Below are 144,179 nucleotides of genomic sequence, written 5' to 3'. Positions count from 1 at the left end.
TTTTTTTAGAGGTTTTACATTTAAATTCACACTCTTTTGTTGAACTTGCCCTTCCCCACACAATCCAATCTCAATGACACTGTTTTGTTTGTGTAATTTTTAAAATCCGGAACAGGGATGATGCATTCTCAGAAACCATTCAAAGGACAGACAGCGAGAGCAGCAGCGGCTACCATGAAGACCGGTCCTCATCCAGACATGAGCATCAGTCTTTGACTGAACACCCTCTAGATCGTCGCTATGCGATGCCTGTAGGAAGGTGGGTCAATACTAGAACTGGATGATGTAGGCCACAACATCAAATTCCAAATGCTGCCTTCTCGTTGTATACAATGTTCGCTACAGTGTTATCAATGAAAATAAAGACAATTCTATATTTAGGGCGAGGGTGCGGTCGGACGGAGCCCCGCACCCGCGTCACAGAAACGGCGACAGCCCCACCAGGCCCCACGACGGGTCCCCGAGGGTAGCACCCCGTCCTTGCAGCCCTCACAAAATAGCTGTGAGCAGGGGCCCTGCTGAGAGTCCCGAGCGTCGGCGCCTAGCTACCTTCGGGGCCAGCGGGCAACCCCAGCGTTCGTCTACCGGCGCCACTCGACTTCCGAGCGTGGGCGACCACAAAGTCCTGGAGGCGGAAGCGCTCGATGAGGTGAACTGTTTGAACTCGTTTACCACCACTGATGGATATCGATGTCAAATATTACAGTGGCCCCTATACAAATGGGATACTCAAGTTGTGAGAAATTTGACATACGAGAAGTCGTTTGTGGAAACATCGAAAAAACAAAAATTTTCAGGCACTACCCCTAGAGTGCCGAGTGTTTGAAATAGACTGTCATACACTTAGCGAAACACAATGGGGAAGCAGCGAGTACAGACACCAAAGCTGGGGAAGAGTTTGAGCCCCACTCAGGTACACCTGGCCCAAACCGGGTACGATGCCACTGGCGATCGGCATTTTGCTGTTGGCGTCATGTGTGCTTGGCCACTTTTGATGCCGAGTATCAAACATGTATGATTATTTTGGCGCTCAGTCGCCAGATTCCTTCAGTGTGCGGTGGACAAAGGAAAACAGCAAGTTTCCCTTTTCCTCAATGCATGTGCTCAATGTATAAAACGCGGTGATGTCTGAAAACATTTATGGTGCCCCTCTAGAGGAGACATTAGCCCATTCTTTTGCCATTATTATTCATATGATACATAACAGGAGCAAAATGGGTGGTTTGACAGTACTATATTCAATATAGTATGTACTCACAATGTAAAAAGAATTTCAGCCCTCAAGTCATACGTTCGAATTGAACATTAGTGGAAGTTAACTATCAAAAACGCTACAGTTTTCTTTCCTTATCATCGGAGGGATTGTCAAGTTACTGGAATTTCCTTTAATCCCCAAGGGACAATGGGAAGCAAATGCAATTTTGTCTGTTACAGCGGGAGGTTTAACAACACAAACACAAAAAATGACTTGTGTTCCAATCTCGCACTAATCTCCAAATATATTTGCTTTGGGGCTGTCATTTGGAAATCCAGGGCTCACATTTTACGCGACCCAGTCCTCATTTGCGTTTTCTTTTAGCGCAGTTGCAAATCTGTGCTTCTCTTCGTAATCTTCGCAATAGTCGCCATCTAGAATGGTGACATGATCCGAAATCATGTGATGTAAACAACTTTTAGTAGAGCTGAAAACGAGGCAGCTGAAAACAGCTAAATGGGCACTGCAGCCAAAGGCATGGACGACAGGTTCCCCGCATGGTTGGCGCCAGGTGTGCGCTGGCTTTATGTTACGTTTCGTTTCACTAATTTCCTACAAAGGTTGTCACCCGCAACAAGTGTTTATCAGCAATGAGACAGGCTTTTTTGGGGACCACGACGGACATTCATCATTGCTAACGAGAAAAAGCTGCCAAGCCACAAGCACATAAAAGATCATCTAACCTTAGCCTTGCATGCTAATGCCAGTGGATGTTGCTGGTGTATTATGCGGAGAACACATACGCATTCAAGACTCCTGAAGTTAGCAATTGAGCATTTTAAGTGGTCATTAAAAACTTTCTCTTTATTTCAATGATGACACCTTGTTAACCTTTTAATATATTCGGACGTTTAATTAGTATTTGAATGTGTTTTCAGTATTCAGGAAGATGTGTTTTGTAGCTGGTTAGGATTAAGAATCCGGAAACGGATCAATTATTTTTCAGGTATTTCTTATGGGGAAAATGTGTTCAAAATCTGAACATTTCTAGATACGATCTCAATCTGAGAATTATTATTAATTTAATTTCGTATCTATGGGTCCACTGTATTTGGAAATGGGATTTTGCTTCACTGCTTCACATAAAAGATCAATTTCATCAAGGTTCCGTTTGTAAGACTTGCATTTTTTCTCAGGACATTGAGAAAACAATGAACACAGCCCTCCACGAGCTGTGCGAACTGGAGCGCCAAAATGTTGCCAAGCACGCCCCCGACGTGGTCCTGGACACGCTAGAACCGCTCAAACACCCCTCCGGAGGTCAGGACGTGCCCGGGAGCCCCCTCCACACCATGGCCATCAGAGACCCTGAGGCACTCCAGCGACGGAGCAGCAGCAGCTCCACCTCCGAAACTATGACCACTTTCAAACCCGCCCTGGCAGTGCGCAGGCCAAACGCACCCGTCAGGCCACCACCCGTAAGACCGGTCCGGCCGGCTCCCGTAGGGCCGCACCGTTCCAGCAGCTCCAGTTCTTCAGGTCTGGGCAGTCCAGGCATGACTCCCACCGACAGGGTTTTTCCTAAAGCTCCTTCCCCGTCGCCGTCCACTTCTTCCTCCTCCTCAGACAAACAGGGTAACCTTTAGTGACGACGGACGGATACACAAGCGGCACTGAACCTGAAAGTTGGGCACTCTCACTGCTGGTTCTTATCAAATCTCACACTCAATAGCACACGTATCGAGCATGGATGCCGAATTGTAAATGGATGCACTGGAAATCCTTTCTTCTCAATAACACGGGCCACACAGGGTCACACTTGATTTATTTTGAATCAATGACTAAATTTTCCCATGTTATTTCAAGTAAACAATCATATTTTTTAGGTTTGCTTTACACCAGTGTTTTTCAACCGGTGTGCTGCGGCACACTATTGTGCCATCGGAAATCTGCAAAAAAAAAGGACAACATTGTTCAGTATCTTTGTTTTTTCTAGTGATCAGCCGAATAACCGTAACTTTTATTCATATATGTTGGTGGCAGCCGATAGTATACAGGACTGTCTCAGAAAATTAGAATATTGTGATAAAGTTCTTTATTTTCTGTAATGCAATTAAAAAAACAAAAATGTCATACATTCTGGATTCATTACACATCAACTGAACTATTTCAAGCCTTTTATTATTTTAATATTGCTGAATTTGGCTTACAGCTTAAGAAAACTCAAAAATCCTATCTCAAAATATTAGAATATCATGAAAAAGTATACAAGTAGGCTATTCAACTAATCACCTGAATCATCTAATTAACTCGAAACACCTTGCGAGGGTTTCCCGAGCCTTAAAAACACTCAGCTTGGTTCAGTAAACTAAATCACAAGTATGGGGAAGACTGCTGATCTTACTGCTGTACAGAGGACCATCATTGATACCCTCCATCAGGAGGGTAAGACACAAAAAGAAATTTCTCAAAGAGCAGGCTGTTCACAGAGTGCAGTTTCAAAGCATATCCACAAAAAGTCTGTTGGAAGGGAAAAATGTGGCCGGAAACGCTGCACAACCAAGAGAGATGACCGCAGCCTTAACAAAATTGTGAAGAAGAGCCGCTTCCAGAATTTGGGGGAGCTTCAAAGACAGTGGGCTGAAGCTGGAGTCCAGGTATCAAAAGCCACAGTTCACAGACGTGTCCGGGAAATGGGCTACAATAGCCGTATTCCCATGGTCAAGCCACTTCTGAACTCAAGACAACGGAAGAAGCGTCTGACTTGGGCTATGGAGAAGAAGCACTGGACAGTTGCAGAGTGGTCCAAAGTCCTCTTTTCAGACGAAAGCAAGTTTTGCATTTCATTTGGAAGTCAAGGCGCCAGAGTCTGGAGAAAGGCTGGAGAGGAGCAAAATCCAAGTTGCTTGAAATCCAGTGTGAAGTTCCCACAGTTAGCAATGGTTTGGGGAGCCATGTCAGCTGCTGGTGTTGGTCCACTGTGTTTCATCAAGTCCAGAGTAAATGCAACTGTGTACCAAGAGATTTTAGAGCACTACATGCTTCCATCTGCTGAAAAGCTCTATGGAGATGAGGATTTCATTTTCCAGCATGATCTGGCACCTGCCCACAGTGCCAAAACCACCAGTAACTGGTGCACTGACCATGGCATCACTGTCCTTGATTGGCCTGCTAATTCCCCTGACCTGAACCCCATCGAGAATTTGGGGGTATAGTTAAGAAGAAGATGAAAGACACCAGACCTACAAATGCAAATGAGCTGAAGGCCGCTATCGAAGCATCCTGGGCATCAATAACACCTCAGCAATGCCAAAGGCTGATTGCCTCCATGCCACGCCGGATTGATGCAGTAATCCGTGCAAAAGGATTCCCAACCAAGTACTGAGTGCATCAATGGACATTTTCAAATGTTTGATTTAGTTTTGCTGTTATAAAATTATTTTTTTACTTGGTCTGAGGAAGTATTCTAATATTTTGAGATAGGATTTTTGAGTTTTTTTCAGCTGTAAGCCAAAATCAGCAATATTCAAATAATAAAAGGCTTGAAATAGTTCAGTTGATGTGTAATGAATCCAGAATGTATGACATTTTTGTTTTTTTAATTGCATTACAGAAAATAAAGAACTTTATCACAATATTCTAATTTTCTGAGACAGTCCTGTATATAAGATATATAGAGATAGATATATATTTGGATACGAACTGTCTGCCATACTTGCCTACACTGCCACTTTACGCGTTAGACAAATTATATTCTCCCCTCAAAAATGCCTACTGGTTTTTAAAAGGATCTACCGTTTTTTCAAATTTAAACAACAACAAAAATCTTGACTCAAGACTAGTATTTTAGTCTACGGCTCCTTTATTTTGAAGCCAGACTAGGTCTTTTTTTATTCATTTCTATTTTGTTAAAGGTTTGTAAACTTTGGGTTTTAAACAACCAAAAGTGAACGTTGTTGGGGTTTTTTTTCATGTTCTGGGGACAGATTTTATTTTGCGCGTAGAAATAGAGTGCACATTTTTATGTCCAAATGTTGAACTGCAAGAATAATAAAATAAATCAAGTTAAGTAAAAATTTAGCACAAATCTTTGCTGATTTGTATTCTTATTTTACCCAAACATGTTAATTTTATGTATTGTGTTTTCTTTTTATTTTATTAGAAAAGCAATATACAAATACAGTAAAACATGAAAAATGGGTTAAAAGAATTGTAAAATCCCAAACGATCAGGTCAAGTCATGTTTATTTGTATAGCCCTTTATCACAAGGAGTCGCAAAGGGCTGCACAGACCACAGATTATTGCAAACTACAGACCATTATTACACCATCCCCTGATCTAAAACCTACATGAGAGCAAGGAAAAACTCAAAACCTCAACATGAGGAATATGAAGAAACCTTGAGAAAGTCGTTAGCTGATGTCTATTAGCATGTACTCGTTAGCATCCACTTGTAGAATTTTTTTTGTTCATTTTTGAACTTCTTAAGGACAACAAAATTAATACCTTCCTTAGCCACAGTGACTACAAAATATAAGAACAACTTCATACTGTCAATTTAGGTAACATGATAATTTATTTAACCTTTAAAAATCTAAATACATAAATGAAAATGAAATGATCTGCATTTATATCGCGCTTTTAAAGTCAAGACTTCCCAAAGCGCTTTACAGTGTGCTTCACATTTCCCAATAGCGGCCGTGCAGCCATGTAAGGCGCCAACCTGCTTATTGGAGATAATGGGGGTTCAGTGTCTTACCCAAGGACACTTCGACATGTAACACGGAGGAGCCAGGATTCGAACTGTGATCTCTTGATCCCAAGACGAGCGCTCTACCTCCTGAGCCACTGCCGCACATAAAACTGGTGCCAGAAGAAATTTGAACTATTTTCGTCCAATGCTACGCCTCGATATTTTTAAATGAAAAAAAATAAGGTGCCTTGGCTCAAAAAGGTTGAAAAACACTGGTTTTGTACTGCAAGACCAAGTTGGTTGGGTTATTTTTTAGCAAAATTCAAGACCTATTATTTTTAGGAGTTCTCTTTGAAAGAATCCCTCCATTTCTATCTCAAACTATTAAAAACATAGGTATGGTTGTTTGGCACAACAGTCAATTCAAACAATGAAAATCATAAATGTGTGTTTTTCTAAACTGTGCAAAACAACCAGCAAGTTAAATTAAAAGAACCAGGTCCACTCATGGCCGAACATTTTGTGTTTGCAGTGTTTCAGTAGCTTTTACCTGGTACAATTTTTTTGTGAGCAGAGTTTTCTTTGGAGTAAAAGAAAAGCACATAGTATGACAGTTCAACTCCTCACAATGTAGTCTTGGCTTAAAATTCAACACAGCTTTGTAAAGTAACTGGACTGGACTGGATTTTACACAAACACATTTTCATAAACTAAATGTGCTACATTTAATTGAACACAGATACCATCTAATATAAAAATGGGGATTTCAGGCTTTATTAAAAAAAAGAATCTGGCATATTAGCTCAGTTTGTAACTTGACTTCCTAGCACGTCATTAGCATGACACGCATATAAGAATCAATCCCACAGGCCACAATTTCTGAAGATCATTTTCAGTGTGAATGTGTTTAAAAACCACAAATATTCCCAATTTGAACATCTGAAGCACAAAAGTGACTTGTTGGTTCACATCAGTTTTAGCATCTCTGCTAACAGTGAGTTAGCATCTGTGGCCTGCTACTGTTTATCTTAGGGTGGACTGACAAAGCACAATCAAGTTTATGTGTGTTGTAGTGAGGAAACATCTCGAAGACATTTATGAGAGGCTGTTTGAGAAGTACATCATATTATCTCTCACATTTAACATCCTACTCTCACACATGCATAACTATACTCTCATACACAGTCATACCCATGCACAAACACTGCTATACACTCTAATACAGGACATACTACTTTACTCTTTTACAGATATGACTTTACGCTCATACACACACTATGCTGTCTCACACATACTACTATACTCCTCCACACGCACTATTATACTCTTACACTCACTACGATTCTCCTACACATACTACTACTACTACACACCCACTCTTATTGACTCACACACATTATACTCTCACACACACTACTATTTTTTTCTCACGCACCATTAAAATTTCTGTTTTTTTTTCACAACTGGTGTAATGATCACCTCACTTCTCAGTGTTGTTTTATTTAGGGTTCTTTCGGTAACCATGGCAATGCACACTGATCTCTGGGTAAGCCAATTACTAAATGGATATTCAAAGTGTCTTCCAATCAGACCAAACAAATATCCTTTTAAACGCTGCACATTATAATTGTCCGTGTATGAGATTATACTTGCAGTGTGAAAGTATAGTAGTGTGTCTATGAGAGTATAGTAATATTTGAGAGAGTATAGTAGTACATGTGAGAGTATTTTAAGTGTGTGACAGCATAAAGGTGTGTGTACGAGAGTATAGCAATATTTGTGAGAATATAGTAGTTTGTGTATAATAGTATAGTAGTATGTGTGAGAGAGTATAGTAGTGTGAATTGCAGTATAGTAGTATTCATGAAAGAATATAGTATTGTTTGTGCGTGGGTAAGACTGTGTCTGTATGAGTGTAATTGTGCATGTGTGAGAGTAGAGTAAGTTATATGTGTGAACAAGTATAATTTACTTCTCTAACAGCCTCTCATAGACATTGGCACTTTGTAAAGTAATTCCTGTAACTTGCATAGAAAACGAAGAAACTCATATATTTAGATGAAAAGAAAAGTAAAGAGAAACCTAGTAGACTTCCTGCAATGAACTAATGCACTTCAAATCACTCAAAGGAATTGTGCTGCCTCTGTGTTGTTGATTTTTGTACTAGAAACTTGATCCAAGCACATTAATGAAGCTTCGGGAAGATTTTAGGTAATCTCGTTTACGCTCGCCGCTCTCCATTTTCAGTCTCACTGGGTAGATCTATAAAAGTTTACGTCACAGGTACGTTGAATGAAACGCAATGTAAAATGACCACTGTATAAATAACAATGTATGATAGGAAGTGGGTATACTATCATCGGTAGTCTGTAGATTTTGTAACTCTTACCCTTCCACAAGCATTGATTAAAGAATATGTCAAGGAAAATTTGAGTCATTGTTTTGCAAATCTTGAAACTGAAATCTTTTTCCATTCTTCCTTAGAAAACAGCTCAGGTTCCTCAAGGTTTGATGGTGATTGTTTGTTCACAGCATTTTAAAGCTCTTACCACTCTATAGGATTGAGGTCTGGACTTACGATTGGCCATCCTAGCTTCTTTATATTTTCAATTTTAAACCATTCCATAATAGATTTGGCTTTAGATTTAGGGTCGTTTTTCTGTTGGAAGGTGAAACCTGCGCTCCATTCTCAGGTCTTTTGCAGACTTGAAGGGATTTTCTTCCAGAATCGCCATGTATGTGGCTCCACCCCCTTTCCCATCAACTCTAACCATTTTCCCAGTCCCTGCTGAGCAAAAGCAACAGAGCAAGATGCTGCCACCACCATGTTTAACAGTGGGGATGTTGTTTTCAGGGTCATGTGTGAAGTTACTCTTACGCCAAACGCTTTGCATTCAGCCCAAAAGGTGAAATTCTGGCCTGAGTAAAGCGCCTTTTTCAACATGTCATTTGTGTCTCCCATGTGGCTTCTTGCAAACGCCAAACGGGCCTTTCGATCGTGAATTTTTAGAAAGGCTTTTCTTCTTATCACTCTTCCTTAAAGGGCAGATTGTTGCAGGCTACGAAAAATAGTCTTATGCACGGATTGTCCCACTTCAGTTTTGTATGCCTGCAGGTCATCCAATCTGATAACGAATTTCTTGGTTGCTTCTTTGGTTAGTTTTCTCCTTGTTTGGGCAAAACATTTAAAGATATTGCCAGGTCTTTGTAGGTTTGCAGTGGTTTTATTCTCCCTCCATTTTGATGTTATTGCTCGCACAGTGCTCCAGGAGATGTGTAAATATTACGGAATCTTCTTGTATCCCATTCCTGCTTTGAACTTTTTCCACAACTTTATCCGGACTTGGCCGGTAAGTTTGGTATGTTCTCCATTTCACAGACCTCCGAGCCCATCACAGAGCAGGTGCATTTAAACTGAGACTCAATGACACACAGGAGCACACTGTTAGTCACTGTTAGTCATATAAGTCGACATTGGGTCATTCAGAAATCATCAGGGGACTTCTCGAGTCAATTGGCCGAGCTAAGGGAACTGCGGCCCAATAATTTTGCACCACCTACTTTTCTGTTTTTTTGACGTAAGTAAAATATTAAATGACAAAAAACTTGGTTCCTTTTTGGGCCGAACGCAATTACTTCCTACAATGCCTTTCTCTTCATTGATTTCAGAACGACCAAATTACTTCCCACAACAAGTAAATCTTGTTGATTCTGTGAAAATATTTTTAATTTCTTAGTCTTAAATTTAAAGGCCAAAATGTGGCAATATGACAAAAAGCTGGTCTATACATCTTGTCGTTGGCCAGGTGGGTTGATGAACCAAACAAGTAGTAAAGGCGTACAGCTGTAGCTTTGCATTTTAGTTTTCAGTATTTAATAAAAGGAAGTGTCACGGTTGCCATGGCGCCCAATTGGTCCCGCCCGTGTGGCACCAGCTGCGGCTCGTTGACGGATTGGCTTCCCTTCTGTTTAAGCTCAGTGCTCTCACTCGCCCTTTGTCATCCGTCAACGAACCTCTGCACCAACAAGACGTGGGTTTTTGACTCTGTCCGGTTTCCTGCTGGTTTCCTGTCCGGTATTGTTCCTGACTGTTTTGTCCTGTTCAATATCGATCTTCAGTTTCATTCTTGTCTAGTTTGTTCTGTTTAATTTCGATATCCAGTTTTGATATTAATCCTGTCTTTCCCGTCCTGTCCGGTATCGACCCCACTGTCCGATTTCTGCTCGTGCAATTAGTATAGATCTCGCCGGCTGCTGGCTTCCAGTCATTCCACGCCAGACTGCTGCCTTACGTCTTCCGCCCGACGATCGCCGAATCACTGGTGTTTGGGTTAACGTGCATGACTGCCTCAATTCCTGTAAAATATAAGCTTGTGTGAGAAACGTCACGCATTTGGGTTCTCCTGTTCCGGTTCATGACAGGAAGTATATGAAATGTATGCAATTCTTTTCATTTTGTTTTTTTTATCTAACAATAATGGCAAAAGTTAAATAAGCATTATTTTACCAATAGAATATTCAAAAAGCAAACTTTGGAAAAAGGCTTGTACAATACTTGAATTAAGCAAGATAATTTTAGAAAAAGAGAATTATTTAGAAAATGTAAAAGTCTTGGTGTTTTGAAACGAAATAAATACAAATTAAATATGTCTCTTTAATTGATAGGTTCTTTATAATGACTCAAACTCAGTTGTTTGTTAGTAAAGTAAATCGAAACTAAAATATTAAAAATACAACTGAATTAATGTATTTAGTACTGCTGTCCTTCAGATTTTTGGAGGAAAAGGTATTAAAATATTTTTGTTTTTACTGAGTCACAAACTCATTATTTGAAATATTTCTAATGACATTACTGTAGTAAACTAAAGTTTTCCACATTGAAATAGAACACAAAAATGTCATGACTACCTGGCTCGCTCATCTGATTGGCTCCCTGTCCATTTTTAAACCCAGTCCTGTCACTCTCGGGTTGTCAGACTGTCTGCGAACCTCTGTTGATACAAGGCAAGCCTTTTTGACCCTGACTCCCGCCTGTCCCATTATTCCTCCCGTTTTTCCACCTGTCCGTTCCTGATCTACCCGTTTGTCTCCGGCTACGACACGTTTTTTTCACCCGACCACGTCTGCTCTCCCGTCTCGGCTTACGACCTGTTTTTGATCCCGACCACGTTTTTGCTCTACTGTCCCGGCTATCGACCTGTTTTTCCATCCCTGACACCGTCATCTCCCGCTACGGAAGATCCACTTCCGTATTCGGATCACGATCCGATTGCGAGAGCGACTTGCTTCCCGCGTCTAGCGAGCACCAGATTCCTCTTTCTATCTCAATAAACTTGTGAGAAACGTTACGCAATTGGGCCCTGATTCCCTTCTGGTCGTGACAAAAAATAATACATAAATGAATATGAAAGCAAATCCATTTGAGACACTGATACAGTTCTGAAACTGTTTCGTGGGTGAAAAGTCTTTTATTTATTATCCATACAGTCACAGAAACATTATTGTATTGAAATATTCTAAAATGAGTACCGTATATTCCAGACTATAAGGCGCACCTCAAAAAAAATATGCAGGTTGGCCTTACAGGCAGTAAAATATGGTAAATGAATGTGGAAAGCATATTTAAAATGAAATGCTACTTAATACAGTAACCTTACATGAATGAATACGTCTTAGTTTTGAAAAAACAATTCATAATGACAGTTTATTATTATTTTCTGATGCTTTTTATTGCAACTTTATCGAGTAGTAGTAGTTTTACTGTCAAGTGCCTTATAGTCCAGTTGGCCTTCTATATTGAAAATATTTCACTAAGGACTATTTTTGGAAGTCTGCTTTATAGTCCAAAAATATGGTACCATATATTTTTTAGGTAAAAATAGAACTTTTAGGTATTAAAATTGAGTAATATTTAAAGAACAAACTAAATCTTTGGTAGAATAAAATCCATTCCGTATTATTTTATGTTTTGAATAATAATGAAAGGATGAAAGAGTATATTCTGTATGTCCATCCATCCATTATCTGCACTGCTTATCCTCACTAGGGTTGCAGGGGTGCTGGAGCCCATCCTAGTTATCTTCGGACATTTTTGAAATTTCAAGCGCAAGATACTGTATACTCAGACATTGGTATAAATTAATTTACAGATCCCATTCTGCTCAGCAGAGGGCGACATTGTAGGCCTTACAACATGGAAATCCCAATGTAAATATATTTTAAATTCTACTAGCATTAATTTGTATTATTTTCATTCCATCCTCCTTTTTCTTTCAAACACAATAAACCATTCAAAACATTTCCCACAAGGATAATTATTCCAATGAGCTTTTTCACATTCAAGACTGAGGCTCATTGTGCTCGAATTTATTTAAATCTGAGTGAGAATTTAATCTGATTATATCCTGGTCAAGTGCTTCTATTTTTGAGATTAGGATACGGACCACCCTAGAACTAAAACTGCAGATTTTTACCTATAGGCAAAGCTCAAAAGGCCAAGTCATTACCGCTGTGATATGATTAGGACCAGTTGCTTAAGCTTAGTCGCCCCCCATGAAGAAATCATTCACAGCCCTCGCTTTAGTTATCATGTGAATATGTCTTAACCTAGCATGAATATCATAAGTGCCTAGCGAAAGGATTGGTCCCCCTATACATTTTTATCATATTGCTACATTTCAGGCTTCAAGCTTAAAGCTAAAAAAACAGAAAATATTTAGTATTAACAACATGTGAGACACAATCGCGAATTGGTCCCAAATTTTTTTAATATCTGATATCATATCCCCCCCAATAAAAAAAAAGACTGAAAAGAACTTACCAGCCAGGTTTGGGATAACGTTGTGGAAAAGTTCAATGCAGGAATCGGATACAAGAAAATTCTTCAGCATTTACACATATCCCGAAGCACTGTGCGAGAAATTATATCAAAATATAGAGAGCGTAAAATCACTGAAAACTTACCAAGAACTGCCCGTCCCTCTAAATTTTTCGCCCCAAACAAGGACAAAACTAACCAGTGAAGGATTCAAGAGGAAAAAGATCACATTGGATGAGCTGCAGGCACACACAACGAATGGTGGGACAATTTGTCCAAAGGACTATTATTCATAGTCCGCATCAATTTGCCCTTTATGGAAGTGTGGCAAGGAGAAAGATCTTTCTGAAAAAATACATTCAAAAGGCCCGTTTGGCGTTTACAAGAATCCACATGGGAGACACAAATAACATGTGGAACAAGGCGCTTTGGTCAGATGAGACCAAAATTGCACTTTTTGGGGCTGACTGCAAAGCATTTGGTGTAAGAGTAACTTTGCACATCACCCTAAAAACACCATCTCCACTGTCAAACATGGTGTTGGCAGCATCATCATGCTCCCAACACGTCTCATCTCATCTCATTAGCTACACCGCTTATCCTCAGTAGGGTCGCGGGGGTGCTGGAGCCCATCCCAGCAATCATTGGGCAATGGGCAGGGGACACCCTGAACTGGTTGCCAGCCAATCGCAGGGCACACAGGGACAGACAACTCACTCGCTCATTCACACCTAGGGGCAATTTGGACCGGCCAATTCACCTGAAATGCGTGTTTTTGGAAGGTGGGAGGAAACCGGAGTGCCCGGAGGAAACCCACGCAAGCACGGGGAGAACATACAAACTCCGCACAGGAAGTCTGGAGCTGGATTTGAACCCACGCAGGAGGTTCCCATGACATGAACTGTGCGGCACATGCGCTAACCACTGCGCCGCCGTGCTGCCCGCTCCCAACACGTCTTTCTGCTAATTCAGTTCAGAATGACCGAATTACTTTCAACAATGCCTTTTTCTTTATTCAGTTCAGAAAGACCTAACTACTTCCTACAATGCATTTCTCTTAATTTAGTTCAGAACAAAACAAATTACTTCCTACAATGCATTTCTCTTCATTCAGTTCAGAACGACCAAATTACTTCCCACAACGCCTGTCTCCTCATTCAGTTCAGGAAGACAAAATTACTTCCCAACAATCAGTTTAGAATGACCAAATTACTTTCCACAATGCCCTGCTCTTCATTCAGTTCAGAATATCATGTGCTTCGTAAAGACTTCGGTTTAGTGTCTCTCTATATTGTAGTGGCCAAGACCAACGATAACATCAACATTTTGATATCGTGACTAAAAATAGTGTTTTCATAATTCGTCTGTATTTCTAGTGGTCTAATGGATATGATCCGGTGCGCTCCGTACCGCGATCCGAGTTCGATTCCCATTGCATCCAAATTTATCAATCCACAAAAACTGGTACTATTTCTCTGTTTTGCAACCCTAGATCTTATTATAGTTTCAATTCCATGTGCCTTATAGTCCGGTGCGCCTTATATATGAAAAAAACAAAAAAGACCATTTTTGGGAGACGCACCTTATTACCTGATGCGCCTCATAGTGCAGAAAATACGGTAGTTAGCCTGCTAAAATTAGGTTGCAAGACATCCTGAATAAATCTCATCCCGGGGATTTTTATTTGGGACTCTTGAGTGTAAAACAACAATTTGTTGAGAGCACCCCTTTTTGTGAACACATGGAATTGGAGGAACATCTGTGTACACAACCAAATCCTGTTGGTTGTTATTGTGTGCTAGCGTTAGCCGATGGGCTCTTCCAATTACATGCAGATTTGCCGCCTGCAAGAGAGCTCTTGCATTTTTCTTCAAAACACTGTCTCCCCGGCCTATGACATTGTTTTATATTAGGTCAACTAGATCATTTCCCAGAACTCCAAAAATTGGTTTGTACCGGTAATAATTGCAACAAACGGAAGTCATAAAAAGTTTTGTGTTACTGTCAAGTGTCGGCGTGATTTGAGGTGTCCATAAAAAGTTTCAAATTAAATATTTTCTCAATTAAATATGTGTTAACAATACCCTGCTGAGTTCAACGAGCCTTTATATAGGTTTTTTATCACCGCGCCTTTCGTACTTTTATCATCGGTGTTCCGCAAGGGGAGAGGGGAGGAGACTGTTTTCATGCATGATCAAGGTTTACTTTTATTCCAGGATGAAATGGTGAAAGTAAGAAAATGACTTCAAATACGGTACAAATGCAACAAAAATAGGAAAATAGAAGAGTTCATTCAAGCACGTCTAAGAGAGACACATTCGAGCACATGCCTTACGAGCAGCTTCACAGAGGCTGACATGAGTATTTCTGCCAGAAGATGGCCTCAGCAAGTGAAACATTTTGAAGTTATGGACACCACTTTTAATCCCATGTTAATTAATCTTTATTATCAAAATAACTGTTGTGTTGGGATTGTTTTGATTTGATTCACCATGTGAATGTTAATCTGATATGCCTACTTACCAGCTCAGTAGCCTAGATGGTAAGGCGCCCGCTTTGAGACTGGGAGGTTCGGGTTCGCGCCCCGGCCGAGTCATTCCTAAGACTTAAAAAGTGGTCGGCGGCGCCCTCTGTTGGCTGCGGCTGCATCGGCTCGCTACAACGGGTCAGGTGCAATCGACATTTCGTTCTGTGTACATTGTTACACAGAATGACAATACAAGGAAATTATTATTATTATTATTATTAAGGGACACTGTGTTATATTTGTACTCTAGATGCCGCTGTAGTGTGTAGTGCAACCGAAAACTAATGCTAAAAAGCACAAAGAAGAGTCCAAAACTCAATTACTCAAAGTGGCTAAAATCCACAGTTTTTCCTTTCATTTTTTCTTTGGTGAGTTTTTCTTTTCTTTTAAAAATGTGGGGTTCCTGTAGCAGTAATTGGTGGAATATTATATTGAGGCTCACGTTTTGTTATATTAATGCAAATTTTTCATCCTACAGGTATTGTTTTTGAAATATTAAAATATTCCTCTGCTTAAACCAGCATATGTCATGGCCCATTTCAAGTTTTCATATGATAATTTGGATGTTACAGAGGAGTCATGGGAGAATGGTTTGTGGTCAAATGAGTACAAAAATAGAACTTTTTGGTCATAATTCGACTAAGCGCGTTTGGAGGAAGAATTAAGAGTACAATCCGAAGAACACAATTCCTACTCTGAAGCATGGGGGTGGAAGCATCATGCTTTGGGGGTGGTTTTCTGCACATGGGGCAGGGCGAGTGCACAGCATTAAAGAGAGGATGACTGGGGCCATGTATTGTGAAATTTTGGAGAACAATCTCCTTCCTTCAGTCAGAGCATTGAAGATGGGTCGTGGCCAGGTCTTCGAACACGACATCGGCTCGAAGCACACAGCCAGGAAAACCAAAGATTGGCTCAGTCAGAACCATATCAAGGTTCTAGCATGGCCCAGGAAGTCTCCAGACCTGAACCCAATCGAAAATCTTTGGAGGGAGCTCAAACTCCGTGTTTCTCAGCAACAGCCCAGAAAACTGACTGATCTAGAGAAGAACTTTGTGGAGGAGTGGGCCAAGATCTCTCCTGGAGTGTGTGCAAATCTGGTGAAAGACGAGAGGAAAGGTTTGACCTTTGTAATAGCAAACAAAGGCAATTGTACCAAATATTAACATTCATTTTCTCAGGTTTTCAAAAACCTCTTTGCAGCTATATCACACGAATAATTTAAAAGTTAATTTAAAAAAAATCATGCTTTGTGATTTCTGGATTCTCTTTTTAGTTTATCTCTCTCACAGTAGACATGCACCTACGATGAAAATTTCAGACCCATCCGTGATTTCTAAGTGGGAGAAATAGCAAAATAGCACGGTCTTCAAATACTTATATTCTTCAGTGTACATTCTTTATTCTATGTAGGTAGAATAAAAACAATTTGTTTGAAAGAATTTTTTTATTTTCAATAGAAATACCTTTATATCCCAAGACAATATTTGAAGAATACGCACTTGCAGTGTAAACAGCCGTAAGCGCCGCACACGTTTTGAGATCGGATACGGTTGAAATTTCGCAAATCTCTCGAGTGTGGACTCCTCCACATGAGACGCAGATGTCGAGTCTTCTTCCCACATTACTCTTGTAATGTGTTACTTTGGGAATGGTGGATGGACGGGGTCTTGGGCTGTTTGTTTGCTCGCTTCCAGTTCTTCCTGTGGACGCTCTCCTCTCAGCGTGGAAAGCTTCGGGTAATTACATGTAAACAAAAGGCCCTCCTTGCTTTCCTATCAGTAAACTATTTTGATCACTTAAATGCGGAATCCGTGACCAATCGGAGAAAGCAAACATGAAATACTCCCACCGCATGAGTAATCGAGGAAAGTGTTTATGGTCAGAACAGCGTTGCAAAACGAGTCCGAAAATCCCGTTTTTAAGAAGTCACGCCGGAAAAGCTTCCAAGAAACAGTCCCAAATCATGGTGAGACTCCCGCCATGTGCTTTTCAAGGGATTACAAGGAAGGGAGAATTGAATCACAAGCACCCTATTCTAATCCTACGGGCAACAAGTGAGTTCACCAAAAATGCCGATAATTGAAGTCGGATTGGAAGCGGCTTTATCCATCACTTCCTGTGTCCAGTGGCACACAAAACAGAAATTAATTCAACAGATTTATCATACAAAAAATGCAATGACGACACAATATAATTAAGTTTTTGTTGTTATCTCTTATTTCTCAGATTTGGTTTCCCCCTTATGTTCCTGCACAGAGGCTCAGCTCGGAAAATGCCTGTCTACGTGTGACTCCAAGAGCCAAGAAGAAGTTTGCAGGCTCGTGAGCATTCTCCATCCGGGCTCCGGTGCTGTGGAATGCTCTGCCTCCGGAGATAAGATTTGCAACCTTAGAGAAAATTTTTAAATCTAGACTTAAGACCCACTTCTATTCAATAGCTCATGATTTATGCCAGCCTCAGACTTCAGGTTGACTTGACTTAATCACGAGGAGTCTCAAAGGACAGCACAGACCACAGTCTATTCCAAACTACAGACTATTATTACACCAGCCCCCGATCTAAAGCCTACATGAAGGCAAGGAAAAACTCAAAAATGTCATTTAGTTCAAAATGATTACATCTTTATGTTCAATAATCTGAATTTGGGTCTCAGGGGAGCTTTTGCCTTCAACAATTGAAGCACATGAGATAAAATTAGTTTGAAATTGAATAATTCCCCTCTACAGATTGTCATTCCACAAGCACCGAAGTTAATTTGATTTACGAGTGAATACATCTGCTTTGCATCCGACTTTACGATTTCGTAAGGTAAGGAGGCTCAAAGTGTGTAAAAGTAGAATGAGTGTGGACGGAAAAAAGGTCACAAAAGTTGTCCGTTCGCTCATTGCGGGTATGCAAAAATATTCCGACGGAAGATTTAAGATAACAATAATAGTCGAGTGGAGTGAGAAAAGTCGTTTTTACATAATGATGTCATCTTATTTTCATCTTAAATGAAAATAAGCCGTTCGGTTCTTGCACCTCAGTGTTATGCAATCATTCACAAGGGAGTAAAGTGAAAGCTCCTCAGGTAAAGGAGAGCTGGGAGAACAAAGAAAGACAGGAAGTCAAACAAACGGACAAACACGTCAGCAAAGCCTGAAAAGAAGTCAAAACAGGAAAAAACAGAAGATTGTTGAGTTCCTCTAAGGAGGCAAGCGGGGCAAAACTTCCCAAAATTGATTCTCAACATGTCACTTGACATGTCCACATCAATGTCAAATGCCTCACCTCCACTTTAGTCCTTTTCCTTTGTGTCTGGTCCTCAAAGCTACCGCCTTTTCCTCCTCTGCTCAAAAGACCGTTACTAGAGGGTTTCATCTCTCTCACAGGAGTAAATGCAGCATTGCTATGGAGCAGGGATGTTCAGCCACAGGAGGCAGGTGAGGCTGTGCCTCACCTGATACTGTGGAAACTTAATCAAACTTAATCAAAATAAATTTCATTGTTATAGTTATTCAGTGTTAAGGTTATTTCTCATTTAACTTGACGATTCTAGGATTGTCTTTACCAATATGTACAAATTATATAATTAGTAACGAGCATAGCAGATGAAGAGTGAGGCAGGCAATTCTCTTGCCTCACACCAGAGGGCCAAAGTGAGACACGGTATTCTGATTTGGTGCACACCTCAGCCCCAAACAATGGAATTAGCCAAGTCAAGTTGTATAGCCCTTAATCACAAAAAGTCTCAAAGGGCTACACAGACCACAGATTATTGCAAACCACAGACTTTTATTACACCATCCCCTGATCTAAAACCTACATGAGGGCAAGGAAAAACTCAAAAACCTCAACATGAGGAAAATGAAGAAACCTTGAGAAGGGACCCCAGCCATTCAAGCCATCCATCAAGTGTTTTTTTCTCATTGCATGGACATTTTTAATGTAGGAGAATTTCCAATCCTTTGTTGCTTGTATTCAAAATAAGCAGTGCATCGACTTATTTTTTAAGTTAATGTAAAACAGTAAGTTTTTTTTCTATGCTAAGGTTCGAAATTGCTTTCTAGATCTGCCAATAAAATGGTGAAAACGTTGTACGTTTATTTGTAAATCTGAACCTCACCACATGTATCTGAGTATATGTTTCAGAAAATGTGCATAGCGAAAACAAGATATTGGCAGTCTTGTTTAGTATTAGTCTACTTGTTCTAAGATATTTTTCTTCAATATTATTTATCTTGCATACATTGCAACCGCTAATATTTTAGAGGGAAAAATAAGCATCTTTAGTTTGACCTGTACTACTTTTTGTTACGGTTGCCATGGCGCCCAATTGGCCCCGCCTGTGTGGTGCCAGCTGCGGCTCGTTGACAGATTGGCTTTTCCGTCTATTTTTTTTCCATTGTCAGTCCGTCAACGAACCTCTGCCCTGCAAGACTTGGGTTTTGACTTGGTCCTGTTTCCTGTTGGTATTTCCTGTCCGGTATTGTTCCTGTTTATTTTATCCTGTTTAATATCGGTTTCCAGCTTTGTTCCTGTCTAGTTTATCCTGTTTAATTTTGATATCCTGCTTTGATTTCATTCCTGTCGGTCCCGTTGTTTAATATCGGTTTCCAGTTTCGTTCCCGTCTAATTTGTCCTGTTTATTTTCGATATTCTGTTTAGATATCAATCCTGTCCGTCCCGTCCTGCCCAGTATCGACCCCATCTGTCCGGTATCTGCTCGGGCAATTGGTATCGATCTCGTCGGCCTCTGGCTTCCTATCATTCCACGCCAGATTGATGCCTAAAGTACATGACTCCCCATTTCCCGTAAAATAAAAGGCTTGTGTGAGAAACGTCATACATTTGGGTCCTGATCCTGTTCTGGTTCTTGACAACTTTGTCACTCGAGGTTTACAGGTATGCTCTTACATTATCTAAAAATGATCGTCAACTAATTAAAATGGCTTATACTCCTTTTTTCCCTTTAAAATATCTAATATACTAAACAGGAAATATAATACTTCAAATAATCAAACCAAAAAGCCCCCTAGATATTGTAAATCCAACTGCGCTTCACCAAACACCGACCTCATCACTATAGGAAATTTGCAGGCGACTTCCGATATAATTTAAAAAAAAAATTGGGGTTTGATTGATAATATTTTATTGTCCAAATATGAATGTCTCCCTTGAGTTCACGAGAGCATCCATAAAACACAACTTTATTAACAGCCTCTCTATTACAACTATTTCCTTCTGTGGTGGCAAAGAAACTAAACGACTGCCAAACTCAGTAAGAAGGGAAACGACAAAGGGACCTCAATTGGTGTTGAGTTAGATCTGACAACTGTGTTTTCAGTTCATTTTTGTTGGGGATTACAAAACGAATCCCCTTTCAGATTTCAGATCAAAAATGTTTTAAGAATTTTATTTTGCATGCATTTGTTATTTCGCAGGAAGAAAATAAAGGTTTTGAAATTTTCAAAAACCACATCACATCAGTGCACATGATGATCTTTTGAAATGTCTTTCATTGGTGTCAAGCTAGCCTCTTAGCAGGATTCTTGGCTGATTATTTCAAATGATTTTACTTGCAATTCCTGTTCAAATTAATTTTGTATTCAAATTTCAAATCAAATGTATTTCTTCCTTCAATTGTTTTATTTATTTTTTATTAGGCTAGTGGCAATAAATAGTTACAGTTTTATCATCTACAGACGATGCCCTACTTACAAACAGACGATCGTTCGTAAGTTGAGTTTGTTCGTAAGTTGCTTCATTTGCTATATTTTGTATGTTTAAGGTTTACATAGAGAATGTTCTAGGCTTGTATAAGTAACCTGTATTGTTTTTGTACTAAAAAATAAAAAATTCATGAAACAATATACTCGATAAAGATAAATAAAGTTGAGTTTAACTTACTTTTGGAAGATGCACTTAAAGAGGTCCTCCTCTATGGTAAAAAGTGACGGAAAAAAAAGCAATCCAAACATTTTCTCAACCGCATCAAGCGTTCTTATTCCATTTTCGTTTCAAAAGAAACTGCTTGCCTCTTCTTTACACTTTACACCAACCATATTGAATGGATGCACGAGGTATTAAACACTAAAAATGTCAAAGTTCTTAGCACGCTGGGGATAGTATTTTAGACATAGACACTATAGAATGTTTAGAACTAGGAAGAGGAAGCGGATTTCTTCTTCGGAGTGGATGCTGGGTGTCCTCCCACAGCGCCACCATACGCTTTTAGCGGCGGAAAGAAGCACTACAGTAATGTCCTGTACTCAGAAAAAGGTGCACATAATACAAAATCTAACTTAGAGCAATGTCCGGATATTTTTCGACGTCCCTAAAAAATAAGGTTCGTATCTACCGTTTTACTTAAGTCGAATGGTCGTAAGTAGGGGAGCGTCTGTATACGTGTATGTGCCAAATTGAGAGGTTCAGTTAAAGCTAGGATTCCATCTGTTCTAGAGCAGGATAAATCTCAAGTACATATTTTTATAAAAGGTACAAAGAGTTCCGATTTTTTTTATAAATCTGAATCTCAAAGGAGAAATCCAAGATTATTACAAAACTCCTTCTGATCTATGTGTAAATGAATCTTCGCCTGCAGTAAGAGTTTTCTTCCAAGCCCGTGCGACGATGATACAGACGAATGATTTATGGATGCTCGATGAGTACAGTACATCCATTTAAAGTCATAGTGCCGAGGTAAAACAAACGTGGCTTGAAATAGTTGAAGTTTTAGAAAGGGAAGATGGGAACTATGTCTCATCTCATCTCATTAGCTGCACCGCTCATCCTCAGTAGGGTCGCGGGGGTGCTGGAGCCCATCCCAGCAATCATCGGGCAGTGGGCAGGGGACACCCTGAACTGGTTGCCAGCCAATCGCAGGGCACACAGTGACAGACAACTCACTCGCTCATTCACACCTAGGGACAATTTGGACCGGCCAATCCACCTGAAATGCATGTCTTTGGAATGTGGGAGGAAACCGGAGTGCCCGGAGGAAACCCACGGAAGCACGGGGAGAACATACAAACTCCGCACAGGAAGTCCGGTAGCTGGATTTGAACCCACACAGGAGGTTCCCAAGACCTTAGAACTGTGCCGCACACGCGCTAACCACTGCGCCGCCGTGCTGCCCTGGGAACTATGTATGCGCTGTTATCGTTAAGAAGTTACGCTGCGCACATAGGAAACGTTTGGGACACGAGTTGAAGGTGAACGGGCTACGAAAACAGACGCGCTCTTAATACGGATGCTTACTTTGGTGGTATAATTGCTTATCGGGTCAAGATAACCAGTGCTGTCATCACATTATAACAACACTGGCGCATATTACTGGTATGGTCTGCTTTTTCTCAACGCCAATTGACGTGACAGGGATAACAGACATGATTTTAGTAGATTCAGTCAGCTCACCAAGGAAATGCATCTAATATGCAACATAATTCAGACGAATGTTGAACATGGCAGGGCACACACAACTTTTATAAATAACAATTTCCCACAATAATTACCGGTAAGGGGTTATTATTTAGCAGCTAATGACTAAAGGGTCTGCTTATTTGTCTGGCCTTTTATCCTGGGCAGGCACTGCTATTGTTTACCGACGGAAGTCTTAATATAGGCTCTCACTTTTGATCATGGGTTTGAATTCATTTTTTCAAAATAGGAGGAAGGACTTTAGTGGCTCCCATCAATGGTTTATAACACGGGGGGTTGAACTCGCCTTCACCGAGGGCCATACCAGCATGATGGCTGATGTAAATTAATAATGTAACTGACTGTAATTGGTGTGTAAACTAAATGTAACATCTCCTTCATGTAAAGTAACTCTGAATTTATTAGATATTCAAGTCACAAACATTACTTTTTTCATTAAAACAATGTCATTGCACATATATAATATAGTATAAATGAAGTACAGGTATACCTCTATGTAAGAGATACAATAAATACAAGATATGAGTTGTCTTTCTCTCGACCCAGACATAAAATGAATGAATGTTCTGCATTAATATAGCGCTTTTCAAGTCACTGAAGACCTCCCAAAGCGCTTTACAATGTGCTTCACACTTTTCCCTTTTACACACTAACTAACCGATGGCAGCGTCAGCCATGCAAGGCAACTACCTGCTATCGAGAGCATTAGGGATTCAGTGTCTCGCCCAAGGACACTTCAACGTATAACACGAAAGAACCGGGAATCGAACCCCTGACCTCTTGATCCCAAAACGAGCGCTCTCCCACTTGAGCCCATGCCGCCAATGCCATGCATGAGAAAATCCAAGTTCCAAGAATTTTCAGACGCTTTAAATAGGAGTGATTAATTCATGTTATCATCTTATTCATCTTCTAACTGTATCTTTATGTTCCGTTACTATTTGAATGTCTTTTTAGTGATTTGATGGGTTTTACAGCTATTTAGGGTTAACTTGGATGTTTTTAGGGGGCCGGGAAAGATTTAATTTGTTTTCATTTATTTTTTATCAGTAGATGAAAGCACTTCTATATACTGGAACAATTCCATGATATATGTAGAGATATCATTGTATAAAGAAAATAAGAAAAAACTTCTTGGATCATCCCTGTTAGCTTAAGATGTGATGTTATGGTTCTGTTGGTAGTAAAATTATGCATGGACTTGCTCCCTCTTATCTTTCAGATTTAATCTCCTCTATGTTCCTGTCCGGAGCCTTTGCTCTGAAAATGCTGGTCTAGAGCCAAGAAGAGATCCGCAGGTTTGAGAGCGTTCTCCTATCAGGCCCCGGTGCTGTGGAATGCTCTTCCCCCCGAGATTCGATCTGCAACCTCAGTGGAAATGTTTAAATCTAAGCTTAAAACACACATCTACTCTATAGCATATGAATAACCTATATTTTATGTTGTGTTATTTATTATTGCAACATCTGTTGCAGCCTGGTCATCCTGGAAGGGGGATTGCTTTTTGTGTGGTCCCTTCTCAAGCTTTCTTCATTTTCCTCATGTTGAGGTTTTTGAGTTTTCCCTTGCCCTCATGTAGGTTTTAGATCAGGGGATGGTGTAATAATAGTCTGTAATTTGCAGTAATCTGTGGTCTGTGCAGCAGACAAAGTATCTGGAAAATGAAATAAGAGTTTTGAGTAAGACAGATTTCCTTGCCGTTCTTGAGCTTTGCCGTTGTAATGTAGAGTGCTTTTGCAACTCCAATGTTATAGTTATACTGTATATCTAAAATTATTCAGAAAACAGGACTCAGTAATTTGTGATCCGGTAGGGGAACAACGCAGTAACGATGACAGAATTACAACATTTTATTCGTAACTCGTTACAGAGAAAAGTAATAAGAAAAGTGATAAAAATACTTTACAACAGGTTATCCCAATCACTGACTCCATGACACAGCTTTTGCTCTTAATCCCCTTTGTAATAATATTTACAAACACAACATTTACAGTTCTGAGGTCATAGGTTCATATCCAGCTACCAACCTTCCTGTGAGGAGTTTGCATGTTCTCCCCATGCTTGCGTGGGTTTCCTCCGGGCACTGCGGTTTCCTCCCACATTCCAAAAACATGAATGTCAGGTTAATTGGCCGGTCAAAATTGTCCCTAGGTGTGAATGAGCGAGTGAGTTGTCTGTCTCTGTGTGCCCTGCGACTGGCTGGCAACCAGTTCAGCGTGACCCCTGCCCACTGCCCCAAGATGGCTGGGATGGGCTCCAGCACCCCCCGCGACCCTACTGAGGATAAGCGGTGCAGATAATGGATGGAATGGATGTTTTAGCTGTAAACATACAAAATGGACCACTTCTAAATTTCGGAACCAAAGAGTCTTCCCCCAGTGATTTAGGATACAGTATCTGTATTGTCAAACACCTGCCACTGCCCGTCAATGCCAAAATCCGGCTCCTTTCTCAAGAGCAGGATGAAAAAAGCGACCAGGTGATGAAGGTGCTGTAACTGAGTCAGATCAGGAGGTTTCTCCTGTTACTCGAAAACATGGACAACCAATACTGTCTGTTTCATGTGGGGTACCGCCAGACTGTCCTTGCCTCTAGGACCCAGGTGGTTAAGGGATTGGTGAACCGTGATACCTGGACTTACAGTATTACAACAGGTATAAAAGCATCCGAGAGTGACTATTAGCAAGTGTGTTTTGTTTAGCTCGGTAGCAAGCTCCTAGTGTCAGTGGGTTTTGTGATCCTCCCTGCAGGTTAGACGGCGGTGCAGCTACTTTGTTACCTTCACAAGTGCGCAGCTGTAGAAACAGAGGAGGTCATTTGCCGTGCCCTCCTACGGCTCCTTGTCATCCCGCAGCAGGACGGCGACAGATGGAGTCAGAGGTGAAGCTCTATTCGGGACGCAGCAGGCTGGCAACGCTCGAAGGAGAAGCTCGATTCGCTAGACTGTCATAACAAGAAGCTCTGCTCATGTGTTGCGCGTGTCAGAAGAAGAGGTAAGTTGGAGGTATTGCCGGTCTTGGCTTCAGCCATTAGTAACTGATACGAATGATGATTGACACATTGGTTAGCCAATTAAATTTCTAACATAAATGCATGCAATTCTTTGATATGTATTCAAATCAGAGCCAAAATTGAACGTGTGCAAAGCAATTAATTCACAATCATTGTTTTGACTTCTGGAAAAATAACTCTTCACTATGTCTAAAAAATTGGCCGAAGTAAAATACTAATCTGCAAAGGTTTTAGTGCTGTAAACTGGTTATATCCAATTGGCCACTTTTGGATACGCCTTTAGAAAAATGTGTCAAAGACAAAGTTTTGTTTTTCAGATTGTGTTCAAATTTGACACGGTACCAGGTAAGGCTTCAAACTATTGTCTCACCTGTTTTAGCGCTATGATCAAATACAAATAAAAACCTTCCGTTTCTGTGTATTCCAACCCATATTACTCGATGTTAATCGCACTTGCAGTAATTATTTTAGTTTAAGTCAGAACTTGAGAACGTTAACTTTCAAAAGAGACCATAACCCCCAATATTCTCCAAATGGTTTAAGAACAGCGTTCAATTTACAGGAACCTTAAGGGGTTAAGATTATTGTGACGGTCATTGTTGTAAAGCTGCTTGAGCAATGAATAAAAACAACATTATAGTAGCTAGAAGTTTTTAAATCACTTTTATGTGCTGAAATACATAACACAATGATGATTGTTCCTTTATTTTGTTGAATTTGGTGTTATGTTGTGCTTTGTTGTTCTGTTTCACCTTGTGTTGTTTTGTCTTGTGTCACTTTATTTTATTTTGTGATGTTTTGTTTTGTTTGGTTTAACTTGTTTAGTTTAGTTTTGTTAATTTAGTGTAGTTTAGTTTAGTTTAGTTTACTTTAGTTCAGTTTATTTGTCATGATTTTTGATTTGGATTACCTGTGCTCACTCATTTGGCGCCAGCCGCTGTGGGCTACCTGATTGGTTCCCTGTCCTTTTTAAGCTCAGTCCTTTCACTCTCCTGTTGTCAGTCCGTCAGCGAACCTCTGTTTCTTCAAGGAAAGCACTTTGACTCTGACTCCCGTCGGTTCCCCTTTTTGCACCCGTTCCTGATCCCCCCCCGTTCGACCTGTTTTTTGACCCCGACCACCTTTGCTCCAACGTCCCAACCATGTTTTTGCTCTACTGTCCCGGCTATTGTCCTGTTTTTTCTGTCCTTGACACCGCCATCTCCCGCTCCGGAAGATCCACTTCTGCATTCGGATCACGATTCGATTGTGTGAGCGGCTTGCTTCCCGCGTCCAGCGAGCACCGGATCGCGGGCGGTGCCCTTCCTCTTTCTATCAACAAACTTGTGGTTAACGCTATGCATTTGGGTCCTGATTCCGTTCTGGTCGTGACATTAGTTTAGTTTTGGTGTTGTGTTTTTTGGTTTTGTGTTGTTGCTTTTGCGTTGTGTTTAGTTTTGCGTTGGTTAGTGTTATGTTGTTCATTTTGTGTTGTGTTAATTAGTTTTGTGTTGTTTTGTATTTTGCTTTGTGTTGTTTAGTTTTATGTTGTTTTTTTTATTTCTTTTGTTTCATTTTGTTTTTGTTTTGTTTTGTCTTGTGTTGGCTTAATTTGTGTTTTGTTTTGTTATGTTTTGTTTCGTTTTTTATGTTTTATCTTGTCGTGGCTTGTCATGTTTCCTGTTTTGTTTTGTTTCGTCTTGTTTCGTTTCGTTTCATCTCATCTCGCTAACGATAAATGGATGGATGGATGGAGGTAGGTATGGACAGATGGACGGATAGTTGTATCTAGAGTTAATATAGAGTCTGTACCATTCTGTTACAACAATGCAACTTGCCAAACATGTTCAACAAATAAAACAAATTAAAACCTTCAGGAACACTCAGTGATGCTTCTTGTTCTTTCTTCAGGACTTTCTTTGTTTGATATGAGATATTTCAGCTTGGCATAGCCCAAATTCCAAACCATCATTTTCCCACAAAGAGTGGGAGGAGACTCTTGTGCCCATAAAGCCCCTCAGCCCAGCAGGCGTTTACGCAGTACGCGTGGACGTGGAACATTTTTCTACACTCCTGAAAAGAAATTTACTTCCCCATCCTGTTCTTAAACAATAACACCAATCGTCGGGTGCTGCAGTGGGAACCCCTTTTCACGATGTGAGCACCTTTTCTTGCTGCGCCTTTTGCGCACGATGGAGGAGTTTTTGGGGGGCCAGGGTGCACGAGCTCACAACGATTCTTGGCACGCGTGGGAAAACACGAACCAGACAGCAAACTCCAGCACCGTCAACCCTCTAAAACGCAACGACGACGTAGCGAAAGCTGAAGTGGCCGTGCTGGTTGTGGTTTTTCTCCTGGCGCTCAGCGGCAACCTGTGCGTCCTGCGCGCGGTTTACGCAAGCAAGCCGCGCCAGTCTAGAATGCTCTACTTTGTGCGCCACCTGAGCATCGCCGACCTGGTGGTGGCAATTTTCCAGGTTCTGCCGCAACTCATTTGGGACATCACGTTTCGATTTTACGGGCCGGACGCGCTTTGCAGGCTGGTCAAATACGCGCAAGTGGTGGGCATGTTCGCGTCCACATACATGTTGGTGCTCCTGTCCGTGGACAGGTGCCTGGCCATATGCCAGCCGCTTCGGCCTGTGCGCAAAGGACGCGATCGTGCGTGCGTGGGTACATCCTGGCTGCTCAGTTTGATTTTCAGCACACCTCAAGTTTACATCTTTTCCCTGCGCGAGGTCGGAGACGGCGTATACGACTGCTGGGGGGACTTTGGCCATCCGTGGGGGGCCAAAGCCTACATCACTTGGATGAGTCTCAGCATCTACATCGTCCCCGTGGGGATCCTTAGTGTGTGCTACGGCGTAATTTGCGTCAAAATATGGCAGAATTTTAACCTGAAGACACGGAAGGAGCACGTCTTGGCGCTAACGGCACCCAAAGGTGCACGACACCTCAGCCGGGTGAGCAGCGTCAGGCTCATCTCCAAAGCAAAGATCAGAACTGTTAAAATGACCTTCGTGGTGGTACTGGCCTACATCGTTTGCTGGACTCCTTTCTTCTTTGTCCAGATGTGGTCTGCGTGGGATGATGCTGCTCCACGGGAACGTAAGACGCATACATTGTATCGTTTACAAATAAAGGATAAATAAATGAAAGCACAAATTAACAAAGAAATGAGTGAAGTAAAATAATGACGAAATGAATGAATGAATGAATGAATGAATGAATGGCTTTAAAGGCTGGGTGCGTATTCTGCTGTGTCCCTAAACATTTGGAAGTGAAATAATTTATATTACGTATGTGTCAACAATGCCCAACTCACTTCAAAGAGCAATTATGCTTCATTTTCAACTCCGTCTTACTGCTCTTATCTACTTTTAGTAAAGCTGTTCGGGGAGGAACATACAAGGAATGGGGAAGTGGGGGGCTTAGTGTTTGTGACTTATGCTTATTCCCACATCCCAAAGTAATATAAAAAAAATATGTTTATTTGAGAACGTCTGAGAAATGCACGTCCTTGCACACGTATCATAAACAAGCTGACTAAAGCTGGAATGATGACCTAAGGCAGGAAATGGCAGAAGCAAGTAGGAAAGTTACGAATTCCGTACAACCCTTTGAACAAGGAAAGGGCCTGATCTCGAAAAAAGAACCATTAAAAATTAAATTGTAAGCATTATTTTCATTGAAAATACTTAAAATGATTAAAATAGTATTTACTATTTAGGGTGTGCCGTATTAATGTATTGCTTTAGTACATATTGTGGATGTATTGCGTATGAAAAATGATGAATATGTAATATAAATGTATTAGCACATTTTTTACAAGTAAATGACAATAAAAAAATGAGTATATAATAATAATAATAATAATACTGTACAATAATACTAAAAGTACAATTATACTACTACTTTTTGGATTCGTGAAATTTAGGTTATAAATAGACATCTGATTGAATGAATTGATGGATGAATGAATGAATGTCCTTAAACGTAGGGGTGCATCGTTTGAGGTGTCCCTAAAAAGTTGAAAATTAAATATTTTTTATTAAGTAAGTGTTGAGCTCAAAGAGCCATTAAGCTTTATTTTCAACTCCTCCTTACTGCTTTTATCCACTTTTAGCAAAGCTGTTCGGGGCGTAACTAGCAAGGAACGGGGAGGGTGGGGTAGTACAGGAGACTGATATAATGCCCTTCCCCACGTCCCCAAGAAAGATGAAAAAATAAGTTTATTCGAGAGCGTCCAAGAAATGCATGTACATGCACGTGCATCACGAACATGCTGCTTAATGCTGCAACAAGGACCAAAGCCAGGAAATGGCAAAAGTAAGTAAGAAAGTTACGAATTCAGCACAACTCTTTTAACAAGGACATGTTAATAGTTACATTGTAAGCATTATTATCATTAAAAATACTTAAAATTACTAAAATATTATTTAATATTCAGGGTGTGCCATTTCAAAGTATTGTTTTAGTCCATATTGTGGATGTATTGCGTATAAAAAATGATGAACATTTGATATAAATGTATTAACATATTTCTGAAGATAAATGACAACAAAGCACATAAAACATAATTATACGTCTTCGATTATTGAAATTTAGGTTATAAATAAGCATATGAGGGAAGGAAGGACGGAAGGAAGGAAGGAAGGAGACACATTTTTTACAAGGAAGGAAGGAAGGAAGGAAGGAAGGAAGGAAGGAAGGAAGGAAGGAAGGAAGGAAGGAAGGAAGGAAGGAAGGAAGGAAGGAAGGAAGGAAGGAAGGAAGGACGGACGGACGGACGGACGGACGGACGGACGGACGGACGGAAGGAAGGAATAAAACAGTGCAACAAAAATGATTGCTGATTTTTTTACATACAGTATGTAACATTTGTAAAATATTTCCTGTTTCTACACATTTGTGACATTATCCCAATAAATTCTAAATTAAAACAATACTATCACAATTATATATTTTTTTCAAGTATTTTTGAATGGATATCTAACTCCAATTTTCTCATACAAAATACCTGAATTCAAATTATTTACTTAGTTAGCAAAGCATCTAATTCTATCATTATTTAACAAGAAATATAGTGAGAAAGATAAAGTATGTAGTAATCCATTTATTTGAAAAATGAAAAACAAGTTATATACTAATTGTGCTATTTTGTCATTTGAATAATAAGCAAAAATATATGAACCATCATATCATTTTGCATCGTTTTTAAACACCTCCAGTCAAGAAATTTTGAGTTATTTTACATAACATTAAATTCAAGGGTGTCAAAAGTGCGGCCCACGGGCCGAAGAGGCCTGCAAAGGGGATTGAGACAATGCTAAGAAAAGCACAAAAGAAAAACAAGCTTTAGGTTATCTCCTTTCCCTCTTTCTTTCTTCCTTTTTTTCCGTTTCCTTTTTTCCTTCTTTCTCTCTTTCTTTCTTTTGTTCTTTCTTTCTTTCATTCTTTCTTCGTCAGAACCAGAACAAATGGTAGACCCAAAGGCTTAACATTTCACACAAAAGTTTATTGCGATATCGAGGAAACAAGCGCTAGCGATCCGGTGCTCGCTGGACAGGGGGAGCAAGCTGCTCACAGAATCGGAGCATAATCGGAATGCGGAAGTGGATTTGCCAGGGCGTGAGATCGAAGCGTGGTCAAATGGGCAAAACGGGTCGTTAGCCGTTGCGGGAGATCAGAACGTGGTCGGTGGTCAAAACGGGTCAATAGATAGATAGATAGATAGATAGATAGATAGATAGATAGATAGATAGATAGATAGATAGATAGATAGATAGATAGATAGATAGATAGATAGATAGATAGATAGATAGATACTTTATTCATCCCCGAAGGGAAATAGCCGGAGACAAACGGGAAATCAGGAACATAGGAGTTGGATACGAATGAAGACGGGACCGACGGAAGCCAGAGTCAAAGTGCTTGCCTTGCGTATGCAGAGGTTCGCTGACAGACTGACTGGTATAAATAGGAAGGGAATCAGGCACCTAGCAGAAGCTGGCGCCAAACAAGCGGGCACAGGTGAGGGCAATGAGTAATCATGACATTTTTTGTTTTTTTTCTTTCTTTCTTTCTTTCTTTCTTTCTTTCTTTCTTTCTTTCTTTCTTTCTTTCTTTCTTTCTTTCTTTCTTTCTTTCTATTTTTCTTTCTTTCTTTCTTTCTTTCTTGGTTGCATTCTCTCTCCCTCTCTATCTTTCTTTCTCTCTTTTATTCTTATCTTTATTCCTCTCTCCCCCCTTTTTCCTCTCACTTTCTTTCTCTCTTTCTCCCATCTTCTCCCTCTCTTTTATTCTCTAATTCTCTATTTCGATCTCTCTCTCTTTCTCTTATTTTTTTCTCTTTTTTTCTGTCTCTCTCTAATCTACCATTATGGCCCTTGTGATAATGTTTTTATTTCCGTTTGGCCCCCAAGCTAAAATGAGTTTGACACCCCTGACCTTGATGGAGTTCAAACGATTTTCCGCCATCTTGCTGCTGCAAGTACCTCCCAAAAACCCTATAACCGGTGCTATATTGGAGTCTCTGTGGTATGTATTCGTACTTGTTATTGGTTATCATTTCACTACACAATACAGTGAAATTGAGTGGTCCAATATTACATCGTGCCCCTTCAAGCTCCAAGGCAAAAAGCATTTGTTTGTGCAGATGTTTCAAATATTTTTAAGCAGACATTTTGCGCAACACAATGATGAAGGTCTTTCTTCTCGTCCTCCTTCGCCTCATATAAGATCTTCGTTTGACTTTTCCAAAGCAATTGGTCTGAATGCAGTAGCAGACCTGCTCCCAGTGGGACCACTAGTCAGTGAACCAGAGTGTCACTGACACTGTTTATCAGTGGAAGGAAAAAGTCCAAAATCCAGGATCGGGAAACGGACCACTCAAGAGAATGTGAGCAGGAGCCGGGAACGATTAAAACGTCGTTAGGGCTTAGTTATTCTTGGTATCATGAAGGAATCCTTAATGATGTGTTGCTTTTCTTCCACAAAGCAACAAGTTATTTTAAGGTTTATGATATAAACGGGCAATTAACGATAATCCAATTGTAAGCGTTACGAAAGAAATACACAGCAAATGGTCGAAATATTTTTGGGAAAAACTCAAGCAAATAGCAAACGTGAGTAATGAAATATGCTATTTGACACATTTCAGTCGCTAGAGTCTGAACTAAGTGACAGATTTCAAATTATTTGGAGAAATGTATAGAATTTGTTGAAAGTCGAAACGTAAAATGGTTAACTCTAGTCAGAGTGATTTTACAATTATGTAACTTATACTGTCACTAGAGGTAAGATCGGGTTTAAAAAATTTAACCCGACCCGACCCGAGTCGCGGGTATATACACCGAATCCGCCCAAACCCAAAGGATTAACTTGATTTGATGAACAAGCCCGAAGTAAACCCGAAGCGTTTGCAGCAAACGGAAGTAAAAGTGAACAGAATGTCAGCAAAAAGAAAATCAAATTGTAAATAGTTAAAGGTTTGGATAAAAAGCAGAGAGAAAGTTTGTAAAGCTTGTAAGCTTTTGGCAAGAAGTGGACATGACGTTTGACGTGAGGGAGCTAGAAGGAGGAAGCCGCGTGTCTCTTAACCCAACGCAGAGGAGGAAAACGTTTTGGGATTTAGTGATTTTGAGTTTAACTGATTTTCTTTAACTAAATGATTAAATTCGGGTCTTGTTTGGGCCTGGGCCCAAGATCTCACCTCTACCTGACACCACTGTTGAATTGGTGTGAATATACCGTAGACTTGAATGTATTTCATGTGGGATGATCAATTCTAGAAAAGAGGTTATATGTAACCACATATGTGTGTCTAAATATCGTTTAATTCCTCGGGACCAATACTGATACTTAATACTGTAATCACTCATTTATCGCAGTTAGTGGGGACCAGAAATCCCACAATATGCTAATTTTTGCAAAGTATGGGGATTATAAATCATTGCCAACACAGTGCATTTAATTTTAGGGGGGATAGAATGGCATACATCCCGACAAACGTGAATTCTGTCTATGTAGGATTGGGGATAATGGATCACGGCCGCATGAGACAAAAATACAGCAATGGCAAAAAAAGAGCAACCAGGCTTTACAAATAAGCGCTCTGCTGGTCACTGCTCATGTGAATGGGGATAATGGATTGTGGCTGCTTGTGGTAAAAATATAGTGCTCTCTGCAGCAATATGCGATCAGGGATAATGGTTAGCGGCCACATGAGTGCAGTTCACTTTGGTGGACGGAACGGTAAAATGGAGTCACCGGGCTAGGAAAAAAAATGCACTCTGCTGACCCTGCTCCTGCAATATGCAATCAGAGATAATGGGTAGCGGAATATTTTTTAATTCACAATGCACTGAATCCACTAAGTCAGGGGTGTCCACATTTTCCAGAAAGTGGACCAGATTTGATAAACTGAATATGTGTGAGGGCCGACTATGCAGCATGGAATTCTTTGAGCAGTCTTTAATAAATTCAAGGTTTGCAGTGCTTGGAGATCAGCGTCGTGACCCCGTAGCTCGCCTTTGTAGCATTTCCATTTGTCTTGTGAAAAAGCATTGTTCTGCTGTTTAAACAGCTTCCAGTATCTTTACCTTTTCACAGCACTGGTTTCCAGTTAGCTTTTTTTTTAGTCAGCATGTTTGGTCTCACAGTGCGTCTTGATATTATATTCTTTTAAAACAGCCACAGTCTCTCTACAAGTTACACAGATGCAGTTGTTTGTGATTTCAGTACAAAAAATACTCCAATTTCCACTTGTCTGACAGTGGCCGTCCTCCTAGTCAACTTTCTATTTTATTTTTTTTTATTTTTTTTACAGTCGCCCTGTGGGAAATGGGTTCGGCTTAAATTCTCACACAAAGCCAAAGGCAAGGTGGCCAAAGGGTAACTGCCATCATCTGATGGAATGGTGAATTTTGGGTAAAAATGTATGTTATACTTTGTTCAACATTACGGGTGGGCAACATATTATATATATATATATATTTCATATATTTCATGACAGAGGTCTCGAGCCAGTAAAACTTTGATCACGGGCTGTTACTGGCCCCTGGGCTACGTACAATGCACAAAATAGCACGGGGTTTCAGGACTTTTTTTACACCTAACATTATAGATACTCAGTCTTGTGAGATCGAAAACAACAAATAAGTTATACAGACGCTGCCCTATGTACGAACGATTATTTGTAAGTTGAAGTTGCTTCCGTGCTATATTTTGTATGTTTGAGGTTTATATAAGTATGTTTACACTTGTAACCTATATTGTTTTTTACTAAAAAAAGAAACATTTCATAAAATAATATGCATTATAAAGAAAAATAAAGTTAAGTTTAACTTACTTTTGTGAGATTAGCTTCAAGAGTTAGGCAACCTCTTCCTCCGTGGGAGAAAGGGGCCGACAAAAAGCGTTCTGACCATTTTCTCAACCGCATTAAGCTTTCTTATTCCACTTTTATTTCAAAAGAAGTGGCTCGCCTCGTCTTTAAACTTTACACCAACCATATTGAATGGAGGCACGAGATATTAAACAAAAAAATATGTCAAAGTTCTCAGCGCGCTGGTGATACAGTATAGAATGTTTACACACAAATGAGGAAGTGTAAGCGGATTTCTTCTTCGGGTGGATGCTGGCTGACCTCTCACAGAGCCACACGCCTGTAGCAGCGGAAAGAAGCACTACAGTACTGTCCTCTACTTGCAAAAAGGTACCCACAACACAAAATCTTACTTACAGATATTTCTCGACATCCCGAAAAAAATGTTCATATCTACCGTTTTTTGTAAGTCTAATGGTCGTATGTAGGGGTGTTTATATTTACAAGTAGTAAATTGGAGTACATGATATGTTGATGCCAATCCCCTAAATTTTTTATCTTTATTCACCCTAAGAGACACACAGTAATACGTTTTTTTGTTTGACATGTTCCCTCATTCGAGAGTGGGTGTCTTCGTCCTCTGCTCCAGTTCTATTATCAAATTCCCGGACACTTAGAAACCATGTAGGGAAGTTGACTCTTTAATGAGCTCAACAGGGCTTGAACTCAAAAATGGATTTTGTTCACTCATGCAATGTTTGCTCAAGTTCTTCTCTTTGATATAGTGCACGCGCCTAATCGACTAAATGATGGCGATGTCATTGTAATCCCCCGCGGACTTTATCATGACCTCGTCTCTGTTTCGAGTAAACGGGCGTGAAATGAAGATGAGGGCTTCGTCTCCAGCTCAAACGAGGTTAAACATGTGCCAGGGTTTAAAGGAAAGACATTTCCCTAAGGATTATATATATATATACATATACAGTATGTATATATATATATATATATATATATATATATATATATATATATATATATATATATATATATATACATATATAAAATCACTCACTTGCTCATTCACACGTCGGGACAATTTGGACCGGCAAATTAACCTTACATGCATGTTTTTGGAATGTGGGAGGAAACCAGAGTGCCAAAAGGAAACCCAGGCAGGCACGGGAAGAACATGCAAACTCCACACAGGGAGGTTACGGTAGCTGGACTTGAACCCTTAACCTCTGCATACTGACGCCTCCCGACTTACGTACATTTTACTTACGGATACCGGCAGATACCATCATTTGTTTCGGGATGTAGAAAAATATCCGGACATTGCTGTAAATTAGATTTAGTATTGCGTCCACCTTTCTCCGAATACAGGACATAACTGTTGTGCTTCTTTCCACCACTACCGGCGTGTGGCGCTGTGAAAGCTCACCCAGCATCCACCCTGAAGAAGAAATCTGGCTTCTACTGCCTCGTTCGTGTGTAAACATACTACGCGTACTGTATCTTCACCGCGCTAAGAACTTCGACCTTTTTATTGTAAAATATCTCGTGCATGCGGTTGAGAAAATGGTCGGAACGCCTTTTTTCGGCCACTTTTTACCACAGAGGAAGACCTCTTCAAGCTCATCTTCCCAAAGTAATTTAAACTTAACTTTATAGAGCATATTACTTCATGAAATGTTCATTTTTCAGTACAAAACAATACAAGCCTTAAACATACTTATATAAACCTTAAACAATATACAAAATATAGTACTGAGCAACTTGCAAACAAAATCAACTTACGAACGATCGTCCGTAGGGTGGGCAGCGACTGCACTGATTTATCATGTGATTTATGCGTCACTCAGCAACAGAGTGCATTAAATTACAGTGGGACATTGTAGTGTAGTTCTGCTGTTGGGGAAAAGGCTTGTCGTAATAGTAACTACCTGTCAATGAATGACAAATTACAGGACAAAATACACAACAAAATACATAAAAAATACACAACAAATAAATTTACAAAATAAATACTGGAATAAACATTCTCTTAAGGTTGAGCATATTTATGTTATCTACAAAGTACACGGAATACAATTATGAGGGTTCCGTCTTAAGCACAAAGTATAAGGTTGCTAAATTTCTCCTCATGGAGATATTCTCTCCACCGTATATACTTGCATCTAAGCCGAATTACAACTATAAAATGAAAATACTGAAACCAGGGGATCAGCGAAAATATTAACAAAGTATTGCTTAGAGACTGGCTTAAGTTATAGTGGTAGTACAAAATAACATCAAAATAAATATTGAAATAATTAATGACAAAATGCATAAATATATGAATAAATTGCATTTATGTCATACAAATATATAGGTACTACGTGATTTATTCATATGGCAAAGGTATTATACGTATTTATTTTTTTGTACATTTATTTCTGCATACCCCAGGATTTAAAAAAACCTAAACAGCCAACAGGCCTTAGTTTGCTCAGTAAGGTTTTCCTCTTTCAAATACAGTGGAACCTCGGTTCTCGACCATAATCCGTTCCAGAACCCTGTTCGAAAACCGATTTGTTCGATCACCGAAATCATTTTTCCCATTAAAAATAATGTAAATCGTTTTAATCCGTTCCAACACCCTGAATGTTTACCTTGAATGTTTAACGTAAACATAAAGCTAACCCAGGCTAATCGTACGTTCGCGTTATCGTAATCTTCCGTACGAAATATTCCCCTAACGTGTAAAAATAAAAAAATCATTTAGCACCTGGGTCTCCACAACAAGTGGTGAGCGGTTCATTAGAAAGGGGGCTCCGTTCTAACACCCTCAATGTTGGGCTCCGTTCCAACACCCTAAATGTTTAACGTAAACTTAAAGCTAACCCAGGCTAATCGTACATTCGCGTTATCGTAATCTTATGAATAGGATTGCTTACCTTTGTGGTGGTCAGCAGAAGGCGCTCGCACACCTCCTTCATATTTGGCTATTATGTCTTTCTTAAATGCTATAGTTGTACGCACTACTTTTTTTTTTCACCTGTAGCAACTTTGCTGCTTGCACTGACTTTCTTCGGAGGCATAATAAGGGGCTAAAACACCCGTACACCGCTCAGCATCGCACCGTAGCGTACGCACTCACGCATTACCGGTGTCGGAACTCCGATTTTTTTGACCGAACAGCGAAGCAAGAATTTCTCGAAATTTTTGGTCGCACACGATTTGTTCGAACTGAGAGGCATTCGAAAACCGAGGTTCCACTGTACAGGTATTTTGCTGCAGACATTAGACGGGCAGGTGTTTTGCTCACAGTCCTTTATTTCTAATCAGTTTAACTCAGTGCTTTCAATTATTTTCTGGCATAGCCACCCCAGGAAGAATAAAACATCTCGTGGCCCTCCCCAAGAAAATGCCACTACCTCCTTGTGTACTGGAGGTGCAATTTCACTTTATTCTAAGACAGTTATAAAAAATACCAAAAAATACCCACGGTCAAACGCACACCCCTTGAGAACCGCTGGTTTTACTCAAATCCGCAGTCTGTTTCTGAAGCTAATCGAAGACCAACGCTTCGTCTCCGTCTCGGTACAAAAGAAAACAACGAGTGGAACGGGTATACAGTAAACGCGTGCCGCGGTTTGAAGGCATTTCCCCGCAGAAGTATTCCATCTGTCACCGCCGCTTATCCCCGCTCACTCCTCTAACAAGACTGCCGGGCTGCACGCAAGAGGTCAGCACCTTTGCGGGGGAAACATTTGACATCCATTGAAATCCTTTGCACATCATTAGCATTAAAGAGAAAAAAAACATGGAAGGAACCTCTTCTCTTATAACCGCAACCCCCCCGGATCCCCCTCCTAGCCTGTGCCTCCCTACACTGGAATTACAATCATTTCCATGAGTAATAAATGTCTTCTTTCCATGCACGACAATCACACTGGACGGAACGCATTCATCACGCTTGTTCCGATGGAAAAGCAGCAAAGCGAAATACGCTTGAGTTTTGTGAGGCATTTATGGAGGTTGCTCGCTATGCCAGATGTTTGCTTGGGACCTTCTCGCTTAACAATAATTTGTAATATCACCACAGCTGGATTGAGCTGTGGCAGATCTACCGACGAGACATGAAGGAGAGTGTTTCCTTTCCGCTTGCAAAAATGTCTCTATTTCAAAGAAGAAAACCTTACATTAAAGAAGGGGTGGGAGAACTACCACCACTGCTTAGAACCCAGCACGTCTTTTTAATCCAGCTCGCCAAACGAAAATATGAGAAATGTATTGATAATATACGGTAAATTCCGGACGCCGTTTTCAGCATTGTCGTTTTTCAGTTCTCCTCTGAGTTGTTTACGTCGCGTGTTTTCAGATCCTTTGACCATTCAATATAGCGGTTACAAAGACCTTATCTACTACTGCGCCTATATAAAACGTGAATTAGGGCTGCGTAAAATGTAAGCCCTATATTTCTAGAAGACAGAATAACCATAATAAGAAAAGTGCCAGATTGCAACACAGACATGTCTTTTTGAGTCGTCAATGGGGATAGCTGTTGTGATGAACAAAATTGCATTGGCTTGTTATCGTTCTTCAAGCATTGAGAACTGGAGAGGTGTAGGAGTTTTTGATAGATAACTTCCACTACTGTTCAATTGAATTAAGGACTTGATTTGTGGGTGAAAACCAGAAATATCGTTAGTATGTTGTAAGTATTAGTCATGATTTGCCCATTGCCCTCACCTGTCCCCGTTCGTTTGGCTCTAGCTGCTACTCGTTTCCTGATTGGTTCCCCTCCTATTTAAACTCAGTACTCTCATTCACTCCTCGTCAGCAAACCTCCGCACATGTAAGGCAAGCATTTTTTGACTCTGGCTCCTGTCTGTCCCGTCCTATCCTGTATCCTACTCATCTGCCCCTAGCTTCCCGATCGTCTCCGGCTAGCTGACTTAATTTCTTCCTCCGACGACGCTACGATCTCCCGTCCCAGCTGCCTGACTTGTTTCGCCTCTGACTACACTACGATCTCCAATCTCAGCTGCCCGACTTGTTTCCGCCCTCTGACCATGCTCGGATCACCTGTCGCGGCTGCCCGACTTGTTTCCGTCCACTGACCACATTCCGATCTCCCGTCCCGGCTGCCCGACTTGTTTCCGTCCTCCGTCTGATCTCGAGGGTTTCCTCCTTTTCCTGCTCAGCGAACACCGGATCGCTGGCGTTTGTTTTCCCGCGCCTGACTTCTCCACTTCCTCAATAAAGCTTGGTGTGATACATTACGCATCTGGGTCAACCGTCTGTTCTGGTTCTGACAGTATTCAGTAAAGAACCCTTATACCTCCAGTTTTACTTCTGTTATGTATTATTATATGCAATATTTTGGTGAAAAAGATGGACTAATCATAAATGTTTCCAGACGTCACACCAATATTTCGTATTTGTAGCGAAGGCATTGTGGAAAAGAGCAATTTGCCGGTTTCATAGGTGCCACCACAGTGAAAAATTATCATTATAAACCACACCATATTTAAAAACGCGGCTTTTAGTCCATAGTGTATACTATGTAAGACTGGGGGGAAAAGGGTTAAAAGGTGCTACTGATAAAAATTCCTTGACGTGGGGCCCGTTTTGTCCCTGGTATCCCTTCCTGTGTCTTTCCGCCCTCATAAAAAATACTTTTCATACTAAATTAATGAGTACTGTGTTCAAGACTAACATATTTATATTACTGGCAACATTCTTCTGTTTGTGCAAAAAATAATAATAATTGCACATTTATTTTATGTAGTATTTTTCTGTTGAATTACATATATAAGTTACAGGCCAATTTAAGAAAGGATTTTGGAAGAATTGATCATGTATACTAAGGCACCGATTATGTCGATGATTCCTCATGCCAGATAGAAATCAAATTTCCTTGAAAATTGTAATGACACATCACTTGTGAGCTATTGTCAGAACCGGTCCGTGAGATATTCAGGTGGATTACCTGGGGCCCTCGAACATCATTAAGGTTACCCTTGTTTTAAATGGTGGTTTTTCCCAAGTATGGTAAGGAACCAACTTGAATTGAATTCAAATTGAAGTGAATTTTTTTTTTATTGTCATTGATAACAAAATAGTGCAACGAGATTAGACATGGCACTCCAGGGCTAACGTTAAATAAAGACCTCAAAAGCAAGATGAAATACTTTCAGGATAAATAGGTAAAAATATTTACAACGTATTTGGGATAAAGAGATCGCAGGTTCGATTCCCGCTACTCCGTGTTATATGTCGAAGTGTCCCTGGGCAAGACACTGAATCCCTAATGCCCCCAATAAGCAGGTCGGCGCTTTGCAAGGCTGCATGGCCGCTATTGGTGTGTGAGTGTGTGTGTGAATGGGTAAGTGTAAAGTACATTGTAAAGCGCTTCGGGAGGTTTTCATTGACTTGAAAAGCGATATATGAATGCAGACCATTTACCGTTTGCTTAGAGACTGGCTTGAGTTTTATTGGTAGTGCAATGATGAGTAGTGAAATGACATTAGCAGCAACAAAAACTCTCAAATAAATTGCAAGATGTATATTATTCCCAGTTCTGCGTGCTTGTTTAGTGTGGTGATGGCCCTGGTGACGAAAACTGTCTCTAAGCCATTTTGTCCTTGATTTAAGGGACCTGAGGATAACAGATCAAAGAGGTAGGGTCCGGTGTATCGCAATGTCCTACAAGACTTGCAGAGAGCACCCGATGATCTTCCGGGCTATGTTGATTACTCTATGTAGGTCTTTTCTGTCCGCTGTTCCCATCATACCACACGGTTATTGTATGCATTTGGGGACTCCGAAAAATTCGAAAATATCTGTGTCTTTTTGGACAGACACGGCCTTCATCCTCACCATGTTGCTGGCCAGCCTGAACAGCTGCTGCAACCCTTGGATCTACATGCTGTTCGCCGGTCCCGTTTTCCCAAACTTCTTCTGCTGTCGACGTTTCAAGTCTCCGTCCTTGCAGGGGGGCCGTCGCCAAAACTCCTCGCCATACGCCGTCGACACGGACGGCAGCCACAGGAGCCTCTCGCACACATCCAGCACCGGGGGCCCGACCCCGTGACTTCACTGTTTCGTTCACCAGACGCTCGGGGTAAAATGAGAAGGAGCGGGTGCAGGAAGTTTGATTTAGGGTTTAGGGATAGACTGAGAGTTAGAGTTGAACTGTCCATTTTTATATTTTTCCATGGGTAAGCAGAACGAGGTTTGACCAGCAATTGGGCGAAAGCAATTGCATTCCAGGATTGCAATTACTTTTCTCCATAACAAGTACTGTGATGCATTTTTAATAGAATTTTGTAACTCTACTGTCGTTCCTGCATAATGCGTCCTCCACTACTTATTACATGCAGATCATGAATTACTGTGTCCTTATCTGAATATCCCGGCAAAACTCACATATACCAGCAATATTCTTTGAAGGTTGGGCATGTTTATATTCAACTACAAAGTACACGGAATACAATTATGAGGGTACCGTCTCAAGCATTAAGTATAAGGATGCTGAATTTCTCCTCATGGAGATATTCTCTCTACAGCGTATACTTGCATCCAAGCCGAATTTCAACTTGAAAAAATAAAATACTTGTCAGGTTCAAAACGATGTCCAAATGAAATAAGAGACTTTTGAGTTACAATTAAACTCGTTTATTAAAGGAAAGAAAGCACATTGAAACAAGGCAAAATTGCGTTCCTGGATTGCGACGAAATAATCCCACGGACTGAAGCGTGAGCCTCTTCTTATACCGTTTCATAGATTTCTGATTGGAGGATAGGATCAGACACAAGCACGTAAGCGCATTCTGTTTTAGACAGAAATCACAAATGATGCATCGCAGCATTTCATTGTTTGTAAATAGATAGGAGTCATGAGAAAATTACCAGCGGCCTCCAAATTGCAGAGACCAAGTTCCTTTGGCTTGGGAAACTTATGCTCTTGTCCTTGGGTTGTATGGGTTAGGGAAAGGAGTTCTGTGCACCTTTTCTATAACTGATAGGGAGCCCACCAGTGGCCTCCGGGCTGTAGAGACAAAGTTCCTTTGGCTTGGGAAACTTACTCCCCTGACCCTGAAGGCGTTTAGGAAATCGTGGATCAGCTTCGATGCACCTATGATGTTGTGGGTTCGAATGGTCGGCAGCTCTTGGGGAAGGTTTTGTACACAAACAATGAACCAATTGGAAAAAATAGGGGTAACATGAGCAAAGAATTCACCATAAAAGGGTTCTGAATTTTGGTCTTTTTATTTATAAGATTTTTGCAATACACCATGCCTGGAATTGGAGAGGGACATCTTCGAGTGGTTTGAAGCAGAAAGACAAAATGGATATGGAGTGATCGGGGTCAATATTTGTTTGCAAGCTCTCAAGATTGCACAAACCAAGAAATATGAAGGGTTTACTGCTTCCACTGGTTGGTGTACACGTTTTCTTCTAGTTCTTTTGTTAAGTGGCTATCTTAAAGCAGTTTTGAGGTGTCGGCTTCAATGCAGGTATATACAGGTGTACAGGGATTTGTAACTAGATCGTTACTTTATGAGTAAAGAACTATCTTTTGGTGTCAGTAATCCAGGGGGGGGTAACTGATTTACTTTTTGAAGTTACTGTAACAATTTCTTTTTCAGTAGTATGACACATTAATGTAATATAAGTATAATGCAATAAAGTCGATTTTGAGTGTGCACCATTTTTGACTTAAAGGTATAACACCAAGCTTTGAGGTACGATGTCACAGACTTACAATGTTTTCACTTGGTGGTGTAAGCTGTTTTTAGACTCCTTAGTGCGTCATTTCCCAACTATATGACAAAATACAAAACAAAACATTTCGCCTAGGCAAAAAGTTACATAATTCGAACTTAATACACCTCACATGGCTCTGAGGTGCCCGTCTGCTATTGGTCGAAGTCATCCAAAATGCTGGTCTGTTATTGATTTGTGTCACAGCATCATAAAGACGCCGATGTGTTATTGGCTGAACCCTTTCCCACAATGTCTTTCCCTCTATTCCATCATTTCAGAATCTTGTGTACGCTTCGTAAATACTGTATTTTTTTCGACTGTATTTTATGCTATTGGTCCCTAGGCTTCAGAAACAAGGAATCAATGAAATGAAGAAGGCACCCAATCCATAGGTTGCATGGCAGTAACCAACTGACGATCAGGACAAGTATTAAAAAATAAGTAGGTGATTTAAGGAAATATTCTGAGGGGGATGAAAATCCTCGCAATTGCAAGTTTTAAAATCGGTTTCCAATTTACACTGCCACTGCAATCCTCTCTCCAATCCACCTGCTACTCCACTACACCAGCTCAGGTCACGTCACACCTATGGGGGAATCAATGCAAGTTGTGCTTATTATGTGCTATTGTATTATTTTGATGGGCGGCATGGCGGCATGGCTGCATGGCGGCTGGGTGGTTAGCGGGCAGCCCCATGGTGCAGAGGTTCAGGGCTCAAGTCCAGCTACCACAGCCTCCCTGTGTAGAGTTTGCATGTTCTCTTCGTGTGTGCGTGGGTTTCTTCTGGTTTCCTCGTACATTCTAAAAACATGCTTGTCAGGTTAAATGGCTGGTCCAAATTGTCCCTAGGTGTGAATGACCGAGTGAGTTGTCTGTCTCTGTGTGCCCTGCGACGGGCTGGAAACCAGTTCAGGGTGTCCCCTGCCCACTGCCGAAGGTAGCTGGGACCCTAGAGAGGATAAGCAGTGCAGACAATGAATAGATGGGTGCTATTTTAATGTTACACATTAGTTAATAAGAAACCCTGCTATGCCTCAATTTTACTTTGCGATCCCCACCTCAGAACGGATTATTGTTGTATCCCGGAGGTCTACTGTATTCTGTTCATGTGAATCATTTTTTTTAATTTGCATTCAATTGTTTTTACCTGTCATGTATGAAACTGAACTGTACTGATTGCTCAACACTGCCGCCCTGTGGACACCTAACAAACAAGGCAGATATTTGTTGAGCTTTTTTAAAGTTTATATAGTTCCATACCTTTCTGAATCAAATCCAATCATAACATAATCAATCATTTGTTATTTTGGGAAAACTCTATTTTACCCTTTTATAGGTCTTCCCCAATATAGCTGCTTGGTAGGACCCTTTGTCATTTTCTTACCATCAAGAAAAGTACATAAACACATTTGTGGATATGCACATAAAAAATCTACAAAATAACTCAAACCTGAAAATCTACCTTGTCAGGTATTAAACTAGAAGATCTAAGAGTTACCAAACATTGTTTGATTGGCATCCACACATGAGGTATCGGTCTTGTGTTGTTATCACTACTCGTGTCTCTAATAATAAAATAGAAGCAAAACAAGTAGTACATAAACAGTATACGTGCACATGCAGTGAGATCCAATACAAAAGTTTAATTCAAAATCTGTCAAAACAGAGGTATTGTCATCAATTCAGCCATCAACTTGAAACAAAGTATTTAGTTACAACATGGAATCCTTTTCAACGCTTTGGTGCTAGAATTACAGTATTGCTATGATTACATTTCACTACTGCAAACCTCTAGGGTCCAAGCCAAATATTAGCTATGGATATGTGTGACTCGTTAACTAAGTAATAAGTGATTATACTGTACATTTTTTGCTTTCAAACAATCTATATGTTAAGTAGTATCTGCCATACGTATATAGAATTGCAATAGCAAGCTAAGGGAAGATCAACATGCGGGTCGGTGCAGCGTCTGCCGTCATGCTGTACCAGTCCGTCGCGGTGAAGTGGGAATTGAGCCGAGAGGCAAAGCTCTCGATTTACCGGTCAATCTACGTTCCTACCCTCACCTATGGTCATGAACTGTCTGTAATGACCGAAAGAACCTAATCACGGATACAACTGGCTCCGCAGGGTGTATGGGCTCTCCCTTAGAGATAAGGTGAGAAGCTCTGTCATTCGGAGGGACTCTGTGTAGAGCCACTGCTCCTCCGCATTAAGAGGAGCCAGTTGAGGTGTCTCGGGCATCTGATAAGGATGCCTCCAGGATGCCTCCCTCGGGAGGCGTTCCGGGCATGTCCCACCGGCAGCAGGCTCCGACCCAGTACACGCTGGAGAGTCTATGTCTCTAGGCTGGCCTTAGAACGCGTCAGGATCCCGTCGGATGAGCTGGAACGAAGTGGCTGGGGATAGGGTGGTCTGGGCTTCCCTGGTAAGGCTGCTGACCCCCGTGAACCAACCCCAGATAAGCGGGAGATTATGGATGGATGGATGGACAGTAGCAAGCTAATAACGTTAAGGTTATTAAAAGGAGAAAGCAATTACACATCTTCCTTGTGTTTTGGTCACATTTTCTGCTTGCATTTGCAATAAGTCTTAAATCATAGCGTGATGCAATTTTGAAACTCTAAATTGGTGAACAATTCTACATTTTTTTTTCTGTTACTTCTTCCTATTTGTTTTAGAAAAAGAGAAAGAACGGCAAACATAAGACAGTAAAATGCCCCAAAATGGACAAAGAATACCCCCTTGTTTTTTTCCACAGAAAAAAAAATCTCTATATTTTTTTTTAATGATTTCAGTGACATGACATGAGGTCTGGGTCTGGTGAGGTACAATCAGATTTATAAATTATTAAACCTGATCTTATTCAACATTTGATTGGGGGAGCAGGGAAGCAATATATAAACAGTAACATGATGTCTATGTACTGTTCATTTCAATCTAAAGGCATCAATGGATAATCCTTCATTATGAAAAAAAGTCCAGGCAATGAGAAAAAATACTGGGTGGCTTGACTTGCTGTTAGCTTGCTAATGATATTACTTATTATGTTATTTGGGGTTAAAGGGTAGCCAAATCTGAATCCTTGCTTCACTATCGCTGTCTGCCAAGAGGCAATAGAATTGTGTGCCTCACCCTGCATCTGCAGATGCTCATCACATTATTACATTATATACTCTTTTTACTAATAATATGTATGATATTTTGTAAAAATGTTGAATGAGAAAAAACGTTGACACTGAATAGAACCATTTCATATGTTTATAACTTAACATTTCCATGATGACAGGTGAGCCACAGGCTCACTTGCCTCACCTGACTGCACGTCACTAATGATTTGTACTTGATTAATTCTATCATTTGAGGTGTGCGCCAAATCTGAATCATTCGTCTCACTCTGTGCCATTCTGTGCCTCACCAGGCATCTGCTAAGGGCTGCAACATGTTATATACTAATTGTATTAATAGCAATCATATATGGATCTACTTCCATGATGACCGGTGAGGCACAGCCTCACCTGCCTCCCCTGATTGCACGTCCCTGAATGCTTTGTACTGAATGTGTCTGGCACAAGTTATTCTTTAAAAATTTCACACAGTGTTGAACTCCAAATTTTCACAGTAGCTGCAAACACAACATGCGAAGAACTACCCATGTCCGTTTGTCGTTAGCTGATAGGTGAGTGAAGGTATGCTATTCCTCAGCCAGGTGAATACTGAGGCCGCCAAAGCAGCTCCCGGCACTGGTCACCAAAGGCCTCACCAACAAGCCCAGGATCACGTTCCAAAGGTTCTGCAGCCAGCGTGTTCCGATGAGGACGCACTTGATGCACGGGCTGATTGTCCTGGTAACATAGCGATAAAGATCTTTATTTATCCATTTAGAAATAAAATAATAGGTCCCAAAATCTATTCCCACTTTGATAAAAATCCAGTTGAGACTCAGATAACTTCAATGCAGCACTTTGTTTGTTTATAACTCAATTGACTTGGTAGCGGTAGAGCTGGGGTCCGGGCTGAATCGGTCCTCAACAATAAAAGCTCTTCTAAAAACGTAATAAAAAAGGGAATTCATAATAAAACTAAGGGACCCTGTGTAATTGTCACAGTTGCCATGGCGCCCAATTGGCCCCGCACGTGTGGCGCCTGATGCGGCTCATTGACAGATCGGCTTTCCGTCTATTTAAGCTCAGTGCTCTCATTTTTCTTTTCTCAGTCCGTCAACGTACCTCTGCCCCGCAAGACGTGGGTTCTGGCTCGGTCCTGTTTTCCTGTTGGTATCTCCAGTCCAGTATTGTTCCCGTTTATTTTTGTCCTGTTTAATATCGGTTTCCAGTTTCGTTCCCGTCTATTTTTGTCCTGTTTATGATTCTCTCCAATTTTTGTTCCCGTCTAGTTTGTCCTGTTTATTTTTGATATCCTGTTTCATTATCTTTCCTGTCTCTCCCGTCCTGTTCGGTATCAACCCCATCTGTCCGATATTTAACTCGGGCAATTGGTATCGATCTCGTCGGCCTCTGGCTTCCTATCATTTCACGTCAGACTGCTGCCTAACGTGCATGACTAAAATAAAAGGCTTTTATGAGTAACGTCACGCGTTTGGGTCCTGATCATGTTCTGGTTCATGACAGTAATAGTTGAAAACTAGATCTTATTGTATTGTGTACTGCAACCAGAAACGAGTGCTACAAAGCAAGAAGGCAGACTATGGAGACTCAAGGTGGCCATATTTCCTATTTTTTGTTGGTTTCTTTTGCTGATCTTTTTGCCAAGAAATAAAAAAGAAAACAAAAGGAAAAGAAAGAAAAGAAATGATAAGAAAAAAATAAAGATTGTTTTTTGTACCACTAGGAGGCACTAAATAAAACTCATCTCATCTCATCTCATTAGCTGCACCGCTTATCCTCAGTAGGGTCGCGGGGGTACTGGAGCCCATCCCAGCAATCATCGGGCAGTGGGCAGGGGACACCCTGAACTGGTTGCCAGCCAATCGCAGGGCACACGGGGACAGACAACTCACTCGCCCATTCACACCTAGGGACAATTTGGACCGGCCAATTCACCTGAAATGCATGTTTTTGGAAAGTGGGAGGAAACCGGAGTGCCCGGAGGAAACCCACGCAAGCACGGGGAGAACATACAAACTCCGCACAGGAAGTCTGGAGCTGGATTTGAACCCACGCAGGAGGTTCCCATGACATGAACTGTGCCGCACATGCGCTAACCACTGCGCCGCCGTGCTGCCCACTAAATAAAACTAACTGTACAAATTCTACGGTGGGGCCCTCAAACTATCAACCTGCGTGCGGCAATTGGCCCCTGGGCTGAGAATTTGAGATGTCTGCTTTATAACCTCTATTATTTTAGTCATTTATAACGTCTTCATCTATTTAGTCATACGTAAATAATTATTTTGCTAAGGGACCTTCGAAGACTTGGGACGGTCCTTTGTTTACGAAATAAAGTTTGTTGACTGAACATGTAGAGTTTTCCAACATATACTCATGAAAGCTTAGATTATTTACCAAATGTGTATGCAGCTGAGGATGGCAAAGAGTATTCCTGAGAGGACGGACATAGGGATGGCCAGGAGAACCGTGACGATCCTGTACACCCAAATCCGGCTCACTTCAAACAAAGCGTGGCTCCAGAGCCATACTCGGTCCCCACTGCGCAACGATACTGGTTCTGCGATCACATCTTCAAATGTCACCTGCAGGCAAATGTAGAGACATCAGTGATAGGCTGTGCATTTCACACCTAGGCCATCAGCAGGCTGAATCAATCCAACCCTTAATATCTATGTTATGACTTTAAAGCATTTACTGCAGCAACAGCTGCGACAGATATAAAAACAGCATGAGTTATAACCTCATAAAATTGCGATATTATTTGGGGCTTGGGTCTCCAACATGTTTCAAGGCTATTTCAATGTTTTTGGGCCTAATTAGCGCAAAGGGAAATGAAATGAAATGATCTGTTTTTATATAGCGCTTTTCAAGTCAATGACTTCCCAAAGCGCTTTACATTGTGCTTCACATTTCCCAATAGCGGCCGTGATCTGTGCAGCCATGTAAGGCGCTAACCTGCTTATTTGGGGTATTTAGGGTTCAGTGTCTTACCCAAGGACACTTCGACATGTAACACGGAAAAGCCGGGATTCGAACTGGGATCCCTTTAATCCTAAAACAATCGCTCTACCTCCTGAGCTACTGCCGCCCCACCCAGTTTAATATGCATTTCTAAGATAACACCTTAGCATGGTATTACTATGTTATTTGAAGGTTGTTACTATATTGTTACTATGTTGTTACTATGTTGTTACCAGGTTTATTATTCGAGGTGGGTTAAATAGACTCAGTCAAAAAAAATCTAATAATTTTACTAGAAAATCACTATGACCCAGCACTGGCGAGCATTCTTCACAACAGGGCTGCGAGCACCTCAGCTGTCTCTAGGGGGCACACTGGTGTCTGCAAGCACCAGGATGGATACCCCTGATTTAGGCAATATAGACAGATTTTATTTACCAAAATATATTCTTGTTTGTGCACAAAATCCATCCTCCTTCATTTCCCGGAAAAGATTTCACTCACTGTCCTACAGTTTTTTAGTGTGTTTCAGCTCCATCAAGAAGTTTGTTTCTATCACCTTCGTAGCCAATGCTGAAAGTCGAGCCTGTCCTGTAGTATTGCTGGCATAGGTTTTTATTGATTTAGGGCTGAAAACGTCAGTTCGAAGGAATCAGTGGACACGGGCATCTTTTGTTCAAGTTTTTGTAGTGACACTTCTGTTACTGCCCCTAGCCAATCAAAGTTTGTCATACCGGTGACATTTCTCAAGGCCCACTAGCCGGCATTGATTCTCCAACTCTGAGTCTGATTTCTAGACCAACAGTTTTATTGTTACTTGTTTTATGCCTTAGGGCCTGCAGAGCTTATTGTGAAGGCCTCCGGGTAGATTTCAGACCCTGGCAACAAATAATGGCTGAAATTTGACTGGTTAAATGCTTAAATATGAAACAACGCAACAATATTACTTAGGCCAGCAGAGAAGGACTTGTAGGCCCTGACGGCTCACCACTGTGGGCCACACACAACATATTATTGTAAGGAAATCCTATGGTTGACTTCCACTTTGTTTTGTTAGCAAAATCAAAATGTGGGCGTGGCTTTTTGTTAGTAGTCTACATCATTGTGCTCCAAAAGTTCTGACTAGCAACAATGTAAAGTAAAATAATGTAAATAGTTCTGTTAATATAAGTCAGGAAATGCAGTTTAGCTGATATTGGATACATGTCATTTCTACCTTGAGGCAATCGTTCATTCCTCGAGGGTCTCGAACGTTGATCAGAGGTTTAGTGTCGCTTACGTCCACCAGAGAAGACGAATGCATACTTTCCACTTCATGATCTGAGGGGGCTTTCCAAAGTGTTTCTGGTTGCCCCCCTTGGTCAAAGTCCTCCGGGTCACTGGAGTCTTCCAGGTTGATCTCCACCTCCTCCAAACCTTCCCCCTTCCTCATACTGTCCATTGAAAAAGGTGAACAAAGCAAAATGTAGACAGGAAAGACTTCCAAGTGAACTCCCTTTAGATGTAGGTTCGGTTGGGGGCTATATTGGGAAAGCTGAGTTAGCCTTGATGGTATTTTCAGATGGGCTTTCAACTGGGATCACTTTCCTGTGCTGTGGGACGATCGGGGGATATAAATACTGGCATAGGAGTGGCTCACCGATGAAAAAACATCATTTGAACGCTTTCATTACAGAGGTTCAGATGTTCCAAAAAAATAAAAAAATGTCTCTAAAGCACTGTTCAGCCAATGAAGTGCATTCAGTGTACAATAAGACAATAAAACACTCTCCATTTTCCCTATTTAACAACCCCTAAATATCTTATAGACACACACACACACACACATTGGTTAAAATAAAATAAAACAAAATAATATAGAAATAAAATATAATTATGGCAAGGCAAAGACCAACCATGTGAGGCTTATCCACACCGATAGGAATGGCATTAGAAGGCCTCAGGATTTTCAGCCATTGAACCACACCCTACCAGTGTACCTACTGATGATATCCACAAGGGTAAGCATATACAGTTCAAAAAGTCCAGGGCCTATAATTGAACCTTGGGGAACCCCACATGTAACTTCATGGGTTCTAGAGGAACATGCATCCATACTTACAACAAAATGTTGGTTGGTGAGGTAGGAATAACACCAATTTGAAACAGTTTCAGGAGACGCCCGCCAGGTTTCTGAGTCTGTTTAAATAAAACGTGGTGATCTGCTGTGTCAAAGACAGCATCGAGATCCAGCAGAACCAGAAACGTAAGTTTATTAAAATCCGTATTTTAACTGTTATTTTTTCGAATCTTTTAGCTTCAAGTTTCTTTTTTTTTTTTTTTTTCAAAAGTACGCTCCATAAACTCATGTCACATGCTATAAGATTTTAGCCAAAGCTAATTCTCAATGTTTGTCCCCAGAAGGGCTTTTACAGAAAAGACAAGCATAAAGAACACAATATTATAAAAAAGCACAATTGCGGAGGCTACAGGTGATTACATGTCTGACCTCTGATTAAAATGTCTTTAATTGTTTTGTTGTAAAAGGACCCAGTTTGACTCTTCTCTTAGTTCAGTGAGTAAACAGTTCCAGGCTTTAGTGCCTTGTACAGTAAAAGCTGATTGTCCCAAAGTATTTTTCCGCCTTGGGACTTGACAGTTCCCGCTCTGAGGTCCTCTGGTTTTGGAATCCACAGCTCTGAAGGGAACTATGCTAAGTACCTGAGGGGCCTGTTGATGTGAGAATTTATAAACAAGCTTCAACTGTGCACATTTAATAAAATTCTCAAAAGATAATATTTAGTTTTTCAAATTAAAAGGACAGTGTCTGGAAAATGGTTGATCCTAAAACCAAACAGAAATTCTCTAAAATGTTGTTTCCTTCTGTAAAAAATGCAGCTGAATAAAAAGCTGTTTTTATAAAATCTTGCTTTAAAACAGTAGGTTGGACACTGGACAGTAAATTGCTGTTCTTCTGAAGGGGCGTAATCACCGCCGTTTTAAAGGCTTCAGGGAAAATAACCGTCTGAAGAGAGCAATTTACTATAATTGAAATTGGTTTCTCAAAGAATCCATAAAATGTATTTGAAAAAGATTTGGGAATTGGCTCTAAAAGGCAGATTGTCGGGTTGACTTGGGAGAAAACTCAACCAAGTGTCCATGCATCAACCGAGGTCAAGTTAAGTCACGTCATGTTTATTTGTATAGCCTTTTATCACAAGGAGTCTCAAAGGGCTGCACAGACCACAGATTATTGCAAACCAAAGACTATTTTATCACCATCCCCTGATCTAAAACCTACATGAGGGCATGGAAAACCCAAAAACCTCAACATAAGAAAAATGAAGAAACCTTGAGAAGGGACCGCACATGAGGTAATCCCTCTTCCAGGATGACCAGTCTGCAATGGATGTTGCAATAACAAATAATAAAGATATATTGTCAACATAAGATATAGGTTATTCATATGCTATAGAATAGAAGTGTGTTTTAAGCCTAGATTTAAACAGTTCCACTGAGGTTGCAAATCGAATCTCAGGGGGAAGAGCATTCCACAGCACCGGGGCCTGAATGGTGAACGCTCTCGAACCTGCGGACCTCTTCTTGGCTCTTGGAATCACTAGTAGACCAGACTTTTCAGAGGGAAGGCTCCGAACCGGAACATAGTGCGAAATTAAACCTGAAAGATATGAGGGAGCAAGTGCATGTGTGATTTTGTATAATACCAACAGAAAACAAAATCACATCTTAAGCTAACAAGGAGCCAATGCAGGTTAGCTAAAATCGGGATAATGTGATCAAACTTTCTTGTCTTAGTTAAAAGCCTCGCTGCAGCATTTTGTACCAGTTGCAGGCTCTTGATTTTGGCTAAACTTTCCAGTTTCCTCTGGTAAAATTGATTAACCAGCTACGATAGCTCCTAGATTCTGACAAGCCAAAAAGATGGACCTGATTTTAACAATCTTAATTCTGATGTGGTCTGCAAGTCCTCAAAAAGAGCATCTGTTGGCTCCAGTGTTGACTTTTTAAAATCAACTTTTTAAAATTGCAAAATCAGCTTAAGTTTGTATTCCTTTTTTTTTCCAGGAGGAATGTTAAGTGTTCACAGGGAGTTGCAAGCTGTCTCAACAACCGGCTGCAGTTTCATGAAAGATTAAAAAAATGGAGATGTGAACATCAATGAGAATAATTCATCCATTACTCTCTCGACTAGTCTTGAAAGGAAGTAAATGAGCCTTCCTTTTTATCGGCAGCTGCACACAAGTGGCGGCAGTTTTATTTGCGTTTTAATCGGTTGGACCTGACTGCTCTCCAAACATTTGGGTCAAAAGTAACCTAAACTGAGCCAAACGATTGATGTACTACTTGGATCACTTTGAAAAGACATAATGGGCTGTTGTAGACAAAATATTGGGATCTTCCAAAGAAAATTTGACAGGATTTTGTTTTTTAAGTTTAGTCAATGTGTGTGTGTGGATCCCTTAATCAATAGAGTGGTAGGGGCACCATATTCTTGTTGTGTCTTGGGCAGGTACAGCCTGGTGGCACCCATACCTCTCACGGCCTACAAAAGTTTCCAAACGGTCTCGAGGGTTGAACAGAATCTTTTGATAATATTGTTTCCTGCATTGTTTGTTAAAAAATGCTTGGCCTTCGTAATTGTAGGCTAGGTTACTAATGTAGGCTGAATGATAAGGCATAATACTGACAAACAATGCTAAAAATTTGGAGTTACATTCTCTTACTAATTCTGCCCGCATGAAAACAGAAAATCTGGATCCCCCTCCAGAGATAAACTACCCACCCTGACTTAGATGTTTAAAAAGTTGTTTTTCTTAAACTTGCTTGGGATTATTCCAATCGTGACGCTGGACATAATGAAGTGAGTTTTAGTGGAAGATAACAATTCCGTAACGTTTATTATTGGCACAAATATAGTGAAGCACATCAACAAAGAGTTCAAAAAAGACAAGAGAAGTTTATGTGTGTCTCAGCACCCCAGACACAACCAAAAGTGCGCATTTTTATCAAAATATTCCCTGGACCTTTTACAAACTCTTGGACCCTTTCAACACAACGAGACAATTGTAACGTGGCAGTATTCAATAATAAAGTAATAAAAAAGATCTCTTCTGACTGAATCCATCAAAACTGAGAAAAAAATATATATTTCTAAAGGAAGCATTTGTATTTTTGTACCTTACAGAAAATCAGTACCTTGTACAAATTACAAGCTTTAGTGTCCAACGAGTTAAACAACATGAAGTGAAGGCAGTGGTTCTCGATCAAGGGTACGTGAAGGCACCCGGAGGAGATACATTAGATTTCAAATTACATTTTGAAGGCCTTTCAAACTAGTTATTATTTCAGGAAGATTAATGATACGCTTTTTACTCAAAAGTACACCGTACAAATGTTGGGTCGGGAAAAAATACTTATCTGCCCTGCGACTGGCTGGCAACCACTTCAGGGTGTCCCCTGCCCACTACCTGAAGATAGCTGGGGTGGGCTCCAGTACCCCCGCGACCCTACTGAGGATAAACAGTGCATATAATAGATGGATGGGTTTATTTGAACAAAATATGCCACACCCGCAATGGGTCAATTTGCTTTAAAAATTTAATATTTTGTCTTAAACGACAAATGTTGAGATGGTTTATTATAACAAAACAAAAGTCTGGACCATTTTAGAACAAATGATGGGTCATTTTGTTACTAAAACACCCAAAATGTGGTCGTTAATTGTCAACCCAGTTTTATTCAATTATAACCTATTTTCTCTCTCTAAATCAAGCTGCCCATTTTTTGTGTGTATAACTTTGTATATTGCTTTCACAATATGAGAAATTAATGAGAGAAATGTCCGTTTTTTATTTGATAGGTTTCCCATTTGCGTGATAATTTTAATGTTACATTTATCATGTAAAACATTGAACATTATTATGTAAAATCATGAAGCTTAACATAAAAAAATTCTCTCCCTTCTAGTGTGGCAGTATGCTTCTGTAGAAGACCCAGATATTTTAAAGGAGTCATTTTTAACAAGATTGGGTTATTTTCTTTTCAACCAAGAGTTTTGTTTTGAGTTTAGTCAGTGTTTTATCATCCCCACCCCTCCAAAAAATAATCATATAATTGAATAACCTTAATTTAGAAAAAAAAAATCTGGTTAGGGTTAGTTAACTGAACCCCCCCCCAAATATTCCAGAAAGGGTTCCATTATTTGAAATGGTCGAGAACCACTGAGCAAAACATTGTAACTAGTAGCATTAGTGAAAAAGTGTGCTTGATATCGCAATTAAAGGTGCCTAGTAAAACCACAAAAAACACCGTCACAAACTATAATCGGGTCTTTTAAAAAGCACAGTAGTGACAGAAGTGACGGCACATTTCTAAATCGACAAAGGAGGTGAAAGGACGGCCATAAAAATGTTCTTGTTGGATAAAAAAATGGATTCTCCAGAGAACCACCATAGCACAGACCAAATCCTGACATGAAAACTTTCTACCAACTCCAGATCACGCACGAGCATTTAATACGTAATACTGCCGTCACATAACAGGTTTAACAAGAAAATAAAAGACGATTACTATAAAAATAACCTAGTTCAGGTGCTACATTGAATAACTTTGACTGGGGGTGGGGGGGGCATGGCTGCACTAAAGCATGAAGGCCAAATCAAATGGAAGCGTCGTTGGGAGGAAGGAGGTTGGCAGTCTGTTCCAGCTTGGCCAAGCCCAATCTCTTTTTCAGCAACTTGTCCTCATTGTTCAGCTTGGTCCGGATGGCCATTTTGATCTGGCTGTCGTCCACGCCAAACTTGAGTGCCACGTGATCTGGACGAACACAAATCAAAATATGTCGGGATGAAGCGAGGGAGACATGTTACTTCAATGATAACACTGATAAAAGGGCGGCGCCGTAGCTGAGTGGTTAGCGCTTCCGCGGCACAGCTCTGAGGTCATGGTTTCAAATCCAGCTACCAGGGTCCCTGTGCGGAGTTTGCATGTTCTCTCTGTGCTTGCATGGTTTCCAGTTTCCTCCCACATTCCAAAAACATGCATGTGAGGTTAATTGGCCATGGTAATGAGCAAGTGAGTTTTCGGTCTCTGTGTGCCCTGCGACTGGCTTGCAACCAGTTCAGGGTGTCTCGTGCCGACTGCCCGAAGATAGCTAGGATGGGCTCCAGCACCCCCTCGACCCTACTAGGGATAAGCGGTGCAGATAATGGATGAATGTATCACTGATCGAAATACAAAAATGGATGGGAAAGCTATAGGGGACATGTTTTTTTTTGTCTTGTACTAGTTTTCACCAACCCCTCTTCATAGACCAAATTCTTAGCATCCAACCAAGAAACTACCGGAGACAAATTTTGGTATGTGATCATAACTGAGTTGGCCTGATAGAGGGAATAATGTAGAGCAGAGGTTCGTATCACGTGGCTTGTTGACCCGTTTTCAGTGGGTCGTGGGCTTTTGCCTAAGAAAAGTAATGCAAAAATGCAACATAATGCTGAGCTAAAGCAATGATTACCCTCAAGATTGCAGAATATGAATATTGGTTACCATGCTTATACAAGAAAGTGCAATAAAGACAAGTGATGATTGAATTCTTTCTTTTTTTACTCCGAGTATATGCTCCAAACCCAAATTTTCATCCCCTCCATGACAGTTTATTTTTCTAAAAGAACAACCTACAGGTATGTACATCTTTTTATTGCCCAAATTCAACCACTTTTTAAGGACCTGTCAAAGCCAGTTTTACAATTTATCCAGTACCAACAAAAAGAAAAAAAATGGTGTGAATCATGTCCTTCTCGGAGCCACAAGAATATCTGCGATTTACATATGCAATTTAATCTTGTGTGCATTTATCAAGACATACGAGTTTTAGATCTTGAGTATATCGCAAATATATTTGTTTTAGAGACAAATTATTTTCCATATAGGTGTTGGGGTAAGAATAACAGTAATATACAACTAAAATTTTCAGTAGTTCTTCCCATTACAATTTACACATGGGAAACACCATTTTTTGGGATGGCCAATAATAAATGTCTATAATTGATATGTAGTCATTGCACGAATACACAATTCATAATGCCCCAGTTAGGTGTAGACAGCCCCTGTCCTCTTTGGCGCAACCCATTTGGGGGCGATGACGCTTCATCGGACAATGCCAAACAAACTGATGTCAGCTGCCGTGAATCATGAGGACAGAGGAAATGCAATGGCAGAGCGAAGCTGCCAAGGATCAGTGCGGGGGTCTTTTTTAAGCAGAATTGTTGAGAAACGTTAATACAACTTCAAGCATTTACTTCACCCATAATTCAAGCACTTTTCAATCTTTGAAAACAAATAATTAAAATTCAAGCATTTTTAAGGATTTCAAGTACCCATTTGAGCCCTGTACCTACCAATGAGGCCGCAGAGGATGTCAGGTGGCAGTTGTGGCTTGAGTGAGTCCTCCCGGTTGCCGGCATTCTTGCGACCCCGCAACGAATGTGTGGCCAGCGTCTCTCTGTCGAAAAGCATCATGAGCAGCGCTGCTGTGTACTTCTTGTAGTCGCCGATTTCGCCCACGTGTTCGTAAAGGCTCCTCGGAAGGCGAATGTTCTCCGACAGGTACACATAGTTGCTGCCGTCCTGGGCAGGGGGGGAAACATTGAGTGTGCAGAAGACCCCAAGGAGGATTTATTTTTTTACCTCGGCGATACTGTCGCCGACTGCCTGGACGTCGACGTCGTGCTCTGGCAGGAAGGCAATGCTTTCGTCTCTGGAGCTATGGGGTGTCATGCTGATAGGCTCGCTGCCCTGGAGGACGTGGTCAAGCGTGGTTCGGAGCTCGTGAGCCGTGTGTCGCATCTCCGCCATGAGTGTGTTCATCTCTGCATCAGCAAATTCAAGAGTGGAAAAGAGACATTCAAAGAAGCAACCTGTATGTCTTTACCGTACAAGATACTGATTTTATGCATTTTAAAACATGTACGGGAAGAAAATCTGTACAGGATAACGCAATTTCGCCAATTACGGGTCCCATCAGGTAAGCACAAAATATAAAGAAACGTCAAATCAAACGAGTTAACCGCGGTGGCCTCTGTTACGTTTTAGTTTTTTCATTGCAACTAGTGATGAGTTGTTTGTAAACAAAACTGTTCTAAGAGGCGACTCTTTGGAGGGAACGACGACAGCCCCATTAACAAGGAGCCAGCTCCTTTTTAGAAGTTCTCTTTCTTTCAGAGGTACAGTGTCTTCTATACCATAGAAAGTCTATGGCAGGACCCATTAAACCGTGGCAGCCTTGTACCATTAGAAACTAGAAAGAGATTTTGAAATACCGTATTTTCACGACCATAGCGCGCACCATAGAATAAGAAGCTGTCTCCGTAGCTGGTTCTATTTCTGTATTCAAGACAGCGCAACACAACAAAGGGCGTGGGTGCCCCCTTCTGCGGCAGCCTCACAACAACACAGACAAGCATACAAGTGTGCGTATTTAGAAATACAACGAGAGCAAAGCTAACTTTGGTTGTGGTTTACTTAAGTATGTATTACAAAGTAAAACACACAGATAAAAACTTGTCAGAGTTCCTTTTCAGCTTCCTCCACATTGATTCATTAATCTTAAATTCTCTCGCACCTGTTCAGTTTCTTCTTCAGCTTAACGCAGAAAACAACACACTGGGCAGACGAAAATACAGAAAGCATTCAATTATGTGAAAGTGAGGTTTTGGATTTAATCAATATTTAGGCGTGAAAAATCTTTTTAGCCTTCGGTAGTACAATAACTTTCAAACAGATACATTACGGGGTTAGCATCCATGAGTACTTCCGCAAACAATGGACGCATTGTGCATAACGTCACATCCTCTTCAGCAGGACATTATGGCGTCTAAACAGAAAACACATAGAAGTCCCAGAAGATTGCATACAAATCCCATTTAGTTGGAAATGTGAACGAACTCACAAAAACATCTGATTTCAACCCCAAAATTGGAATTGACCATTAGGCCTTGCAGTGTATACCTGGCCTGATATACATGCCCACACCTCACCCTTTAGCAGTGATGCCCATACTTCAGTGTCCTCAGCTATGTCCGCTGCTTTAAATAACACACAGGGCGCCCCCTACAAAAATCTGTGACTTTTATGTGCGCCTTATAGTCGTGAAAATACAGTATACAGTAAACCTCGGATAAGTCGGACTCGCATAAGTCGGATTCTCGGATAAGTCGGACAAATTGCGTGGAACGTTTGTTCTCTAGGCTTTTCTGTAGTATTACACCTCGCATAAGTCGGATTTTATAAGTCGGATCCTCGCCTAAGTCGGATGGATTTTTCCGTACAATTGACCCTTTTTAATGGTTTTCGCCTCTGATAAGTCGGATCGGTATCAGGTCGCCTAGGACATCTCCCAAATGCTCTAAATTTCAGCCTCCAGTGGCAGTAAGCGATGGAATTTTCCGGGAAGATTTTCACTCCTCACAGATTTTCCGGGAAGATTTTCACCCCTCCCAGATTTTCCGGGAAGATTTCTTGATGTGACGTGGCGTTCCGTGATTGGCAGAGGCTATTCATCAAACTCCTCCTCAGTGTTGAATGATAGCACTCTCAATCACAGCACGCGGTCATAGAACAAAGCCTCGTAATCATAATCCCATTGTTTCTTATTACAGTAGTGCTAGCATTCAAATTGAATTTGTGTGAATTTCTTTGGACTTCCTTGCGGTCTGTGCGGTCTACGGTGTGGCGATGGCCTCAAGTTCTAAAACCAAAGGCAGGAGTCTCAAGACTAGAACGTATGAAGAAAAGCTCGCTATCATTGAATTCCAAGAAAAGAATCAGCACATGAAGCAAAAAGACATCGCGGCAAGTATGCACTTTTCTAAGAGTTAAATTTCTTCTTAGTTCGAAATTTTGCGACCTCGGATAAGTCGGATCCTCGGATAAGTCGGATGAAAATGACCGGTCCATCTGGATCCGACTTATCCGAGGTTTACTGTATATGTATAAATGCGAAGTTAATCAAAATAATTAAGATATCTCATTTTATAAGACAGATCACTTGCAAGGTTCTTTTGTTCTTTCACTCGATTTTGGTTAATTGGTTGATTGGTCAATGTGCGTTGTGTTGTCTCTGTAGCTGCGTTATTTAATGCGCTAAGCAGAGGGACGGTGGGGCAGCTGCAGCAGTACAGTGAGCACAGAAAGGAGAGAGAGTGCATTATGAGGACAGAAAGAAGAAAAAGAAAGAGAAAAATGAGTCGAAGGAGGACAATTATCAAAATTTTGACTCGATTTAATCATACTAATGGCTCTAAAGCAGAGTGCATTGTCTCCCGCTGACAGAAGAAACCGATAGCCCCTCAAAGCTTAGACACTTTTCCAAGCTGCCAATATTAAGTATATACTAATTTTTTCTTTTTGTTTTACACATTTTAATTTATATTGTGCATGTATTTCATAGAGTATGTGTCTTTATTAGTCTACATCGGTTAAAAGTTAAATTGTACATTTCTAAAATCTTTCATTTAATATGTATACAGCACTGACTATTTTTGTTGTGTAGTTTCTTGAATTAAATATTATGTTGTGTGACAGTTCTAAGCAGTTTTAGGGGGTTGGCTTCAATCAAATTGAATCCCTTTATTGTCATGATACAAGTATAACCAAATTTGGGCTTTACCGCTAGTGCATAAGAAAATATGTACAATAAAAAATTGAATAAAATAAGGTAAGAAAATATGCGCAATGAAACCAGTATTGAGCTGCTGGTTTTATTGCACACGTTTTTTTACCTTATTATAATGTTACGATAATTTGTAACTTGATAGTTGTGCTTCTTTTTGGCGTCAGTAATCTGGGAGCTAACACTATAACTTTTTAAAAGAAGGCACTAGTAACTGTAACTAATAACGTGCCCAACACTGCATTTGAACAATTCAGAAAACGTTCCGTTCCCCTTCTCCTGCCCACCTTTCATTTCTCTCAGCTCCTTCTCGGCCAGAATTCGACACCTGCGTTCATATTTGAGCTGGGCCTGCAGCTGTTCAATCTTCATCAGCAGACTGATGGTGTCCGTTCGGATGCCCGAAATCTCCTCGCCGTCAATTTCTCCAGATTCCTGCAGGGGAGATGAAATCACGCCTTGTGGTGTGAAGGTGAAAAAAGTGTGCTACCAGCGTCTGTGCGACGTGCAAGTGAAATGTGAAAAATATTACTAGAATAGCTTTTTTCCACCTACATAATATTGTGGAGATTCGCCTGATGTCAAAATCAGATGCTGAAATTACAATTTCATGCGTTTTTTACTTCTCAGCTGGATTACTGTAATGTTTGGAATATAAAGTTTACAGATGGTTCAAAATGCGGCATTGAGACGTTTGACCAGGACAAGAAAGTTTGATCACATCTCCCTGAATTAAGATGAATTACACTGGCTCCTTGTCGATTTAAGATGTGATTTAAAGCTTATTCTACTAACAGAATGGATCGCATGGACTTGCCTCCTTTTATCTTTCTGAATTACTCCTGCTCTATGTTCCAGGTCGGAGTTACGCCTTGAAAAATACTGGTCTACTTCTGACTCCAAGAGCCAAGAACAAATCTTTAAGTCGAGAGTATTCTCCATTGGGGCTGTGGAATGCTATCCCCCCTTAGATAAGATCTACAACCTCAGTGGAAGTGTTTAAATCTAGACACATAATTTTATTTTCCTGTCCTTTACGACTGTTGGCGGAGTGAGGGAGAAGGACAAACCTGGATCAGTCATTGGACCAGCATCTGGACCTAAGACATGTCATCATCTGCATTGATCAGTTGGCTGAGATGGGAAGCTGCATCGTCGCTGTCTTGGAATTCTAGTGTATTACTTGTGGTAATTGTTATGATGACTATTTTTGCACCAAATGCATAAGTTGACCATTTTTTGCACTATGATGACTATTTTTGCACCAAATGCATATTGCACAACCCTACGATACCAAACTGTACGTAACATCCTATATGCCGACATTTCTTGGGTAAATTTTGTGTAAATTATAACTATAACCTTAAACTCCTTGTTATAACCTTATCCTCCTTTTAAAATCTTATCCTCCTTGTTTTATAACCTTATCTTCTCTGTTCCTTTATATTCTTGGGTTTTTTACCTCACTGTGAATGTGTGAACTGGAGTGTCATGCCCAATTTCGTTGTCACAATATGTTAACCCATTTTGTTAACATATTCTATATTCTAATGTTGACTATCCGTCAATCCATCCATTATCTGCACCGCTTAGTAGGGTGCTGGAGCCGATCCCAGCTATCTTCAGGCAGTGGGCAGGGGACACCCTGAACTGGTTGCCAGCCAGTCGCAGGGCACACAGGGACAGACCACTCACTCTCTCATTCACACCTAGGAACAATTTGGACCAGCCAATTAACCTGACATACATGTGCCTGGAGGAAACCCACCCAGGCATGGGGAGAACATGCAAACTCCACACAGGGAGGTTGCAGTCGGTAAACCCTAAACCTCTGCACGCTAACCACCCATTCACCGTGCCGCCCGATGTTGACTATGTTTTGTGTATTGCAAAAGCAACATTCTTTGCAGCCTGATCATTCTCGAAAAGGGAATTACATGTTTCTTATTTTCCTTATCCTGGCGTTTTTTAGTTTCTCCTTGCCGGCATGCATGTTTTCTAAAGAGGATGCTGTATTTGTGGTCTCTGCTGTCATTTGAGACTTTTATGATTAAGGGCTATACAAATAAATGTGGCCTCATTTGTGCAACGTACAAGTGAAAGGCATCTTACCTGATTGTTAAAATAAGGAGCGTACGTGGACTCGGCCAACTCCTCCGTTGGATCAGCCTCCAGCGGGGCCGTGTGCGACTTTAGCATCTTGACCGGCGTCGGGGATGGAATCGCCCCCGCCTCTCTCTTAGGTGGCATGAGGTGGCAGGGGAACAAAATCTGGTGAGGGGAGAATCATTGTGTTAACAGTGTTTAACTTTCAGCAACCGGGGGAGGCCTAAAGGGAAAGTTGGTGGACGCCGCGTCCTTAAGTCGACCCCTCCGCTGCATATTAAGCTCACCGTGATTAATATCTTTGCGTGTGTCAAGAGTGCATAGATTGCATTTATCATAGAACGAGGTGTGGAAATAAACCTCACCTGGTCCCTCAGCTTGCACCGAGGGGAGAAAAGTGTACCGACACCCAGTGAGAACAAAGGCAATGCAATATATGCAAATACTGCGTAGTAGAGGAAGTAGTACTACTGCAGTACTACAGTGTATAAATCCCGGTGTGATGATAATCAATTATTTTCAAACAACACCATTATTTTTTTAAGCTGGACTCCCAAGGGAAAATATTTAAACATTTTTAGTACATATTCTATGCCCGTGCACTTAAAACATCGTTATTTCGCTTTTTTTAATTGTATGTAAGGAACTAAATCTTGACTCGTTTTTCTCCAAGGGACGTATTTTTCATTAGGACTGTTTCCTGTTCTACTTAATAATCCTTTGATCCAATACAAATTGGGTATCTTCTAAAAAGGCGGGACAAAGTGGATATCTGGCCAACCAGCGCCAAGCCTGGTGGAACTCATTCAAGATCGGTTGATCTGCATGTTACCCATGTGGGTCCAATGTTGACTTGAAGCCCAAACAAATTCGATTTGAGTACATTAATAGTTATTTAGTGCGAGGACGCGTTTTAAGATGTCGTCGTCTTTCTTCATCAAAGGTTCTAAAAAACCTCAAACGGTGAAAACCGGGAAAAAGCTCGTGACATCAAAGCGGAAAGTAAGTGGCGAACTGGGATGAGCTACATTCGGCTAATTGCTAACTGGTACATGCTTGAATATCAACGCGTTTTCTTTTAATGTGTCTTTCACTCAGGTGGCTGGAGATGCGGCCTCGAAAGGTAAAGACAAATTTAAAGGCAGGAAACGATATTCTAGGAACAACGAAGAGATTTCCAGCGAGTCGGAGACTGAGAGGTGATAAAAGTCGCTCAACTTTTAATTACATTCTTATTACTATGTTGTTACAATACACCATATCTTACTACTGCACAGTACTGCGGTTCCTCAGAAAAGGCCAACTCGAGAAGAGCCTGAATATGATGAGACGCCGCAGGAGAAAAAGCTCAGATTAGCTAAAGTCTACCTTAACCAGTTGAAGGAACAAGGTGAGTTTTTAACTTAAATCCCATATTCCTCTTCACCGGAGCCTCAAACTCAAATTACCTTAGGGGCTGCCGGTGTTATGCCGAGAAATGCACTCCTCCCGAGATTTGCATCCCTAGCTACTCTAACCACTTTTACCTCGTTTTATCTCACTTTTATATCACTTTTAGGGAATTTAATGGCGAACATATAACCAAAACCACTTCGTCTTGCATTTGTTGGGAATGTGATACAACTTAAACCATTCCGTCTTTGTATTTGTTGTGAATGTAATCGAACGGTAATGCACATCATATGTAAATCACTTTTGAGCAGGTAACGTAATGTTTAATTTGCCTTTTTCTACTCAAATCGTTCGTATTGAAACTGTTATGCACTCTACCATAAAGTTCATTATGCTGCAATAAGCTTTATGATAGAGTCTCCCGTTTATCTGTTGATGATTCGACATTTCATATATATACGGTGTGTGTATTACCGTTAGATTACATTCACAACAAATACGAAAACACACAGAAAATATCAACTTAAATAGATCGTCAGTCTTTGAAGGTTGAATGATTGAAAGCACCCTGCTTTGGAGCAATCAAGATCCTTAAAAATGAGTCCAAAGTTGGCTAATTTTTCTGCTCTCAATACATACAGCACTTTCTTTCTTTGTTTTAGTCTGCCATATTTGACTCATTTATTACCCAACGCTTCAAGAGCCTTTTTTCTGTGTTTGGAAGCAAAGGTGACATATTCAAGCTGTGTGTGCATTGGTAAAGTAGAATCCTTGTCAGTTTATAGCAGACCATTGACAAAAAAACCATGGTAGCCAAGAGCAGCTCGAAATAGCACAAAGCATGTGATAACAGGTAGATAGCGACTTTATTTAGTTCTTCAAAGTCAACACCTAAAAATGTTCTTATGATCTGCAGTGGATTTCTTCCTTTTAAAGGTACTGGCAAAATTTAATAACTCGGCCTTGAAAGTGATTGAAACATTTCTGAATTTGGCCATGAATGGTGTATGAGGGATCTTAAACACTTGGGTCAATTGCAACCCTGGCTTACACCGTCTCTCTTGTCTTTATTAGAAGAAGAAAAAGCAGAGGATGAAAATGTCGAGTTGGATCTGATTGCGGGACGACTTAAAGAGGACGTGGTATGATTGCCTGATGTAAACACATTGTGTCAAAAACGTGATTTTAAGTGAAAAAAGTTCACAGCTTTAATTGTTGTACTTTATTTTTCTCTTTTAGCTTGAACAGAAAGGGAGGTTACAGCGATTCATTGCCAAAGATGTAAGGACTTAAAACAATGAGTCTCGCTGGGCCATTGACACCTGCATCAAACATTTTCTTTTCGTTTTAGTTATTACCCCCCGACGCTTCCGAAATCCGTCTTTTACGAGGGCACAAACTGCCAATTACCTGCTTGGTCGTCAGTCCTGATGACAAGTTCATCTTCTCTTCTGCGAAAGACTGCTCCATCATCAAATGTAACAACGTCACTTTATGTTCTACTTTTCTGGTATCAAGAATGTATTTCGAACAATGTATTGTTTTTATATTCCTTTAGGGGACGTTGAGAGCGGGAAAAAGCTGCGGGTGGTGCCTGGTGGAAGGAAGGGTACGGAGGGCCGCCACGTCGGGCATACGGCTCAGGTCCTTTGTATGTCCATATCATCAGACTCTAAATACTTGGTGAGGACCTGGTGAGACTTACTTCCTGCAAGTGTGGAACTACTTGAATTGAAATGTGACTTTAAAGGCCACAGGTGACATGAACAAGCTGATCATGATTTGGGAAGCGGAAACGTGCAAACATCTCTACAATTTCAAAGGTCACAAGGGCCCCGTCTCAGTAAGTAGTCACTAAATTCTACACCCGGTATGGCCAGATCATTAAATTCTTAATTCATTCCCTCAACTACTCACGACCATACCGTTTTGAAAGGCGCAGTCTCCATAGATCTGGTCTATTTCCGTATTTAACACTACACAGGGCGCACTGCACGATAGGTGGCGGGATTCCTCTGCCTTCCGCTGTGTTACAACAACACAGGCGGGCATGAAAATGTGTGTATTTAAAAATACTATGGAACCAAAACTGAATTTTGTACTGGTTCATTTGAGTGTTGATTATAAGAGTTAAATCACACGGGTAAAAAGATTTTTTTTTAAAAAGCTGATGCAAAGCCGTTTGGCTCTCACATTTTTTACCTGTAATCCATAACAACCATCAAAATCCTCGTCCTCATTTTCTGACCATAACGGCTTCGCTCAATCTCCATTAAAAGGTTCACTTTCAGTTACTTTAAGAAAGCTCGAACAATAGTCCTGGCAGACATGTTTGCCCAAGCGTGGAAGATCCATCTATTATATGCAAATCTGCTGAAAGTCCTCTACAGTAGTCCTGGTTCTAGTGGAAAAATGCCACCGTTTTATAAAAAGGAAGCACCAGTACGATAACTTTCAAATTGCTTGTTGTGTCGTGTCGTTGGCATCCGTGAGTGCTTCCGCAAACAATGCATTTTGTGTAGCGTCACGTGTCCTCTCCTGCTTATGGGAAACTTGTGGCCTTCACACGGAGAAGACATAAAAGTCATAGGAGATCGCAAACATGTCTCATTTGGAAATGTGAACTATTTCACCCAAAATATGTTGGAAGTCTCGACTCGGCCAAGGCTTAAACCTGTGACCTCCCAGTGTTTGGGGTGGGCGCCCAACCCTAAGGCCATCTAGCTGGCCTCTGTTCGCCCCCTAACATGTCACACAGAGTGCACCACACGATAGCCCGCTGCACAATTTGAAGAAATCGCGTTGCAAAAATTACACCTTCATTTTCTTTCTTAAAAAAGCTGATTTTTTTTTTCCAAAATATTTTTTTGTTTTTCACAACAATCTTATGGACTGTAAAATAATATTGAACGGTAATTGAAAAAAATGGTGCTCATTTTATGGTATTTTTAATCTTTTTCTGACAAAGTTGGAAACGCAATCGAAATATTTTCATATTCTTGTCTTACTCTAATTTTTTAAATGAAGAGAAAATGCCTGACATAATCTATATTTAGGATTTTGTCTGATTTTACTACATTTTTTTAGTAAAAGCTAAATATTCCTAAAATTATGAGTTAAATCTCCTGTTTTCATTTTGCTTTGTGTTTTTTGAGTAAAAATAATAAAATCAACACGAAAATCAGCGACATCGCCTCCAAATAGCGAGAACATATATTTTAACTCCAAGTCATGTTTATTTTAGACGCCCTTAATCACAACGAGTCTCAAAGGGCTGCACAGACCACAGATTATTATGACACCATCCCCCGATCTGAAACCTACATGAGGGCAAATAATACGCAGATATTGGCAACATAAAATATAGATTTTTCATATGCTATCGAATAGAAGTGTGTTTTAAGTTTAGATTTAAACATTTCCACTGAGGTTGCGAATGATATCTAATGGAAGCATGTAAATGCTGAAAAGAAGGGGGCCAAGTACTGAACCCTGCGGTACACCACAGGTAACACTAAAGTTCAGATGTCATTTTACCATATTAAACACAGTGCGTTCTATCTGAGAGGTAGGCTCTGAACGATAAGAGGACAGTTACTGAGGGACCAATCCATTTTTCCAACCGTTCTAGTAAGATATTATTGTCCACAGTGTCCAAGGCAATACTAAGGTCCAGCATCAGCAAAAGTGATGAAGCGCCGGAGTCCATTGCCAGTAGAAGATCATTCGTTACCTTAGTCGGGACTGTCTTGGTAGAGCTCCAGTTCTTAATTTTTTGCCAATAAAGTTTTCCTAGAGTTTAGAAAAATGCATTTGTGTATACTAATCAGTATTATTTTAAATTAATGTGCAGACGTGGCCAGTTTTTGATTGAAAAGTGCAGTTTTTCTGTGAAGGAACAGTTAAATCCTATCTTGCAAATGGCATGTGACTTAAAGGGACACTGTAATAATAATCTGCTAGATGTCACTGTATTGTGTAGTGCCACCAAGAATGAGTGTTACAAAGCACCAACATGAATACAGAGTTTTTGGTTTTCTGCGTACCGAAAGCTGCAAAATTATGTCTGCTGGCTCTAAGTGAGCTTTAGCTAATGTGAAATATATAAATAAAACTTAGACTTAAGTGCACAATTTTGATTATTTTTCAAATCAATGTTGTCTTTTTAATAAGTATTTTTTAACCATTGGAAGGAACTTACTAATAGACAATGTCCCTATATTTCAGACAACTGTAGAGCCTTGATTGGTCCTTCCCTGACCTACCTTATTATTTTCAACCCCTGAGATAGACTGATCTTGAGTCTCCTGCTTCCCCCACACAAATGGAACATTCAATGAAAGCACTTGTTTTCTTTCTTGCAGGGTCTTTCATTCCGGAGAGGGTCTCACGACCTTTACAGCGCTTCGCACGATCGTTCCATCAAAGTGTGGAACGTGGATGAGAACGCTTACGTAGAAACCCTGTGAGTAAAATACCAAATTTGCCGAGGGCCACGTTTGAAAAATGTTTCTACAGGGCTGTACTGATTGAATATTGTTTAATATGTCTATTATAGTCTACTGTATTGTTTTTTTAAACCAGTGTGCCGAGACATTGTCAGGGGTACTGTGGGAAATTATCCAAATCCCGGCAGAGCAATCCTTTAGTACTCTTCCAAATATGAACAATTATGAAGTACTTTATTCCTTGTGTTTATTTGATTCCTGTTCAAGACGATATAATTTAAGTCTTTCTTTAATGTTAAAAAAAAACCACATTGTAATATAAGCTTTTTCCCCACATTCTCAGCTGGTGGTATCCTGTGGGATGTTTTTAGTTTTTTCAATGAAAGAAATGTGTCCTCGCCTCAAAAAAGGTTGAAAAACACTGGTCTAGTGAACCTTATTGAAACTACTGAAAACCTGACCTAATGAATGTATTCCAATATGAGTAGATAAAGCAATATTTTTTTAATCAATAATCTGGAATTTTCAATAGGCACCATGATACTAATTCTCTGAGACAGTGTGTAATGTTTAGTGCCTCTCACTGATTTAAAAAACTTTAATTCAGTAAGACAAAACAATTATTTGAATACTAGGCCAAAATACATGAACTTTTATGCCAATGCTAATTCATATAAATATTCATAGCTTGATACATTTGGACTTCTTTTACATAGTGGAATCAATACCTGTTTGTCTGTTATCTTGCTGCTAAACTGTGTTCATTTGGCAATGGTCTTTGTACACGGTGCCATCTATGCCCAAATATTACACAATGTACCCTTTCAAACAAAAATCCCCTGAAAATAAACATGAAATGAAAAAAGCCGCTTTTATTCTTGCACCTTAAGTAACGGAAAGTTTTTTATTTTAGCCAGAATGGGCTAAATTGACTTGACAACAAATTTTCCATCATTCACTTAACCCTCTTATTACCATGGGGGCGCCGGGCATCAAATCATTAACCAGTGTCTTTAAAAATATTTTATTGGTTGACTCTGCTTATTTTAACCCTACTTCTAATAATCAAACCTTGGAAATAACAACATTTTAAAGATAGTATTAACATAAGTCGCTATTTCAGAAATGTATTTCAAACTGGTAGCCCTTCGCACTCATCAGGGACAAAAAAGTAGCTTTCAGACTAAAAAAGGTTGGCGACCCCTGATCAAGATCTCAAGGGCCATAGAAATCCTTCTCTCAGGACTTGACTTTGACATAGCAGTCTTCAATTATTGCTTGACAATGTTGCACCATTATCTCAAATTACCCGTGTTTCCTTGCAGCTTCGGCCACCAGGACGCAATCACGGGCCTCGACAGCCTCTGCCGGGAACGCTGTGTGACAGCCGGCGGCCGTGACCACACCCTGCGGGTGTGGAAGATCACTGAGGAGTCGCAGCTCGTTTTCCACGGACACGAGTGAGTGTTTATACACACCAGTGCCCGTAAAAAGGCCACCATCGATTCACAGTTTGTCACAACTGTGTCTCGCAGAGGATCTATCGATTGCGTCCAGCTCATCAACGAGGAGCACATGATCACGGGAGCCGATGACGGGTACGTTGAAGCACAGACCCTTATCTATTTACTGTCAATTCCAGACTGCCGGTCGCTACTTTTTTGCCACAATGCGGTTTGAACTACGGTGTGGTTTTTTTCATGGTGGCACAATGAAAATGGCATGCTGCTCTTTTCGACTATGCGTGAGCTCTAAATACAAAACACCACAGTGACGTCTAAAAACATTTAATGACCCCTTCAAGAGAAATGGGTCCAGATTCTTTCCAACATTATTTAACAAACACTGATAACATACATCTCAAATCTTATTTTTTACCATAAAATTAACCCCAAATTCCTTTCTTCAACCTTTTTATTAAAGCTTTTTTAAAAAAGTCCTGACTTGGGCTGACAAATGCTCTTTGTGAGAACTTTGTGGACCACAGCAGAAGTAACGTTACTGAAGTCAGGTCCAGCCTTTTTGCTATCAGAATGTAAGATCTATAATAGCTTGACGATCGATTTTACCTGAGGAAACACTGAAAGGTTTTGCCTTGGTTGATGCAAGGACACTTGGCCGAGTTTTCTCCCAAGTCAACCCAAAAACATTCCTTTAAGATCTGATTTCCAAATCTCTTTTAAGGACATTTTATTTGCTTGCCGCCTTTAAAACGGCGGTGGTGAGTCCCCATCTGAAGAAGAGCAATTAAGATTCTAGCTTTTTTAACTATTACCGTGCGGTGTCCAACCAACCGTTTTCAAGGAAAGTTTAGGAAAATTTTGTTTTTATTCAGCTGAATTAACTTTGGAAACAAACATAATTTTAAGGAAATATCAGTCTGGTTTTAGTATCAACCAGAGTAGAGAATGCACTTTTTTTTTATATTTTAAATTATATCTGGTATAATACTGATTTTTATGCATGCATAGTTCTGGTGCAACTGGATCTCAGTGCTGCCTTTTGACACAGTAGATCACCTTAGTTAATTAAATAGACTTAGAAACCTGGTGGTTATCTCTTGTACTGTTTTGAACTGGTTTCGGTCCTTCCTCTCAGACCAACATTTTTATTAGGTATGGATGCATGTTCCTCCACCATCCATGAAGTCATATGTGGGGTCCCCCAAGGTTTAATTCTTGGATTGGTACTTTTTAAATCGGTATATGCTTCCCCTTGGGGTTGTCATCAGGAGACACGGAGTCAACTTCCATAGTTGCGCTGATGACACGCAGCTTTACATTGTCTTGTCCCATTATAACACAAGGCCTATAGGTACTCTTTTAAAATCCTTTTTAGAAATTAAGTCATAAATGGCAGAGAACTTCTAACAGCTCGACCAGGCTTTAACAAAGGTCTGTCATTGGTCCTGAAAGTCAGAGAGATAATTGTTTACCATAACTACAATATTTAAGACGTTTGGACTGCAGTAAAAATGCATATAAAAATATATATATCCATATTTGGTTTTTATCATCTTAATGATATAGCCAGGGTCCGCCCAGTTCTCTCTCAGGCAAACTCAGAGGTACTGATGCATGCTTTTAAATATTTTTGTTTAGATGATTGTAATGTCCTGCTCTCCAGTCTTCATACATACAGCAGTTTTAAAAATCGCTGCATTGGCTACCTGTACGTTGCAGGGTCAATTTTAAGGTGTTTTTAAATGTTTTAATGGTCATGCACTATCCTATCTGTCTGATTTGCTTTTATTATATCAGCATTCGCGGTACCTGAGGTCCTGTCAGGGCGTTTGTTGACTGTTCCTAGGGAGAGGACCAAAACCTATGGTGAAGCAGCATCTTGCTCCCCACCTATGGAACAGTCTTCCGGGGGACTTCAGGTCTGCCGGGACCCTTGATATTTATGAGGTTCCTTAGACGCACTTATTAATATGGCTTTTAATTGATCATTTTTGTTTAGTCTTTTACTGCAACAGACTTAACTTTTTATTTTACATTTTTATGTTTTGTACTGCTGTTGTTTTATCTCTATTTTTATATTTTAGTGTTTCCTTATTTGGGGGGGCCCACACAGGTAGGGTGTGGTTCAGTGGCTGAAAATCTTGATGCCATCTGCTGCCGTCCCTATCAGTGTGACTATCTCTCGTTCAGGTCCATTTCCTCACATGGTTAATCTGTGCCTCGCCATAATCGTATTTCTATCACATACTATTTAATTTTTTATTGTATTTCTATTATTGTGTGTGTCTGTATGGGGTGCTTTGGGTTACTTGGGAGAGGGGATTTTGTCTTGTTGTACGCTGAATGCTTTTATATAGCTGTTTAAATGGCAAATTATTACCCGAAAAATTTGATACAACAGGAGCAAAACGGGAGTTTTGACGGCTCAATATTTGATACTTATTCAAGATATTTCACCCACAGATTAAGTACTCAGTTTAAACATCCTTATTAAACAGTAGTGGAAGTTATGGTTTTTCTTACCGTGTCATCGGCTTTAACGTTAGGTCGCTGAAGTTTCCTTAAATCCTTGAGGAGTGATCACAAGCGAATGCAATTTGGTCTGTTACGAAATGGTAGTCAGTCAAACAAATCTACAAAAAGGAGGAACAATAGTAGACTCTACTGGGTTGCTGTGGTGTAAAAGCTTTTAGATTAACATCTGGCTTGCGTATCCTCCTGACCCAGATCAGCTGCAGGTTTACCCGTAAAACCGCCATTTATGGAATGAGGATAACATCGTTGACAAGGGTTCGAGCTTTCAGCTCTCGTGTAACCGCCATTCTATTCCGGCCGGTGAGTGAATCTGCAGCCAAGCGTTTTCCCAGTACAGTAGCATTTTACGGTTAACCGCTCCATTAGTGACGGATTCAGGATTTCCGAGAGGGAGCGGCTATGATGTGATACCTGTTTAAAAGCAAACTGCAGCAACTGCCAATTACAACAACACAAAAAGGCACGTCTGTGTTGCAATCTGGCACTATTTTACGCACATTCACGCTTTCTTATGGCGCCGTAGTAAATGTGTGCTTGTCTATTTAAACGCCATCTTAAATGCTCACATGATCCAAATATACGTGCGTAAACCAAAAGGGGCAGCTGCGGGGGCACAGCACCGTCGGTGTTCTGTAGCCAAAGGCGTCAATGCCAAATTCCCCGTGTGGTTGACGACAGGTGTGCACAGGACTTGAAATGTAAGAAATTGACCTGAATTAATTCTTTTTATGGCTTTAAATCCGGTGCAGCTAATAAGAATAAAGACGCAAAAGCGTTTCATTCTTAAATTTGAGCATGCGGCTTATAATCCGGTACGCCCTGCAGTGCAGAATTACCAGTAATCACCCGCCTGTCCGTTCCAGCTCTGTGTGCATTTGGGGCGTCCAAAAGAAGAAGCCCCTCTGCACAGTGAATGAGGCTCATGGTTGCCATGGTGACGCCGGCCTGGAGCAACCTCATTGGGTGGCGGCAGTGGCCGCGCTTCTCAACAGTGATGTCGTAGCCTCAGGTGCCTCCGGCTGTGATAGTCTCACACATGCATTTCACACACACACACCGTAAATCGTCCATTAAAGTTAATCCCAAATTCTGAAACGTGTAACATGTTCGGAAAAAGTTTATGCAATGGTTTTTGCATGTGGCAGTAGCTCAGGAGGTAGAGCGCTCGTCTTGGGATCAAGAGATCGCAGTTCGAATCCCAGCTCCTCCGTGTTACATGTCCTTGGGTAAGACACTGAACCCCTAATGCCCCCCCAATAAGCAGGTTAGCAGCCTTACATGGCTGCACGGCCGCTATTGGTAAATGTGAAGCACATTGTAAAGCGCTTTGGGAAGTCTTCGTTGACTTGAAAAGCGCTATATAAAATGCAGATTATCTTATTTCATTCCATTTTAAGTGTTCTGCTACTTCCATGATATTAACTTCGAGACTAAATTTCTGGAGTCCCTCCTTCGCAAGGATATTTTGCAACATATTCGCATAATTCTGGGGACACTTCATGTTCGTTGCCTAATTAAAAAAAAATCGGTAATACCTTTGAAAGGCACCTGCCTAAAATAAGAATATGCAAATGTCAGTATGGTGCACACAGAATGCCGAAGTGACTCTAGGTTGTATTTTGGCAGGTTCCAGCAACTCGCAAGTGAAGGTTTGGAAGTGCTGCAAGAATTATCGAGAACTGGAGCTTCTCTTCAGTATCCCAGTGGTAAAGCAAAAAGTGTCTTAAAGTGCATTGACCTCCTTTGGCGCGGTCTTAACGCTGCATTTCTGTTTGCCACTCCCCCAGCTCGGGTTTGTCAACAGTTTGAAGTTTTCCCATGCTGGTCACTTCCTGGTGGCAGGCGTTGGGCAGGAGCACAGGTAATATTGCGAAACCACTGCTGTTTCCTTGACGACCGTCCATCATATCAGCCGGTTTAGTTTGTTTCCGCTAGATGGCGGTGTTATTTTCTTTATGGGGCAACCTTTGTGGTCGGATGTTGAAATACAGAAAAGAGTGACTAAAGGAATACAAAGAGAAGCTTCACTGTTGCAGAAATAAGCAATGAAGCAATATCTGTTTTAAATCGTGACTGTTTTCCTGGATAAGATTGACTCCTCTGAATATTGGAGTACAAGATGGCGGGGACTTGTACGTGGCATATGTGCCCATACCAGCCATATTTTAAGGTAATGGTATTGGTGGATACCATCATGAGCTTCCCGCCAATTTTTTTGTTTTACTTCCGGGAATTACAAATTAGAAGAAAACATTTTGATGGTTTTAGTTATTTTGTTGGAAACAATTTTTTGAAGTTTGAGAGAAGGGAGTTTTACTAATGGTATCGGCCCCAATGACAACTCGAGGTAACTAATCGTACCAGATTGTGTGATGTACTGATTCAATCATTTGATACATAAGAATATCCTAAGCTCTGAATAGATTGAAATTATCGATATATTAATCTTCTAGTATTTCCACATTTTTTATTATTATTATTATTATTTATTATTTTTTATAAGACATTTTGTGTCACACTCAAAAGAATGAATGATTCCCGATGATAAATCAAGTCACTTGTTAAAAATCAATTACTAATTTTGTGCTTTTTTTCTCATTCTGGTGCCCTGACTTTGGAGAGCACACATCGTTTTACTTAAGAGAATACAAAATTATGAATTACCTTAAATTCCGGACTCCTTGCTGCTACATTTTAAACATTGCGGTGCGTTTCTGTTTGTCCCATGGAAAAAAAATATATTTTGTCCAGCTTCTGTAGACCAATAACACAATTGAATAGTTAGTCTCTACTTCCATTATTGTAAATCAGTCACTAACCCTCATCAACATGGAAAATACTAGAAGAAAAGTGTATGATGCTGCGTATAAGTTAAAATCGATCACTCTGGCAGTTGAAGGAACAAAACGGGAGCGAAAGGGGCAGGTGGGGTTTGAATTTATTCAATCGTAACTCTGTACTTAAAATATTGCAACTTTTTCACTCACAGATCAAGTCAATTTTTACATCCAAATCGGACAGGGGTCGACGGTCTCTATCAAAAATGCTTGTGTTCTCTTACAGTCATTGCTTTTGTTTCCTTTAATCTTCGAGAAACGATGACAAACTAATACATTTCGGTCCGTCACTGCGGAAACCTCCGACGACAACACCACATCTGTGTTGCAAATTGGCACTTTTCTCCAAAGTTAGGTTGCCCTGGCGCTGTCGTCCAAGGATTTAGGGCTCACATTTTACACTTTAGTGGTAAATATTTACTCGTTTTTGTAATCAGTAGTCTCCATCTTAAATGGTCAGTTAATCTAAAACGTGATGTAAACAACTTGAAAATAGCTGAAAAGGCTTTAGGTGTGCGGGGTCACGGCACCGGTACCATTCCATTGCCGCCAAATTCCCCAAACCGGCTTCGAATCAGGTGTGCTCTGTATTTCGTAATTTAAGGTAATTGAATTTTTTTCAAGAAATTATAAAGCTCAATATTTTTCTTGCGGAAATATTTGCAAATTTGAAGAAAAAAAACATTTTTTTTGTGAGCCTTCTCCGGTATTAAAAATAAATTTCTCTTTCTGCAGGTTGGGTCGATGGTGGAGACAGAAAGAAGCAAAAAATGGGATCTGCATCATTCCCCTTAAAAGGAAACCTAGCGATCAAAATGAGGAAAATGGGGAGACGGGGGAACCGGAGGAAACGGTGGAATAGGGCCTTTTTTTATCTGTAATAAAAGCTAGTTAAAACCTTTGGCCACCATTTGGTTTCTTATTTGAATACACATTTTATGAGAATGATTTTTCAGGAACACCCTGAGATACAGTGGAACCTCGGTTCTCGACCATAATCCGTTCCAGAACCCTGTTTGAAAACCGATTTTTTTATGATCACCGAAATAATTTTTCCCATTAAAAATAATTTAAATCGTTTTAATCCGTTCCAACACCCTGAATGTTTACCTTGAATGTTTAACATAAAGCTAACCCAGGCTAATCGTACGTTCGCGTTATCGTAATCTTCCGTACGAAAGATTACGCTAACATGAACGTATAAAAATAAAGGATAAAAGAATTATGAATAGGATTTCTTACCTTTGTGGTGGTCTGCAGAAGGCGCAGGTGTACAGTGGGATATTCCCTAGCAAGATCAGACACTCGCACACCTTCATATTTGGCTATTATTTCTTTTTCAAATGCAATAGTTGTATGCACTACTTTTCTTTTTTCACCTGTAGCAACTTTGCTGCTTGCACTGACTTTTTCGGAGGCATAATTAGGGGCTAAAACACTTCGTACACCTATATTAAAAGCGAAAGCAAAACGAAGCACGTCCGCACGCGATAAAGGTTGGTCACGAAAAGAGCGATCTACACCCGTACGCCGCTCAGCATCGCACCTAGCGTACGCACTCACGCATTACCGGCGTTCGAACTCCGATTTTTTTGACCGAACAGCGAAGCAAGGATTTTTACATTTTTGGTTGGACTCCGATTTGTTCGAACTGAGAGGCGTTCGAAAACCGAGGTTCCACTGTATTTGTTTTTCAATGTGAAGGGAGTACTGTATACAATTTTGTGCAATCATCCTGTTTGTAAAGGTGACATATCCACCTAGTGGGAGGTGGTTAGAGTCAAGAACACATTCACATTTTTTGACTCGCCCAACCCAACTGATGTGTTGCAGTTGGGAGTCATTAGGTGAACAATTCCCCAGCCTCCCTGCCCCCCAATTCCAAACTTTAATGCCAGGCAGGGAGGCAGAGGGTACCAATGTTGTAAGTCTTGTGTATGAATCGGCCGAGACTCGAACCAGCAACCTCCCAGTCACGGGGCAGGCGCCCTACCCTCAATGTATGTAGTATTTAATGATGTTACAAAATGGTGAGTACTGTAGTCCACTTTAACAGGTAATCAGAGTTCTGTGTTTGTTTTTCAATCGTTGCGACACTAAATTCTGATTTATGAGTTTTACAAAGAGAATGAGTTTTTAGCTATTTAGCCATCTATCTGTCTAGCCTTTTACGTATTTTTGCATGCCATCAAGCTAATATTTTCTTTTTTTTTTTGCTAGTTATCGAGCCTAAATTTGGCCTTCTTTCGGGCTGACTGCTAGCTTTCGGTCTGGCTAATTAGATGGCTCTTTTAGCTAGCCACCTAGCTCTCCTAGTTTTTAACCTGAGTGCGAACTTTCCGTGATATTATTGATATCATATTTTGCTTTTGGTTACCAGCGATAAGGACACGGAACAGTCGCCGGCCAATTTTGCACATTTTCCACCGCGGGGAACCATGGGCAAAAAAAATCGCAAAATTTTACCCGCGAAAGAGACGCAAAAGGCTGTGTGACCGGGCCTTTGGCCTCAGTAGGGTCGCTGGAGCAGTGGGCAGGGGACATCTTCAACTGGTTGCCCGCCAGTTGCAGGGCGCACAGGGACAGACAACTGACTCGCTCATTCACACCTAGGGACAATTTGGACCGGCCAACTAACCTGAGATGCATGTTTTTGGAATGTGGGAGGAAACCGACGTGCCCGAAGGAAAGCCACGCAAGCGTGGAGAGAACATGCAAACTCCACACAGGAAGGTTCGATCTCATGACCTCAGAACTGTGCCGCACACGCACTGACCACTGCACTGCCGTGCTGCTCGTTACATATTTACTCCATCCATATTTTTCTTCTGATAGTCCCCTTCCCACTGTAGAGCTATTTGAGACTCATTTTGATCAAGTGCTATACAAAAAAATAAGACTTGACTAACCATGAATACAACAAAAATGTGTTTCTTGTTAGTTCTTAATGCCCAAATCGCACGTTATCAAACATCACACTGGACTAAAGGTTTAGTATTCACATGTTAAACAAAACTACACTTGTTTGTGGGCGGCAGTAGCTCAGGTGGTAGAGCGTTCGTCTTTGGATCAAGGGATCTCAGTTCGAATCCCGTCTCGCCCGTGTTACATGTCGAAGTGTCCTTGGGTAAGACACCGAACCCCTAATACCCCCAATAAGCAGGTTAGCGCCTTACATGGCTGCAGGGCCGCTATTGGGAAATGTGGAGCACATTGTAAAGCGCTTTGGGAAGTCATTGACTTGAAAAGCGCTATATAAATGCAGATCAGTTCATTTCATATACAAAAAAGGTTTTATTTACATTAGTTACATAAAAGCACACACTGTAGAACGTCTACATTGGCACATTCATAAATCATTTGCTTAATTTAATGCTGACTAACATTGGCACATTTTTACAAAAATCAAACAATTTTTTTGTATTTATCGGTGATCAAACATTGGATATATTCATAGTACTGGAAGTGACTATAAGTAACGACTGTAATATGCTACTGCACACAACGTGACAAATTCAGACAAGGCACGGTGCAAAAAATGCATTCTAATAGGTCGAAAAAATGTCATTCTTTTCAAATTGGATTGCAATAATGACATTTGAGGTCAAATTGAAATGAGCACATATTTCTTTAGTCGTCAACTGTGTTTTTTACTACGGCTCATAGTGCTACTGTACAACACTGAGTAGGCTTTTACCTTTTGTATGTTTTTTCCACTAATTCACACAAAACACATATCCACATCTAAGTGTAAAGCCACAAAAGTCACAGTATATGAAAAGTATACAAACGGGGCCACCGCGGGTTCAAACCCGGATACAGTTTCCTTGCGGCAGCAGGGACCCGCCATCTCTGAACCGGTGATGGGGAATTTCACAAGGACGATGTTGTAGAGTCCACCACCTCACGACCGTTACAAACGGTTGGCACGTAGTTGGAGGCGGAACCTGCCGTCACAAAAGTTTGACACTGCGTTTTATGCAATCCTAAGTAGCAAATTATATGTCGTGACCCTAGAATAGAGGTAAGATTTTGGGCCCGAACCTGTCGATCATTTGGTCGGGATTATCTGTTGCCAATTTTTTGTATCCCTTCGAGGAGAATCTACACAGCATGCACTTACTTTTACTCAAGTAATTATATAAAGTTCAACTACAAATCATAAAATCCAATGAAATTTTTCAGTGTTGGGGTAAAAGGCGCAGGGCTTCCTCCTTCCACCTCCCTCACGTCAGGCGTCATTTCTGCTTCTTGCCAATAGCTTATAAACTTTACAAACCTGCTTTTTGGCCAAATCTTTCACTATTTCAGCTTGTAATCTGCAGAATTTTATTTTCGTTTGACTGCCAATTTGTTTAAGTTGACGCTCGTTCGCTGCACGTCGCCGAGATGCTTATTTCCACGCCGAACCGTTCATTTAGGCGTTGCACTTGCAGTGCACACTTGATATGAGGGATTTGGCTTTGAGTAAACCCCAAGCTGCGTGGTTCAGTTTGCCGCTGAAGTACGCACAGCCGGAGTAAAGCGGTTTACTTTGGCGGCAAATTAAAGCTTCGGGTTAATTTCGGGCTTTTTTTTTTCAAATCAAGTTAATCTGGCGGGTTTGGGTTTATATAGCCACGACTCGGGTCGGGTCGGGCTGAATTTTTTAGGCCCGAACTTAACTCTACCCCAGAATGCATAACTGATTGTCGTCTAATTTTACATGACGTAATTCACAGGTGTCAAACAGGCGGCCCATGGGCCAGATCAGGCCCGCTAAGGGATTGAATCCGACCCGCGAGACAACGCTCAGAGAAGTGCAAGAGAAAAACCAGCTGCAGGTTGAAATATGTCAACTTGATGTTGCCAAAGCCAGGTGCCTTCGAACAAAGACACTGAACTTGTATTAATTTTTCTCTCTCTCTCTTTTCCACCCCTCTTCTCCCACTCTGTCTCTGTCTCTTTCACTCTCTGTGTCTCTCTTTTTCTCTTCCTTTGTTGCTCTTTGTCTCTTTCTCTCTCTGTTTCTTTTAACCTCTTTTGCTCTAACTTCCTTTTTTTCTTTTCTCTTTTCTCTTTCTTCATACCCTTTGCGCTTTCTTTTCTCTCCTTCTGTCTTTCTATTTTTCTTTGGATTTCTTTCTTGCTCTCCCTTTCTTTTCCCCCCGACTTTTTATCTTTTGTTTCTCACGCTCTCTCACTCTTTCTTTTTCTTTCTTTGTCTCACCCTCTCTCCTTTTCCCTCCCTCTTTCTCTTATTTCTGTATCTCTCTTTTTCTTTCTCTTTAATCTACTAGTCCGGCCCCCGACAGAATGTTTGTTCTATTGTGTGGCCCCCGAGTTAAAATGAGTTTGACACCCCTGACGTAATTGGTCTATTTCAGCATCTTAAAGTGCATTAAAAGGTCTTCAGTGACTTGAAAAGCCCTATATAAATGCTAACCATTAACCAAATATCAAAGGCAACATTTACTCATTTTTATTTTTTGGAAAACAATAAGAACATATGTGTTGTGTTTGTCCTACAGAAAGCATATGATTTCCAATATCAAAACATTTTTTGGAAAACCCACCTGGGGAAACACTCAAGGTGCTAAAGGGTCTCTGACTTTCGGTTGCATGACACAATACAGCGATATCTAGTGATCCTATACACTGTCCCTCGAAGTACTCATATGTTTTATTTTGCCATATTTTGGGGAATGTTTTTGACTGGACATTTTGAAGTGTGAAAAGTCAGATCTAAACTTTGAAACGAACAAACATCAAAATGAGAAAACATACTACAGACGGAAATTATTTGGCAACCATTGATATTCTTATTATACACAATTTTCTCACATTTTAAGTCAGGTTTCTTCATTGTGGTTGCCGTGCCACAAGAAGATATCCATCCATCCATTATCTGGACTGCTTATCCTCAGTAGGGTCACGGGGGTGCTGGAGCCCATCCCAGCTATCTTCGGGCAGTGAGCAGGGGACACCCTGAACTGACAGGTCACACAGAGACGGACAACTAACTCGCTCATTCACACGTAGGGACAATTTAGGTTAGCCAGTTAACCTGACATGCATGTTTTTGGAATGTGGGAGAAAACCCACACAGGCACAGGGAGAACATGCAAACCCCACACAGGGGAGTTGCGGTTAACGGATTTTAACCCTGAACGTCTGCATCGTGGGGCTGCACGCTAACCACCCTCAAGAAGATCATAATTTGTAAAATATATATACTTTTCCTGACAAATTATTTTTATTAGATGATCATTTTTTTTTCTTATTTAACTGAATTTTTGAGTAGGTAAAATTGAGAAAGGAGAGATAAAGAGTAAAAAAAAAAAGGTTATATCCATATACCAAAATAGTTTTGTGTTTTTAGAGTGTGGGCATGCTGAAACCGATGTGTAATGTGATGTTATAATCTAAACATTGTTTTTATCCGACTACATACTATGTGGAGTTTGCATGTTCTCCCTGTGCCTGTGTGGGTTTCCTCCAGGCACTCTAGTTTCATCCCACATTGCAAGAACATGCATGTCAGGTTAATTGGCTGGCCCAAATTGTCCCTAGATGTGAACGAGAGAGTGTTGTCTGTTCCTGTGTCCCCTGCCCATGGCCTAAAGATAGCTTGGATGGGCTCCAGCACCCCGTGACCCTACTGAGGATAAGCAGTGCAGATATTGGATGGATGGATATTTAGTCTTACGTTGATTTCCTTATCTTTTCTCACAAAAAAATGGTGTCTGACAGTGGTAAGCTGAATCTTATATGACTCTATTTAACAATGACGCAATGTGATTCCGCTTTTTCTCAATTGTTTCCGAAAGTCCTCCGTTTTGAATTCATTGTAACCTTGAATTCGGATGAACACAGGGAGAAATGTGTATTTTTTGTAGTGCCTGATATATTTAAGGTTCTTCACACACAGTTTTGCAAACATTTTCTCACCTTTGGAGTAACTGGAGCTGGGCGCAGATGCCGACACGGTGGCACTGAAGCGGTTGGCTGTGACCCTCAGCGAGGCAACGTTCTTTTGAGGCTGGAACAGGATGATGTGCACCTTAGGGGCAAATAGGCAGCCTAGGACAACGGAGCCGCTCAAACTGACAGAGATGCACATGGTGGTGGTCTGGACCTGCAGGGAAACAGGATGGCGGTGGGTGAATGCCTTGAAAACCCTGTTCCTATCAACCTTCTTCATTGCAAACTGGAATGTATTCATCTACTGCGGGCATGTCAAACTCAGTTTGGATCGAGGGCCAGACTTTATGTTCTCAGATGGGCAGGACCAGTACTATGATTTATCATTCCGCTTATTTGTAGCCGACCCTCCACATTATAATCACGAATGAAAAGGGGTCTAGGCACAACACTTTTATTCACAAACTATGGAAACAAATGATTTTCATGTGTGTCTTTTATTTTAACTATTGAATAAATTAAGGTTTACGTCTGAACCAACTCAGCAAATTCAAATGTGAGCTATGAACAAAAATATGCTTGCCTCAATCCTCATACTGCTTTGAAGAAGAAAATGAATAAAAACAAACTAAGACCCTTAGCAATCAATGAGAAATAAAAGATACAATTACCTGGCTGGGCCCACTGAAGCTGAGAAAATACTGCAGAATATTGTCTTTAACATTAAAGCAGATTAATTTTATTTTCAAACAAATGTTTTGCCATCATACCATTCCCCCTCTCTCTCATTGCACTCTTGTAGTGTTCTTGATACTGCTAGCTACTAAAACTTAGCATATTTCTGCCTTCATAGGGCAATGCCATACAAACTAATGCCAGCTGCTGTTAATCACAACAGAAGAGATACAATGACAAAGGGAAGCCACCAAAAAGCTGTGTCTGTGTCATTTTTAAGCAGAGTTTTTGTGAAAATATTTTTGCCTTTACAAGCGCATCAGTATCGGGTATCAAATCCCGAGTAGCAGCACGTTTAACAATGTAATTTAACTGTTCGCTAAGCGTGGCACGTTTTATTATTGTTCATCACAAAGGACACCTGAACACAAAGATGAGTAGTTCCAAAAATGAATAGAACTTTGCTGGAGCTCTTTTACTCTTTTACTGCCTGCGAGCGGCGATAAGGATAATTTGGTTGGTATTTATTAAAAACAGATAACTTTTAATGAAAATGAGGTAAAAACTCAGTTATTTTTTGGACATACTCACATATCTACGTCATCCTGCAGGCCGTATGTTTGACATGGCACATATTACTGTAGACAGTGCTTTGTTTAGGTCGTATTGTAGGAGAAGGCAAACATGGGTAAGCATTCTAATACTTTGGGATTGTAACATTCAATCAGGGTCACGTGAGTCACGTTTCAGCCGCTAATGTGAACTGACTGTTCGGGTCATGTAGCCTGAGCAGAATCTCTTCCCACGCCACTGGATCGCCCCACGGTCCAGGAATTCTATTTGCAGCGCACAGCATGAAGTGGATTCAGACCTACGACCCTAACACACACAAACACTACTTCCTAAACACGATAGGTGGAGTTTTACTGTGTCCTGGAAAGTTGAATAAAAATGAAAAAAGTGGAAATGTTGACAAATCTCAGATCGGAATGATAATGAAAATGAAAATTCAAAATTGTTTAAAAGATGTCGTCTCACCTTGAGAATGTGTTATAACCGCTACTCATGTAATAATGAATATTTAGTCATAATTGTGTGAGTTTTCCAGTTGCATCCTTCTTATATTGATCTTGTCAATATCTTAATCGGTCTAATCATTTAGTAGTAATGAATGTGCCTTCTGAGTAGTTATGTACTTCTTGTTTTATCCACTTGTCTCCACAATGCAACTCTTCATCCAGTTGTTATACAGTCTTTACATTGTTCTGTCAGAGGTAGGAAAACCCAATCCTCGAGGAATCCATGATGAGTGATGTTTTCAGCTGCATCATTTTCTGTCAAAAATGTTACATCATGTCACTGCGGTGTTTTGTATGCAAATTTGTATACTCGTTGTTTTAAGTATTTACACGTAAAGATATTACAAAGGGTTTTATTTTTTTTTCTGGTCCGCACCAGTTCTCAGCCATCCTCTAGGCACTGCAGCTACAGATGTCTGCACCGTATATGAAGACGCAGTGTTTCAAATGTACCAAAAAAGTAGCGACTTCTAGTCCGGAACTTACGGTATTCTTTTTTGAGAAATGTGTACTTATTTTTATAAAAGGGTCAGGGTCACCTAGGGGCAACTGACATGATTGTCCGCCATCTTGCTGCTGAGGATACCCCAAAACCCATGTACAAGGTTGGACTAAAAAAATTAGAAGGAAAATATGTCATTTTTAGTCTCCGGCATTTTGTATTTTTTCCTTGTGCTTTGTAGCATTTGTTTTAGGTTGCACAACACATGACAGTCATCTATAAATCAAATATTACAGTGTTCTTAATTCATATTTTACGAATGCAAAATGTTGTGTTAAGACTAGCAGAGGACCACGCAACATCATTTTATTAGGGAATCCTTTAAGGAACAAAAATAGATTGTCCATACAAAAGACAGGGTTTGTACACCCTTCATGGCCAAACTCAGGCAGTTTTTAAGGACTTCAAAGTTAATTTTCCAATTTCTAGGGTACCATTAAAAGAAAAAATCTTGCGTGTGCATTTATCAAGAAATTTGATTTTTAGATCTTTAGTAAATCACGAATATGTTTGTTTTTAAAACAAATCTCTCCCCATATAGGTATTGGGTAAAAATGACAATATTTTGTAGCTTATATTTTAAGTTTCAGGGAGTTCTTTTTGTTACAATTTACCACTAGGAAACACTACCTTAAATTTTAGCATAGCTGATAATAAATGCTCATAATTGATACACATTTTATGGAAACCTGTTTTGTGTTGCATGCACCTGACCTTTAGGGTGTGACCTGTAGGGGGCGATGACGTTTTATAGGACAATGGCAGGTGCTGTTGATCACAAGTAAAGAAATGCAATGACGAAGTGAAGCCATTTTTGAGTTCTTGTGAAACATGGCAGCAATTCCAAGCATTTACAAGCACTTTGCCCGAAAATTCTGCACTTTCCCACCATTGAAAACAGCATTGAAATTTAAGCAGTTTCAAGCACCTGTACGAACCATGAAAAGTGTGGTCAAAGCCTTCGATGCAAGGTTTTAGATCACTCATAAGCTAGACAGTCAACCAAGGGGAGGGTTCCCCCAAGATTCCACCCTAATTTAATTGGGATGTAGCCAGCAAACTGTAACTCGCTTGCTTGTTTTCTTAATGAGATCTGTGGCATTGAAAGGTTCCCCAATTACTGTATATTTCTATCCTAAACCCAGAAACTTTGCAGATATTCACTGTCAGCAGCAATTACCGGTAATCAGACAGCGCTTGTTCTCAGCCAATCAGAACACGTGGATGGCGACAGGCGGTGGCTGCAGATTTAGGTCGTCCATCTTTGTATCACGTGATTCACACGCTTTTACAGTGATACCTCTTCTTACAATTGTATTCTGTTCTGGGGAAACCTTTGTAACCTGAAAAAATTGTAATTAGTGTTTTGCATCAAAAATGGTTTGCTGATGTGTCTGGGGCACTTGTAACGTTTATCAGATGTCTCCGGAACGATTTACAGGGGTGGGGTTCGTCCCTTTTCCTCAGCCAGAACCTAATTTGGAGTAGTGTTTGAAGTGGATAAAGGCATGCTGTCGCTCTAACATTCAACTCCGAAGATTGTTGAGAACGTGTTTTGTTTTTGTTAAAATTTAAGTTTACAATGCTGTTGGGTCTGTTATAACACAGCACCTTATCAGCCTCACCGCATGACATGTAGCCCCTCCCTGCCACGTTAATTAGCTATATTATCATGAAATAGAAACCTGGACACACCTTACAAAATTCCGGAATAAGTTTGTTATGAACTTAGGTTATGAACTTATAAAGTGTTTTGCAAAGATATCCGAAAAAAAACAACCTTTGCTTATTTTATAGCATTAGATACGCCAAGAAATAAGAGTGGGGTGACATATCCAAAACTCATTAGGGTCTGTTAGAAGCGAAAACAGTAAAATGTACATACCCTGCTTTATATTTGCAGTATGAGTCCGTCAGAGCTGACAAATCTGAATCTATTTCTATGTGAAGTTTGTACGGGGCTGACGACTTCCTCAGAGATTGCCAACATTACAAGGTAATTAACGTCTTTGGACAACTTGATGCCATGAATAAAACTCTGTATAAAATAATTGAGACCCTCTTCTCCTGTCTTTTGAGATAGGTTTGCATGATAAGGAAGAAATACAGCAATGCTATCAGGAATTGCGACTTAAGAGTCGCTCGCTGTTGTTTCAGCCGCCCTATTTGCTCTGCATGTGATACATGGATACCGTGGCTCAGCGCTCTGTGTCGGATCTAATATTAAATTCCTTCTTTGACAACTTGGCCAGCAACTGCTTTCAATCGTTATTATGAGTCACAAGTAAACGAATCAGATTGCGTTTCACATTTCTGATCTCACACACGGATTTCGCGTGACTGCGAGAGTGATAAAATATCGAGTGAAAGTGACACCGAGGTGATAATGAAGACACCAAAAAACAAACACTTGAAGTGACAGACTGACGAGACGGCAAATAAGTGTTTTCAACATCCTGCTTCTATTAACGCACAAAAGTTGCATTGAAAAGTCGTGGTTTTCTCTTGAACTTATGAGATGTGCAAGTGATGTGAGCGATGATGTGGTTTCAAGGGCTATTTTGGGGTGTCAAATGAGGTGTTTTTATTTTTGGTGGAAAACGAAGGGTTGGAAAGTTTTTAAGTTCGTGCATGTCAAAGATTTCTGATTGTTTATGGGCTATTTGAGTGCCAATTTTGTGAAATCTTCGTGCCTGATATGTGTGTTTGCGTGACCTTTTGGAATGTGAAAAGTTGTTATTAGTGTTAATGGTTTTTTGTTAGTGTGAGTGGTTTTTCAAGGGGAGATAGTCTGTTTTAAAACGAATGGAAGCGCTTGTCAATGTTTTTGTGTGCGCATCTTTTGTATATGAGTGAGAAAAGTTTGCACTATGTGTGATTTATTTTTCTGAGCCTATTTGTTTTGTTGTTGAGAATATAAGTGACGTGCGCTGGGTGTTCATGTCTGGGGATGCACAGGCAGAACCAATGAGAAAAGTCAAGTCAAGTCAAGTCATTTTTATTTGTATCGCCCTTAATCACAGAGTCCCAAAGGACTGCACAGGTTATTACACGGACTATTTTTCAGACTATTATTACATCATCCCCTGATCTGGAACCAAGATGAGGGAAAGGAAAAACTCAAAAAAACTCAAAAAAGAAAAAAGAAAAAAAGAAAATACTGTATGGATTGTCTTGCTGTTAGATTGCTAATATTATCACCAATTATATTGCTTACAGCCGAGTTGTGCAACAAATCAGAATCCTTGGTCCCACTATCGCCCTCTACCATGAGGCATGAGAAATACATGCCTCACTCTGCATCTGCGGACTTTTATCACAGTGATGCATTAATCCAAATTGTTTGAATAATATTGAGGATACAATGTGAAAATTTTGTGGTTCCAAAAAACAAAAATGCAATAACTGTAGTTCTCTCTTTCTGTCCCTCAAATTTTGTGCCTGTCTGTGTCTGTGTCTTGCATTCTCTCAGTCTATTTCTCTCTCTCTCTCTCTTATTTTTCACCACTCTTTCTATATCAGTCTGTCTTTCTCTCTGTGTATATTTCTCTGCCTCTCTATTTAGCTTCTATATATCTCTCTCTCTCTCTCTCTCTCTCTCTCTCTCTCTCTCTCTCTCTCTCTCTCTCTCTCTCTCTCTCTCTCTCTCTCTCTCTATATATATATATATATATATATATATATATATATATATATATATATATATATATATATATATAGATATAGATATATATAGATAGATATAGATATAAATATATATACATATATATCTGTCTTTTCCTCTCTTTCAGTCCCACCGTCTCTCTCTGTCTCTCTGTCTCTCACTTCTCACTCTCTCTCTTTCCATGCTTCTCCCTCACCTTGGGCAAGTACAGCCTGGCGTTGCCCATTTCTCACAAGGACGTTTTTTGGGGGTAGGATTTGCTCCCCCTGATGAAACAGATAGTACTGGTTTCCATGTTCCAGTCAAAGGAGTCTGATTTGGGGGGCGGCAGTGCCTCAGGAGGTAGAGCGCTCGTCTTGGGATCAAGAGATCGCAGTTCGAATCCCGGCTCCTCTGTGTTACATGTCGAAGTGTCCTTGGGTAAGACACTGAACCCCTAATACCCCCAATAAGCAGGTTAGCGCCTTACATGGCTGCACGGCCACTATTGGGAAATGTGAAGCACATTGTAAAGCGCTTTGGGAAGTCTTGACTTGAAAACCGCTATATAAATGCAGATCGTTTCATTTCGTTTTATTTGGGGGTGGAAATAGCCGAGGAGATTTATAGCTTGTCTTTGGACCCAAAGGTCGCAGGTTTGATTCCCAGCTCCTCCGGGTTAAATGTCAAAGTGTCTTTGGGCAAGACACTGAACCCCTAATATCCCAATAAGCACGTAATTGCCTTGCATGGGTGACGCCGCTCTGGGTGTGTGAGTGTGTGTGTGAATGGGTAAGTGTGTGGCACATTGTGGAGCGCTTTAGGAGGTGACTTGAAAAGCACTACATAAATTCAGACCATTTACTCTCTGTTGGTCTCTGTATCGGTCCATTTTGCGTCGTTTAATGCTCTTTACAGCAGCGGCCAGCCAAGTATCCTGACTTCAAATACCAGGTTTGAAACGCACTTCAAGATGGAAGTTGCGTTTTGCGAGCTTTTTGTTTCCATCTCGAGTGCACTGTAATTGTGGCTGCATTTGTGAATGAATTGTACCCAATTTTGAGCCCTGCCTATCTATGTAACAGAGAGCTATCCTCCACATCAGTTTCGCGTTGGCCTGATAACCTGAAACTTTCATGTTAAGGTGGGGAGCCTAAACTATTGTCACAAGGCCCACTAATTTCAAACTGCTGATAAAAGGGAATAAAAATATCAAGCATGTCTAATGGAGCGCTAGTTACCCTGTAGTCACTGGCGGTGACGTAGAAGATGGGCTGAAAGGCGAGCCAGATGATGCAGGTGGTGTACATGGTGAAGCCGATGAACTTGGCCTCGTTGAAGTTCTCCGGGCACTTCCTGGTCTTGAAGGCGTAGACGGTGCAGAGGACGATGAGGACGCAGTTGTACGTGAGCGACATCAGCATGCTGGAGTCCCTGCTGTTGCACTTGAGGGTGACCACGTCCCGTCGCTCGGGCCCCACCTCTCTCCTTACGCCAGGAATCTCCACCAGCAGCCACACCACTGCCACGAGTAGCTGGCAGGATATGAGGGCACCGCAGATGGCCACCTGCGAGGCGGGGCTGATGAAACGCGGCCTTTGGGCGCCGTCCTTCACGCCACTGAAGATGCGGGCGATGCGGTTGGTCTTGGTCAGCAGGGCCGAGTAGCACACTGCAAAGGAGGCGCCGAGGCCCAACCGCCGCAGGGTGCAGACAGCAGTGGAAGGTTTGGCTATATAGATAAAGGTCATGCCGTAGCACATCAGCACCCCCAGGAGAAGGATATAGGAGAGCTCACGCCCGCTGGCCTTCACCACCGGCGTCTCGTTGTGCTTGAAGAACAAGCCAACTACCGACAAGGTGCACACTATCCCCAGGCAGGAGATGGTGACGGGCCCCACCGCCCAAGCGTCCTCCCAGCGGATGTACTCCTCGGGCAGGTCGTAGCAGCCCGTCAAGTTGGCCAGCGGCCACTGGCCGAAGCCACAATCGGCACAGGTGAACTCGTCCTTCAAGTACTGGTAGGGCTGGCAGGGGATGCAGATCCAGCAGCATACGTCTCCAGGCTGCATGCTCTTCACCTCGTTCTTTTTGCAAGGGTCGCTGCACTGAGATGTGGGCGGGGCTTGTCCAGGCCAGCTTATCACGCTGGTGTTCAGGGTCAGGTTCTGGTCCCAGTAGCCAACCTTCTTGTAGACAAACCTGCCGTCTTCTTTGTGATAGTGGAAAATGTTGTAGCGGCTGATGCTGTCGCCCGAGGAGTCGAAGCGGACCATACTCTCTGTGTCGGCAGGTCGGAATGGAGCTGGGGGAGAAAACACAACCGTTAGTTGTTTCTTTTAACCATTTAAAATAAATTACGATGACTTTAAGACGGCAGTAAGACTCCGCTATTGCTGTCCTTTTCTTTTGTTCGGATTTAAACAAATAAAGCATGAAAGAAGTCATCTTAAATGTTTCCAACAAATCTTAAAACAACAGTTTCAACAGCCATTACGTTTCCCAAAGCATTCAACTTCCAACAATTACAAACAGTGGCCCCTCTACATATAAGAGTAATTGATTCCCCAATCAAGCTCATACTTAGAATTTCTTGTATATCAAACTAGTTTTCCCCAATGAGGAATGACTGAAAACCAATTCATCCATCACTGGCCTCCCACAATCATCGAATTTGACCCCAAATAGCTATAAAAGCTATTCTTGATCACTTAAAAAAAACAGTTAAATAGCAATTGGACATAAAAATATATTCATGAGATGAATAAGATAACAAAATGAAATGCAGTTTTATTATGAGCATTTATCATGGAAGAAGGTGGAGGTTGCTATTTGAGGTGTATGAGTCCTGGTGGAGGAGTAAGAGGGCACAAGTATCCTAAAGATATGTAAGTACTGCGATAAAAAACATAACTAAACAGGGGACCAGGTTTGCATGGTGGCAAATGACTTGCTAACCTGGGACGAGCTAATTCTGGAGCTCAGTGGCCTTGAGCCTTAAACCGTCTATTAGAAGTGTGTGAAAATTCTTTTAACTTGGATTTTCACTCTTATGCCAGGCGAGATCCTTCGAAATGCATCTTATGTTTCGGATTTCTCGTAACTAGAGTAGCTCAAATGGAAAGAGGCCACTGTACTGCTATTTACTTTGCTCACCTTCAAACTTGGTCTTCAGAATGAACTCTTTGTAAAAGCGTTTCCCATTCCCCGGTTTCATGGCATCGCACACTTTGGACGTGTTGGAACACACGGCCTGCCTCATGTTGTGTAACGCGTAGGCCATGGCGTAGACGGCATTGACCACAAACATTATCTTGGACTCCTGCTCGAAGGTGCCGTCCCTAAGGCTGTGCTCGCTGCAGCCATGCTCCTGGAGGCTACAGCCAAAGCGGTGTTCCCAAAACTCCTTGAACCACGGGTTTCTGGTGTTGGTGTACGGGTTAAGCTTGGTGAAATAGTCTCGGAACTCCCTAATAGGGTAGGAGGCCAGCTCAATGGTGAAGGCTCCGTCGGCCGCCATCTCGCTGCCCCTCACCACGCTCTCCTGTGCCCCCCATCCGTCGCTGGCCACCCAGATGAAGGTTACCTGCATGCGAGCGGCAGCCACCAGCAGCTCCCTGGCGTCCTCACTGCGGGTGAACATGATGACCACCTTGGCATTGGACTTCTGCTGCAGCGAGCGGATCACGTTCTCGAAACCCTGCCGGTTCATGGAGCGGCTCACCTTGGCCGAGGTGGCGATACAAATGTGGTGTGAACGGGCCTCCTGCTGGAAGGCGTCAATGCCCGTCTCGCCGTAGTCACCCTCAGAAGCCACGGTGGAGACATAGGTCCAGTTGAAATAGCGCAGGATTTCTGCCATAGCTTTGGCCTGGTAGAAGTCCGCAGGTACTGTGCGGGCGAAGTAGTCGTAACGGGTTTTGTCACTCAACTTGGCACTGGTGGAGGCGTAGCTGATCTGGGGAATCTGGAAAAGTCGCAGGAGGTTGGCCACCTTGGAGGAGAAACAAAAGGAATTGGGTCAATCAAATCGATATGATATGGCCACGATCCAGTACACTACTGTCCCCCCGGAGGGCGCTTCAAGATTGTGGAATCCCCACGCCTGCCTCCAGTCATCCACATCTGGTGCTCATGAATGACCCGATGCCGTTCCCACTTCCCTGTGCCTTACTCTTGGACCCACGTACTGTGCCCACAAAATACTTTCTTTATTCTACCAGCTGTAGGTTTTAGGCAGTGTTTTGTGTTGCCCTTTCGATTCCTTTCCTCACCATGTGGAGCACTTTTTGTTAATTTCCTGTCCCCCGATATGGCTGTCAATTTGGCCTGGGTGTATAGGGGTTTCAAACTGAATTTACTAGGGGGGCCACCGTAATTAAGGTAAAGTGGGGCCGCATCGGGGTTTTCCAGATGATAAAACCATTTCCCTATTCTCAAATATCAATTAAAAAAAATATGGTTACTTCTTTGTCTTTAGATATCATTAAAGACTAATAAGAAAATAAACAGTGAGGAGCAAATAATAATCGGGACCATAAGATCTGAGAAACCAAATAAAATATGTGAATAGAAAAATCAGAAACGAATAAGTCGGATGAACGACTTTCAAATACCGCGTTTGAAGAAAACCATAGACGGAAGTTGCGTTTTGCGAGCTAATTTTGTTTTTCAATCTCGTGTGCACTGTAATTGTTGGCTTCATTTGCGAGTAAATTGTAGCCCTGCCTAACTAATTAGCACGAATGTAGCATCCGTATCAAACAATAAACTGTCATACTACGGCAGGGACCTCAAACTATCGAGACCCCAGCTAAAAGACGATGTTTTTATTAGATTGCTTTTACAACCTGTCTCTCACTTTTATTTTTAGTTATGTTACAACAAACTTGGGAGAATTGTCCACTCAAGGACATTTATTTCCAAGGAGCAGCTTATTCGTGCAAGGGAGAGACATTAGCATTTGCTAATTGTGACTTTGGCCCCTGCGGTGACTGTTTTGGTCTCTTGCTTCTACGGTAATTTTAAGCAAGAGGCTCCTTACATGGAACTCAATAGCACTTATCACCTAATGCCAAGCCTGCACTACACAGTGGGGAGATATGGCTTGTGCTTTTTGGGGTATTTATAATGTCAAGTGAGTAAAAGGAAACAATGCTTAAACTTAACATTTGAATGATTCTTTTCTTATTTTAATAGAGAAATGAGTCAAATATACAAAGCATATTACTTTATTAATGACTAGTTATTTTGAAATCAACACATAATTATTATCACTTAAAACATACAGTAAAAAACACAATTCTCAAAAAGAGGAAATAATTGTTTTGCAGTGTGGTGCCCTCAACTTTAAAGGGCCAGGGTCTATTTTTTTTACCACTATATGTCGCTTCGTTGTGTAGTACAACTGAAAAAAAGCACAAGGAAAAATACAAACTACAGAGACTCAAAGTGTTCCCCACTATTTTTTTTTAATTTTTAGACACAGCCTTTTGGGATGTTTTTGTTTTTCAGGGGTACCAGTAGCAGCGAGATGGCAGAAAATGATGTAAGCTGATGGGGTATAGTGATGTGAGCATCATGTTATGTAAAATTAAAGGAAATTTCTCGACTCAAGAGCATTTATAAAAATGGATGGTTTAAATATCCATCCATTATCTGCGCCGCTTATCCCCAGTAGGGTCACGGGGATGCTGGAGCCCATCCCAGCTATCGTCGACGAGTAGTTTGCCAGACAGTCGCAGGGCACACAGAGACAGACAACTCACTTGCTCATTCCCACATAGGGACAATTCTGACCGGCCAATTAACCTGACATGCATGTTTTTGGGAATGTGGGAGGAAACCGGAGTGCCCGGAGGCGAACCCACATAGGCAGAGGGAGAACATGCAAAATCCACACAGGAAGGTTTGATCCCATGACCTCAGAACTGTGCCGCACACTGCGCTGCCTTGCTTTATATATATGTATGAAATGTATGTTTATGAACTATATATATATATATATATATATATATATATATATATATATATATATATATATATATATATATATATATATATATATATATATATATATATATATATATATATATATATATATATATATATATATATATGAACTCTATATGGCTATATAGTATGTAGTTATTCTCTTTTTATTTAAATCAATATTGTTTTGCTTTTAAAGAATAAAGTTTTTTACCATTTGGAGGCACTAAATCAGGGGTCGGGAACCTTTTTGACTTAAAGAGCCATAAAAGCAAAAAATATTAATTTTATTTTGGGAAAGAGCCACACCATATATTATGAGACAAATTTACTAAATTGCTAAACCCGCGCCCCAGACAAAAGCTTAGTCTTCAGCACATTTATTTTTGATGATTTGATAAAAATTATGAAAAGAGAATAATGCCAGAGCCCCTGTCCCAAATTCAACAAACAGACCACTTTAAACTTGTCTCTTTCTTGCAATTACTCAAGATCGGTTAAACTCCTTTTGACCCTTTTTTTCATACATATTGGTTTCAAAACCAGATGCAAGCATTTATTTTGTAAAAACGTCACAACATTCTGAGAATAGGGAGCCTTATGTGCTTACCTTTGGCGAGAGATGGGAGGGAATGCTTGTACTTTTTGCATAGCTCCACCCATCCCTCCCACTCACCCAATCAAATGACTAAGTTCTCTTCCGGTGTTTTGGCGTATTTACAGTTCTGTGGATTCATCATAAAGTATCTGAACACTGAACACAGATTATATAGTGAACTTTTAAATAAAGGATTCTTTAGCGTTGTACAGCCAAAACGAGTTTTTTTTCCCCCCTTTTTTTGTGTGACACCTTGACTGTAAATTGTAGTGAAAAACGTGCCCTATATATACTGCGAAGTGTTTCCTCTGCATTTGGCTTCAGTTTGGCTGTACGTGTACCTGAATAGGATAGACAATCCCGGTTTTGAACAAAATGGAGAAATTTTGCATGCAATCAAATTGGTCTCTGAGCCATAGGTACTCATAGAAAGAGCCATATATGGCTCGCGAGCCATAGGTTCCCGACCCCTGCACTAAATGAAACACACTGCCCCTTTAACTGTCGTGAGCTATCTATTGAATTAATGCAGTTTCCCAGCATTAAACCAGAGTTCGAGCTTGAAAAATTCTAAGATTTGACAGCATTCAAAATTGGCATAGTTTTTTTTCCACAGATTGAGAAAGTAATTTAATTGAAATCGTTCTCTGTTTTTATTATGGAACAAGTAAAATGGGGAAAAAAATGATTTAGTTCCCCTCACCCCTTGACAGGAGTAATATTTTCGGGAAAAAAACAATTAAAAAAATTTGGATGAACTCATCTCATCTCATCTCATCTCATCTCATCAGCCATACCGCTTATCCTCATTAGGGTCGCGGGGTTGGATGAACTACGATTAAATATTTTAACCCCTTATTAACAATTAGTGAACTATAAAAGCCATTAGTAATGGAATCCGTATTATGAACAAAACAGGCTTACTCTAAAATTTGGAACGAAAAAGTTTTTCCCCAGTGATTTAGGATCTAGTATCGGTATTGTCACATGCCGCTGTCTATCAATACCAAGGTCAACCTTATCTCCGAAGAGCGGGATTAGACTTGACACAGAAAAACAACGGCGACCAGATGAAGGAGGTGCTGTATACGAGTCAGATCAGGAGGCTTCTCCTGCACCAGGTAACCATGGAAACCAGTGCTATCTGCCCATAGAGAGAGGGTGCTGTCAGGCTGGACTTGCCCAAGGCACAGCACAGGAGATGGTGCCCCATCGACCCCGGCAGTTAAGGGATCCGTGAACCACAAACCATCCTAACACATATACTGTAAGAAAAGCTCATGATTGATACAACATTAAGATATATTTGAAACACTTCAATTGAAGAAAATGATGGTTTAAAGATGACGTACGGAAATGATATGATGCAATCGAGAGCAAAATATTTGGATGCAAAAGCGAAGCTAGATTTCATTTGAATGGAACGCCGGAATGTTTGTCGGTATCAAGCTGTTTCCTCAGTCGGGCTTCGCATTACCAGCAGCTCAGGCCATGAAACCCGGAGCTAAATGCCAACACCCGCCAAGGCCGCCCAGGAAGATTTCTATCAGGCTGTTTTGTTGCTCTTAAGTCTCTCCTGCTGTTACCGCCGGCTTTTCGCTCAACAATCTGTTTACTATTTATCTTGAACTTCGCATTGTTCTCTGGGATTTGCTCAAGAAAAAACGGATGGATGCAAATAAATTTGCAGTCTGACATCAGCATGACTTCACGAAAGTTAAACTCAAAGACTGATGTAACAGTTATTTTGTATTTTACGGACTGTAAGCTGCATCTAAAACGCCATATTGACTGTTACTATACATTTGAAGCATTGTATGCAACAGGAATCGAACCCAGGTCCCGGCAGTATATGAGAGGCCGTTTTAGAAGTAAAACATGCTTGCTCTCACATATAACATACTCTTACACAAGCATTATTATACTCTCACACAGGCACGGTAATACCCATGTCCAAAAGTACCACAGTATACTCTCCCAGGCACACCACTATACTTTCATTCACACTACTAAACTCTCTCGCACGTACCACTAACATCTCTTACACACAATGCTATGCTTTCACCCACATATTACTATACTCTCTCAAACGTACTACTCTAGTCCAACAGACACACTACCATAGACTCTTTAACATACTGATATACTCTCTCACCGACAGTACTGTACTCAGACACACACACTCACACAATATTATACTGTCTCACACTACACTACTATTCTTTCTCACATACCATTAGAAGTGCCTTTACTCTGGTTGTTTCACACCTAGTGTAATGACCACCTCACCTCTCAGTCTTGTCACACTTTAGGTACTTTTAGTACCAATGTGTGCATATGTTGTGAATACGTCAAATTGGAGTTTCATCCATTATAATAAAGTGTGTTAGAGAGAAGTATATGTGAGAGAGTATAATAGTATGTGTTTGACAGCATAGTAGTGAGAGATTATAGTAATATGCGTAAGTAAGAGTATTGTAGTACGTATGAGAGTATAGTAGTATATGTGAACGGTTATAGCAGTGTGTGTATGAGAGGATAGTAGTATGCGTGAGAACATAGCAGTGTGTATGGGAGTATAGTATTATATGCGAGAGAATGTAGTAGTATGTGTGTGACAGCATAGTAGTGCTGGTATGAGATTATAGTAATATGTGTAAGAAAGAGTAAAGTAATATGTAAAGAGAGTCTAGTATTGTCTGTAAGAGAGTATAGTGGTATGTGTGAGAAGGTATAGTAGTAGTGTATGAGAGTACAGTAGTATATGCGAGAAAGTGTAGTAATATGTGTGTGACAGTATAGTAATGTGTGTATGTGAATCGAGTGTATGAGAGAGTATAGTAGTGTTTTTGTATCGGTATGACTGTGTCTGTATGAAAGTATAAATGAGCATGTGTGAGAATATGATGTTAGCTGTGAGTACAGGTATGATTTACTTCTCAAAAGGACACTCACAGCAGTGAGAGCTCCGACACTTGACCACTAGACCACCAATGGTACAGATGACATACAAAAAGGCGTTTAGATTTTATCTCATTATCACACTATTTTTATTCACTGTGCCAGAAATGAATGTTAAGACCAGAATGGAGACAGGACCCACTTGCGTTGCGTTTCTCACAAGTTTTATTGGAAGAAAGAGAAAGGGTTGCGCCCACGATCCGGTGATTGCAGGACACGGGAAGCAGGTTGCTCTGAACGCGGAAGTGGATCTTCCGTGGCGAGCGATGGCGGTGTCGGGAACGGAAAAAACAGGTCAGTATCCAGGACAGAAGAGCAAAAACGTGGTCGGGGTCAGAAGCGAGTCGTAAGCCAGAACAGGAGAGTAGACGTGGTCGGGACAAAAAGAGGTCGAAAGCCGGTACGGGAGAGTAGACATGGTCAGGATCAAAAACGGGTCGAAGCCGGGGGACGGACAGGAGCAAAAACAGGTGGGAGTCAGGGTCGAAAAAGGCTTGCCTAGTGTTAACTGAGGTTTGCAGACGGACTGACAAAAGGGGACGGACAGGAGTGGGTTTAAATAGGGGCAGGAAATTATGGCAAAAGACTATTTTTGTTGCGTCTTATAATCTGGTGTGCCGGTGCAGAAAATACAGTAAATATGGTGGTGGAGGTCCTAACTGTATCTGCATCCGAGCTTTTCACTTGACTCCACTGATTCGTAACAATGTATATCAACACTGTTTCCCTAGCCTATCAAATTTTTAAATGTTCACTGTAGTGCAGCACAACAACAGACATCTCGAAACGAAATCTCAAAGAAACCTCCATTTGCACTTAATACATATTCATAAGGCTCTTTCTTTATGAATGTGTGGGTTTGCGTTTTAGATTATGTAGGCTGGTGTTTAATCTATATTTATTAGTGGACGCAGTAGTCTTCGTGGTTTAAGTGGTCCTATTGGAGAACGCAACATTAATGTGCCGAGAAAACAGATATAAAACTGGTTTGGAATAAATGTATAATAATACAATATAATAGATCCATTTTTGCGTGGGTGCTGGAGAACATCCCAGTTATCTTCTGGCAGTTCAAGTAGTCTCCTACATTGAACTGGTCGTTTTAATACACACTATTATACTCTCACACATGTTACTATACTCTCGTACTTTCACAACTAAACCTTCTCACATATACTCTTATACACTTATTACTATACTCTTTTGCTCACTATTATCCATCCATCATCTGCACCCCTTATCCTCAGTAGGGTCACGGGAGTGCTGAAGCCCATCCCAGCTTTCTCTGGGCAGTAGGCAGGGATACCCTGAACTGGTTGCCAGCCAGTCTCAGGGCACACAGGGACAGACAATTCGCTCGCTCATTCACACAGAGGGACAATTTGGACCGGTCAATTATCCTGACATGCATGTTATTGGAATGTGGGAGGAAACCAGAGCGCCCAGAGGAAATCCGCGCAAGCACGGGGAGAACATGCAAACTCCACACAGGAGGTTCAATCTCATGATCTCAGAACTGTGCCGCACACGCGCTGCTCATTGTTATAATGATATTATTAAAAAAAGGAAATAAAAAGTGATTTTTCTTCTCGATCCTCATAATATGCAAGAGTGATTATTGAACACACACACACGGTTATTTTGCATACCTCTGGCCACCTTCCAAAAGTTTATGTCCTGATATGATATTTAAATAAAATGTATTTGTAATAAATTGCCGCTCAAAGTGTCACGAATCAGAACAGGAAACATGAATTAGAACCCAATCGCGTAACCTTACTCACAGTTTATTGGGGTAAAGAGGAATAAGCGCACACTTGATCCGGGGATCGTTGGACGCGGAAGTTGATTGATCGGAATGAGGAAGTGGTCAAAATCAAACAGTACAGGGCGAGAACAAAACAGGAGCAAAACACAGGCAAAAACGGATATTCACAGGGCTTGGCAAAACAAGAGCAAAAACACAGGAAAGAACGCCTAACCCCAGGCGACTCACAAGACAGCGTTTAAGTAGTCAGGGAGCAATCTGTCAACGCGTTTCAGCTGGTGTCCATGGGCAACCGTGACAGAACCTGCCGCCACACGGCGGTGACCAATTGGGCGCCTTGGCAACCGTGACACAAAGTGCTGTATAAAAATATTCAGTGTGCGATAAGACAATAAAATCCTCTCTTTTATCTCCACCCAACCATCCGGAACACCTAACACTCATGAACGCTCAATGGTTAACGGAAAGGCACGGACAAACCCTGTGAGGAAAGGGACCTGAGGAAGGCCTTGTCATACTGATAGGGATTGCGGGAGATGGCATCTGGATATTGAGCCGTTGAACCACACCCTACCTGTGTAAAACACTCCTCATTTTCACCGACCTCTCATCTCTTCACCCAAATATGAAAGGGAACCAGAATAAAAGCAATTCCACCTCAGGGGAAATAAAGCCATTCTTTTTTGAGTTTTATTATACTGTGGCAAGTCAAGGACCCATCCGATAGGGAAGGCTTTACTGGGCGGGTCGGATAACACTTGGGTAGGCCGTGAACCACAGTTACCTCATAGTTCAAACTCCGCAGTCAGTTGGATCCTAGGTGTGGTCATACCTGAGGCCAATCCACTGGCTGCTCAGGGAGCAGCATTTGGTACAGTACCCTTTGGTAAAGCGAATGCTTCAATCTCTACACACCTCTGGGGTAAGCGGCGAGTGGCCACAGAGGAACTTTCTTTTGTTTGGGCCGAAGGAAGGCAGAACGATGGCTTTTGAGAGCGTATGAAGACTTACTTGATTTGGTTACCAACTGTTTACCCTTCCTGCCGAAGGTGTTTTCGCCCAAGGTGGGGGAGACTAGGTTAGGTTTACACTGCAGAGCTTAATGCTCAATTCCGAGTTTTGGTTTTTCCTTCATATTTTCAACTAAATGAGACTTGTATGTGACTTCATCTTCTGTGTGAATGCCAAAACTGGTCTGCATCCGCAGAAGCGGACACGTGACCTCACACGCAATGCACTCATGTTTGCGGAAGTAGTCATGGAGGTTAACAACAGTGAGCTGTCTCTCCAAATATCAATTGTATCTAAACCTCGCTTTCCCCCTCATTGAATGCTGCCCTTGTGGTGTGATTCAAATTTAAATTTTGTTAACTACCACTACAGAAAATAATATATCGCCTTTTAAATGAACGCCATTGTTGTTCACAGCAGCGACGTCGAGCAACATGCTAGGAATCCAGTTTTAAGTGATGGAACATTGGCTGTTCTGTGAGTTACAAAATAAACAAGTGTTCATCTTCCATTAATGTGTGAAATCATGACACTCCGTGTTTTTTCTGCCTCGGTTCTTAAATTATCCGTTCCCTGTTGATTATGTGCAGGTCACATGAATGCGTCTTGACGGTTCAGACAGAAGTTGCATTCCAAAAGATCAGATATGTATCGGATTTTGGACCACGTATGAACGTGGCCTGGGTCTAGTGTGAACACGTCCGTGTAAAAAAATCATATTTCCCTGCAGTGGTTATGTGTTTTTCAGAGTGTAAGGCCTACCTGATAACCCGGGTTGCCACAATACCTTATAACTGTTCATTGCAAATGTTTTATCGAGTTCTGAAGCAGTACTGAGTTTTATCAAATATATTTAAGGATTTTTATGAAGGTGTCAAAAAAATTGTTGAGTTTTGAAGTTAACATTTCAAAGGGGGTTTTGGGGTTCCAAGTAAGGGTATTAAACCACACTTAGGGTTCTATAATGGGGCTGTAGTAAAGCAGTGCTAGGATCTTAAGCTAGCCGGCAATTAGAGGCAGACCTATAGCTCTAAGCTTCTGTCTTAAACTCTGTAGAGTAAAGTGAATGATAAATGGACTGCATTAATATAGCGCTTTTCAAGTCACTGAAGACCTCCTAAAGCACTTTACAATGTATTTCACACCTAACCATTCACACACACACACAACGAAGTGATGTGTTAAAGTCATGGTGACACTTTAAAAAGTATACAGTAACTCAACCCAGTCTCTGGCTGTTCAAAGAAATAGTTGGATATCAAGTTAGAATGTAAATTTCAGTGTTCCGATTTTGGTTCATTGAGGGTAGGAGTGTCAAACTCAAATCACACCTTTGGTTGTGGGCCGAACTGGAAAAATATTTATTGAATACATTAAAACTTGCCTTTTAAAAAAAAAAAAAAAAAACATAAATATGAATTTAAAACAGACAAAAATGTTATTCCAGCATAAAAAACTCAGACATTAAATCAATTCAAAAAATGTTGCTCTCCATAAAAACTATACAAATTCAAAATATGAAAAAAAACGAAAATATAAATAAAAATTGTGATTTTCACCTTGGGAATTTTACTCTAGAGAAAAACATGCGGAGTCATCATTCTTTAGCTCTTCAACTTTCTGTATCTACTGCTCTGCATTCAGGCTTTCAGCTTACTCTGATGTTCTGTCGTTCAGTGCTATTTTACATTAATGTCCTTGATTACGGCCACGTTAGCTCCACAAAGAAGACACGGGTTTACCAGCGATGTCAGTTTACAGATATTCAGCCTCTCTTCGGTTTTGAAAGCCTTCGTCTTCAGGATCAACTTTTTGCTCGGCCATTGTCATGGTTGAAAGCAGAAACGTCACCCTGCTTTTCTCCGTTTCGCCTTCTGTTGCATCGTGATATATAGAAATCCGTTCCTGGGTTTTACGTCTCTGCTTTCTAACACTAAAGACTCACTATTAATTTACTTGTCTAGCTTGTTTTTCAACTGGCGAACATCTTGTTTTTCAGGAGATAGTTCCAAAAGTGGCCGTGCTCGTCAGGCTACAGCTAACTCGCTTGATGCGGGAACATTTTTGGGAAGTTTTGTGGAAGCAGCAGAAGCGCTGCATTGTGGGATCTGTAGTTTGAGAGTTATCAGGGTTTCATAGAGCCGGGCCATTATAGTAGATATATATTAAATGCTGTAAGTTTGCCACCTATGATTTAGCATGTTTCTACCCTGACAAACACATGCTGTATACAACCAAGCAGAGGCACTCTTCACATATTCGCAGCGAAAAAAACAATTCGTAGCCGCAGAAATTAAAAACATTAACCGTGCATGCCCACACATTTGACCTCTTTCCAACGCGATAGCCTAAAGACGAAAGACAGCACAAGCGATGGCCGCCCTACCAGCTCTTGAGGCTACGAAGTGAGTCAATGTGATGGATTCAGACAGACACGCCACATGCCCATTAGCGCTTCTTCTTTGTGTGCAAAAAATCTATACGTTCATGTTGAATTTTGAATTTTGTCCATATAGCCGGCCTACAAACCGTGTTAGAAAAAAAGATAGGAAAGGTTGCCTAATCCCAATCTGTCATGTAACAGTGTTGCCTGTCTTTTATGAAGTGGCCATCCACCAAAGATGACGCTAAAAGACCAGCAGAGAATACTAAAAGAGTCCATAAAAAACCCTAGAGTGTCTCCTACAGACTTACAGGAAATACTGGCAAAGTCCAATACCTCTGTAAACACATCAACTGTATGGAGAATAATAGCCAAGAATAGTTGCTCATTTAAAAAGAAGTTTACCATGATTGACTTGCCCAAATTTATGCAATTTTTTAAACAAATGGAATGAGAATCTTTTCATGTTTTTAATAAAAATGTATTATTCATATTTCTGATTTATTTTTTATTTTTTTTTAGCTAGCTATCTGGTTACCTTTTTACCTTTGTAGCTGTCTATCTTCCTTCCTTCATAGCTATTTAGCAAGCTATCTAGATAGCTAAATTTTTTTGTTTTTTTGCATGCTATCTAGCTAACATTTTGCTAGTTAGCAAGCCAAAAGGCCTCTACTGGCTATCTAGTTTTTAGATTTCTATCTGGCTTTTTAGATGGCTTTTTATTCACTTAGCAAGCTATCTAGCTCAATTTGTGTTTTTTTTACCTGTTTATCTTTCTAGCTAACTATCAAGTTACTTTTTGAGCTATTTAGCAAGCCATCTAGCTAAGTTGCTATTTTAGAAATTCATATCAAACTGGGTGCCCTTTGCGCTGATTAGAAACAAAAAGAAGCTTGACGCTTGAGAAAGGTTGGAGACCCCTGCTGTATAGCCGTTATAGATAGGTATCTAGCTAGTAAGCTAACACATGTATGTAGCCAAGTAATCATTTCCCGTCTAGTGTAAGAATATTAAAATGTGTCACTGCATATAGCTGTAAAAATACTCACATCAATATTTCAAGTTAATAATTCACTTGTAATTAATGCACCTTATGATAGCCATATATTAGAATATACCCATTTATTTCGTTTTATTCAATTGTCACCACAATAGATCCATTTATCTTGTTGTTATATAGTCTTTACATTGTTCTAAATTGGGTTCTTTTAGCATGATTCAGTTTGAATGAAGGACAGGTGAAAAATTGGTGGTTCCAGAACTTCCACTAACTTCTCTGTTATCCCCCGTTGGTAAATAAATGATTGTCAGCCATTTTCAATGCACTCTTGTGAAACGATTACAACCTTGTTCTGCACTTAACAGCCCAGAATCTTCTGTTTTATTCATTTGTTTTATTGTGATAAAAACCTCAAAATGCTCTCTCCAGATCTTGTTTTCACCCTTCTCGTCACACAACCCGGATGTTTATTCAAACTCATGGAGGAAGAAAAGTCTCTCCTCCTTCACTTGTTAAGTAGTTTAGAGGTGATTTCAAAACAGTTATGTTCCTGTTCTCAGTGGTTGAAGTCTTGTGTTACGATCGCATTAGAGTTGTACGTCTTCTATATAGTAGACAAAGTCTATGCTAGATAACTAGATATTACACTTGTGATTTAAGGCTAGTGTGAAACTTATTACGATTCCCGTATCACACATTTGTTTTGGCGTCATAACAAGAAAGACATAAATTAGAAAGTCATTACAGCTTAATGATTTTAACCCTGTAAAATCGTCCGCCGGCTCTGTTATAGCTTCCGCACCCGCGTTGTGAAAGATGAGTTATGGAAAATTACATTTCTACATCCGTGAGTATTAAACACTAATTAGCTTATCAGTTATGCTCTCAATAGTTAAACTCTATGATGCATTGCACGATTCAAGACTTTCCTAGCAGCAATTAATTGGCCAAAATGAGAATAATCCACAATAATGGCAGTTATACGACAGAATATTTTAGACTTGTGATTAATTAACTCTAGAGTGTTAGCTTTAGCCAACCTGGTAGTTTTGGTCAGCATTTTGGGGTAAGTTATTAAGTGACATCAAAATCTGGTCTAATCTAAATCTATCAAATACGAATTACTTTAAATAATCCATATTTGTGTATGTATGTGTTTTTATATTAATCACAGGCTCTGAAACGGCTGAACCGATTGTTGATGACTTTAGCTAGGTTTTGTGTCAAGGCACCCCAATAAATATCAACATCGATAAACATCTGCTTTCGTATGGTCTGCTATATTGGGGTCTCTAATACCCTCTGGTGGCCAAATAAGGTATGGCAATGCCAGACCACTGACCTCCCCAAGCAGCTGAATCCCATCCAATCAACGCGGGGCCATCTACCTCTACGGAAATAATGCACCAACGGGAAATGTCTTGAGGGAAATAAATCTTGCCTCATTGGCAGAAAATTTTAGTAAAATAGTACACAAAATTATTTATTTTAATTACATATTTTCCAATGGAGAAAGAATAATCATTTGTTTATGTACATGCTTAATTATTTAATTCTATTGCCAGAAAAAAGACGGTTAGGTGACGCTATCTTAAGTTTCAAGTGATCTTTTAACAGAGCAATGAGGGATTGTTTGGTTCATTTCAGTGGTCACCAACATAATGCCTATGGGCACCGGGTAGCCCTTCTAAGAACACCTGAGTAGCCCGCATTCAGAAATGATTTTCTAATAAATTGGATTTCTAAATTTAACCCTACTTTTAGTAATTCCAACCTGGTTACAGCATGATAACAACAGAGTAACAACATTATACATTGTTAATGTCATGATTGCCGAAGTGAAGACACCTGTGGCAATCGTTTGGTGCGCCGGAGCGCGCTCTCTGATTTGCTGACGTTCACTTCTTAAGTGGTCAGCGTCCAGACAAGGACGTCCGATCGTACTCCTGTGTTTCGCCAGATTAGCAAGTACCAAAGACTACTCTCCTGTTTTGATTTCTGCCTTCGGTTCCGACCTGTTTCTGCCCCGCGTTTACGATCTACTCTCCTGCCCTGGCCATCGACCTGCCCGCTAAGACGTATTGATTCTGCCTACCTGTCACGGGACTGCCGTCCGTCCGATCGCTGCGAACCTTCAGCTCCCGCTAAGAGAAGTGCCATTTACGCGTCACGAGCGACCTGCTCCCCACAATCAACAATCACTGGATCGTGGGTGCTAGCTTACGTCTCTTTTCAAATAAAACTAAGAAACTAACGCAATTGGGTTCCCGTCTCCGTTCTTGGTTCCTGACAGTTAATTTAGAAATGCATATCAAAACGGCCGCCTTTGCAGTAACAAAAAAGCCCCTGAAATTAAGGCTTTATTCCTTTAAACAGAAGTAAATGTTAGATCTGTACAGTAATCAAAACCTGAAAGTAGCTGTGATCTACTTTCCTGTGTCAATTTTAATGTAGAATAGTTACTATAGTTACTTTCTTAACACTGGCTGTGACACTGTAGTGTGTTATCAAAGATCACAAGACAAATAAACAAACATGGTGCAGAAATCCCTTTTTTAAAATCGGCAATTTTTTAGCATTCCTAAAAATGAGCACGAATGTCTATTTCTAGCTCTGTTGTGGTATTAAGTACCGTAGCACAACCCTTAAAATTGTGTGGCATTTAAAGGGACACCGTGTAATACCTGACCCCTAGATGTCGCTGTATTGTGTATTACAACCAAAACGAGCACTGAAAAGCCAGAGGAAGAATACAAACTACGGAGACTCAAAGTGACCAAAACGTACAACTTACCTCTAATTTATTTTTGGAGTATTTTCTGAGTTGATGTCAGAACCAGAACGGAAACAGGACCCATTCGCGTAACGTTTCTCACAGTTTTATTGGGAAGAAGGGAAAGGAGTGTACACACGATCCGGTGATTGCTGGCCGTGGGGAGCAGGTCGCTCAAAACGCGGAAGTGGGACTTCCGTGGCGAGCGATGGCGGTGTCGGGACCGAAAAATAGAAGACCAAAAAACGTGATCGGGATCGGAAACAAGTCGAAAGCCAGGAGAGGAGAGTAGACGTGGTCGAGATCAAAACAGATCGTAACGGGAGACAAACAGGAGCAAAAAACATGCGAACTTGCTATGTAAAACAGAGATTCACAGACGGACAGACAAATGGGGACTGACAGGACAGAGTTTAAATACTGACAGGGAGCCAATCTGTCAACAAGCTGCAGCTGGCGCCACACAGGCGGGGCCAATTGGGTGCCATGGCAACCGTGACAGTTGAGGGCCGGATTAAGTTAAATAAGATTGTTTATAAAAGTTGGTAACATCTGGCCTACATTTCTACATAATTACAATTTGATAATATGCGAAATACTTCACAATTGGTTGTCCAAAATCAGCTCAGACATTACATATTCCCCGACTACAAATGTATCTAGTACACCAAGTTTCAGTTCCCCTCTCTGATGGAGAAGATAATTGCAGCGTGACATGAAAACCTTTGAAAAATTAATTCACAAATGTCAGCGTTAAATACATAGTACTGCAGGTATGACACTATTATAAGGTTTTAATCCAAAGAGACAGAGTCAAGCCGGCATATATGGAATACTGTATAGACTCCCTCATATCTCACGATTTCACTCTATTATGTTTTTTCCATCCCTACACAGAAAGTCCATATACGTGTCCCAGAGGTGCGTGTCAAGTGGAAGCCTCCAGCAGATGACATTCAGGCAGACACTTGAAGACCTGCAGCCTGTAACCTCCCACTCACTAAGCTTTGAAAAAAAACTGCTCAAGCTTTGTTTAATATATATTATATACCATACCTAAAGAAATCATTGAAACATATGCATTAAGATTGAAAGAGTGAGAAGTGTTCCAAAGGACAAATTCCAGATATTTTGAAAGTGCATTGATAATAAAACGCAAAATTTGTTGATGTTACTAGCTCAATGTTATTGTTATTTTTAATTTTAAAAAAGTACACACAGAAGCTTTAAATTTAAGATTTTTTGGGTATCGTAATTGCACGTTTTACATTGTAAACATTCCACAAATTAAAATGCAAAATACAAAACATTGAGATATTGAGTTATGTATTAAAACTGAGACAAGAACGTAATTCTTATAATATATAAGGTTTAAGAATTTTTTGAATCTGGCTGTGTTTTAGAATCATGTATGCCACAGTCCTCCAGAGGGTGCATGCGAGCAAACGGACTGAAAGATCAGCCGTGCCTGTTTTCACCCTCACCTGACTCCTATTAATAACCCATTTCAAAATGACTGTGCCGACGGCAGAAGCTGCGAAATTGTTGCTTTTCGTTTTTTGAAATATGCCTGTTCTTGATTTCATGGTGCCCTTCTTTGACTGTCTCAGGACTTCCAGTTCCTTCCTTTCAAGTCATGAGTTTTTGTGTTATCATTTTCTCCCACCCTCCTATGTGCGGAGCACTTTTTGGTACTCCCTTTAACACCCCCTCACACCCATCCAAAAAGTGTCACTCAATCTGTGTGTCTGTGCCTCGGTTGAACTTTTTTTTGAACTATTAAATTTTGATCAGGAATCATAATCATGCAATCTTAACAGTAACTAAGCTGTGGAACATCCTCAACTTGATCGTCATTGTGGAGATGATCCTCAAACTCTTCAAAACAAAAGTTGTTTTTTTTTAGGCGGAGTACCTGGATTCATTCTTCATCCATGATGTCATTGATGCCCTCGTTTCCTCGAAAACCCCTGTAATGTCCTTGACTTCATCATCATCACCTGCAGTGTGGTGGACGCCATCTTAAGTGAAGTGGACGTGACCTCGACTAAAATTTTCCAGGAAAAATTGCCTTCGCTTTTGACCGAATACTGATAATAGAATATTGTTCTACTTATACGTTGTGGGTTTACGGAGGAGTTAAGAAGACGCACTTGCAGGGCTAGAGTGAGAATTGACAGAGCTTTTAATAAAATGACGACACAAGATTGTCAATTTTGCATTAGTTGGTAATTTGAACGTTTCTTTTTTTTTGTTTGTTTTTGCTATTGCTAAAATAACAAAATGTAAACATGAATAAAACAGGATCACACCAGGACCATTTCAATTTTGCCAATATCCCATCACAAATAAATCGTTCTAGGGAAGTTCCCTGTGAGTTGGGGGCCTACCTTTGGGCATAGATGTGGGTCGGGAGAAATTAATGTTTATTATGTACACCTAAGTGAGCTACAATAAAAACAAAAACACAATTACTCCTTTGTGGTGTTGTTTATTAAACTCTTATATCACTCTCGCTAATTGAGGAGAGAGTCACATCATAATTTTGAGAATCAGCACGTAATCCCAGGACGAGTGTCCCTTCTAATCACATATTACACACATAACTTTGAAGTAGAGGTGGGCGGACCAATCAAATTATGGATATTATCGATACTAAGTGAGAACTTGGATTGGATCAATACTATTGTCCTAGGATGGATTTCTAATTTCCTCAAAGCGTCCCTTCCTTATGAAAATAGCGCACCAAGCGCCCTCGGCCACTCTGGATTTACAGGGAGTGCAGAATTATTAGGCAAGTTGTATTTTTGAGGATTAATTTTATTATTGAACAACAACCATGTTCTTAATGAACCCAAAAGTCTCATTAATATCAAAGCTGAATATTTTGGAAGTTGGAGTGGGGCTTTTTTAGTTTTAGCTATTTTAGGAGGATATCTGTGTGTGCAGGTGACTATTACTGTGCATAATTATTAGGCAACTTAACAAAAAACAAATGTATACCCATTTCAATTATTTATTTTCATCAGGGAAACCAATATAACAGCTCAACATTCACAAATATACATTTCTGACATTCAAAAACAAAACAAAAACAAATCAGTGACCAATATAGCCACCTTTCTTTGCAAGGACACTCAAAAGCCTGCCATCCATGGATTCTGTCAGTGCTTTGATCTGTTCACGATCAACATTGCGTGCAGCAGCAACCACAGCCTCCCAGACACTGTTCAGAGAGGTGTACTGTTTTCCCTCCTTGTAAATCTCACATTTGATGAGGGACCACAGGTTCTCTATGGGGTTCAGATCAGGTGAACAAGGAGGCCATGTCATTAGTTTTTCTTCTTTTAGACACTTTCTTGCCAGCCACGCTGTGGAGTACTTGGATGCGTGTGATGGAGCGTTGTCCTGCATGAAAATCATGTTTTTCTTGAAGGATGCGGACTTCTTCCTGTACCACTGCTTGAAGAAGGTGTCTTCCAGAAACTGGCAGTAGGACTGGGAGTTGAGCTTGAGTCCATCCTCAACCCGAAAAGGCCCCACAAGCTCATCTTTGATGATACCAGCCCATACCAGTACCCCACCTCCACCTTGCTGGCGTCTGAGGCGGACTGGAGCTCTCTGCCTTTTACCGATCCAGCCACGGGCCCATCCATCTGGCCCATCAAGACTCACTCTCATTTCATCAGTCCATAAAACCTTAGAAAAATCCGTCTTGAGATTTTTCTTGGCCCAGTCTTGACGTTTCAGCTTGTGTGTCTTGTTCAGTGGTGGTCGTTTTTCAGCCTTTCTTACCTTGGCCATGTCTCTGAGTATTGCACACCTTGTGCTTTTGGGCACTCCAGTGATGTTGCAGCTCTGAAATATGGCAAAACTGGTGGCAAGTGGCATCTTGGCAGCTGTACGCTTGACTTTTCTCAGTTCACGGGCAGTTATTTTGCGCCTTGGTTTTTCTACACGCTTCTTGCGACCCTGTTGACTATTTTGAATGTAACGCTTGATTGTTCGATGATCACGCTTCAGAAGCTTGGCAATTTTAAGAGTGCTGCATCCCTCTGCAAGATATCTCACTATTTTTGACTTTTCAGAGCCTGTCAAGTCCCTCTTCTGACCCATTTTGCCAAAGGAAAGGAAGTTGCCTAATAATTATGCACACCTGATATATGGTGTTGATGTCATTAGACCACACCCCTTCTCATTACAGAGATGCACATCACCTGATATGCTTAATTGGTAGTAGGCTTTCGAGCCTATACAGCTTGGAGTAAGACAACATGCATAAAGAGGATGATGTGGTCAAAATACTCATTTGCCTAATAATTCTGCACTCCCTGTATTCCTGAGTGTGTAACTGACAGGCACACTTTTACCACCTCTCCTCACCTGGCCTGCTGCTGCATCCTGCCTGCCACGTAGAAAAGAGGGCCAAATCTTTGAGTCCACCCCCAACTAGAAGCTAAAAATACAGAGGCAAACAGGACGCGCAGTGCGGTGTGGGCTTGTTTTCAACTACAGAAAAAGACAATGCGAGGTGTATTTTGTGTGGTGGTGTGATCTCCTACTGTGGCAACACTACAGATGTACATGAAAACATGACAACTCCCACTTAACAGTGAGCATTGAAATTCGACCCAAAATTTAAACATGTTGCTCTCCCTGAACAAAAAACTGTAAATCCATTGTCACAATAGCAACGGAGTCTATGAAAGACAATTAAAATTTTAAAAATATTGTGCAATCTTATTTCTTTAGTTGTCCTTGTTATACAGTATTTATATATTCGTTACATTGCTGCTTTTTCTGGTTTGTGTCTTTTTGTTCTGAAACAGAGCTTTGAAGCTCCCACTTTGGAAAATCTCGCTACATTTTCTGCGTTGTTCTTTCGGTGACCGTCACGCGGCATGCAGCAACGCATCCTTTGACACGATGGATGAGGAAGTAGACGAGAAAAACAAAATGTGTGGCGTAGCTCCCCACACAACGTCAGCTTCACTTGCTAGAGTTGTTGTCATGCGCTAATTTGGAAGCCGAGCCAGTGCACAGAATGTGTTATCGAAGGTTCGCGAAGAAAGCTCCAGTTTGCTGTATGTGTGAGTTTTGGAGACATGGAATTTATAAGACAGTGCGTGGACGAACATAAAAGAAATTCAATTTTTATGAGTTAGCTTTTTGGCAGTGATATCTCACTCAATGCGTTATGTAGGTTGACCTGTTTCCAAATAGCTTCATTTCAAATAAATTACCGTACATTTCAGACCACAGAGCGCACCTGATTAAAAGCTGCAGGCTGAAACTTAGAAACAAACTCAAATTTGTCTTTGAACAAGCCGCACCAGATTTTAGGGCGCAAAACGTGTGGAAAATTTGTACTCGCTGCAGAATCGCCAAACGGACACCCCACACCGTTTTCAGCTCTACTACAAGTTGTTTACGTCATGTAATTTTGGCTCATGTAACGGTTCAAGATGGAGACTACGGGAGCGTTTATGAAGACGAAAACATATTAACTACTACGGCTGGACAAAAAATGAGGGCTGCGTTGCGTAGAATGTATATTTCTAGACCACAGCGCCAGAGCAACCATATGATGGGTAATAGTGTCAGATTGCAGCACAGATGTGTTTTTCTGCTGTAGTGATTGGTGGTTGGCATGGTGATGGACCAAAGTGCCTACGCTTGTAATTGTTTTTCGAGGGTTAATGGAAAGTTTGGCAACCCAACATTGGCGCTGACGATACAGAAAGAGAAGTGTAGCATCTTTGATAACTTACTTTGTTGTTCAATTTGGATGGATACATTGAATACCATTGCGAGTTCACACACACACACACAGATCCCTTAACCACGAGGGTCGCCAGTGCCCCACTAACTGTGGTGTGTCTTGTGCAAGTACAGCCGGCACTCATCCTTCTCCAGGTTGTGTTTTTTCAGGTTTCCTCCCCCGCATAAAACAGAAAGTACGGGTTTCATAGATACCAGTAGTAGGAGAAGCCTCCTGATCTGATGACTCAGATACATTACCTTCAATATCCCATTGTTTTTTGGTTCAAAGCGTCATCTTTCTTTTATGAGATGAGTCCGACCTCGTGGTACTTGATCTTAAATCACTGGGAAAAAACGATATTGTGCCGAAATTAGGAATATCACATCTTAAAATGCGCATTGCATTACTTCTGGCTTTCATATTTTTGGGGGAAAAAAAATTATTTTGCTCTAAAAGACAGCTTAAATGTAATTCCCGACTGTGCCTGACAAACATATTTGAAATTAAATGCAGTCCAAGGAATAAACAGCAGTTGTTAACGCATAAAAAAAATGGCATGAAAATCGTTAAGCTCTTTTGTTAACTGAATGTACTTCACAAAATGCACATAATGTTTGTATTATATACTGTTAAGTATTTGCCTGTCTCTAAAAAAAGAGGTTTATTCATAGATTTATGTCTCTACTGACCTAGCACTGTACCTGGTCAATTTTGAATAAAATACTGTTAAACCTCATGTTTTGCTGCTATTAGTTATGTATTATATGAATAATGTTGGCAAAATTATTGACTAACCTTTCCTCTAGAAGGGCATCATAAATTTTTTCAGACATCACCGCCGTGTTTTGTATTTAGAGCACGTGTCGTGGAAAAAAGCAGCTCGCTGTTTTCCTTTGTTTCGCCACAACAACAAAAGAATATGGTACTTTGTATTTAAAGCCACAATGTTTAAGTTTAGCAATAAAGTAGCAGCTCGTAGTCCGGAATTTAAGGGATACAGAAAAACACATTTACATTTTTTGGGACTTTTTTTTGCCTTCGTAATGTTTACATTGTAAAAGGCAAAAAAGTAAGCAAAAAAAATTACAGATATGTATTTATTAATTAGATCCATTACTATTATTTGGAAAATGTTAAAAGCTTAATTTCACTAATAAATATTTCAAAAAATTAAACCCGAATTTCTTTTTTCGCACGACAAAACAGAATTGAGTGCGGAACAAGCTTCATTTTGCCTGGCCTGGGTGGCTTCTCGCACATTGAAGTGGAAGCTGTTCTTTTGTCAGAGGCGTGGAGAAGTAGCCCGCCATTGTACCCGTAGCTTTCAGCGTTGCCGAAACGCTTTTTCAGGCAAATACTCTCATGAATATGCTTGTCAGTCGGCATCAATGCTCCCATACTGGACCCGTGCCCGGGACTGAGCCGAATCTGAATGTATTCAATCATGAAGCGCTTCCTTTTCTCATAAATGTAGCCTTACGGCCTTCCTACTGTAATAAAAGGAAAAAAAATAACAATTGTGATGATTTGGCATTTTCAAGCCAAGGCATCAATGGAAAACTTTCCGGTTACTTCAGAGAAAATGATGAAAGAAATTAACGGTGTCAATAATAAATGAACACTGGGCATTCCGGCACACAAGCGCTACTCCATACCCGTGCTATTAACAATACGTACAAGGTTGTGTAATACGAGAATACAGTATACACATGATCAAACCTCCAAAAGTTGATTCATGTCAAGCGAGCGCTGCATACTTTACACACAGAGGGGCAAAAAAGCTGATTAGCATGCATAAACACATCTGCATATTCATGAACTCACTTAGTCACCAACACTTCAGGTGTTGCGTCAATTATTAATGCTGTGTGTGCTGCCGTGTGTTTATTACAACGCACAAAAACATGTTGACTGTTACATGATCTCAAAGTTGAGGAATGAAGTCGTTTGGATTTATTTGTTATGTTTATTACAAATAAAAAAGGGGAATAAAAGCATGTGTATGCAAAAATAGCGTGTTTTGTCTGCGGGGAGAAATAAATGACCAAATGAAGCACTATCATAAGTGTCAGCGATGTTGTGTTTCAGAGTCTGGTCAGATGTTAAACAATTTTAATGAGTGAGAACAATTGCAATGCAAGAATTATGCTGGATTGAATGACTTACTGGCAGAATGGGTGGATGATTGAAGACAAATAGGGGCACTTATGAGTGGGTCGACAGATGGATGGAGATGGATGGTGGGTTGATGGATGTATGGATGTATAGATGGATGGATGGATGGATGGATGGACATACTTCCACTTTCTGCGTCACTTATCCTCACTGGGGTGCTGGAGCTCGTTCCAGCCATCTTCGGTAAACAGGCAAGGGACATAGTTTACTGGTTGCCAGACAGTCACATCACATACAAAAACAGATAACTCACTCACTCAAAACTAGGGACAGCTTGGACCGGCCAATTAACCTGACACACATAATTTTAGAATGTGTGAGAAAACCCGGCGAAAACCCACGCAAGCAAGGGGAGAACATGCAAACCCCACACGGGAAGGTCCCAATAGCTGGAATCGAACCCTAGGCCACCGCACCATGGGACTGCACGTTGACCACCCAGTTGCGGTGCGGCCTGGATGAACATACAATGAATTTAAATCTCTATTTGATTTATTGGTTTTAATTTAAGGAAATTCACTTCCACCGATTGTACCGGGGGAAAACAAGAGGTATTATATTACAAAAACGGCAAAATGACAAACATATATGACAGTGGGACAATGAGGACGGCCTGATTGGATGAGTCAGCGGGACCTGTTGTTTAAGAAGGGTAATGGCAGAGGGGATCAGCTTTTCACAAGTCGGGCTCTCCTAAATCGTATTGTCCTGTATCTGCACCCTGAGAGTAGTGGGATATAGTATTGGTGTAGTGATTCAGTTGTGTTTGCCAGTCTGATGATGGAAAAGTTATTGAAGTGTGAGAGGTTGGGTGTGAGTTGGCCGATGATTTTAGATGTCTGTGATACGTGTAAATTTGGTCTGGTCTGGGACAGAGAGCATCGTGAAAAAACCCGTGGGGCAGTACAGAAGGATGGGTTTAAAAATGCTTTCGTACAGTACATAAGGTGATTTTCAACATAAAGTCTTTTGAGTTTACGAATGACTGACAGTCTTTGTCGACTCTTATTTCAAATGTCCGTGGTATAATGATCAGAGGTGACTTTGTTGTCCAGTGTTACTATACCTGTCAACCTCCACGGCTCCGTGCCCGTACAAACTATAGTATTTTCCTGTACAAAATACAAAATAATCGTACACCATATATTTTTTTTTTTCCGGAATCATGCATGATGGGAAATCCCCAGGCGGCAGACGCATGGGATGGACAAATTTGCGTTTTTCCGTACGGATATCCTTGTACGTCGTACTTGTCTTAAAATGCATAAAAAAACATACATTGTACGGCTAAACCGTACAGGTTGACAGGTATGTGTTATTCACACGCATTCGAAGGTTTGCCCTTTGTTCAGTGTCTGAAATAACGTCTGCCCGGACGCCCGGGGCGTGCATCTTTTACGTCGGGCGTACAACTTACAAAACATCTCTGCCCGGGTGGCCGACAACTTTTTCAAGGAAAAAAAACCCGAAAGATATTTTTTCAAATCAAACGTTTGCTTCATTCCGATTTCGAAATCTTTGTTTGGTCTGGAAATTTCCGTTTGTTTGGCAATTTGCGTACTCGGCAGCCATTGGAAGCCTGCATCGAATAACTTTGTGCCTGTGGACTTTCCCGAGCGTTATAAGGTTGTGCATTTGCATATCATATAAGTAGGCGCACAGAGAACACAGGAAAAATGGAGAAGTGGTTAGGAATCAAGCCAAAACCTCAACCCCATAAGAAATATTCAAAAGAAGCTAAAAACATTTATGACGCTACAAAACGTAAACGTACGTTAAAAGCATCGTGGAAAGAGGAGTTTACGTGGCTGGTAGCAGACGACGCAACGCAAACATTGCATGAAAGAAGATGAGTGAATACAGGTACATAGTGATGGCAGATGGAATACAGCGATGTCATATACATGCAATAAATGTTATAAATAGATTTATAATAAACTTGATTTTAAAGTGTTGTTCTGTTATATATTCTGATTATCAATCCTTGATCCTTTGCAACAACGGGTTTTTTGCGATTAGTCGTCTTATTGCATTTCAAGTTGTGAAAAATGGGGCAGGCAACTTTATGGCTGGGCAGGTAACTTTTCAGAGTTGTCTGCCCTGGTGTCCGCTAACTTTTTGTCATGAGTTTCAGACACTGCTTTGTTATTTGTTTTTATGTGTATGATAATGGAGTATCGTGGTCAGGCTGGATTAAACCATATTTCTTTTGTTTTACTGACATTGATTTGGATGAATGTCAAGATAGATGATGGATAGAAAGATGTATAAATGATTAATGGATGATTGAACAATGGATACAAAGAGGTACAGTATAAAAGATGAATGGATAGCTGGACTGATGGGTGATGGATGGGAAGATTTATAGATAATTAACATGTTTGGATGGATGGACAGACAGAAAGTTAAACAATAAATGGATGTATTGACTGATGACAAATGGATGGGCAGAAAGAGGGATGGGCAATCGTTGATGGACAACAAGCAGTACTGCACTGTGCATGCATCTCTGTTCCCACATGTTTGAAATAGCAATTACCTGGATGGAAACGTCACTGTAGGATCCACCAATGACCCCTGAAATGGCCAGAGGGACCTCGTTCTGGATCGGTCGTGACCCGTCGGGGCAAATGAACCCGGGGTCGTGCACCTTGGTGAGGGAGGCCCTGACAAAATCCAAGGACTGCTCCAGAGCGTAGGTGTCCTTGGAGCAGGTGTCAAGGATGTGTGCCCCCAGTTGGAGCCCAGGAAGAATGCGATCGCTGGCGTTAATCTCATCCAGTGCCAGCAGCATGGCCTCCAGCCTCTGGATCCCTCGCTCTGCGTTGATTTTACCGCAGTCCTCCATCCCTTCGCCTTTGTGGTGCACCGGGAAGAGGCCGCCGATCACCAGATCGCCATCCATGAGGATCTCGCGCTTGGACGGCGGCGGCAGTCTGGACATGCTGGGAAGGCTTCCTGGGATCAGCAGCTCCAGCAGGAGGACGTGCAAGGGCAAGTAGAAAGACGCTGGGGCGGCCGACCTCTTAAGGTGAAGCATGACGCTCAGCATCATTGAAGCAGGATGTCGGGCTCAGAATATCAAGGAGGCAGAAAAGTGCGTTTTTAGATAGTTATAGGATAGGGTCTCCTGACACTGGAGACATGTTGGATGTTTCTAAAAAGGAAGAAAACACAAGTTAAAATAAATTGATATTACAGAAGTAACTTTACACCTTTGAAATTGTATACCAGCAGATTCTAAAAGAGTATATAACTCCAAGGCTTTGGTGGGTAAAGCCCAGTAGTGACTTCACTTTTTGAGGCTTCTCTGGTGGAAGAACCTGGAACAAAAGCTGCTGGTGTCCTTCTAAAAGCCACAGTGGAAAGCATTTTCGCATATAGCTTCACGGTGTGATATTCTGGGAGCACCGCAGTGGACCGGGAAAATACACAGACTGTAATTAATATTGCCCAAAAGATCATCGGCTGCTCTCTGCCAGTCTACATAACATTGCCAGCTTGCAAAACCGTAGCTGAGCCTTTAACATCATAAAAGACAATTCCTACACCGTCTACGAGCTCTTTGACCTGTTGCCCTTTGGTAAGCGCTACAGGTCCCTCAAAACAAGGACAAACAGGCTCTGAGACAGCTTCTTCCCCTGGGCCATCACCACCATCAACGGGCGCACAAAGTTGTGAAAACATATCTTGAGACTAAATTTTGTTTTGTCGCTGCCAAACAAAACTTTGAAAATTTATAGCGTGTGAGTTATTTTTTTCTTTTTTGTTGCTGCTGATTATCATTGCTGTCAGAACCCGGACAGACAGAGGACCCAGACGCGTAACATTTTCACACTAGCTTTATTTTACGGAAATGGGGAAGTCATGTGCGTGAACACAAACGCCAGTGATTCAGCGATCGCTGGGTGGATGAAGTGAGACAGAGAAGTCAGGCGCGGGAAAACAGGAAGTCAGAGGCAGACAAGATCGAAACCGGACAGGACAGACGGGATCGATACAGGATACACGAGAAGATACCGGACAGGACGGAACAGACGGGATCGATACCGGATACTGGAGCAAGATACCAGACAGGACGGGACAGACGGGATTGATACCGGATAATGGATACTTGATACAACAGCAAGATACCGGACAGGACGGGACTGACGGGGTCGAAACCTGATATTGGATACACAAGCAGGAGACCAGACAGAGTCAAAATACATGTCTTGCAAGTGCAGAGGTTCATTGACGGACTGACAAGGAGTGAATAAGTGTCCTAGTTTAAATAGGAGGGAAGCCAATCAGGCAACGAGCAGCAGCTGGCGCCAAACGAGCGGGCCCAAGTGAAGGCAATGGGCAACCGTGACAATTGCACTTATTTTCATCGCACTATTGTTACAATGCACTATTCCTTTTCATTGCATTATTATTATAACTAAGGCCAGTTTTCGAAGCACTACCCTGTAAATATTTTTTTTTCTCGCAAAATAATTTGTATCATGTTTAACCAGGAGTGCCATGTCTAATCTCATTGTAAATAATGTTCCACAAAATTGATCAATGACAATAAAGACAATTCAATTCAATAATATGGTCAGGATGAATTGAGAATGTACTCATAAGAAACATTTAGTACGATCAGCCTTGCACTCAACTATTAGTATATATGCAAATTCCAAATAATAAGAGTCAAATATGTTACTATCGAACATTGCGTTGAGTCTGAGCATTCCATAAATATCCTTGGATTCCATTTTCACAGTAAGAGATCACTTTATGACTAGAAGAGTATGGTGTTGCCAGAAATGCTGCCTGTTCTGTTATCATTTTATTTAAAATACTGTATGTTTCGCAAATGAATTAAGGCCATTTACTACACGCTTACACGATAATCTCATTTATACCAGTCCTCCCTTGGTGACTAGAATGTGTACAATTTAATTGTTCAGCACGTTTCCTATGCAGGCATGTCGAGGATCCTTGTTCTGGTTCTATTATTTATGTCAAATATTCTTACCAGGACTGCCAGGTGTTTGTCACACTTCTTGTATTTTTGATGACTTGTTTTGCAAGATGTAGATTTACTCGTTGTGTTTCCTGCTTTGAGCGACTTATTCTGTCACATTTTGTACTTGTGAATTGATACCAGGGATGTCCAAATTCAGCGCCAGGAGTAATCAGGGAAACGCACCAACACGCATGCAAAATTTCCCGTGATTTACAAAATTTTTGTAAAAATCGTCCAAAGAAAAATGTTTTTTCTTGCGCTCTGAGAGTTTGTGTCTTGGCTGAGTGGTTAGCGTGTCTGCGGCACAGTTCTGAGGTCATGGGTTCAAATCCAGCTCCCAGTCTTTCTGTGCAGAGTTTACATGATCTCCCCTTGCGTATGAGGGTTTACTTCTGGCACTTTGGTTTCCTCCCACATTCCAAAAACATGCATGTCAGGTGAATTGGCCGGTCCAAATTGTCCCTAGGTGTGAATGAGCGATCGAGTTGTCTGTCCCTGTGTGCCATGTAAATGGATGGCAACCAGTTCAGGGTGTCCCCTGCCCACTGCCTGAAGATAGCTGGGATGGGGTCCAGCACCCCCGCGACGCTACTGAGGATAAGCATTGCAGATAATGAATGGATGAATGGATGGACAAACGAATGTCTTGTCTTTACTCTCATTGATAACAATGTAGTAAAACATTGTATGCAACAAGGTTAGACATACCTCCATGCTCCAAGGTAAACAAGTAATACATAAGCACACATATTTACAACACATTACAATGTTGCAGTGCAATAAAAAAATAATGCAAAAGCATTTAACAGCAGCACAGAGTTGCGCTACTTTAGTGAGGTGATGTCCCAGGTGGAGAAATTGTTTGTGAGCCTGTTAGTCCTTGTTGTAAGGTACTTTTAGCTTTTGGAATTGGGTACCGGAACATTTAACATGGCACATTATATCAGTGTATCTCACCCTATTGAGCCAAGGGGCACATTTTTTCCAATAAAAATGTTCAAATATGAACTTTTGGCACCAGTTTTGTTTGTTTTTTGCTAAAATGATGCCACTTAAATTGATATAGTAACCCAGAGAGAGGGTCATACCATATATCTTAAGACAAAACGGCCAAACTCGAGCTAATTTTTCAGCGCATTTTATTTATCTGTGTGACGTTAGATGATTAGATAATATTTATGAAATAATAATAACGTCAAGCCTGTGTCGCATATCAACAAATATACCACTTTAAACATGTCTCCCTCCTGCAGTTACTTCATTTTACCCTTCATTTCCTTAATCAATAATGGAAGTTAGCGGTCCAGGGTTCGAATCCAGCTACCGCAGCCTTCGCACACAGGATTTGCATGCTCTCCCCGTACCTGCGTAGGTTTCTTCCTGGCACTTTGGTTTCTTCCTGGCACTTTGGTTTCTTCCCACATTCCAAAAACATACATCTCATGTTAATTGGCTGGTCCAAATTGGCTGTAGGTGTGAATGAGCGAGTGAATTGTCTGTCTCTGTGTGCTCTGCGACTAGCTCGCAACCATTTCAGGGTGTCCCCTCGCCACTACCCAAAGATGGCTGGGATGGGCTTCCTAGTGAGGATAAGCGGTGCAAAATGGATGGATGTATGGTTTCAAAACAAGGTGCAAGCAGAGTTCTTTTGAAAAAATGTCACAAAAAATTGCAAACAAAAGGTTTACAGAAGTATTTTCCACCAATACTGCTTACCCAATCAAATTGTTCTGTTTGCTTGGCTGGCATTTTGGGGTAATTACAGTTAGTTCTGTGAGTTTTTATCAAAGTGTCTCAACAGTGAACATACACTATTTAATAGGCTTCATAATAAAAGACTCCTGAGTGATGTACAGCCAAAACAGAGTCCATTGGTGTGAAACCATGACTCTAGGTAAGACTGTGCCCAAGACCAAACAGCCAATATTATCACCGTTGCTTTGGCTATGCATGCACCCAACTTGACTTTAAAATTGTTAACGCTTAGAAATTTGCACAATTAACATTTTAATCTATGGGCAATATGTACTCATGAAAAGAGCCACATAGGAAGAAAGCTATAGGTTCCGGCCCCCTGCTATAACTCAATGACCAATAGCAGCTTTGCTTTGAAAAACGGGTAAACGATGTATGGTCGATACCTGTGACTAAAGATCTTTGATTTCATTTCAACGGACACCAATTAGCAAAGGGCTTCCCACTTAAAATAGATAAAATGATGCTTCTTAATTTATATTTTCAAATCACAACAAAAATTACGATTCTGCGTTTGGAGTAGTGGGGGCACATTCAACGTATGATTGTTAAAGTGAGTACTTCATTCAACACTGTATTCCAGACACTTCCCTGGCGAGGATTTTCCCAGCTTACAAGGAGATGACACATAGATGGTGGTGCTCCTCAATGAAGTGGGGGTTGCCATGGAAACTTGCCAGGTTCAAAAAAATAATAAGTGAGCGTTGGACTGCAGGGGAGCGGGCAGTGTATGCTAATTTGAATCCCTTCACAGGCGAGCGTGCTGCTTTTTGATTCTTTGGGTTGCAGCCATGTTTAATGATTATGAAGTACACTCATTAGAGAATAATAGTGATGCCAAACATGCTTATTTTATCAAAGTCCATTGTCTCTTTAAACTTTTTAGGTTCTGCATAAGTAATGACCCAAATTGCCTTGCTAACAACCACTAATCCTTCACTTGAAATCAGTGTTGGGACGAATGCATTACAAAACATCACGATTAATTTTCTCAGTAACGAGTACTGTAACGTGTTATTCATGACAGGGGGGTTTGTTGCTGGAGCCCATCCCAGGCATCTTTGGACAGTAGGCAGGGGGACACCCTGAACTAGTTGGGCACACAGGACAGACAACTCACTCGCTCATTCACACCTAGGGACAATTTGGCCCAGCCAATTAACCTGACATGCATGTTTTTGGAATGTGGGAGGAAACTGAAGTACAGGGAGAAACCCACGTAAGCTTGGGAAAAACATGCAAACTCCCCACAGGAAGGCTGGTTGCTGGATTTCATCCCATGACCTCAGAACTGTGCCGCAGATGCGGTAACCACTCAGTACATTGTAAAATATAAAGAATGTTAAATTGGTTTTGTCTTCAAGTCAACGCAAACAGTATGCACAAAAGTTTATTGCACAAGCCCAAAAAATGAAGTTCACCGCTTTGACAGGTTGGTGTACACATTTTTTTTCTATTGCTTTTATTATGAGTTTTAGGGGGTTGGCTTCAATGTTAGTATATTTGGTAATTTGTAACTAGGTAGTTACTTTTTGAATGACGGCTACTTTTGGACGTCAGTAATCTGGGGGGGAAACAGAATTACTTTTTTAAATGAAGTACAAAGATCCCTCCCCACTTCGTGCTATGGTTATTTCTTGTTCACTGCATTGTGAAAAATGCAGTGGGTTAGGGTGTGCTATGTGTGTTGGGTGGGCGTGAACTCCTGTGTGCATGCCTGTAATTGGCGGGTGTATGCTGTAAGTCAAACCCCAGGGTGGGCGCACAAATCAATGGGTTCATCCCCCCAATTCCCAGGGAATGGCTACAGCTAGTATTTCAGTGGCTTGTTACGTTGACAAGAAATTCATCAGTTAAATCTGACACTGAGGAAAGACGGAAGAGCGCAAAGAAATGCTGATCACCGGAAGGTGCTCCCTGGACTGTTATCAGGTTCGGGTAGGGACTAAGTCGGGGTTGCAGGTCCAGCATACTGCTACAGCTAGGCTAACAACTCTCTTAAGCAACCCCTATCAAGCCTTTATCTGACTAATCCCAAATCCATTACCCATGGAACGGATGACGTGGAGCTACAACTCGTAGGAAAACACTACATTCGCAATGGTTGTTTTTTAATAATCGTGGAAACCCCGCTTAACTCAGAGATACCCGATGCTAGCTTGCAGCAAGCGAGCCACTCCCTAAATCGTTTTCTTGCACTTGAGAGGAGAATCCCTCAGACTCTGTGGTATTTTTGTATGATGAAAATAAAGATCATTCATTCAACTGCAATTGAGTTTTTATTTGTAGATCAATAGATGTCATTTTGTTAATGTTGCGTACTCTCAGGGTAAATTTTACCCTTGGAGGCTTTAATGAAAGTGCGTCGCAGGGGTTTCTGGTCCTTATTAATCGCCACAACTGAGGGATTACTGTACCTATAAAGTGTAACTAATTACTGTTTTCCAGTAACACAGCCAATACTGCTTGTAGGCATTGACGAACTGTTCACCAAGAATATTCCAACTTTCGACAACAGGAAGGTAAGAGTTTAATGAATGCTGCATTCCTCCGTTCGCTCTCCCGCTCGGGATAAATATTACATCAGGTTGTGGGTGGCAGCTTGAGCGGCGCATTGATGAATGCGCTGCTTTGTACCCAGCGAGGAGGTTCGGCGAGAGTGCGAAGACGTGATCCGAGTTGCGGGGTACCACAAAGAGGAGCGCAAAGTTAAGGAACGCGCTGGGCAACATTGACCTCACCCTGTCAAGGTCAGAGCGCCATTTGCATGTCCGGCACCCCAAAAAAAGATTTGTCTAATTGCTCTTCTGCGCTGGAGCAGATGGCAGCTTTCTGGTTGCAAAGGCAAGGTCGCTGTGTGAATTAATGGCGCCATAAGGAACAGCCAATTAGGCTAGCCTTTGTAAACTAGGCCAAAAGGAGGTTGGAGGTCTCTCAAAGCCCTAAGAAGTGCAAATTCAGTCAGGGCATGAAATGATAGTCATTAAAAAAACACATTTCTGATTTGAAAGACTTAAAGCCTTCAAATGGTCCCATCAGCCTTCAATCAAATCCTTAAGTGGACGCCCGACATGGCGGCCGAGTGCGTTCCAAATTTCAAACGGGAGAAGGTCCTCAAATAGAACTGGTCCATTTAGCAGAAGCATAAAAGACCCCTCATTGTCTGGTCCAAAGATAGCAGTCGGTGTGCAATGTGGGAGTCGGTGTAGGTTTCCTCTCGGTGATGCTCTGATTGGCAAGTGCACTCGCATAAACTTGTGTGAGAGTGTGCAAATATGTTAAGTGGGAGCCTCACATACAGAGGACCACCTGCGCTTCAGCCCGATCGGGAACATCCGTGATGTGTCCTTTCGTCTATTTTAGTTTCTATAGAGATTGTCCTCGTTCAGGTCACGGGTAAGCTCAGGCCTTGTAGGGACAACCAAACCTACACACTCACACATTCGGCTTTAAATCATACGTATCTACATTTGCATTGATTTTTATTCATCTGATTTGCAGAACCGATCTAAAACGTTGTTGAACGCTCAAAATCTTTTCCATTAACATCATTTGCCGAGCTTAAATAAAATACAGAGGAAGTTGAGGCGATTGGCATAAAGTCGTATATAAATTTACCCCAAAAAACAGACAACAATGATGAGGCAATAGGCTACTGAAGGGAGTCATAGTTACTCCCGCTGTTCACCTGCGATTCATTGAATTTTTTTACCTTGACATTCAGAGCTGTGGGCAGAAATCACATCATTTCCACACACATATGCAATCCTCGCGATGCTTTGTTTTAATAAAACCGTAGAATTCACCCTTTGCCCACCATTTCTAAGCCATCTGCAAAGCGACCTTTCCTGAAATGTAATTCTGGAAAACAAATATTTTTTTAAATATCAACACGATACATTGTTTACTGACATGGAAAACTACTTTTGTAAATACTTTTTAATCAATAAAATATATGAACCTTTTAAAAACTCTTTACTTGTCCTTAAGTGGCTTCAGTATCTATATTAGTACTTCCTGAGAATCGTCCATTTAAAAAAATTGTAAGACACAAAATCATTTCTCTGGATAACATTTAATCACAAACTGAAAAAGGAAATATGATAATTATTTACAGGAAAAATATTCAGTATGACTATTTTCTGGTCCCAGGTTTATTATTATTATTATATGTATGTCATGAAACGGAATGGGAAGCAGGAAGTAGGAACTCATTTGCGTAGACGTCCTCACACTTTAATTTGAGAAAGAAAAGTTGTCCAAAACACAAGCGGACCAGACCAAAAAAACAAGACGGGTCAAACATAGGCAAGACTACAAACTAGGCATTTTCAGAATTAAACAGAACTTGCAGGAATCTCTCAGAATGTTACCCCGAAGTGCAACAAAGTCCCACAAGCACAACAAGTATAACCAAGCATAAACAAGTTTTCAACAAGGGTAAACAACGATCTGGCAAAGGGCAGTTCCAAAAAGGCGCGTTTAAGTACCTACAGGAGTAATTAGGCAAATGCGAGTCAGCCGGTGTCAAGGGGCAGGGCCAGCTGGGCGTTATGACAACCGTGCAGGACATGACAATGTATGCTATGATATTTTTGATACATTACAGTCAAATCCAAAGCAAACTAAAAAATAAAAAAAGTAAATTTTCTAAAGTAATGATATTATCCATCCATCCATTATATGCACCTCTTATCCTCAGTAGGGTCGCGGGGGTGCTGGAGCCCATCCCAGCCATCTTCGGGCAGTGGGCAGGGGACACCCAGAACTGGTTGCCAGCCAGTCGCAGGGCACATAGAGAGACAACTCATTCACTTTTTGACACCTTGGGATAATTTGGACCTGCCAATTAACCAGACATGCATGTTTTTGGAATGTGGAAGGAAACCGGAATGCCCGGAGAAAATGCGCGCAAGCACGAGGAGAACATGCAAACTCCACACAGGAAAGTTCGACCTCATGACCTCAGAACTGTGCAGCGGATGCGCTAACCACTCAGCCGCCGTACTTAACATAGAGACAAACCTTTCAAATACACGCTTAAAAAATAAAAAACAAAACAATTTAAAACCGGTTCAAAACAGAGAGCAGTGATGCTTCTGTCTTTGTTTTGATTTAAAGCCAGAACATCTGCAGTACAATAAACGTCACAGCATAAAACCGAGCAATATATTGGAATAATTTCCGTAGTTAATTTACTAAACTATCATATATTGAGTTCGAGACTAGTTGTATTTCGCATCAAAGACGAGAGTCAATTCAGGAAATGTTTTTTATCAATTGTAATCCATCGATTTTTATCAGACTCCCTCGAAAATGTCATTTTTTGTACATATATCCGCCTCCATCGCTGGTTATTTTTCTTACTGGGGGGTGTAAACGACATTTAGAAGAACTTGGGTATTTGGGTTATGATGTGCACATACAGGATCTTACTCGCGTGAATAAAAACACTTAAAGCATGTACGATGAGATTCATCTGGCAAACACCAACATACAAGAATTGACATTTGATGTATTTACTATGTAAACAACAGCAAAAAAGGACATACATAAGATCATATTTTGTTGCTGAGATTGAGTCACTGATAATATGCATAACAATACCCGAACAGATTTAACTGGTGAGATAGTGACTCGCCTCCGCGTTTACTTGACAGGTTGTGTTTTTAATTGGGGTGCTTTTTCAGGGCGAGTAGCCTTTACAACTTGTTTGGTTCCGACATTGATTTTGTTTTCCGCTCTAAACAAGCGCCTCGCGTGTAAAGAAGAAACCCACAGTGACAGCTCCAGCCGTTTATCATCAATCACTGTCAAGCTCTCGAATCCGTGAGACATGAGGTTAAAGGGACAGTGTGTATTATTGAGCGCCTCTTAGTGGTTAAAAAAAACACATTTTCTTTTAAAGGAAAACAATATTGGTCTGAATCATAAAATCAAAAATACATAAACTTTTTTAAAAAAACATTCTTAGGTGAGGAACTATTTTTTCCAACATAAGATGAAGATCAACTACATGGATCTGGCATATTTAGTTCATTTTTTGTTTCACATCGCAATATAGCAACATTTTGTAGTCACATATTACACATTGACACATATATTTCATATTTATCTAAGTATCATTAATAAAAACAGCTTCATGGTATACAAATAATCATTCTTTTTTTTTGTAAGACGAAAACTTTAATGCAGGTGCTCATAAGGATGTCCCAATGGAGTGGAATATATTACATATATATGTTTATATTACTGCTTAAGTTTCAGTCATAAACTAACCAGTCACATTAAGAATTGAATTGTCTATTGTGCAATACGATCTAAAGTACTAAACGGAAATTGCTGTTCCAAAAAAATCAATGATTTATAGGGCAAAATCTTGAAAATGCTCAAACCTTTGCTTATTAATGTATATCAATGTTTCTCCAGTGTCAGTTGGAAATGGAAATAAATATAAAATTAGTATCAGCATGGTGGCTGACCGGCTAGCTCGTCGACCTAACAGTTGAGATGCGTTGAGTTCAATTTCAACAACCAGCCTGATCGCAATTTGCTTGTTTAATTGAATAGAATTGTCTGCATTGTACATGATAACCACATAGTGAAACATTATATGCAACGAGATTAGACATGGTACTCCAAGATAAACATTTAAGAAAATCTTTAAAGAAAAAAAAACAAGTTAAAGGACAGTCGTGATAAATAGTCAAACATATTTACAACGGAGTGCTTAGAAAATGGCCTACATCATAAAATAGTGCACTGAAAAATGGTGCATCGAAACAGTAGTGCAAAGAAAAGTAATGAAATAAAATTTAGCAGTGACAAAAATTACAGAGCATGCAGCTCTTAAGCTTTGTCCAAGTCACTCCGTGAACATTTGTCAAAAATGTATTAAATTGGAAAAAGAATGAGGAAGGGAAAACATTTTGTAAAAATAGGGTTTCTGTAGGAAACTACACAAAATATTTTAAAAATGTTTAAACCTGTAAAAAGGTTTGCAATAATATTAAATATTAAAAGACGGGCTTTTATGCATAAACCCCCTTTTCATGTTTTTTGTTGGTTTTTGTAGTCTCTTATGGCTTTTTCAACATTTTAGGTTGCTGATCCATGACGTAGTCTGTCTTGCTGTGAGTCAATAGGTGCCGCGTTGTGTTTGTTGATGAGGGGAAATTGCAATCATTAATAAGAATATAAATTGGCCGAGTTTGACAGGTATACACTACGTTCTTAATATACTTGCCTATTCATCCAGACTGTCTTATCTTATTTATCGCTCCAATGTTTTTTTTACATATTTTCTCTGGAGTGCCATGTCTAATCTCGTTGCATACACTGTTTCTCTATACGTTGGTATCAATGACAAAAACAAATCACTAAATACTGCTTAAGTTTCAGTCACAAGCTCACCAGTAACACCAAGTTTTTTTTTTCGTTTTAAAAAAATAAGAATAGATATTTGTCCAGAGTGGAACACTAATAAAAATAACAAGCAACAAAAGTGCCTTACCGAAAATATTCTGGTGTGCCGGTTTTCTTGGCGACCGCGAACGCACCGCGAGTCGCTTCACGCTCCTCACAGCGCGCAGATGTTGTCCCTTTTCCAAAGGTTTTTGCCAGGCTGATGCGAGGATCTGTCCTTGGTTCTGAAGTCTTTGGGCACAACAGTCGCAAAACTCCTGCGCAATATCTAACTTGCCAGCTGTCAAACCGCTGGATTCAGCCTTGCGCAAAAGAAAAGACGCCCGGGCTTGGAGTTGCAAAAAGAAGTCCAGCTGTTGAGGGAAAAAAAACTTGGCAAGGTTTTCTCGTTCCTAAGTGTTGGGAAGGAACTTGAAAACAGAGCAGAAGAATCTTGTTTCTGGTTGTCGGGTGTGCGACGTGAACGCGCCTCTGCTGATCCACCGCGCGCTCCCGCTGTCAGCAGCTTCCAAACAAAGCCAAAGCGCACGCAGGCTGGGAGAAGACGAGCTCGCTCCTAAATCCAACTGCAGTTTAGTGAACAGGGGCGCTCCAAAACAATAGATACGGTTCAAAAATATGAAAATATATAAACATTGATGGAGAAAACAGTACCATTTATGGAAAACCAAATGTAGTCATACAATAAAAGACCTTCCATAAAGGGCTGCCAACCCCATTCACCTTTATTCCATTGAAGCTCAAACACACTTCAGTTGATTACTGGATGCACTCAAAAGCTCTTGTGTGCGTGTGTGTGTTTTCCCTATCCTCATGTAACATTCCCTAAATACAGTGGAACCTCGGTTTTCGAACGCCTCTCAGTTCGAACAAATCGGTGTTCGACCAAAAATTTCGAGAAATTCTTGCTTTGCTGTTCGGTCAAAAATTCGGAGTTCGAACGCCGGTAATGGGTGAGTGCGTACACTAGGGTGCAATGCTGAGCCGCGTACGGGTGTAGATCGTGGAGACCGCCCCACCCCTCGTGACCAACTGTTACCACGTGCGCACTTGCCTCTTTTTGCTTTCGCTTTTAATATCGGTGAACGGAGTGTTTTAGCCCCTAACTATGCCTCCGAATAAGGTCGGTCGGTGCAACCAGGACAGGTGAAAAAAAGAAAAGTTGTTTCTACAACTATTGCCTTTAAGAAAGACATAATAGCTAAATATGAAAGAGGTGTGCGTGTTTCCGATCTTGCTAGGGAATACAGCATGCGCCTTCTGCTGACCACTACAAAGGTAAGAAATCCTATTCATAATTCTTTTCTTTATCTTTTTTTTTTTTACATGTCCGTGTTAGCATAATCTTTCGTACGGAAGATTACGATAACGCAAACGTACGATTAGCCTAGGTTAGCTCTATGATGACGTTGAACATTCAGGTAAACATTCAGTGTGTTGGAACTGAGCCCAAAATTCAGGGTTTTGGAACAGAGCCCCCTTTCCAATGAAGCGCTAGCCACTTGTGGTGCTAAATGACTTGTAAGCGACCTGATTTTTTTTTTACACGTTCATGTTAGAGTAATCTTTCGTACGGAGGATTACGATAACGCGAACGTACGATTAGCCTGGGTTAGCTTCATGTTTACGTTAAACATTCAGGGTGTTGGAACAAATTAAAACGATTTACATTATTTTTAATGGGAAAAATGATTTTGGTGATTAAACAAATCGGTTCTCGAACAGGGTTCTGGAATGGATTATGGTCGAGAACCGAGGTTCCACTGTACAAGGTTTCCTTTCCTTTTACTGCACCTAAGCAAGGCTGTGCAGTAAAAGGTACGCGAGACCCCTTCGTCTTATTAAAACTCTGAAGACGGCGAGAAGGTAGTCCACATTCATTTAAAAAAGTGTAAAACTGAGAATAGAAAAATGAGTGTTCTTACTAATATATTCATTTTACAGATTTTAACATTGCAGTCTATCATCACGGATCTTGGAACCCTTGGCAGCCTGGTCATCTAGGAAGGGGGGTTACTTCATGTGCGGTCCCTTCTCAGGGTTTTTTTCATTTTCCTCATGTTGAGGTTTTTGAGTTGTTCCTTGGCCTCGTGTAAATTTTAGATCAGGGGATGGTGTTTTAATAGTCTGTAATCGGTACAGCCCTTTGAGACTCCTTGTGATTAAGGGCTATACAAACAAACATGACTTGACTTGACTTGACACCATGGGGATTTAAATGGACAGCCTTCTCCAACGTTGACAGTTCCTGGCCTGTTCTTGGGTCGTGGTAAAGTTGGCACCATTCCTTAATGTTGTCGGCCCAGTTCTATTTCGGTCTTCCTCTCCTCCTGCCCCCTTGGACTGTGCCCTGGAGAATTATCTTGGTCAATCCTTATGATCTTGTGACGTAACCATACCACAGTTTCGTTTGTCACATGGGTTAAGTAGCTGATCCCCAGAAGTTTCCTGTAGCATCGCATCTCCGTGGCCTGGATTTTCTTTTCCAGTTTTGCTGTGACAGTCTATGTCTCTACAGAAATTAAATTACTCGTTAAACCATGTTTACAAATTAAAAGGAAAGAAGTGCTTTTATTGATTAGAAAACAAGTAGTAAATAGGCATTCAAAACTGTATGCTTATATCCGAAGGAAAATACAGGTCACCAACACCCTGGACGTCTGAGAAGAACTCAGGTGGGGTGCATCGTTTAAAGAGTCCTTAACAGTTGAAAGTTAAATATTTTCTCAATTAAGTATGTGTTAAGAGTGCCCAATTGAGTGCAAAGAGTCCTTATGTTTTTTTCCCTACCACGCTTATCTACTTATTTGCTGTCTACTTTTAGGAAAGCAGTTCGAGGTGGAACACAACATGGGGAACGTGAGGAAGGAAGAGTTGGGGAACAGGGGTAGAAGTGGAGGTACAGGGGGAGTAGTGGAGAGTGAGGTTATGCTCGGCCCCAATTTTGTGATGGATCAGCCATAATTTGCTCTACATTTGCTACAAATTTAAGGTACTTTGATACATTAGACACTAAAACCAATAAATAAACATCCAGCTATCAAGATAACATTAACAGTTGTTTACATTTTAGCAGTTTGCTTGCTTCCATTAAGTGATTGTAGAAACAGTAGAAAAACAATATTTTAGAGGAAAAGAATAGATTCGCCAGGTAAATTGCTCTCAGCACTACCTAAAAAAACACGTGTATAAGCTGCAGTTACACACTTTTAGTACACACAACAATGACACGAAACAGAAATAACAAAATAGTATTGATTTCATAACAATATTAGCAAGTACTCTGTTTTTAGGGAAGGAATATCCATTACATGCTAGGTTGGTATTTGCAGATAGCATAATTACCACAACTCTTCAGTAATTCACCAGATCAATGAACGTTTGACTAGGCAATCCGGTCTCCCTGTTGCTTTTATTATAATACACATCCCTCGTAAGGTGTCTTTTTTTGTGTCCCTGTTTTGTTTTCATTTAACATCAATCTCAAATCTGTCTACTTGCATATGCATCATGAAAATGTTCGACGTAGCCTGGAATGATGACTCAAGCCAGAGTTAATGGCTGAGAATAAAAAAGTTACAACATTTTCTTACAGTTCAGACCATTTTGATAGGTTTATAGATCAGTAGACAGGCAAAAATAAGGAAAGAAGACATCAAGGAATTTAAATTTAAAACAGGAAAGGACTGTACAAAATAACTCATAAGAAAATTCCAGGATGTTTCATTTATTATTCATAATAAATCTCTAAGGTTAAAGAAAGCAGATTAGCCCTAAAGGTAGTGGAAATCAAAAAATAGCAATATAATTGGCTAAAAGTGACAATGGTGTAAACAATGCATAATAGTTAAAAATAAAATAAAAATAAAAACTAAGAGCAGTCCGAAATAACAGTCAAAACACCAGTGAGCCAAAATAATGGCAACTGTGTGCAACCATAGTTTAAATAACAAACTATCTATGCAGGTCCCTGATGCTAAAATCAGAATAAATAATTTATGTATCACATTTTATGCTTTAATTAAAATAAAACATAGAACCGAAAAAAAACGTTTATCGATCATAGATCTGGGCGGCACGGTGGGCGGTTGGTTAGCACACAGCCCCACGGTGCGGAGGTTCAGGGTTCGAGTCCGGCTACCGCAGCTTCCCTGTGTGGAGTTTGCATGTTCTTCCCGTTCCTGCGTAGGTTTTCTCCAGGCACTCCGGTTTCCTCCCACATTCCAAAACGTGCATGTCAGGTGAATTGGCCGGTCCAAATTGTCCCTAGGTGTGAATGAGTGAGTGAGTTCTCTGTCTCTGTGTGCCCTGCGACCAGTTCAGGGTGTCCCCTGCCCACTGCCTGAAGATAGCTGGGATGGGCTACAGCACCCTCGCGACCCTGCTGAGGATAAGTGGTGCAGATAATGGATGGATGGATGATCATAAATCCCAGCCATTTCTCAGGGGCTGCCTAACAACTGAGAGGTTAAGTGGTGACCATTTTCTTTGTCAAGACAAGTCAAAATAGAACATTACGTTAGGCTTTGGTCGTTGTTCTGTCGAAACAACAAAAATTAAATTCAGGGGGATCTGGGGGTCAGTGTAGTAAGTGAGAAAAGAAAGAAAAAGCAGAGGTGAACATAACAAATAAAAGCAAATACGGTACTTTTGAGTTCAACCTGAAGCGGAGAGTTTGGGCTGGTTTCACGACTTTGAATCGCAAAACTAGCGAGCAAAAAAGTGTCAGTGTAAGCAAAATGAGAGGTAATGGAGAAAGTATATTGATAAATGTTTGTAAAAATATCCCCAAAATGCATAATTTTTGAAAGATATGAAATGAGTCTCAAGAAGGAGTCATGCCATGGCAACAGAACTCTGCATTTCTTTTGATTTTGACAATAATAAGTGCAAGTCTGTTTCAGAAGTGACGTACATTCAGGAGAGGCAAGCAATGCTGTGACTCATTTATCATTGTGGAAACATCCATCCATTATCTGCACTGCTTATCCCAGCTATCTTCGGGCAGTGGGCAGGGGACACCCTGAACTGGTTGCCAGCTAGTCGCAGGGTACACAAAGACAGACAACTCGCTCATCCACACCTAAGGACAATTTGGAATGGCAAATTAACCTGACATGCAATGATTTTGAAACCTGGGAGGACACCAGAGTGCCTGGATGAAACCCACGCAAGCACGGGAAGAACATGCAAACTCCGTACAGGAAGGCTAATAGCTAGATATGACCCCATGACCACAGAAATGTGCCAGGGATGCACTATCCACTTAGCTGCCGTGCAGCTAGTAGAAATATGAAATTAAATATATATTCAATGTTTATGGTCTAAATGGTCTACTAGTGATCCCAAGAGCCAAGAAGAAATCTGTAGTTTCGAGAGCATTCTCCATTTGGGCCCTGGTGCTGTGGAATGCTCTGCCCTATGAGATTCGAACTGAAACCTCAGTGGAACTGTTTAAATCTAGGCTTAAAACACACTTCTATTCTATAGCTTATGAATGACGTTGACAATGTCTGTGTATTATTTGTTATTACAACATCCTGGAAAGGGATGACCTCATGTGCGGGGCCTTCTCAAAGTTTTTACTCATGTTGAGTGTTTTGAGTTTTTCCTTGCCCTCATGTAGGTTTTAGATCAGGGGATGGTGTAATAAAAGTCAGTAGTTTGCAATAATCTGTGGTCTGTGCAGCCCTTTGTGATTAAGAGCGTCACAAATAAACATGACTTGACTTGACTTATATTTATTCAGTGTAAACGTTTTTTCTCATTTAAAGGTGGCGTGCATCATTTGAGGCTTCCTTAAAAAGTTGGGTTTACATGATTGTTGGGGAACTACAACACAGGGAGAGAAAATGGGGAAGGGTGGATTAGTGACAACATCACACCAAGAAGTGAATTTTTCTAAAAACGAGGACATCATTATTTCAAAATAAAAGATAGATAGATAGATAGATAGATACTTTGTTCATCCCCGAAGGGAAATTCACATTTCCAGCAGCATCCCTGAGCTGAGAACAATCGAGCATCCCTGAGCTGAGAACAATCGAGAACAATCGAAAATAACACGGGAGCTGCTGGAGTGGCTGCCATTCGTGACGGCGCCGGAAGAAAAGATTCAATTTGAATCATGTACAAACAAACAAACAATTGAATCATGTACAAACAAACAAACAAACAAAATAAAAGCACATTTAATAACAAAAAAACAATGTCAATTGGGTATTCTACTAAGCTACCATACTAAAATGGAAACACCTACAAACCTAATTGTTTTTTATTTAACTTACGCAAATCAGGCTTTTATTTTGCGAAAAATTGAATCAAACAACAAATCAGTGGCAAAGTTATGAAAAATTTACGGGGGGAAATTTTAAGGAGACGATTAATCAATCTATTTTGTGGATATTTTTTTTAGATGAGAAAGCGTTCATGAGGTGAACCATATATAAAGGGTGCCTTTCTGTCACCAAATCTCCATAGTTTGTATTCTTCCGTATGCTTTTAGCAGTTGTTTCCAGTTGCACTTCACCACACCTGCCGGTAGCCCCCTAAGACCACCTGAGTGGCCAGTGGACTGGATCTGAAATATAGCATGGGTCATTGTGATTATCTAGGAAATTCGATTACTAATTTGCATGCTGGTTAATGGTTGACTGAGCCAATTTTAACCTCTAATAATTGTAACAGGGTAATAACATCGCAATAACATAATAATAACATTGTAATAGCATATTATTTTACAAATGAATATCAAACTAGTAGCCCTTTGTGCTAATCAGAAACAAAAAAGTAGCATTCAACTTCAAAAAGGTTGGCGACCCCTCTACTACACAAAAAAGCAACATCTAGGGAAGGGGTCAGGAACATTTTTGACTCAAAGAGCCATAAAAGCAAAATATATTAATTTTATTTTGGGAAAGAGCCACACCATATATTATGAGACAAATTTACTAAATTACTAAACCCGCACTCCAGACAAAAGCTTAGTCTTCAGCACATTTATTTTTGATGATTTGATCAAAATTATGAAATAAGAATAATGCCAGAGCCTGTGTTCCAAAAATCATCAAACATACCACTTTAAATTTGTCTCTTTTGAGCCTTTTTTTTCATAAATATTGGTTTCGAAACCAGATCCAGGCAGTTATTTGTAAACACGTCACAACATTCTGCAAACAGGGAGCCTGATGTACTTACCTTCGGCACAGGGTGTGCTTGCACTTTTTGCATAGCTCCACCCATCTTTCCCACTCACCCAATCAAATAACTTTAAATTCTCTTCCTGTATTTTGGCGTATTTACAGTTTGTTCTGTGGATTCATCATAAGGTATCTGAAATACTTATTTGCAGCTGTATCACACAAACAAATCGTTAAAAAATCATCCTTTGTGATTTCTGGATTTTTCTTTTTAGTTTATCTCACTCTTCTCTTTTCCCTTATTTTAATTCATTGATTTTGTTATGTTTTATCTGTGGTTTTAATGCAACTTTAAAAACCACATTTTCAATTTTCAATGTCTTGTGAATTTCACAATAAAATGTGAATTTCCCTGCGGGGATGAATAAAGTATCTATCTATCTATCTGTCTATCTATCTATCTTTTATTGTGTGTTTTTAACCTGTCTGCCATTTCTGTAAAGCACTTTGAATTGCCTTGTGTATGAATTGTGCTACACAAATAAACTAGCCTTGCCTTGCCTTGCCTTGAACACTGAACACAGATTATATAGTGAACTTTTATATAAAGGATTCTTTAGCGTTGCACAGCCAAAACGAGTTTTTTTTTTTGGTGTGACACCTTGACTGCAAATTGTAGTCAAAAACGTGCCCAATATATTCTGCGAAGTACTGCTTCATAATTCAGCCTTGGTTTAGCTTTACGTGTATCTGAACAGGATTAATGGCTCAAGTTTTGAACGAGATGGAGAAAGTTTGCATGCAATCAAATTTTTCTCTGAGCCACAGGTACTCACAGAAAGAGCCATATATGGCTCTCGAGCCATAGGTTCCCGACCCCTGATCTAGAGGTCACATATTCCACAGTGTCCCTTTAGGGTTGCTTGAAAAGTGCATAATTAGGCTAAGTGAGCATTTTCCCCCCCATCCCCCAGCAGCATTCCTGTTGCATAATTAGCGAAGCGTTCGGCTGCACAAACACAATTAAAAGCACAATTTCTCCTTTCTTGTTCCATTCTAATATGCAAACGCGTCCCCCCACCTCCCGCCGTCCACCTTCACGTACTTCAAACGCATATGCGTATTATATCCGAGGACAATAGCCACGCAGGAAGGGTTAACCGAATCAGGCCTTTTTCCTGCGCGCTAGCAATTAAAATGACAAGCGGGTCCCTGCCTGTTGCGTCATTCTCTCAACTTACACAAAGGGAGCAATTTTTTTGCAGAAATACGATTGTAGTTTATGTTACAATGATGGGTGGCGTGTGTGGCAAATTCAGACTTTAAGATAGGATTGTGCCAATTAATGTCAGGGGAAATAACAGAGGACTGAAACAAAAGGGACGAGGACGAGACGCTCTTCTTTGTGTTGTCATTAAAAACTAACCATTGCTTAAATAGGCACAACAGTCAATGTGTTCAAATGAGGCAGCAGTCAAAGAGGTTTAACAATAAATCAAAGTGGGCTTTTTTATTTAATCGTAATTGAAAATGACTATTTCAACACGGGACAATGTGTATTATTTAGAGCTGCCCTTTTCATGGTTTAATCCAACCCACTTTAAATTTCTGTGTATGTCAAAAAATGCAAGTCTCTAGCACATTTCAAACAAAAGTTATGATTTTTTATTTTAGATAAGTACAAACTAAATGCTTTTTCCCACTGCTATAGGGCAGAAAAGGTGTAAAAGACCTGATATGCAGTCTGGTTTCGTGTTAAATACAATATTGTGGGGTATTTTCTCATCTTCAGAAGGCCCAGCCCAGTAGTTTGATCCGAAGTTATAGCCCGTTTACTGCCGTTTACTTAACTGTTAATATAAAATAAACATTTTAACACATTCAATGCCAAACATGAAAACAATATTTGCCATCATTTGGGAATAAATGTGTTGTGCTTAGAAAAGATCCCTTATCGTCTGTGATAGTAGCACATTCGCCTAACACGCGAAAAGTCCCCGTTTCGAGACCGGGTGAAAAGATATGTTGGTCTGGAGAGGGATGGGCGCCACCAGGCTCTACTTGCTCAAGACACACCACAAGACCCTAGTGGTTAAGGGAACCAACCAACCATTATAGGCTACAAAGAATGGTAAAGCATATTACTGAAAAAAAATGCATATTATTTGGCCTTGACATCTTTTTACTGATCCGGCCCACCTGAGAACATAAAGTCTAGATCAGGCCCCCGAGCTAAACTGAGTTTGATATGCCTGACTTCAAGTCTCCTGGTGGTTAAAAAAAACAAATAAAACTACATTGATTATGATAGAAGTTCATGTATTTTGCTTCTCCCATACAGTAGAGAAAATAAGTATTTGAACACCCTGCTAATTTGCTATTTCTCCCACTTAGAAATCATGGAAGGGTCTGTAATTTTTATCATTGATGCATGTACATTGGGAAAGAGATAAACTAAAAAGAAAAATCCAGAAACCACAATGCATGTTTTTTTTAACGATTTATTTGCGTGATATAGCTGCGAATAAGTATTTGAAGACTTAAATGTTAATATTTGGTACAGTAGCCTTTGTTTACTATTACAGAGGTCAAACGTTTCCTGTAGTCTTTCACCAGGTTTGCACACACTGCAGGAGGGATCTTTGCTCACTCCTCCACACAGATATCCTCGAGATCCATCAGGTTTCTGGGCTGTCGCTGAGAAACACAGAGTTTGAGCTCCCTCCAAAGATTTTTGATTGGGTTCAGGTCTGGAGACTGGCTGGGCCATGCTAGATCCTTGAAATGCTTCTTACAGAGCCACTCCTTGGTTTTCCTGGATGTGTGCTTCGGGTCGTTGTCTTGTTGGAAGACCAGGCCACGACCCATCTTCAATACTCTGACTCAGGGGTCGGGAACCTTTTTGACTCAAAGAGCCATAAAAGCAAAATATATCAATTTTATTTTGGGAAAGAGCCACACCATATATTATGAGACAAATTTACTAAATTGCTAAACCCGCGCCCCAGACAAAAGCTTAGTCTTCAGCACATTTACTTTTGATGATTTGATAAAAATTATGAAAAGAGAATAATGCCAGAGCCCGTGTCCCAGAATCAACAACCATACCACTTTAAACTTGTCTCTTTCTTGCAATTACTCAAGATCGGTTAAACTCATTTTGACCCTTTTTTTCATACATTTTGGTTTCAAAACCAGATGTAAGCAGTTATTTTGTAAAAACGTCACAACATTCTGCAAACAGGGAGACTGATGTGCTTATCTATGGCGCAGACGGCGTAGGGCGAGAGATGGGAGGGAGTGCTTGCACTTTTTGCATAGCTCCACCCATCCCTCCCACTCACCCAATCAAAAAACTTTAAGTTCTCTTCCGGTGTTTTGGCGTATTCATAGTTTGTTCTGTGGATTCATCATAAGGTATCTGAACACTGAACACAGATAATATAGTGATGTTTTATATAACGGATTATTTAGCGTTGTACAGCCAGAACAAGGTTTTTTTTGTTTTTTTTTTGTGACACCTTGACTGTAAATTGGAGTGAAAAACGTGCCCTATATATACTGCGAAGTAATATTTTATTATTTAGCTTTGGTTTGGCTTTGCGTGTACCTGAATAGGATAGACATCTCAAGTTTTGAACAAGATGGAGAAATTTTGCATGCAATCAAATTTGTCTCTGAGCCACAGATACTCATAGAAAGAGCCATATATGGCTCGCGAGCCATAGGTTCCCGACCCCTGCTCTGACTGAAGGAAAGAGGTTGTTCCCCAAAATTTCACAGTACACAGCCCCAGTCATCCTCTTTTTAAAACACCCCAAAGCATGATGCTACCACCCCCATCCTTCAAGGTAGGAATGGTGTTCTTTGGATTGCAGTCTTCATTCTTCTTCCTCCAAAATCGCTTAGTGGAATCATGACCAAAAAGTTTTATTTTGGTCTCATCTGACCACAAAACTTTCCCCCATGACTCCTCTGTATCATTCAAATGGTCATATGGAAACTTAAGACAAGCCATGACATGTGCTGGTTAAGGCAGGGGAACCTTTGTGCCACGCATGATTTCAAATCATGACGTCTTAGTGTATTACCTACAGTAACCTGGGAAACAGTGGTCGCAGCTCTTTTCAGGTCATTGACCAACTCCTGTCGTGTAGTTCCGGGCTGATTCCTCACCTTTCTTAGGGCCCGGTCACACAGCCGTTTGCGTCTGTATCGCGGGTAAAATTTTGCGGGTTTTTTTTGGACGTGGTTGCCCGCGATGGAAAATGAGCAAAATTGGCCAACCCGCTGTTCATCGGTGGTATGCCCGCAAAACAGACGCCGGCGACTGTTCCGCTTCCTCATCGCGTCATTTCCGCCTCATTTTCTCGTGTGGACCATGGGCATAAAAGCTGCCGAGCCGGTGTTATGCCGAGAAATGCATCCTTGCCGAGATTTGCATGCCCTCGCTACTACAACCACTTTTACCTCGTTTTATCTCACTTTTAGGGAATTTAATGGCGAACATATAACCAAAACCACTTCGTCTTGCATTTGTTGGGAATGTATTACAACTTAAACCATTCCGTCTTTGTATTTGTTGTGAACGTAATCGAACGGTAATGCACGCCGTAGACAAATCACATTTGAGCAGGTAACATGTTTATTTTTCTATTCAAATCGCTCGTATTGAAACTGTTATGCACTCTACCATCAAGCTTATTTCTGCATAATAAGCTTTACGGTAGAGTGCATAACAGTTCTCAAAAGTGATTTATATACGGTGTGCATCACCGTTCGATTACGTTCACAACAAAAACAAAGACGGAATGGTTTATGTTGTATTACATTCCCAACAAATGCAAGACGAAGTGGATTTGGTTATATGTTTGCCATTACATTCCCTAAAAAAGAGATAAAACGAGGTAAAAGTGGTTGTAGTAGCCCGTCTCCGGCTACTACCCGTTTTTTTTTTATCTCGACCACGTATGCTCTACTGTCCCGGCTATCGACCTGTTTTTCCATCCTTGACACCGCCATCTCTTGCTACGGAAGATCCCCTTATGTATTCGGATCACGATCCGATTGCGTGAGCGGCTTGCTTCCCACGTCCAGCAAGCACTGGATTGCGGGCGCTGCCCTTCTTCTTTTTATTCAATTAACTGGTGGTTAATGCTACGCATTTGGGTCCTGATTCCGTTCTGGTCTTGACACACAGTAGATGACTGACTGTCAGTATTTAAGAGTATCAGTATCGGTAGGGAAAAAAGTGGTCTACAACTTCCCCAATTACAGTCACACAATCCAAGCATTAAACTAGATCTTTTTTGAAATATTTTGACAGGATTTCCTGCGTCACACACTAAAAATAAAACAATTCATCCGAAGTTCCAGCAGTTCATTAATTAATACTGGGACAGACGCTCCACTTATGAATCAATTCATTTTAACCATGCGCAGATGCTCATTCAGTGAAAAATAGCGCGTCAGAAACATCGTGTGTTAGCGCGTGTGCGGCACAGTTCTAAGGTCATGCGATAGGACCTCCTGTGTGGAGTTTGCATGTTTTCCCCGTGCCTGCGTGGGTTTCCTCCGGGCACTCTGGTTTCCTCCCACATTCCAAAACATGCATGTCAGGTTAATTAGCTGGTTAAAATTGTCCCTAGGTGTGAATGAGCGAGTGAGTTGTCTGTCTCTGTGTGCCCTGCAACTTACTGGTAACCAGTTCAGGGTGTCTCCTGCCCACTGCCCGAAGATAACTGGGATGGGCTTCAGCACCCCCGCGACCCTACTGAGGATATGCGGTGCAGATAATGGATGGATGGATGGATGGATAATTGAATATATTTTCAACAGCGACAAGCAGTTGATATGAAACTTGAGTTGAAAGTTGAAAATTCAGACAAAAAGACCAATTATTAATGTTGACATGTCAGTAAGCGATTCAAGATACTTGATAGGAATTTTATGCAAAGGATACTCTTGCCAACTCCCCTGCCAAGCCTTATTGTGGAGTAAACGTTGCAATGTGTTCCCTTCATTGGCGCCGATAACTTTGAGGCTGCTCTTAATGAGTTTGTTTGCTCCCTTCACCCCAACTTGAACTCAAGGAAACAGTCGGCAAAGTAAATAAGCTCATTTGTTCTTATTTTGTTTCACTTCATTTCACATCAGCTCCAATTGCCAACGCCATAAAAACCTTCAAAGCTGTTATACAAAAGTACACGACCTAAATAAACACAAATGAAATTATAAGACATCCATCCATCCAAGCATTTTCTGCACCGCTTATCCGCGGTAGGATCACGGGGGTGCTGGAGCACATCTCAGCTATCCTCGGGCAGTGGGCAGGGGACATCCTCAACCGGTTGCCAGCCAGTCACAGGGCACACAGAGACAGACAACTCACTCGCTCACTCACATTTAGGGGACGATTTGGACCGGCCAATTAACCCAAAACACTTGTGGGAGGAAACCGGAGTTCTCCGAGGAACCCACGCTAGCACGGGGAAAACATGTGTCCCAGTAGCAGTCCATGGATCTGCCCTTTTGAGCCACAGACTACTTGTGGCTTTCTTTGCAGCTTTACTAGCTGATATAATGGCCTTCTTCTTGGATTCCCCCATCACTCCCAACCCTCATAGGACTTCTCAAAAAGATCGTCCAGCAAAGCCTCTGAAGCCAACTTTTATTGGCTCATAGAAGATCTTCTAGCCCCTGCAGTCCTCCACCAGTTCCTGGTATTTGGCTTCCTCAGTGCGCTCTTCCCAAGGTACTGTGGGTTCCAGATGTTTTGAAGCCTCAAATGTTCCGATCATATCTGGCCAGAGGGATGTTACTGCAATGTGCTAGGAAAACAGTTTAAGTTTTCCTAGGTCGACCTGAGCCTGCCGATCAGAGGCAGTTTAGAGGTGTCCTGTTGTTCTCTGTGGACATGCCTGGGGTCTCTTTTCTGCCTTGTTTAAAGCAGGGATGAGACCCCAGGCATGTCCACAGTAGTTTTGAAGTAAATTGGTATGCATCAATATTTCTCTGTGATATCAGTTCTTGGTATTCGTGTCTGTGTAGCAAATACTGAATGTTGAGCACTTGAACTTATTTGAAGAAAGGATTATTGATCATCACTATGATGCGTTAGCATCAATCTTGAGGAAGTTTCAAAAAGTGAGGTTTGTGTCTGGTATGGTACGGTCATATTTACAAATCAATAAACCTACGACTCTTTCATTAGTAAATTGACAAAGCAGGAAAGCAATATATTGTATATCCATCCATCCATTATCTGCACCGCTTATCCTCAGGGTCGCGGCGGTGCTGGAGCCCATCCCAGCCATCTTCGGGCAGTGGGCAGGGGACATCGTGAACTGGTTGCCAGCCAGTC

The 144,179-nt window shown here is 40.8% G+C and overlaps 6 protein-coding genes across 9 annotated transcripts in view; 3 read left to right on the top strand and 3 right to left on the bottom strand.

The window, feature by feature from the left end:
* The window catches only part of LOC148364011 (SLIT-ROBO Rho GTPase-activating protein 3-like), a 56,036-nt gene extending 52,793 nt beyond the window's left edge, over window positions 1-3,243 (top strand). For both annotated transcript variants that reach the window (XM_088338137.1, XM_088338136.1), the window contains exons 20-22: window positions 116-259; window positions 382-649; window positions 2,392-3,243. In XM_088338137.1, the coding sequence (XP_088194263.1) occupies window positions 116-259; window positions 382-649; window positions 2,392-2,841 (862 nt within the window). In that variant the 3' untranslated portion in view covers window positions 2,842-3,243. The remainder of the gene's footprint in view (window positions 1-115; window positions 260-381; window positions 650-2,391) is intronic.
* A 24,481-nt stretch (window positions 3,244-27,724) lies between these two features.
* On the top strand, window positions 27,725-43,553 carry LOC148364010 (oxytocin receptor B-like). Its single transcript, XM_088337151.1, has 2 exons — window positions 27,725-28,754; window positions 41,823-43,553. The coding sequence occupies exons 1-2, from the start codon at window positions 27,839-27,841 to the stop codon at window positions 42,053-42,055; spliced, it is 1,149 nt and encodes a 382-aa protein (XP_088193277.1). The 5' UTR covers window positions 27,725-27,838; the 3' UTR covers window positions 42,056-43,553.
* On the bottom strand, window positions 43,089-51,264 carry cav4a (caveolin 4a). 2 transcript variants are annotated; one of them, XM_088337154.1, is made up of 4 exons: window positions 51,040-51,264; window positions 49,257-49,444; window positions 47,384-47,576; window positions 43,089-43,132 (listed from the first exon to the last, which is right to left on the bottom strand). In XM_088337154.1, the coding sequence occupies exons 1-3, from the start codon at window positions 51,262-51,264 to the stop codon at window positions 47,426-47,428; spliced, it is 564 nt and encodes a 187-aa protein (XP_088193280.1). In that variant the 3' UTR covers window positions 43,089-43,132; window positions 47,384-47,425. The 2 variants fall into 2 exon arrangements, with proteins under 2 accessions (XP_088193280.1, XP_088193278.1); XM_088337152.1 differs by lacking the exon at window positions 43,089-43,132 and having other exon boundaries at window positions 47,182-47,576.
* A 3,438-nt stretch (window positions 51,265-54,702) lies between these two features.
* LOC148364008 (uncharacterized) lies at window positions 54,703-64,208 on the bottom strand. Its single transcript, XM_088338135.1, has 6 exons — window positions 63,966-64,208; window positions 63,607-63,765; window positions 61,782-61,929; window positions 58,512-58,693; window positions 58,223-58,451; window positions 54,703-56,639 (listed from the first exon to the last, which is right to left on the bottom strand). The coding sequence occupies exons 2-6, from the start codon at window positions 63,742-63,744 to the stop codon at window positions 56,482-56,484; spliced, it is 855 nt and encodes a 284-aa protein (XP_088194261.1). The 5' UTR covers window positions 63,745-63,765; window positions 63,966-64,208; the 3' UTR covers window positions 54,703-56,481.
* A 152-nt stretch (window positions 64,209-64,360) lies between these two features.
* Window positions 64,361-77,185, top strand: rrp9 (ribosomal RNA processing 9, U3 small nucleolar RNA binding protein). 2 transcript variants are annotated; one of them, XM_088337149.1, is made up of 15 exons: window positions 64,361-64,602; window positions 64,699-64,799; window positions 64,878-64,990; window positions 66,067-66,134; window positions 66,232-66,273; window positions 66,344-66,470; window positions 66,551-66,675; window positions 66,743-66,835; window positions 69,357-69,457; window positions 70,766-70,900; window positions 70,976-71,038; window positions 74,302-74,459; window positions 75,065-75,144; window positions 75,226-75,299; window positions 77,011-77,185. In XM_088337149.1, exons 1-15 carry the CDS (start codon window positions 64,519-64,521, stop codon window positions 77,135-77,137), a joined length of 1,491 nt encoding a protein of 496 aa, XP_088193275.1. In that variant the 5' UTR covers window positions 64,361-64,518; the 3' UTR covers window positions 77,138-77,185. The 2 variants fall into 2 exon arrangements, with proteins under 2 accessions (XP_088193275.1, XP_088193276.1); XM_088337150.1 differs by having other exon boundaries at window positions 64,362-64,602; window positions 74,302-74,447.
* A 2,364-nt stretch (window positions 77,186-79,549) lies between these two features.
* grm2b (glutamate receptor, metabotropic 2b) lies at window positions 79,550-130,235 on the bottom strand. The gene is made up of 6 exons (XM_088338134.1): window positions 129,766-130,235; window positions 118,041-118,658; window positions 92,234-93,071; window positions 90,319-91,382; window positions 83,206-83,392; window positions 79,550-80,222 (listed from the first exon to the last, which is right to left on the bottom strand). Exons 2-6 carry the CDS (start codon window positions 118,554-118,556, stop codon window positions 80,149-80,151), a joined length of 2,679 nt encoding a protein of 892 aa, XP_088194260.1. The 5' UTR covers window positions 118,557-118,658; window positions 129,766-130,235; the 3' UTR covers window positions 79,550-80,148.
* Window positions 130,236-144,179: the final 13,944 nt, after the last annotated feature.

Source organism: Urocampus carinirostris, chromosome 6 (genome assembly GCF_059441175.1).
Source record: "Urocampus carinirostris isolate Australia breed hairy pipefish chromosome 6, RoL_Ucar_1.0, whole genome shotgun sequence".
In the NCBI taxonomy this organism is placed as follows: domain Eukaryota; kingdom Metazoa; phylum Chordata; class Actinopteri; order Syngnathiformes; family Syngnathidae; genus Urocampus; species Urocampus carinirostris.
Note: the sequence above shows the minus strand (reverse complement) of the source record. Positions and strands in the feature narration are given on the sequence as shown.

What these genes read in the sequence shown, in the direction of transcription:
- LOC148364010 (XM_088337151.1), top strand. Translation starts at nt 27,839, where the DNA reads ATGGAGGAGTTTTTGGGGGGCCAGGGTGCACGAGCTCACAACGATTCT. An exon ending in TGATGCTGCTCCACGGGAAC is followed by an intron (nt 28,755 to 41,822) that starts GTAAGACGCATA and finishes CTTTTTGGACAG; the next exon opens with ACACGGCCTTCATCCTCACC.
- cav4a (XM_088337154.1), bottom strand. Translation starts at nt 51,264, where the DNA reads ATGGACAGTATGAGGAAGGGGGAAGGTTTGGAGGAGGTGGAGATCAAC. An exon ending in GAATGAACGATTGCCTCAAG is followed by an intron (nt 49,445 to 51,039) that starts GTAGAAATGACA and finishes ATTTGCCTGCAG; the next exon opens with GTGACATTTGAAGATGTGAT. An exon ending in CTCAGCTGCATACACATTTG is followed by an intron (nt 47,577 to 49,256) that starts GTAAATAATCTA and finishes CTATGTTACCAG; the next exon opens with GACAATCAGCCCGTGCATCA.
- LOC148364008 (XM_088338135.1), bottom strand. Translation starts at nt 63,744, where the DNA reads ATGCCACCTAAGAGAGAGGCGGGGGCGATTCCATCCCCGACGCCGGTC. An exon ending in GGAGCTGAGAGAAATGAAAG is followed by an intron (nt 58,694 to 61,781) that starts GTGGGCAGGAGA and finishes TTGCTGATGCAG; the next exon opens with AGATGAACACACTCATGGCG. An exon ending in TCGGCGACAGTATCGCCGAG is followed by an intron (nt 58,452 to 58,511) that starts GTAAAAAAATAA and finishes CCCCCTGCCCAG; the next exon opens with GACGGCAGCAACTATGTGTA.
- rrp9 (XM_088337149.1), top strand. Translation starts at nt 64,519, where the DNA reads ATGTCGTCGTCTTTCTTCATCAAAGGTTCTAAAAAACCTCAAACGGTG. An exon ending in TCGTGACATCAAAGCGGAAA is followed by an intron (nt 64,603 to 64,698) that starts GTAAGTGGCGAA and finishes TCTTTCACTCAG; the next exon opens with GTGGCTGGAGATGCGGCCTC. An exon ending in GTCACAAGGGCCCCGTCTCA is followed by an intron (nt 66,836 to 69,356) that starts GTAAGTAGTCAC and finishes TCTTTCTTGCAG; the next exon opens with GGTCTTTCATTCCGGAGAGG.
- grm2b (XM_088338134.1), bottom strand. Translation starts at nt 118,556, where the DNA reads ATGATGCTGAGCGTCATGCTTCACCTTAAGAGGTCGGCCGCCCCAGCG. An exon ending in TCTGAAGACCAAGTTTGAAG is followed by an intron (nt 91,383 to 92,233) that starts GTGAGCAAAGTA and finishes TTTCTCCCCCAG; the next exon opens with CTCCATTCCGACCTGCCGAC. An exon ending in CAGCTCCAGTTACTCCAAAG is followed by an intron (nt 80,223 to 83,205) that starts GTGAGAAAATGT and finishes TTGTGACGGCAG; the next exon opens with GTTCCGCCTCCAACTACGTG.